The 138,783-nt window shown below is 31.5% G+C and overlaps 18 protein-coding genes, 1 long non-coding RNA gene and 1 other non-coding gene across 32 annotated transcripts in view; 7 read left to right on the top strand and 13 right to left on the bottom strand.

Annotated features, from left to right (window-relative positions):
- LOC114177096 (calcineurin B-like protein 8) overlaps window positions 1–160 on the bottom strand; it is a 3,234-nt gene extending 3,074 nt beyond the window's left edge. For 2 of the 3 annotated variants that reach the window (XM_028062332.1, XM_028062333.1), the window contains exon 1: window positions 1–31. This exon is cut by the window's left edge and continues 94 nt beyond it. In XM_028062332.1, the coding sequence (XP_027918133.1) occupies window positions 1–20 (20 nt within the window). In that variant the 5' untranslated portion in view covers window positions 21–31. The other variant, XM_028062334.1, reaches the window with a different exon arrangement.
- A 3,619-nt stretch (window positions 161–3,779) lies between these two features.
- LOC114176821 (uncharacterized protein At4g10930) lies at window positions 3,780–20,368 on the top strand. Of its 8 annotated transcripts, XR_003603052.1 has the most exons (18): window positions 3,780–4,187; window positions 4,445–4,530; window positions 6,454–6,544; window positions 6,771–6,820; window positions 7,088–7,160; window positions 8,752–8,861; window positions 9,797–9,862; window positions 10,240–10,751; window positions 10,847–10,927; window positions 11,064–11,139; window positions 12,630–13,887; window positions 13,992–14,066; window positions 14,625–15,686; window positions 15,835–16,058; window positions 17,141–17,290; window positions 18,780–18,872; window positions 18,980–19,049; window positions 20,350–20,368. XR_003603052.1 is itself a non-coding variant. In XM_028061997.1 (15 exons), exons 1-14 carry the CDS (start codon window positions 4,119–4,121, stop codon window positions 16,048–16,050), a joined length of 3,813 nt encoding a protein of 1,270 aa, XP_027917798.1. In that variant the 5' UTR covers window positions 3,780–4,118; the 3' UTR covers window positions 16,051–16,058; window positions 17,141–17,680. The 8 variants fall into 8 exon arrangements, 4 of the variants coding, with proteins under 4 accessions (XP_027917798.1, XP_027917797.1, XP_027917799.1 ...); XR_003603053.1 differs by lacking the exons at window positions 18,780–18,872; window positions 18,980–19,049; window positions 20,350–20,368 and adding an exon at window positions 17,934–18,168; XR_003603051.1 differs by lacking the exons at window positions 18,780–18,872; window positions 18,980–19,049; window positions 20,350–20,368 and adding an exon at window positions 17,968–18,011.
- Window positions 20,369–27,575: 7,207 nt separating this feature from the next.
- LOC114178166 (probable inactive ATP-dependent zinc metalloprotease FTSHI 1, chloroplastic) lies at window positions 27,576–35,357 on the top strand. Its single transcript, XM_028063915.1, has 15 exons — window positions 27,576–28,406; window positions 28,502–28,589; window positions 29,127–29,561; window positions 29,668–29,721; window positions 29,853–29,918; window positions 30,671–30,766; window positions 30,850–30,978; window positions 31,612–31,664; window positions 32,530–32,725; window positions 33,274–33,388; window positions 33,455–33,729; window positions 34,168–34,251; window positions 34,337–34,449; window positions 34,531–34,780; window positions 34,847–35,357. Exons 1-15 carry the CDS (start codon window positions 27,775–27,777, stop codon window positions 35,027–35,029), a joined length of 2,769 nt encoding a protein of 922 aa, XP_027919716.1. The 5' UTR covers window positions 27,576–27,774; the 3' UTR covers window positions 35,030–35,357.
- A 4,918-nt stretch (window positions 35,358–40,275) lies between these two features.
- Window positions 40,276–44,509, top strand: LOC114178607 (F-box protein SKIP8). The gene is made up of 3 exons (XM_028064614.1): window positions 40,276–40,695; window positions 42,955–43,151; window positions 43,795–44,509. The coding sequence occupies exons 1-3, from the start codon at window positions 40,276–40,278 to the stop codon at window positions 44,045–44,047; spliced, it is 870 nt and encodes a 289-aa protein (XP_027920415.1). The 3' UTR covers window positions 44,048–44,509.
- A 366-nt stretch (window positions 44,510–44,875) lies between these two features.
- On the top strand, window positions 44,876–47,741 carry LOC114178609. 2 transcript variants are annotated; one of them, XM_028064615.1, is made up of 3 exons: window positions 44,876–45,244; window positions 45,335–45,604; window positions 47,494–47,741. In XM_028064615.1, the coding sequence occupies exons 1-3, from the start codon at window positions 45,036–45,038 to the stop codon at window positions 47,528–47,530; spliced, it is 516 nt and encodes a 171-aa protein (XP_027920416.1). In that variant the 5' UTR covers window positions 44,876–45,035; the 3' UTR covers window positions 47,531–47,741. The 2 variants fall into 2 exon arrangements, with proteins under 2 accessions (XP_027920416.1, XP_027920417.1); XM_028064616.1 differs by having other exon boundaries at window positions 44,899–45,244; window positions 45,365–45,604.
- Window positions 47,742–49,273: 1,532 nt separating this feature from the next.
- LOC114176471 (RNA polymerase II transcriptional coactivator KELP) lies at window positions 49,274–51,672 on the top strand. The gene is made up of 3 exons (XM_028061519.1): window positions 49,274–49,741; window positions 49,838–49,943; window positions 51,335–51,672. The coding sequence occupies exons 1-3, from the start codon at window positions 49,442–49,444 to the stop codon at window positions 51,421–51,423; spliced, it is 495 nt and encodes a 164-aa protein (XP_027917320.1). The 5' UTR covers window positions 49,274–49,441; the 3' UTR covers window positions 51,424–51,672.
- An 898-nt stretch (window positions 51,673–52,570) lies between these two features.
- Window positions 52,571–53,516, bottom strand: LOC114179206. Its single transcript, XM_028065456.1, has one exon. It carries the CDS (start codon window positions 53,408–53,410, stop codon window positions 52,796–52,798), a length of 615 nt encoding a protein of 204 aa, XP_027921257.1. The 5' UTR covers window positions 53,411–53,516; the 3' UTR covers window positions 52,571–52,795.
- Window positions 53,517–56,035: 2,519 nt separating this feature from the next.
- LOC114176431 (uncharacterized protein At5g39865) lies at window positions 56,036–57,510 on the top strand. The gene has a single exon (XM_028061474.1). The coding sequence runs from the start codon at window positions 56,160–56,162 to the stop codon at window positions 57,195–57,197; it is 1,038 nt and encodes a 345-aa protein (XP_027917275.1). The 5' UTR covers window positions 56,036–56,159; the 3' UTR covers window positions 57,198–57,510.
- A 199-nt stretch (window positions 57,511–57,709) lies between these two features.
- Window positions 57,710–57,781, bottom strand: TRNAC-GCA. The gene has a single exon. It is a non-coding gene; the product is annotated as a tRNA-Cys (tRNA).
- A 3,611-nt stretch (window positions 57,782–61,392) lies between these two features.
- On the bottom strand, window positions 61,393–64,101 carry LOC114177799 (B2 protein). The gene is made up of 5 exons (XM_028063337.1): window positions 63,275–64,101; window positions 62,843–62,943; window positions 62,590–62,673; window positions 61,968–62,078; window positions 61,393–61,876 (listed from the first exon to the last, which is right to left on the bottom strand). The coding sequence occupies exons 1-5, from the start codon at window positions 63,912–63,914 to the stop codon at window positions 61,805–61,807; spliced, it is 1,008 nt and encodes a 335-aa protein (XP_027919138.1). The 5' UTR covers window positions 63,915–64,101; the 3' UTR covers window positions 61,393–61,804.
- Window positions 64,102–69,053: 4,952 nt separating this feature from the next.
- Window positions 69,054–72,678, top strand: LOC114176177 (3-oxoacyl-[acyl-carrier-protein] synthase I, chloroplastic-like). The gene is made up of 8 exons (XM_028061125.1): window positions 69,054–69,662; window positions 70,459–70,817; window positions 71,015–71,446; window positions 71,544–71,717; window positions 71,841–71,954; window positions 72,071–72,172; window positions 72,283–72,349; window positions 72,432–72,678. Exons 1-8 carry the CDS (start codon window positions 69,491–69,493, stop codon window positions 72,497–72,499), a joined length of 1,488 nt encoding a protein of 495 aa, XP_027916926.1. The 5' UTR covers window positions 69,054–69,490; the 3' UTR covers window positions 72,500–72,678.
- Window positions 72,679–77,809: 5,131 nt separating this feature from the next.
- On the bottom strand, window positions 77,810–80,150 carry LOC114177442 (probable E3 ubiquitin-protein ligase RHA4A). The gene is made up of 3 exons (XM_028062780.1): window positions 79,600–80,150; window positions 79,225–79,310; window positions 77,810–78,239 (listed from the first exon to the last, which is right to left on the bottom strand). The coding sequence occupies exons 1-3, from the start codon at window positions 79,828–79,830 to the stop codon at window positions 77,921–77,923; spliced, it is 636 nt and encodes a 211-aa protein (XP_027918581.1). The 5' UTR covers window positions 79,831–80,150; the 3' UTR covers window positions 77,810–77,920.
- A 1,740-nt stretch (window positions 80,151–81,890) lies between these two features.
- On the bottom strand, window positions 81,891–83,696 carry LOC114176088 (30S ribosomal protein S6 alpha, chloroplastic). Its single transcript, XM_028061001.1, has 2 exons — window positions 83,185–83,696; window positions 81,891–82,373 (listed from the first exon to the last, which is right to left on the bottom strand). Exons 1-2 carry the CDS (start codon window positions 83,587–83,589, stop codon window positions 82,134–82,136), a joined length of 645 nt encoding a protein of 214 aa, XP_027916802.1. The 5' UTR covers window positions 83,590–83,696; the 3' UTR covers window positions 81,891–82,133.
- Window positions 83,697–84,582: 886 nt separating this feature from the next.
- LOC114177400 lies at window positions 84,583–91,186 on the bottom strand. Of its 3 annotated transcripts, none has more exons than XM_028062726.1 (13): window positions 90,971–91,186; window positions 90,643–90,838; window positions 90,470–90,556; window positions 90,062–90,136; window positions 89,746–89,843; window positions 89,012–89,255; window positions 88,223–88,320; window positions 87,658–87,892; window positions 86,922–87,038; window positions 86,479–86,541; window positions 86,235–86,408; window positions 86,030–86,082; window positions 84,583–85,109 (listed from the first exon to the last, which is right to left on the bottom strand). In XM_028062726.1, the coding sequence occupies exons 1-13, from the start codon at window positions 91,073–91,075 to the stop codon at window positions 84,969–84,971; spliced, it is 1,686 nt and encodes a 561-aa protein (XP_027918527.1). In that variant the 5' UTR covers window positions 91,076–91,186; the 3' UTR covers window positions 84,583–84,968. The 3 variants fall into 3 exon arrangements, with proteins under 3 accessions (XP_027918527.1, XP_027918526.1, XP_027918528.1); XM_028062725.1 differs by having other exon boundaries at window positions 84,736–85,109; window positions 86,030–86,085; XM_028062727.1 differs by lacking the exon at window positions 86,922–87,038 and having other exon boundaries at window positions 84,736–85,109; window positions 86,030–86,085.
- Window positions 91,187–92,911: 1,725 nt separating this feature from the next.
- On the bottom strand, window positions 92,912–95,335 carry LOC114175686 (proline dehydrogenase 2, mitochondrial-like). Its single transcript, XM_028060468.1, has 4 exons — window positions 94,798–95,335; window positions 94,070–94,715; window positions 93,736–93,976; window positions 92,912–92,951 (listed from the first exon to the last, which is right to left on the bottom strand). The coding sequence occupies exons 1-4, from the start codon at window positions 95,305–95,307 to the stop codon at window positions 92,912–92,914; spliced, it is 1,437 nt and encodes a 478-aa protein (XP_027916269.1). The 5' UTR covers window positions 95,308–95,335.
- Window positions 95,336–96,349: 1,014 nt separating this feature from the next.
- LOC114175982 lies at window positions 96,350–98,223 on the bottom strand. Its single transcript, XR_003602950.1, has 3 exons — window positions 98,049–98,223; window positions 97,857–97,928; window positions 96,350–96,596 (listed from the first exon to the last, which is right to left on the bottom strand). It is a non-coding gene; the product is annotated as an uncharacterized LOC114175982 (long non-coding RNA).
- Window positions 98,224–99,376: 1,153 nt separating this feature from the next.
- LOC114177265 (bidirectional sugar transporter SWEET4) lies at window positions 99,377–101,989 on the bottom strand. Its single transcript, XM_028062538.1, has 5 exons — window positions 101,715–101,989; window positions 101,576–101,612; window positions 100,143–100,521; window positions 99,755–99,874; window positions 99,377–99,675 (listed from the first exon to the last, which is right to left on the bottom strand). The coding sequence occupies exons 1-5, from the start codon at window positions 101,755–101,757 to the stop codon at window positions 99,520–99,522; spliced, it is 735 nt and encodes a 244-aa protein (XP_027918339.1). The 5' UTR covers window positions 101,758–101,989; the 3' UTR covers window positions 99,377–99,519.
- An 8,941-nt stretch (window positions 101,990–110,930) lies between these two features.
- Window positions 110,931–114,358, bottom strand: LOC114177589 (protein KINESIN LIGHT CHAIN-RELATED 1). The gene is made up of 3 exons (XM_028062994.1): window positions 113,485–114,358; window positions 112,156–113,064; window positions 110,931–111,420 (listed from the first exon to the last, which is right to left on the bottom strand). The coding sequence occupies exons 1-3, from the start codon at window positions 114,117–114,119 to the stop codon at window positions 111,186–111,188; spliced, it is 1,779 nt and encodes a 592-aa protein (XP_027918795.1). The 5' UTR covers window positions 114,120–114,358; the 3' UTR covers window positions 110,931–111,185.
- A 10,039-nt stretch (window positions 114,359–124,397) lies between these two features.
- On the bottom strand, window positions 124,398–127,300 carry LOC114179228 (beta-amylase 3, chloroplastic-like). Its single transcript, XM_028065491.1, has 4 exons — window positions 126,642–127,300; window positions 125,828–126,038; window positions 125,596–125,709; window positions 124,398–125,470 (listed from the first exon to the last, which is right to left on the bottom strand). Exons 1-4 carry the CDS (start codon window positions 127,160–127,162, stop codon window positions 124,667–124,669), a joined length of 1,650 nt encoding a protein of 549 aa, XP_027921292.1. The 5' UTR covers window positions 127,163–127,300; the 3' UTR covers window positions 124,398–124,666.
- A 3,205-nt stretch (window positions 127,301–130,505) lies between these two features.
- Window positions 130,506–134,952, bottom strand: LOC114175170 (importin subunit beta-1-like). The gene is made up of 3 exons (XM_028059939.1): window positions 134,760–134,952; window positions 131,342–133,755; window positions 130,506–131,232 (listed from the first exon to the last, which is right to left on the bottom strand). Exons 2-3 carry the CDS (start codon window positions 133,753–133,755, stop codon window positions 131,034–131,036), a joined length of 2,613 nt encoding a protein of 870 aa, XP_027915740.1. The 5' UTR covers window positions 134,760–134,952; the 3' UTR covers window positions 130,506–131,033.
- Between the last annotated feature and the right edge of the window lie 3,831 nt (window positions 134,953–138,783).

Raw genomic sequence — 138,783 nt, 5'->3', positions numbered from 1 at the left:
GAATAAAAAACATGGAACATTACATGGCATAAAAACCACTTACAGAAACCAGAAGAAGATGGTTAACCCTTCAAAGGTACAGAGATATTCACAGGTGTGTCTTTAGTTTGTCTTTATTTATTTATGACTATGAATGTATTATCATATTTATAAGTCAATCACTTACACAAAGTCATATATACTCTATAAACTACACTATGAAATATATTAATTCATTTAATATATTTTACTATATCTTCCAACCACTCCTATCTGAAAGTGTCATGTCCATATATAAATATTAATAAACAAGACTAAAACAATGCTTATGTAGTTGAAACAAGACTTATGAAAAAGTATCATTTTTATTTTAAATGTTTTGCTTAAGCATGAGCTTCATCTTAATATTCATCTGCCTAAAAACTACATTCCTCAACATCTTTATGGTGTAAAAGTCAAAGTAGCTACTAAAAAATACTTGAAAATGTTGATTAGAGAAACAAATAAAAAATAATATTAAAGTGTTTGGCCACTGGTGGTGTTAAAGAATGCTTCTTGGTGGCAATAATCCTTACAGTTTAAAATGTCATCAGAAAGAAAAAATATTCTAGAAAATACAAATCAACCCCTTTGTGGTTTGTTATTCTAATAATTGGCATCTGAATGACAAAATAAATAGATGTGTATGTAAAATTCTCACATTATGATATGTGATAAATATCTACTTGTAATAATACTCTGCAGAACTAAGCCAAAATAAAAAATACACTAAAAAATAATATAACATTTTTCAACAAAATGTTAAAGTAAGAAATATCATTAATTATGCTTTAACTAAATCAGAATACTACAGTGCGAGTACAATTTGCCAACAAAAATCATGCAAGGTTATTATCATTAACTAGAGAGGAACAAATTAGTACGCTAAACATTCATTTAAGTTTACATTTTGATCTTGAGCGTTTAATTAAATTTAATTGGGATGCAGACTTATAAAAGATTGATAGTCATATTACAATATGAAATATTATAAATATAATAAATTATATAATTACATTATAAAATAGTATGAGTGTTGAAAATTTGTAAAAAATTGTGAAGAGATGAGAAATATAAAATATATGATAAATACAAGAAATATGTTATAAGAGAAACTTTTTATTTTATTTTATTCATACATATAATAAAATATAAAGTCAAATTACTTTTACAAGATATATTTTTTAAAATAAATCATCAAATTATTGATTTGAGAATTTTTCCTTTTCACATGCGAATTTAGACGACATAGGAACTTCAATAAGTGCATACTTAAGCGAATATTTATTGTACTATGTACTATAAGGTAAGAATGCAACTCTCCTAAAACCATATGAAATGTTCCAAAATGAGGGAAATCCTCCTATAATCATACAAAAATTTTCCAAACAAAAGAAACATGATTATTGGTAATGTGGCTGTTACTGATAGGGATGGCAATGGGGCGGGGCGGGGACGGGTTTCACTATCTCATACCCATTCCCGTAAAAAAAATCATCCCCATCCCCATACCCAAACCCAACGGGTATCAAACTTTTATCTCATCCCCATCCCCACCGGGTAACGGGTATAATCTCGTATCCATACCCGTACCCATTTACTTACTACTTTAATATTAATTTTAACTAATTTTTATAAAATAATAAAAATTACTGTAAAAGAAAACATAATATTATCAAATATTCAATATTAGGAGTATGGTTGTTTCTTTGATATCAAATACTTTGAAATAAATTATAATTGTTTACATTTTAGATTAGAATACCAAATAAAATTTAATGAGAACCAAAACATTTATTAAATTTGCAAACATTAATGAAACCTAGTTGATAAACTTTAAAAATATTTTTTTTTAAAACTATAAAAGGAAAAAATATTTTTAAAAAATAATAAAAGGAAAAAAATATTTAAATTAAAATATATTTTAAATGTTTGTTTACTTCAATTTTTTAAATTATAATGAATCTATAGTTTATACACTAATAAAAGTTATAATACATCACTTGATCAAAATGATGTAAAGAACAAATAATAAACATAATAATAAAATTTTAACATATATCTTGTATCTTTTGAACCACAATATATGTTGGATGGTGGTAAAAAAATATTCATGGCAATTACATAAAATTTTTATATTATAGTAAATAAAAATTATTTATACAATTATATTGAAAAAATTAAAGTATGATTGTAATGAGTTAAAAAATAAAAAATAATTAGATAAAATTTATCAAAATAGTATTCTACATGATGAAAATAAACAAAAAATAAAAATATTAAGAAATTATCAAATGTGTGTCTTATAAACAATTTGGAGACTATTGGAAGGAATCACACAAAAGAAAACAAATATATAATTATGGGTATGATAAGATGAAAAATATCTTAAAGATCTAAGAAAAATTTTCAAATATCAACATATATACTCAATGGTTGATAAAAAAAATGACGCAAAGAACAAATAATAAACATAATAGAATTTTATCATAGATATTGTATCTTTTAAACTCCAATATATGTTGGATAGTGATAAAAAAATATTCATGACAATTACATTAAAATTTTATATTGTAGTAAATAAAAATTATTTATACAATTATAGTGAAAAAATTAAAGTATGATTGTAATGAGTTAGAAAATAAAAAATAATTAGATAAAAATTATCGAAATAGTATTCTACATGATGAAAATAAACAAAAATAAAAATATTGAAAAATTAACAAATGTGTGTCTTATAAACAATCTGGAGACTATTGGAAAAAATTGCACAAAAAAAAACAAATGTATAATTAAGGGTATGATAAGACAAAAAATATCTTAGAGATCTAAGAAGACTTTTCAAATATCAACATATATACTCAATGGTTGAGAAATAACAAAAATTATTTTAACGAAATAAAAGAGTTCTTGAAATGAAATAAAAATTAATAATAATAAGTAAAGATTTTTTTTATATTACCAAGTAAATGAAATGTTTATGCTATTAAACACTTAAATTAAGAGTATTAAACATTCTCATGTGAAAGGAAAATATACAATAAATAAAAATATTAAAAAATAATAGAAATATTCAAATGTTAGACATAATTTTTTTTAATTGACATACATCATTTTAACATAATTACATAAAGATTATGATAAGATGAAAAATATATTGGAGATGCGAATGAGTTTCATGACAAACCAAATATTTAGAAAAAATAAAAAATAAAAAGAATATATATGGTTACTTAATTAATTATAAATATTTTAATAATTTAAACGATAATGGAAATATGGTGGGGACGAGTATTATGGCGGGGATATATTCATTCCCATACCCATACCCAGTCAATGCGGGAATTCTCCGTCAAAACGGGAACGGGTTCGAGTAATACCCACGGAGACGGGTTCGAGTAATACCTACAGAGACGAGTTTATTTGCCATCTCTAGTTACTAAGGACTTTGCTTCTTTACAACCATGACTACATTTTGTATTTAATCATATATCTCTTCACTATAACTTTAAGACGTATTTGATATTTTTGCTTTTGATTTTTATATGATACTTTTATATTAATCTTGAATTAAAGTAATTTATGAGTGTAAACATTAGATTACACGGTCAAACTATTTTATGCAGTTAGTAATGATTGGGGTGCAGGAAGCAAAAGCCTAATCAAAATTATTAATGGCCCATGAGTGAAAAAAAATCCGCTAGGCTGAGAGCGCTAATTGCTCGCTCACGTTGCACACGTGATGTCAAAGACGTCGTCCACAACGTATCGAAAAGTTTTTAATTTTCAACGCGAAACGTTTCGAGCCAGATCGGATGAATTGAACCCGGACTGAGTTACATACCGCGGTTTCTCTTCGCCCGATTCCATTAGTCGATAATTTCACGAGCAATTGATTAATTCATTGATGCTTTAGCACTCTACCATGTTATCGTGTGATTGTTTGTTCTCATCGCATTATTTTTCCTCATACGCTTTCAATTTCCGTGTCTCTATCCTATTGGCGCTTCTTCAAGGTTCTGCAACTTTCACAAATTGAATAGTGCCGAGGTTTGGTTCTAAAGTCTTGTGGCCGTTTCTGTCTTCGAGTTAGCTTATCAATGGAGGCGGATTTTGTGACGAATGATATGCTCGCACTCACACACGATGCTTTTGATGCCAACGATAATGTAAGCTTGTCGATTTTCGCCTTCACTTGTAGTTACTGTATTGTTGGAGGTTTTCGCTTTTTATATGAAGTGTTGCTTAAACCCTCGCTTACGCTTATTTTTGTGGTTTTGATAATTTCAAGTTATCTTACAATTTAATTTCATTTATGTTGTTTGGATGATTCTCATGTTTGCCTAAGATAGAGTCGTGTATAGCAACTGGTTGGTTTCTTATGGTATTTCTTTCACCGGAACACTCGGTATTTCTTAATTAACAGGATGATGTAGCTATTGAAGGGGAAAGATGTGGAATATGTATGGATATGGTTATTGACAGGGGAGTTCTGGATTGCTGTCAGCACTGGTATGTATTTTCTTTACGTACTTCTTAAATGCTTAAATTATATGTTTTCTCTCTTTTAAAAATTGTCGTATCGTAATCTCGTTGGTTTGATAGTGTCAATTTGTTTTATGGATTGTGCCTTGCGCCTTATCTGCAGAGTTTACAGAAGTAGGTTTCACTATTCATTGTGCATGGTGAAGAAATAAGAGTATGACTTATATGGAAAAAATAGTGATTGATGATATGTACTGGTAAAAGTCTAATAGTACATCGCTGTTTGATTCAACTTATTGAGAGCTTTAAACAAAATATTCCTCTGAAATTATCCAAAATATTCATGCTAATGGGTGCAAGTCTTTGTTGGACTGGGTTTTGATTGAATTGTGAAGCTGAATCTAATATTATTCATAATAACATCAAAAGCTTTTTACCGCTTGGTAAACTTTTATGTTAAAGAATGATAAAAGGATAGCTTACAATCTTCTCCTCTAAGAGATGCTCACTCTGCCTTCCTCTTTGATTTTAAGAATTACACTTCCTGCTCTTGGGAGATGAATGTACCACGCTTTGTTTCAATGTAAATGAACTCTTTCGTGGTGGTCACTGCTACACCTGCAACTACGGGGTTGTGCAATTATGTAAAGGCCCAAAGAGGGTTAATAAGGACAGAGTCTTTGAATGGAACCAAGTAGGCTTTTGGAAAAAGGTAGTTCATGAAGTGAAGTCGGCAAAGTAACTTCATTGTTATGCCTAATCATTCTAATGTTTCTTTCTTGGTGTTGTTCCATTGTGTTATGCAACAGAATATCCACATTTCTCTCTATGATTGTGTGGTTCCTTTTTGAGACCTGCGCCTCTTTATATACAACAACAATGCCTTATCCCTTTAGGTGAGATTAGCTATATGGATCATATGGCGTCATTCTAATCACTTAAAGACCACCTTGAGCAATTCCTCAGGTGTCCTTCTTAGCCCCCCTCTCCTCTTCACCGGGTTAAAAGCCACGCAGTCTACTCTTCTCATCAATGCCTCCCTTGGCATTCTTAATACATGGGCAAATCACCTTAATCTACTCTATCAGTCCTACCCAATCACTTGATGAGATCTACCCTAGGACTTAGAGGATCTATCAATTTATAACCAATAACTTACCCAAAAACACACTTGGAGCTCTTGGCCATGGCTTGGAAAAACAAGAAACAAAGAGTAAAGTAAAAGTCAAATAGATAAGGTGAGAAGATGTAAAGAACATGTCACCTTTGGTGACTAAAGGATAAGTCATTGTTGGTTTAATTCTCACGATTCATGAAACCTAACTAATTTGGTTCTGTTCAATAGAATTATGGAATTATATGTCCAGTTCAATTTGATTCAGGCCTAGTTGGGTAAACTGTGTTAAATTGTTAATACTCACTCACCAGAATTGTTTTTGTTTTGCTATGCTTGCTTTTTGCTTTGGTGGAAAGTTATGAATGTGGTACTGTAATATGAGGATTATCATGGGCAACAGTTCCCTCATGAAAGGGATTTCTTAGATCCCCATACCTTCTTTCTGTACTATCTTATAGAATGTATTGTTTTTCTACCTTATCATCTTACTCTTTTTGTGATAATTTTTCTTTAGTGTAAACTTCAGCTTCTTTTCTTCATGTATTATGTATTTGTAATGGTATACTATCTTAGTAAAGACAAAGGCTACTGGTGTATCTTTATCCCCTCCAATTTACTCAGTACAATTTTTCCTTATATTGAAATGTATCATATGACCTTGGGGAAGAAAAATCTTCTGGATGGATGCGCAAGGTTAAAAGGATTGTTTTCATGCCTTTAGGGGAGCATCTATTAGTTTTCACAATAATTTTGTCATGTTGAATTTTTATTCTTTACCTCCACTTACTCCCATTAAATGTCTGAAGTTTTAGCTTGGTTTATTTGATTCACAGGTTCTGCTTTGTATGCATTGACAACTGGGCTACCATCACTAATCTTTGCCCACTTTGCCAGAATGAATTTCAGTTAATCACTTGTGTTCCAGTGAGTGATATAAAATTGCGGAATGCTGCTTTTTCTTCATTGCTTTAGTATAACTCTTCAGGTTACAATTGAATTTGCCCACCTTATTAATTCTCTTCTAGACCGTGTACTTTGTTGCTTTGAGTAATATTATTACGAAAATCTATGTTTTTAATGCATATAATACCTTAAAAATACAATTAAAATTTGGTGTGTGGCTAAACATGCGAAACTCATGATTGTGAAGGTATATGATACCATTGGAAACAACAAAGTTGAAGATGATTCACTCCTCAGGTAAGTTTCCATCCATATGTATCTGATTGACAGCCTTATTTTCATTGTTTGTTTATATCTAGATACATCAAGCCTAGGGTTTTCTGAATTGGATTTCGAGCTGAAAGTCATGAATTTTGCATAATTCTAGCCATGCATCATTATCACTGAATTTTAAGGAAACTCTTAACAGTTCAGCACTAAATTTTGACTAAATAACATGTTTATCATGTTTCTGCTTTAAAAAAAATTATATAATGTTTTCACTGTTTTTCTTCATGATTACAGAGATGATGATGACTGGTCCATCGAAGGGAAGAATAACACACTGCAATTTCCCTCATACTACATTGATGAAAATGTAATTGTTTTCCATATAATATAATTTTAGAATTACGTGCTAGAAATCTTGTCGTCTGGTTAGTTAATATTAATGGCAACCTTGGTTCTAGTTTTTCTTATATAAATGTCACTACTTTATCTAGAGTCATATGTACATATAAATTGTGGCATTTATATTCTTAGCGGTCACTGTGTTTACCTGTGGTTTATTTCAGTATATACATTGGCCTTATAGCTAACTTTAACTACAACAAAAGCCTTTTTCCTACTAGGTTAGATAAGCTACATGTATTACATGACACTGTTCAATGATAAATACACAACAAACACTTGGAGAACTCACCCTCAAAAGCTAGTTATTAAGGGAGGAGAACCAAACGCTTAAATACTCCATCTAGCATTCCATACTACTCACTGTGGGATTTAAGCACCACATAATACCCAAGTTCCTATCACAGCACCACCCCTAAGAGCTGACATTTCAGCAGCTTTCACTCCATCACACTTCACTGAACTTCTTATTGGTTAGAACCGTCCACTGGTAGCAGTGTTTTTCAATATTGGAAGTCAAAACAGGTGATGGCAGAAGCATTGCATACCAAAAAGTAAAACCTCTAGATAAATAAAAAAAACACAGAAATGTAATTCTAATGCAAAAGTAATGGAAGACAATCACGTAATTAATAATAATAAGTCTAGAAATTCAAATAATATTATGAAAGCAACAAAACACTACCAAGTTCAAGACTTTAAAATAACAACAAAATAAGAAAAGTGTCCTAAATTTTAAATTATTTATTTTCTGGTTCTTTCTCAATTCCAACATCAATGTTATCATATCCCTCCTCTTACCCTCCTTTGGAAATAAACTTGTCAAACTTAAGTAATTTTTCAGTTTCTTCATACTCATACTTGGAACTATCAAATTCCAGTTCATCATCTATCCCAAATTGAAAATTCTCTTTGCACCTTCCTCCTGTTGAGGCTGAAGTTGCACCTAGACCTTTCTTGGAAGCATGGGAAGATCAAGTAACAACCACCACTTGATGATTGCCTTTTTTAATGTTTTCTTTTTCTCCTTGTGTAAATTCTTGGCTCCCCAACGCTTATAGGTGCCCAATTAAGAGTGGGATCATCATAAAAACCAAATCATTTCCCTCACTTCATTATCATTATCATTATCATCCACTTGTCCCTCTAATTGCTCGGTGCACTCATCAATAGGATCAATTTCATCTCTAATCTTGCATCTTGGAGCAAGTTGTTGGTTATACATTATGTAATCCGAATCATGCATTTTTTTTTATGGTGAAGCCTATTTCTCTTTTTTGAATGAATCTACATTATGAATAAGTAAAATGCTAATTAGATTCTTCCTACTTTCTACAAAAAAAAAAAAATTAAAATAATAATAATAATGAAATTAGCCATGGACAATAATTATTACCCACTCAAATATGTGCCATTTGCATTCACATCCTGATGAGATACATGTCAAGTTTAAAATACAAGATTTTGCAAGTCTGGCGTTCCATAATTTTCAACAGAACTTGTCCTTTTAAAAAAATTAATGCACAACACTAATCCTCATGTATTTTATCATTTTGTAGGCAGTTATTTGCTTGGATGGCGATGACTGCAAGGTTCGTAATGGGTTGGCTACTGTTGAAGGAGATTCTGATCTTGATACATCAATAGCATGTGATTCTTGTGACATATGGTAACTTCAAATCAACACATTAGGTTAATAAGTTTAAGATATACTGTTTGAAATGAGTTTTTGTTGTTTAAGATGTCATTGAGTAAAATTTTATCAGGTTATTGTCTTATGGAACTATGAAGTTGGGGTTGGATTGGTCAGCTCTGTAATAGCATGTTTGCCTTGGGTTTAAACTTCACCTTTTAAGGTGTTTTGGCAGAAAAAAAGTGTTTCTCTTAGAAAGTGGATTTAGGGCTAACTCAATCCAATAAAATTGGATTATAAGGTGAGGTTTCCGGTCACTTACATACTATAATTTAACTATATCTATAATTGATATGAGATTTCCAGCATATCCTCATGTCCAACACTATTGGGCTTGGTACATGAATAACACGGGCGAGTGACATATTAATGAATCTAGGATAGACTCTAATATCATCTTACAAAATAATTTAAGTTTAACTCAATTTTACAAAATTGACTTTTAAGGTGCAGATTGGTCCCATTTATATACTTGACGTTATCTTTAATCGATGTGACACATGGGTTTTTCTTATAATTTTACTACATATATAGTCTCGGTCTGAAAATTTGAGCAGTTTCTTAGTTTGTCATAATATTTATGGATATGTTCATAATAAACAGTAATAGAAGCTTAGTTAAGCCTAATAGATGAATTAGAAATTTGAGGAAATCAAGGGTGTAGTCAGGCCTGAACTTACATGGTTTATATGTCTGCCTTATCGAAGCATGATCATCAATGATGTACAAGCTAGATAATGATTATAATTATAACTTTTAAAGAGGCGATGAAAATAATTTAGAGAAGAGCTTGTGTAAGTGTTTTTGTCACTCTCTTTAATGGGTAGCTAATGAAATCCATTCATGAATATATTATTACTGAATTTTACAAACTGTACCACATTATTTTTTCTTCAATTGCATTGTGACAGGTATCATGCATTCTGTGTGGGATTTGATACCGAAAGTACATCAGACAGTACATGGTTATGCCCCAGGTAAATTGACTTTACTGGTTATTCTGTTTTATATTTTCGTTCTTCTAATTACTTTTTCTCTTACTTTAATCTCAAAGCTCGATCTGGTTTGTATTTGTTAAGATGCATGTACATGTTGGCTACTAGCTTATAAATAATAATATAGAATTTGATATAATCTAGCTATCATAAATCAGATCGATAGAAAACATAGGTAGATAATTAATAATATAAACAAAAATTAGAAGTTATTTATGATGTGATTAACTATGAAAATAATGTATTTATCCGTTGACAAAATTGAACTATCAAAGAATATCTTTAACAAAACCCCTTGCTGACAGTATTTGATATCTTCTTTCCATCCTTTAGTATTCTAATTCAGGGTTTTGTTTTAGATGTGTAGCAGATTATGTTTCTAAGGGAGCATCTAATTCAATGGAGAGGACAACCGTGGAATGTAATGCAGACAATAGTAACAGTGAATGTCATGCTAAGGATTCCTTTTCAGGAAAAGTGTCTGTCTCTGTTGCTGATACAGGAGAAACAGCTGTTGTTGTCTCGATGGTTGACAGAACAAAATGGGTTCCAGCAACAAGTGAGAAAAGCCTATTGCCTTTAGAAGTTGATGCGGATCCAATGAGTGAATCATGTATTTTAATGTCTGACATAAATGATCAGCAAAGTGGCGAAATGAAGACAATTTCATTACCGATCATGGAAGAAGAACTGGAACTGTCTTTATCAAACAATAGTGATTTAAAGAAAATTGCCAGTGGAACAATGAATGAACCCGGTGGCTTGGATGGAACCAAGTTATTTGATGAGTCCCATACCAAAACTAGTCCATCCAGAATTGAATCTGATATGGGTCTTGATCTTGGTTTGTCAGTGGGCACTTTTTTACCTGGTAAACCATATTATTATATATCAATAGCTTTATTTTGAGCTTGAAAAGTATCTATTGTAATCAGACTGATCGTCATCATCTTAATGTGCTTATAGTTGATAATGCAGAAAAGAGTGAACCAAAAGATCAAGAACCTGGTGTCCCAGGCTTGACTTCTGAAGAATGTTTTTCGAGAGGTACTCAACCATTCTTAGAAATGTGATTTCTTTGTTTCAGTCCAAACTTGGACTGTGGGAAACCATTTATGGATGGTATTTGTGGCATTTAAACCAGTTCTTAAACCATATAATGTTGATAATAAAATATTCTCAGGAGATGAAATTGAAGTCAATGCTTGTAAGGACAATGCCAGAGTGGTTGGTGGAAAGAGAAAGCATGCTGATTACAGGTAATCATTCATTTAAACTTGTATCATATGAAATGAGTTGTGTTCCTTGGTCATTGTACTGGAGAGAGGCAGAGACAGGATGTAAAAATGCTGTAGGAGAAAGCACACTTTGCCATAGTCCTCCTGTGTGTAGTGTTGCTGTATTACTCCAACATGGACAGTGAACCAAACACTGACACAGACATTTCATATCACATACACGAGCAACATAAGAGATCTAAAATAAATAAAAAAATGTCTGTATATTCTTGTATATGCAGCTTTCTATGAGAGTAAGTCACAAAAGCATACTAAGAGACATTATTTTTTAATACTTAATATTACATTTTGAAGTAACATTTTCGGAATGTTAAAGAAATATATTTTTTTATATACTAGTTTCCTTAAAATGCCCATCCATAAAGGTGTCAGATTAAGTGCGGGTCAATAAAATCTTTGGCAAACATTGAATGAGTAGCATCTGACATGTGGCATATTGTAGTTGGTATGGGAAATGTGTTTTGCACTCTTATAACGCCTCAAGAAAGGTGTCCCTATTTTGATAGGTTATTCTAGAAGGATGTGTTAAGGATATAACTCTGTTTAGTTGTCAGTCTATCATCTTGTAATCAACTCCTAATTAATGGAATCAGTCACCCAGAATCAAGCTTCCGGTTAAGCACCATTGATTTAGGAATTGATGCTTCCTTTTAGCCATTAAGATTTTCGTTAATGCTCACTTATTTTCTAAACAGATACCAATATTAACTACTTCCAGTTTCTCACTACTCCTTGCTTTTGGGGGTGAGTGAATGGTTACAAATGGCCTGGTTGTTTGGTTACACATCTTCTGGTGTCTGGATAATATGATTCCACTAAAGCAGCTATGCTATGTGGTTGTAAGGCCATTTAGAGCCCCCCTCCTCTCCCCCATCTTGTGAAGGAACACTTTAGATCTTTGATGGTATTTGGGGGACCTAATGGGGTAACAGATTGTCATGGTAACAGACATCATGCCATAAATATTAGAAAGGACTGATCCTAAGCTGTAAAAGCTAGCTTTGGAGTGGAGGATTGCTCAAATCTTACAAGGACTATTTTCTTTATATTCGGAGCTAATGTGGGACTTATTAACAATATAGATAGAAAGTTGTATATTATTCTAAAACCTGTGTTAGGGGCTGCTAATGATGCTCACTTCACCTTTGGAAGTATGTAGTCGATGAAAAAAATGTCATCATAAAAGTGGTGCTGCTGGTTGCAAACCCATTAATGAACCAGAACACTTTGAATCTTGATGAATTCTTATATTCACAAACCAGAAGAAACAGGAGCAGTTGCCTAGATAATTTTCATACTCATGTAGTATTAAAACTGCCTTAGTTGTCTATGATCTTTAAATGCATATTCTGTTGAAATAAAGGTTTTAATTGTTTTATGCTCACCACATGAGTAGTTCAAACCTTGACCCTTTTTCTCTTTTTCCCTTGATTTTGCCCTTGATGTGACAGTAATGGGCAAGTTCATATAAAGGCTGAGGATGGAGATGCCAAGCCTGAACTTCCTGAGGAAGTTGTGCCAAAGAAAAGTAAAGCTACTGACAGCCAAATGAGTAACACTGATGACACAGCCAATGATCATCTTTCAGAAAACGGTCCGAAGCACCCTGCTTTAAACGATTCTCCGACAAAGGCAACTGTTACACCAGATATAATGAATATAGTTAAAGGGACAGTCCGAAGGCTTTCCAAGGGACATACTAGTACTAATGCTTGTGACCAGTCATCTGAAAACAAAGGAAATATGGCTGGGTTGAGGGTTAAAAAGATCATGAAGAGAAATTCTGAGGATAGAGAATCATCCTTGTTAGTTCAAAATCTAAGGAAGGAAATTAGAGAAGCTGTCCGTAACAAATCCTCTATAAACTTCGAGGATAACCATTTTGATCCCAAGCTTCTTGAAGCATTTAGGACTGCTATAACAGGGCCTAAAACTGAACTTGTAAACAAGTTATCCCCTGCAGCTATAAAGGCAAAGAAGTCAATGTTGCAGAAAGGCAAAGTGCGTGAAAATTTAACAAAGAAAATTTTTGGGAATTCCAATGGAAGAAGAAAGCGTGCATGGGATAGGGACTGTGAAATTGAGTTCTGGAAATATCGTTGCATGAGAGCTACGAAGCCTGAAAAGATTGAAACATTAAAATCAGTTCTTGATTTACTAAGAAAAGGTTCGGATGGTACAGAATCAAAGCAAGCTTCTGAATGTCAAACCAAGGATCCTATACTTTCTAGGTTGTATTTAGCGGATACATCTGTTTTCCCCCGCAAAGAGGATGTAAAACCTCTCTCTGTCCTTAAAACTGTGGCTAACTCTGAGCAAACCAAACAAAACAATCCATCAGAGAAAGTACCAAATCCATCCGGTAACAATACTATTAAAGCAACAGATGTAAACAATCTCTTATCAAAGATGAGTTTTGTGTCATCTGAAAAAAACGTAGACAAGAAGATTGTACATGGCCCAGTTGGCGATAATTCAACTTCTGGTAAAATACGTTTAAACAATTACTCAGAAAGGACGCCAGTCTCGTCAGTTGGTTCGAAAACTGGCACCAAGGAGTTAGGCCAAAAATCTGGTTGCATGAAGAATGATAAAAAGAAATGGGCCTTGGAGGTCCTTGCGAGGAAAACAGCTACAACCAGCGGGGGAAACACAGCAAATGGAAATCAGGAAGACAATGCAGTTTTTAAAGGAAATTATCCTTTACTTGTATGTAAATGATCTTATCTGACTAGTTTTTATCTGCAATTGCTTTATTTACCTTTGATATTTTATGGCTGTTAACTGTTACTTCTTTCTGTTATTGTGAGTAGGCCCAACTGCCAAGTGATATGAGACCGGTATTGGCACCTTCTCGACATAATAAAATTCCTATATCAGTTAGGCAGGTATGCAGTACCTTGCGTTTCCACCATTTGAAGTTACACACGTTAGATTGATACATTTTTAATGAAGGAACAGATTACTAATGACATTGGGATCAGAAAATATGTTCCAATTCTTTAGGAGGGTCATTCTTGTTTCCTCACTGTAGAACTACAATTTATTATTTGGTTTATCTTGTGTTTTCAAATGTTAAACAAAACATCTGATTGCCAGTGGTTTTCCCATATATCCCATCCTTCTTTCTTTTTATCCCTGTTCCTTTGCTTAACATCACGTTATGAGCCATATAATATAACCCGAAGTTTCCCACCCGAGAAAGTGATAGAATCTTAAACTTTTTTAGTTGCTAGATTTTAGTGTTGGAATTAAAACTGGTGCATACCAATACAAATTTGGAATAATTTATTCTTGTTCCCCTTTTGGCATGTTAATGGAGTTGAATCTTATTTAAGTAATGGCGCAGGACTATTTCCAAATGATCAATTCAAGCTGCTTTATTTGTGTATTATACAACTCTGATAGTTAGATTTCTTCTCTCTTAAACTTCGTTCTTTGTGCAGACGCAGCTTTACCGCCTAACCGAGCGCTTATTGAGGAACACAAATCTGTCCGTGATCCGCAGGACTGGCATTACAGAATTAGCTGTTGCAGATGCAATTAATATTGAAAAAGAGGTTGCTGACAGATCAAATAGCAAGCTTGTGTATTTGAACCTTTGTTCACAGGAGCTCTTGCATCGCACAAATAACACAAAATCTGATGTAGCCACAGATACAACTCCAACAGCCTCATCAGCAATGCTTACTGATCAACAATCGGAAATAAATACGGAAGATCTTTCAACTGACCCTGCAGTTGAAACGGCCTTGAAAAATGCTGGTCTGCTGTCTGACTCCCCACCTAGCAGTCCACATGAGAACATAGAAACATGTAATGGTGACATGTCGGGGCCCGATAATATACTTGAACTGGATTCGAATCCTGATCTGGATATTTATGGTGATTTTGAGTATGATTTAGGAGACGAAGATTATATTGGTGCTAGTGTTACACAGGTTTCAAAACCAAAACAAGAGCAAAATGAGTCAAAAGTGAAACTTGTTTTCTCCACCACGAACTTGAAAAAGTCAGATATCGCTTTGGATTGTGCTGACTGTGAGGGACCTGAAAGAAATGAAGTGCCAGGAGAGGCCTCCTGCTCGCCGAATTGTCACAATGATGCAGATCATAGGGATAGGGCTTCTGTTTCTTCAGAGCTCCTACCCTCTGAGAGTGCTATTGAGCCACTTGACAAAGAATTTGAAGAATTATTATACGGCCCAGACAAAGAACCCCTCATAAAAAAATTTCCAGCTGGTGAATCAATATCATTACATGGAGATGGCAAGACAGAAACTCTAAGCGTGGCCAATGACTACCATATTGATAAACAGCATGCTTTGGATAATAAAGTAAAAGCTTCAGAACAGGGGAATGAGAATCTCACAGAAAAAGTTTATGATACTACCATCACCGACCAGTCTTCCAATATATCTGAAGCCGGTGAAAGTTTCCAACGGAAGGAAGAGAAATCTGATGTCACTGCTAAGCAGATTGACTCTGTAAATCATATAACTAAAAAGGTATTGTAAAATTAATTTTTTAATATAACTTATTTCTCTAGTTTTTCTTAAAAAGTAATGCAATGTGCCTATCATTTATGTTTTCTTCCATTTTTATATTTACCTTCATGATTTTCATATTTCTGTAATAATGCTGGAATTTGTACAGGTAGAAGCTTACATCAAGGAGCACATCAGACCACTGTGCAAGAGTGGAGTAATCACGGCTGACCAATACAGGTGGGCTGTTGCAAAAACAACTGAGAAGGTAATGAAGTATCATTGCAAAGCAAAGAATGCGAATTTTCTCATAAAGGAAGGTGAGAAAGTAAAGAAACTTGCAGAGCAGTATGCCGAAGCAGCCCAACAGAACAAAAAAAATTGATTCATACGGTATCATTTCATCCTCAACTAGTTTTTTCTTTAGTTTTTGCCCGTTATCAGCCTTTGTTTTATTATGGTGCTATACTTGCTTATTATGAAACTTGCTTTATGGAGCAGCAGCAATTATACGTCAGATTTAGTCTTCACCTTGTCAAATATGTGAATTGAGCACACGGATGAAATTGATTTTAAAAACATAATTTTGTTAAAATTGATTTTGACATAAAGTGATATATGATGATTTTTTTTAATCTAAATTTACAATATTTTGTTTAACACACTTATTTAAAATTACTTTAATTCAAAGTTTAATTTGAATTAAAATCAATTCTTCAACGTGGGATTGAAAATACTAATAATTTCATAAAATTGTATGAATTGGTATTTTAACCTAATTTAGAATATTATAACATGAATCTTAACACATTTTTAGTTGGATATTCTGAACTAAGAATCTGAGTTACAGAGTACATTTTCAAATATTAACGTTTGATTTGATTACTAATTGGGAATTCGGTTCCACTCCATTGTATTATATCTGCTTCTGCACCATTTTCGTATAACAGTGACTACCCACTCCATCGAGTTTCCATACCTAAGAATTTCACATTTGCTCTTTTCTTACGTAAAGTCAATTATTAGAATGTAATTATTTTTTTAAAATTTTATCTTTAAGTAATTTAAATATGACGCAGTACGTAAAATTGGTAGATACAACATAGCTATAATATAGTTATAAAAATTTAAATGTAATATATCTTGAATTAGTTTAAAACTTGACATAATATAAAAAAATTCATAAATTAATTATAACTAATAATAATAATCAGTTACTGAAATATAGTTGATTATTGCTATATTTTTTCAAATATGATGTAACTATGTACTACGTTTATTTTAGTGCACAGGAGTGAGTTTCTTCATTTGGAACTCTTAAAATTATCGTATAGTTGTGTGGGTCTTACGCAGACATGACATTAATCTTCTGTAATTATTTACTCTATGCTCAAAAGCTATTAGAATGTGGCTAATGTTTCGGGCATGAAAAGATAGATAACATTCATCTTTTTCAATTATTTTAATATATACAGGTCAAAGCTTACAAATGATCAAAACATAGAGTACATTCGCCAATCCAGGGAGTACATTCGTCGATAAGATGAACCCATAGGCGCAAAGATGTAGATCTGAACGGAAAGTTATAAAGGTTGCAATACAATTGAAACGGAGGAAGAACAAAGGTACGACATAAATCCAAAGAATATGAGAACGGTTTGCCTTTAAATCATAATGAGAGGTTTCTTATTGTCATATAACAGCAATACAGTATGTCTGGATTGTCGTACTTGTTTATGGACGTTAAAAGAGATGTGGGTCAACGTGTAATCAGTGAGTTGGATTTTGATTCTCACCGCCATGGATTCTCAGAGAAGTCAAAACACACCTCCATTGGGTTTCGTTTGAGAAATTCCATGTTGAGTACTTGATTAAGTTTTCGAATTATTCGATCTGTAAATCCTAAACCCTAGATACATTACGACTAATTAGAACTCAAAAATAGGTCTCATGTTCCAACTAGAGTAATCCAGAGTTTTTATGGATTATATTATCTAAAAAGTGTTCTGAGTAAACAATTCGTATTTAGAATGGAATAGATTCTGAATTGCTAATACAAAATAATACATTAGAAAAATTTTAGATTTAGTAATCTTGAATAATATTTTTTACGTTTTAAATTGGAAAATTTGTAAGTCATGTTTTGGACACATAATGCCCAATTGTAATTACGAATTTTTAGATTCTGCAATTTGAATGCTTTTTTTATTCACTTTTGGATTGATTAATTTAACAGTTTTTTTTTTTCTCTATATGCATATTTGGAAGTATGTTAAATCCCCACAATGTGGTATTCTTGCAGCTGCATGACCTCGTCAGAAGTAGCTGTGGATTGTCATTCGAAAGTGAAAATATATATCCAGGATTGTCATATCTGAAATTTGTAATTCCATTTCTAAAATGGATTTTCCGGAAATGACTTATGTATTTTTCCAATTTCAAATTTTAAAAAACAACTCTAAGTTGTTAAAATTATTCTTATGAAATGTTTTTCTATCTTGTGCAAATTCAAATTTATAAGTTGAAATATCTATAGATTTTATTTGAATCATATATTTCTATAATTTCAAGAAGTTATTAATTTGTATTAGATTTGAAATTTTCGTAATTGAATTGTTTTTGTTTCACAAATATTTGTTTAGATAAAGTAGTTAAAACATTATATATTTTCCTAGTGAAAAGACACATGTGTATTATTTTTTTCATCATAACAAAATGTGGTAAATTTATTATAATTATTTATCTTAAAATAACTTTAATTGTAATTTTATAATTTCTTAATTTTACATAATATTAGAATTAACATGTCATGTTAGAGAATCAGTTTGTCTCAATTTACTTTTTACAACGTGAATTTACGTTACATTCACATTCATACAAATAATGCAACCATTAACCAATGTGGTAAAACTAACCCTTTCACTCCAATTTTTATATATTTTTTTAAATCAAATTGACAAATTGTGTATTTATAGTTTGTAAGGTCCCTTTAAAAATCTTTTAATTCTTTTTTGCTCTAAAAATAGTGGGCTGCCCTTGTAAGTGGGTCTAAGGCCGGTCTAACAGATAAGGTCCCCAAGTCTGCCTTAAATCTAACATTTTTCTCATTCTCAGAAACTGTCCCTAATCCTAAAGAGTTGCAGCCGCACTTCTGCTAGGGTTTACGTCTTCATCGTTCCAAGTTCGATCAAGTTGTTCTCACTCCACGTAAGTTATCTTTCAGCTCACACTTCTTCTCCATGAGTGCCTATTCGTTTTACAGTAGGGTTTCACCGTGAGCTTAGTTCCTAACTCTGTTCCATTGTCTTGTTCAGCTCGCAAGTCCCCTCCTTGAGCTGTCGTGCTCCGTTGGTCAGAGTCGAGGCACCTTCTAGCTACTTCCAGGTAAGGGAAGCTAGACCCTCTTCGTTTGGTGTATTTTGTCTTGTATCGTTGTGGTTTGTGGATTCCTTGAGATTGTGTATTGCTATGGGTGGTTGAACTGGCTGGAAATCTTTGTTGGGTGTGTGTATGCGTTGTGCAGGTGCGAACAGTGGCGGACACTGATAGTCTCGCTCAGGCGAGATGTGCAGGGGCTCGCCCAGGGTTTCTTGCGCGAGTGGTTGCCCAGGCGACCAGAGTGTGATTTTGAGCGAGCAGACAACTCGCCCAGGCGAGAGGGGTCTCGCCTAAGCGAGATCCCATGTTGTTCCTGTTCCTGTTTTGTGCCCTCGCCTAGGCAGAGGGGAAACTCGCCTGAGCGAGGTGCTGGGCGAGACAGTGTTGTGTTTGGACGATTGCTTATTTCTGAATGATCTATTTTTGGTTGGGCATTAATGTTATGATGAGGGACATGTATATAATGGAGTGTGATGCATACATATCATGATTCATGAATTATAAATGATGGGTTTGGTATATGAGTATTGGCATGTGAACTAAATGAGTTTGGTGTTGTTAAAGTGACATGATAATGAGATGAGTTGGATTCTATGTACGTGGATGGATTTTGATGAGTTGGAATGGGTTGGATCTGGAAATGTGAAAGGTAACGGCTTTAAAGGTTGATATAATGAGGGTATCTTTGCATGGTGAATATTGTTTGATTGTATGATCGTATCTGGCCTGTGTCAATGCATAAATCCTTGGGGTCTCTAGGTGAGACTTTCAGGTTCACGCTTCAGTGGTCGAGACGTAATTCCATGGTCCCTGTTAGTGGGTGTTCATGGTGGTGCCCCATCTGTATAGTTAGGTAAGGATTCAATGTGAGGTTGCATCCTGACACTCTGAGGAGTCAGTTAGTCTCACCTAGAGCGGACTGACTCCTGTGGTAAGAGTAGCAAGAGGTCCGAAATTCATTAAGGGCTAACATTGTGGTGAGGGAAATTTGATTCATTGTAACACTTGTAACACATAGCTCGGGGCTGAGCAGCTCGGGGGTGAGCAGAGGTATCCACCACAAGTGCAAGCATCCGCTGAATTCGACCAGGCTATACGTATCCGGATGAGTCGAGTCGAGTCGTAGTGTATTGAATGAAGAGTCATAACATGCTTGGTTGCTGTATGGATATGGGATTGTGGAAATATAATTGACTGTATGATGAACATGTTATTGGCTCTAGCTTACCCTTTCTGTTATTTGTTGTATGTTCTGTGGTGTGGCTTTTTCTTTTGCGATGATCATCAATTTGATTGATGGGAGCAGATGGGCAAGGTTCTCGTGGCCAACAAGGGAATGGTGATTTCGCTGCTTAGCCATCTGAGCTGAAGTTATTTTCTTCATGTTTTCTTTAGGGCTATGGCCCATGTATTGCTTTATGCATTTCTATTCTACACTCTTTGTTAGACTTGTATCTGGTTTCCGTTGGCATCATGGTGTGCCCAGGTTGTAGGGGTTGGGTTAAGGATCCCAAGACTACGCTACTGTACTATCGTTTGTGTGACGTTTCCTTTAATTTCGTTTAATAATTAAATGGGACGTTACATAGTTTACCTGAGCTATTTCTAAAATTATTTAGTTTAAAATCGAATAAATTAATTTAAAATGAAATTACTTCTAATAAAATTTAACAAATTTAGTATAATCCGTACTGATAAATTTAAAAACGTCATACTTAATTTATAAAAAAAAAATTGTTATATGTCTTTTTTATATTCGTTACAGTCTTCACTTGTATGTTTTTACTCTTTTCTTTATTCTTTTAGTTAATTTTTTTTAATCTCGATATTTTAATTGGTTTTAATTTTTTCTTTTACATGTTTTTAAATTGTCATTATTTATAAGCACGCATAAAAGTATATAAAAGTTTGCAACACAAAGGAATTATAATTTTGTATTTAAATTTAGTGACTACAAAAGTATTTAAGTTTTTTTTTTCTATTACAACACTTATCGGTCTTTTTCTTGTTTTTTTAGTTGTTTTTCTTTTTTTTGGCCCTGACCTATTATTATTTTTCTTTACACTGTGTTCGTTTTATGGAGAGAAAATTTGCGAGGAAAGAAATTAGAATGACTAGACTGTTCGTTTTAAGGGTATGTGTGCAGAAGGGAGAGCGAGCATATGAAGGATCCATTAGATTTGTAATCGCGGGTTATATGTGAAGATATGGGGGATTGGGTTGGGGTATTACATATTTACCCTTGGCATCTCTCTCACATGCCATGCATTGTGGGATAGTACGTAAGTCATTCACCGTTCAACAGCCATGCACTATGTAATATTCCCGAAAAAAGCACATTAGATCGCTTATGACCATACATACAAAGCGTTTGAATCTGTTTGACTGGAAAAAAAAGCCATTAAATACGTATTGAATAAGTTAGACAGGTTGGTAGCTGATATTGGTGGAGTGTCATAATTATAAGAGGGGAGAAGGCAACTTGGGTTTTTAGTTTTGATGGACATCTCCGTTTCGCTGTGCTGCCATTTCAGGTGAGTGTGGTGTTTTTTTTAAATGTGTGTGTGTAAGTTGGGGTTTTTACTGGTGTGTGTTATTGTTTGATGTGAGTTGTGAAATGGTGAGGAACCCATCCATCCAAGCTATGCCCCCATTTACCACCTCTCCACCTCTCCGCTACAATGCAAACACACTGCTGCAACCAAAACTCTTTGCAAGAAGTTGTAACCATGGCACGGAAAACCAGATCCTGTGTGAAGGATTCAATCTTGTGCTGTTGGATCGGATACGGTGGGTAGCTGGATCGGATATGCTCTAAAGTGGATCGAATCCGTGCTCACATGGAACGGATACGTGATCATGGGATCGAATACGCAACTGGATCGGATACGGGCTTAAGGGATCGAATACGCATGGAGGTGGATCGAATACACTGGTTGGACGTTGGCGGGATTGAATCCGGTTTGGTAGATGGGATACGAGTGTGTGGATCGGATATAGCTATGGTGGATCGGATACACGTGTTTTAAGCGTTTTAGATCTGATCTTCTTCCTTCCGCAATGGCTGCCATGGGTGCTTGGTTTCGTAATGTTTGATTTTTGTTTTTATGCAAGAGGTGGTCGAATACGGAAGTGCAGGGGATTCAGCAGTGTAGGGAATTCTTTGCACGTCTTGTAACTGTGGTGGCTGACCTATTGTTAATATTTACTTGCAGGTGGTGAATAATTATGGATTGTGCTTAAGGCGGGTTTGCGTCTCCTTCTAAGTGGTGGAGGTTAGTTGTTTCATGGTCCGGGGTTTATTTTGAGTTACAAGTTTCCATAATATGTTTGTTGGTGTAGGTTTGTTGTGGTGTGGTGTGTTCGTGGTTTTGTGTTGTGGTGGTATGCGTACTTGGTGGATCTGAGTTGTGCTCTGTGTGTTCGTGGAAGTGGTCAAGTTGTGAGTGTGACGAACCTTGAGATATGTTTGTAGTTATGAGAAGAACTTATTCTGTGTGATTTGAAGATTCTAATATGATTCGGTTGGTGTAGGTTTTTGACATTTGTGGAAATTTGTTTGAAGTCTTGAAAAGCTAAAATAGAGGTATATAACATGTTCAAGTGTGTTATTTGTGTTACTTATGAAATGTGTTATGGTATGAAATGTGTTATTTGTATTTTTTTTTTTGGATATATTGTATGTTTAATTTATGGATACATAATGGATTGATTGCATGGTTAATTGTAAGTGTTATTATTGAAGGAAATACTTGTATTTTGTTAATGGGAATTTATTGTTGGGGTTTTTTAAAGTAGGATGTTTATAATAGTTCATTATTATGTGTATTATGTGGAGGCCATAGTTTTTACATTTGTTAAAGGTGACATACATGGAAGAAGAATTAGAACTTTCTTATTTGGATGGTGATGATGTAGTTGATGATGTTGTGGGTGTGGACTTCAATATAGTCACACTTTTACACCAAAAGGACATACGTCGGAGATGTTTTAGATCAACGACGTTTCTTTAGCGACATCCGTCAGATGGAACACTATGCACATGAATTTTATATCAGAAAAATTGTGGAGCCAAAAGTTATGAATTATGATTCATTCACTACATTTGGGCTTTATTTCCATCATCATCTTATCTATCAAGGGCTCATCGACTTTGTGTCTCTGGATCGTCCTTTCTATCCGGGTTTGATCAAAGTTTTCTATTCAAACCTAAGGATCTCCGGCAATGGATACCTATTAAGTGAGGTAAACAGAAGAAAAATTAAACTAAAACATGATGACTTGTTTAATATTTGTCATTTAAAGTATGAAGGTCGAACTGTGAGCTTTACGGATATACCAGAGGACCTCCCTTTAGATCGTGATATGGCATTATCTTCTATGTTGACTCCAAAGATGCAGGGTCAACGTGTGAGATCAATCGGCTCTATGAACGTTAATGACAGACTACTACACTATGTCCTTGTGCATATTTTGACACCACGCTTAACTAATTTTGCAAAGTTGTTGCACGAAGACATTTTCATGTTGTGGTTGCTTAAAAATAACATATCAATTAATTGGTCATATCATATAATTAGAGATGGCAAATAAACCCGTCCCCGTGGGTATTGCCCGAATCCGTCCCCGTTTTGACGGGGAATCCCCGCATTGACTGGGTATGGGTATGGGTATGGGGAATCCCCGACTTTTTCAGTTGGGTATGGGGATGGGTATGGGGATGTACATATACCCGCCATAATACCCGTCCCCGCCATATCTCCATTCTCGTTTAAATTATTAAAATATTCACAATTAATCAAGTAACCCCTATATATATATATTTTTTTTCTATTTTTTATTTCTTTTAATTATTTCATTTGTCATGAAACTCATTCTCATCTCCAATATATTTTTTATCTTATCATAACCTTTATGTAATTATGTTAAAATGATGTATGTTAATTAAAAAAAATTATGCCTCTCACATTTGAATATTTATATTATTTTTTAATATTTTTATTTATTATAAATTTTTCTTTCACATGAGAATGTTTATACTCTCAATTTAAGATAATATAAAAAAAAAATCTTTACTTATTATTATTATTAATTTTTGTTTAATTTGAAGAACTCTTTTGTTTCATTAAAATAATTTTCGTTATTTTTCAACCATTAATTATATGTTAATATTTGAAAAGTTTTCTTAATTCTCTAAGATATTTTTCGTCTTATCATACCTTAGTTATATATTTGATTTCCTTTGTGTGATTTTTTTCGATAGTCTCTCAAATTATTTCTAAAACACACATTTGTTAGTTTTTTAATATTTTTATTTATTTTTTTTATTTTCATCATGTAGAATAATATTTCGATATATTCTATCTAATTATTTTTTATTTTATAACTCATTATTAATCATAATGTAATTTTTTCACTTTAAATTCTGTTTGAAGTGGTTAAAATTTTATATATATATATATATATATATATATATATATATATATATATATATATATATATATATATATAATGATATTTAGGAATAGTATATGATAATTCACTACAAGAAAAACATGAAATGGTGACTGATTTAGTCAGTAACCCATATCAGTCACTATTTTTCGTCATTGGTGGTAGTAGTTGATTTATTGTCTGAATCAATGACTAAATTAGTGACCGATTCAATGATCGAATCTGTACTTGATTTAGTGACCAATTTAATTACTAATTTATATGTAATTTAATGACAAATTTTTTGGTCACTAATGATATTTCTATTTAATTTTAACCACTTCAAACATAATTTAATAATTAGTTCTGTAAGGTATTTTTCATTTTATCATACCTTAATTATACATTTGATTTCCTTTGTGCGATTTCTTTCGATAGTCTCTCAAATTATTTCTAAAACACACATTTGTTAGTCTTTTAATATTTTTATTTATTGTTTATTTTCATCATGTAGAATAATATTTCGATATATTCTATCTAATTATTTGTTATTTTATAACTCACTATTAATCATACTGTAATTTTTTCCACTTTATTTGTATAAATAACTTTTATTTACTACAATATAAAAATTTAATGTAATTGCTATGAATATTTTTTTGTCACTATCCAACATATATTGAAGTTCAAAAGATACAAAATCTATTTCAAAATTTTATTATTATGTTTATTATTTGTTCTTTGTGTCATTTTGATCAAGTGATGTATTATAACTTTTATTAGTGTATAAAAAAGAGATTCATTATAATTTAAAAAATTGAAGTAAACAAACATTTAAAATATATTTTAATTTGAATATTTGTTTTCCTTTTATTATTATGTTTATTATTTATTCTTTGTGTCATTTTGATCAAGTGATATATTATAACTTTTATTAGTGTATAAAAAAGATATTCATTAGAATTTAAAAAATTGAAGTAAACAAACATTTAAAATATATTTTAATTTAAATATTTGTTTTCCTTTTATATTTTTTTGAAATATTTTTTAATTTTATCAACTAAGTTCATCAATGTTGTAGTTTGCAAATTTAACAAATGTTTTGGTTCACATGAAATTTTATTTGGTATTCTAATATAAAATGTAAACAATTATAATTTATTTTAAGGTATTTGGCATCGAAGAAAATCCTCCTAATATTGAATATTTCATAATATTATGTTTTCTTTACCGTAATTTTTTTTCTTTTATAAAAATTAATATTGAAGTAGTTAGAACACGGGTACGGGTATGGGTACGAGATTATACCCGTTACCCGGTGGGGATGGGGATGGGAAAAAAGTGTGATACCCGTTGGGTTTGGGTATGGGGATGGGGATGAATTTTTTATGCGGGGATGGGTATGGGATAGCGAAACCCGTCCCCGCCCCGCCCCGTTGCCATCCCTACATATAATGCAACACATGCTTAAGTGCAAGGCCAGTGACACTCCTCTTCCATATGGTATATTGATAACCCAGATTATGCAATATTGTGGAATGGATGTTTCTGCAGATGCAAGAACAACTATTGGGAAGAGACATCATTTTTCCACGAGTTCTTTGAAAAGGTTGAATATCATTAATGTCGACGGTGTATGGCAGCATGATCGTGCCGTCAATGATGATGAAGTGCAAGGTCAACCACAAAATCCGTTGCATGGCGAGGACGGTATGCAGCCTGACCATTCTATTGGTAATCATGAAGAACCTCCCTTCCAGTTACAGTCTCATATGCTTAATCGAGTGTGGGATGGTGTGCAAGACTTGTAAAATAGAATGCAAGGAATAGAAGATTTGCAAGGACGCGTTCACCGAATAGAAGAAAATTTATCCAGTTTGACTCTTGATGTCAACAGACAGATGGCAAAAGTTAATTTCAATGTGAACTTAATTCTCCATAAATTAAAGGATTAAGAATGTTCTACTCCATTACATGTATGGGAACACTCTTTGGTTGTATTTATTTTAAGAACTTTATTTATATTTCATGACGTCAAACTTTTTAGTTCCATTTAATTGGATTTATAACATTATTGCAACTAAAACAAAATCAATTCTACAATATTGTTTGATGTTTTTGGAAATTATAAATGAAAAAAAAATGCATTTGAAGATCAATAAGCAGTTCATTACACATTAGTATTGAAAAAAGAAAAAAATAATATATATATATATATTTATTTATTTATTTATTTTCCTTTTATTAGTTTTTTTTAGTTTCATTTGTTGTGTTTAAAAAAATTAAGAAATTCATTTACAACACTGATTTAATTAAGAGCTAAATGGTAATTTGATTATTATTTTTACTAAAACATATTTTTTAATCTATCACATTAATCAAATCTTTCCCAAACTTTTACAAAAATTACTTCTAAATTTACTCACCATAACTTCTAAATCCCTTAAAAAATACAACACAAATTTCACTCTTAAATCAACTCAAACCCTTCTATTCACTTTAAGAGCTAAATGGTAATTTGATTATTATTTTTACTAAAACATATTTTTTAATCTATCACATCAATCAAATCTTTCCCAAACTTTTACAAAAATTACTTCTAAATTTACTCACCATAACTTCTAAATTCCTTAAAAAATACAACACAAATTTCACTTTTAAATCAACTCAAACCCTTCTATTCACTCTCTCTATCACTCTTCTTCAAGTGAACAGAAGATTGGTGAAACATGTCAACATTTTATAAGCAAAAGAAGGTTGAGAAATGATGAAAGTGTTGGTGCCTGGAAGGAAAAGAGATGTATGTATCTACCTTTCTCAACAAAAAGAAACAATAAATACATGTATTTACATTCATTCCATTACATTGCTAAGATGAAAAGAAAAAACCTCCCGTAATTAATTATGAAATATCATAATCAATTACGAGTATTTTTTTTTCTATTATAATAATAAATAATTAGTTAGATAAAATTTTTAATACCAAGTGAAATATATTTTTTCACTCATTTACTTTTAACTAGATTATCTCTCTCTCTCTCTCTTTCTTTTTTTTTTTTTTTTGTATCTTACCTTTTAGCTTAAGCTTCTCTTCCTCTTCTATCTGAATACAAGAGTAGAGTGATTAAAAGCTTTATCCGATTGGGTGAAAAATTCAAAACAAAACAGAACGAGTTGTAGATTCCACTCTCGTTTCAAGCTCATCTCCTTTCACTTGCAGTTCTCAAGTTGCACCAAACCCTAATTCAATAAACCATTTTCATGCATTCCTCTGTCCATTTATGAATTCATCTTAACGATGAACATTCTCTCCTCGCCCCACTTTCACATAACCAAGTCCCACTACCACCACCGCAATGGGCCACCGAAGCAAACTCCGAGGCGCCTTCCGACCCACCTTCTTCTACGTAGGTCACCTACAGTGCTCTGCAATTCCTCCTCCGCGAGTGGCGAACCCGGTTCAGATGATTTCGTGAGCCGGGTTCTGAAGGAAAACCCGAGCCAAGTGCAACCCAAGTACCTGATTGGCGACAAGTTATATACTTTGAAAGAAAAGGAGAGTTTGGGGAAAGTATCCATTTTTGGTATTCTCGATGTGCTGAAGAGGTTGAACCCGACAAAGCCTCAGAGCAAGAGTGAGAGTGAGGTTTCGGGAGAGAGAAACTCTGTATATTTGAAAGACTTACTGAAGGAGTATAGAGGGAAACTTTATGTTCCCGAGCAAATTTTTGGGTCGGAGTTATCAGAGGAAGAAGAGTTTAACAGGAATGTAAACGAGTTGCCCGGAATGAGCATTGAGGAATTCAGGAAGGCTTGGAGTAACGACAAAGTCAGGCTAATAACTTCAAAAGGAGGAAGAGGAGGTAATAGGGATTTTGTGGTGGATTTGAAGGAAATTCCTGGTGATAAAAGCTTGCACACAACCAAATGGTAGAAAATAATGGAATTATATTGTTAGTTATGCAGCTTGTTTAAACTGAGCACTGCAGTGTTGTGCCAGAATTTGATTAAGTGTGGTTTTGCAGGGTTCTTAGGCTGGATAAAGGAGAAGCTCGAGCGGTTTTGGCTGACTACAATGGACCGCGATACGAAATAGAGAGAAGGCATGCTATGGTTGTTAATCCTTTTCTTGTTCACATATGAATGATTCTCTTGAGATTAAACTATTCATAGAGCCCTAGTCTCTATTGTAAGTTTTACTGCTGATAAGAGAAAACTATTTAAGTTTTAGTTCCTTCACTTGCATAAAAGTTATTTTTTGACCCATGTTAACATTGAAGAAGACTTTCTGGCGATAAACTGCTACAAAAGAATTTGTGGTCATATACCACTACAGAAAAAGCTGTGTAGGAACTAATGCTTATAATTTTCTCATATAGAGACTAGAACATGAAATAAGAACAACTACAGGGCGCTGATGTATAGTTTAACCTTTTGCTTATATTATTAGTGTTAGTGTTAGTGCTAAGAGAGGATGGCCAATTACCTCAGTTTGTTTTACATTTCGTTGTCTTTTTTCTTAGTTATGTATGCTTTCTTATCTAGTTTGTAGTCAGACTCAGATTTGGCAAGTTGCATGAATGGGATAGATACTTTTTATGGTGATCATAGTGTCATTGTTCTTTTAACTCTTAATTTATTTTGCCGCAGTCTTGGGTGGGTAAAACGCCAGAGTACCCTCATCCAGTTGCATCCTCCATATCTAGCAGAGTGATGGTTGAGCTTGCGGTGGTGTCAATCTTCATGGCTTTAGCAGCTACTCTAGTTGGAGGCTTCCTTGCAGCAGCATTGTTTGCTGCCACAAGTTTTGTATTTGTGGTGGCTGTCTATGTTGTGTGGCCTATAGCCAAACCGTTCCTCAAGCTCTTTCTTGGTCTTGCACTAGCAATTTTGGAGAAGATTTGGGATAATTTTGTTGATTTTTTCAGTGATGGTGGAATTTTCTCTAAGATATTTGAGTTTTACACTTTTGGTGGAATATCTGCCAGCCTTGAGGCATTGAAACCAATTATGATTGTAGTTTTGACTATGGTCCTTCTTGTTCGTTTCACTCTTTCAAGAAGGCCTAAAAACTTCAGAAAGTGGGTAGGTGACTGAGTGATCCACTAATTATGCATGAATCATTGAACCAATCTTGTTCTGTGGATTAATTTCATTAGTATGGTCTAATGGATGTTTCTTTGATAAACAGGATCTTTGGCAGGGAATAGACTTCTCACGATCTAAAGCTGAAGCCCGTGTTGATGTGTGTTAAAACCTACATTTATTTTAGTTTCTATTCTTAAGAAAATTGATGTTATTTTAAGTTTTTTAGTCCTAATTTTCTTTATGGATTCTCTTATTCATATTTCTGGCTTTGGAAAACCGTTGCTTCAGGGTTCAACGGGAGTCATGTTTGGTGATGTGGCAGGAATTGATGAGGCAGTTGAGGAACTTCAAGAGGTTATCTTTTTTTTCACATGTTTGATTGTATTTATGGGAGTGAAAATAAGTTTATTGTTTTCTGGTTCACAAACTGAAGCCATTTGCTGTGAGACAACAATAAAGGAAGAGTTAAAAACAAAAATAAGTATATGAATTAAATTTTTGTGGAAAATTTGATACATTTTTCTCCATGGTCTTTTTCATAGACATCTTTTGTCACTTCTACAAATATTAGTAGTTTAAGTATTTTTCCTTGAGCATGAAGTAAAACTTTTTTCACCCCTTAAACTTTTTTGCTTGCAATTTGCTGCATGTTTTTGTTAAACTTTTTAAAACATAATTCAATTTAGACTAACATATTCCAAAATTTTCCCTTTAGCTCATTTAACTCTTCTAGACGAATAAAATTTATCACTTTAACATTCTGGATGGCTCCACAAATATTAAGAGTTTCAACTAGTTTATGCTGCTGTGCCCAACTGCAAAACAGCCCATAATGCATTAATGCATACGCAACTGCATTAAGAAGACGAGAGAGAAATTATGCCTGTCATTCACATTAATTATTAGACAATTTTTCCTTTAACTATTTTGAATAATATAACTTTATCCTTCTCAATAGTTATTTGCTTAACTATTACTATGCATGTCTCTTCTAATTTATTTTTATTTTTATTTTCTGCATTATATTCTTATGTCTTATTTTAATTGTCTTTGTAGTCTATTATATTGAATGAAAACTTATGAAAGTTATTTATGATTTTGTTTAGTTGGTGAGATACCTAAAGAACCCTGAGTTGTTTGATAAAATGGGGATCAAACCTCCTCATGGTGTTCTTCTTGAGGGTCCTCCTGGATGTGGAAAGGTCAGATTCTTGTTCTCCAGTAATGTTTGATGTAAGATTCTGTCTCGTCTGGCAGATGCTTAAGTTTTGTCATGCTTTTGCAGACCTTGGTAGCCAAGGCTATAGCTGGTGAAGCTGGTGTTCCATTTTACCAAATGGCTGGATCAGAATTTGTGGAAGTTTTAGTTGGTGTTGGTTCTGCACGTGTTAGGGATTTATTTAAAAGAGCCAAGGTAATCCTACTTCTTTTATTCCTGATATTTCATTTTAAAATCACGTATTTGCTGCTAATTTACTCAGGTTCTTGAGTCCTTCTTTCATGTTCCTCCTCATGATTTAATGTGAACTTAATGTACATGTCAATCATGAGGTGACTGGTTAAGGGTATTGATCATTTGATGAAACAGTATATCTTCATGTGTTTTGCTTTGTTCAATCAATTCTGTTGAAGTTTTCAAGGACTACGGATTCTTATGACAATTTTCAATTATTATCTCCTTTATAATTTGTTCATTTGTTCACTAAAAGTTCGTAAACTTTCATGTGTTTCAGTTCCTTGCTCTCTAAAGTAGAAATAATGTTAAGAAGAATATCCATTAAGTATACTTCTTATGTTTTATTTGGTAAATTCATTATTTCTGCTTTGCTTGTTGCAAACAATGTGTGGATGCCTTGTGTCATGAAGAACCAATATATCGCTCAATATGAGATATGATTGAGTATAGAGCTGTTTCTCAGTTAATTTTTTAAAATACAGATATAGATTGTAGAAATATCTAAAATACAGATATAGATTGTAGAAATATCATGTTTCTATTGGAGAGCTAGTGATTGGTGGATGCTTAAATGTTTGTTTCTCTTTTCAGGTGAACAAACCGTCAGTTGTATTCATAGATGAAATTGATGCATTGGCAACCAAGTAAGGCTATGTGCATTTATGTTGAGTTTATAACTTGACAAATTGTATGAAGTTGTGGATTGTTTGTATGTCCATGGTATGTTCACTTATTTGTTAGAGAGAATGGATTTACGTTGTCCATTTATACAACTTAAGCCAAAGGAAAATGTTGATTTAGTAATTTAGCTGGCCTAGAATCGTATTGGAATGTATTATATATTGAATTCACAGTCAATTGTGACTAATGAGCTTCCTGATAAGTCTGTACAAGTGCATATTAAGTAGTTATTATTAGTGGTACCATATTGTGTGCATTGTTGATCCATTGGTTGGTCTAATCTAGGTATTGATTTTCACATACGCTATTCTTACAAATGAGAATGCATAGGGGAAAGCAGCATTCGGTTTCTTCTGTTGTAATATTTTTAAGTCCATACTGCCAGGCATTACCATAATATTTTTGGCACATACCATAATTATTGATGGGAACTTCTTGGAAGTTCTATTTAGTTCATGAATGGTGATTGGTTCTTGAATAATGACATTTCTTTATGTGGTCTTAATTTTAGCTTTTTTAAGTGTTAAATAAGCACATTCTAATTGAAAAAAGACGTTTAAAAAAATTATGATGATTATTTACGTTTTTTGAGAAAAAAATATAAATACTTCAAAAATTCCTTTTCAGTGGTTCTCTTAGAAACTAAGGATTATATATTTAAAAAAAAAAAAATCAGTTTTTTTCTTTTTTAATATTTACACAAATAGATCTTACTATAGAAACAATTGAGATGCTGGCGATGTTGCTTGGTTCCATCTGTCAGCTGACATCTGGAGTCCCCTAAGCATGCACCCTACCTGATTGTGAAATCCCTGCTTGATTGATTAGGCGACAAGGTATCTTCAAGGAGTCCACAGATCACCTGTATAATGCAGCCACGCAGGAAAGGGAAACTACATTGAACCAATTGTTGATAGAGCTTGATGGTTTTGATACTGGAAAGGGTGTCATATTTCTAGCTGCCACAAATCGCAAGGATTTGTTAGATCCAGCACTTCTTCGTCCAGGTCGCTTTGATCGCAAGGTTCCTTCTTAACCTGAGTTAGTAAATTTTTTTCTAACTTTTGTTTGGGTTCAGTGTAAAGTATTTTGTTTTTGTGATGGGCAAATTAAGAAAGAATAAGTATAAAGGTTTGCTTATTTCCTGATTTCAAACTGTTTGGTGTTTTTAGAAGTTAAAAAACAAGAAACTTGTATAACAAGGGCAGTTTTTTAAAGATTGTTTAAATAAAAGTCTGTTTTTCAATCTTTAAATTAAAAAATAGAACATTCGAGTTATTTTGATATTTTACTGTCATTTCCATTGCTCATATTCTTCCTTGGAACTTATATCTTTCACCACTTAAACTGTGTAATAGCTAGTTTTTGAAAATTGTTTTAAGACAATTTTTAAAATGTAGAATAAAAAACAAAATTAAGCACACCCTAAACTCTTTTGGTTTTGCTATTAAATGCTTTGATTAAAACACAATCTTCTGTTGCAAACAATGGCTTTCCTGTCCACCACATTTATTAGTAGTTCTTTCTAGTTTCAATGGTATGCTGTTAATGTTTTTAATTTTTCTTCTGTAGATCAGGATTCGCCCTCCTGGTGCGAAAGGAAGGCATGATATCTTGAAAATCCATGCTAGCAAAGTAAAAATGTCAGAGTCTGTTGATTTATCGAGCTATGCTCAGAACCTGCCTGGTATGAACTCCTGTCTTACTGAATGAATTTTGCACTCTGATATCCGAACACACGTCTTAATTTCAGGATGGTCTGGAGCAAGATTGGCTCAATTGGTCCAAGAGGCCGCCCTTGTGGCTGTGAGGAAACGGCACAACTCAATTCTTCAGTCAGATCTGGATGATGCAGTTGACAGACTTACAGTAGGACCTAAACGTGTTGGAATAGACTTAGGTTATCAGGGACAGTGTCGTAGAGCTACTACTGAAGTGGGAGTTGCATTAACTTCTCATCTGCTCCGTCGATATGAGCATGCAATAGTTGAATGCTGTGATCGCATCTCAATAGTACCTCGTGGTCAGGTCCTTGTTCAGCTTCCTTCACTATATTATCCTCTACTATCTTCTACAAGTATTCTCTCAATCTTTTCCCGTTCTCTAGTTTGAGGTATTACCAGTACCATATCTGATACAATCTGCAACACGGGTAACCTGGTAAAAAAGTATTAAAACTCAAGCATGTGAAGTTTAAAGAACAAATAACTGTATAGAGTTAATTTGTGTTTAAAAGATGTGAGATCAAGGTGTTGGTAGAAAATGTAGCTCTAGATAGAAATAAAAGTAGAAGAAATATCTGTATGGAGCCTATCTGATGTACGTGCTACTTTATTTTCATTTGTATAAGGCTATGCCATACTCTATATACAATTCCTGTTTGATTGGTAGGTTTACTTAAAAGGTTGCTATATTTAAAGGGTGTTTCTATAATTTTATCTTACAAAGACCACTTTCTTCTGACAGACATTATCTCAATTGGTATTTCATCGACTTGATGATGAATCATATATGTTCGAACGTCGTCCTCAATTGCTTCATCGCCTTCAGGCATGTAAATGTACTCTTGAGTATATTAGTTTCCTTTTTCTTGTTCAAATTATTTGTTTGAGTTTGAGCCCTTGTTGACGAACAGATTCTGCTTGGAGGTAGAGCTGCTGAGGAGGTCATCTATGGCCGTGACACGTCAAAAGCCTCAGTTGATTACCTTGCTGATGCATCGTGGCTTGCACGCAAAATATTGACAATGTTAGCATGATTACTATTTTTTTATACATTCGACTTTCTGCTTATTTTCTTGTTCTACATAAGCTCCTTTTCTACTTGCAGATGGAATTTGGAGAATCCAATGGTGATACATGGAGAACCACCACCTTGGAAGAAGTCGGTTAAATTTGTGGGACCAAGGCTGGATTTTGAAGGGTCTCTTTATGATGACTACAACTTGATTGAACCACCTCTGAACTTTAAGATGGATGATCAAGTTGCACAAAGGACTGAAGAGTTAATAGGTGACATGTACCGAAAGACTGTGTCTCTCCTTAAGAGGCACCATGCAGCTTTGCTTAAAACCATTAAGGTAACTTCGAGTAACACCACTGCAATGATTTAGTATTCTGTGCCTTACTTTTGTGTGCCACTGCAGGTACTTCTTGATCAGGAGGAGATCAGTGGTGAAGAAATAGAGTTCATTTTAAACAAATACCCTCCACAAACCCCTTTATATCTTTTGGAGGAGGAATATGCTGCCAACCTTCCATTCAACAAAGAACAAGTTCAAGATTTGGAGTATGCCTTAAAACCTCAGTCAAACGAAGAAACCCTGTGACTTCTTCCTCGTCCAAGACCAAGAATTTGTTCCTGGATTCCTGGCCAGTCACTGTTTCAGCAACATTCATTCCTGGAAAAGGCTACTTCAAAGCTTACATTTTTTCACTGAGAATGAACAACGGTATATGTGTTTTGTTGAGCCATAAATTTTGATCATGCAGTTTGTATGAAACTCGATTCATTATAACTTGTTTTAGAGGCCTTTTCTTCCATCTTCACAACGAAAATCTGAATGCTTTGTCTTGAAATTTGACATAACTTACCATGTGCTGCTTATGCTTCGGTATGTTTTCGGGGAAGAATATGATAAGTTATAGAAGAATCAATCAGTAGTACATATTTGTCAACCCAAAATTTTTATTAGCATTATTTAATAAAAGTATATAAATAGTAGAAATAATATTTTAAGATATAATTATTTATAATTAGTCTAAATAATTTATTTATAAAATATGATTCATTTAAAGTTATAGAAGCCAACGGGTATAGTTCAATTCCTGTTCCTGATTCTTATACATGAGTTGTTAGTAAATTCAGATGTCTGTTTTCCATTTATTGAATCAAAATTAATTGTAGGAAGACTTAAATTACATAATTAATATAAAACTCAAGGATATAGTATTTGATTGTTTAAAGTTTTTTATATTCATTTTTAAAATTAAGGATATATATTAAGCTTGTATCGCTACAATATTAAAAATAAGATTATTACTCTTGTGGTACTACAGATTCTTTGCTTTGAAATATATAATTCACTGTAAAATAAATGTTGTTGTCATAACTTTCAATTTAATTATAATTATTATTATATTAATGTATAATGTTTTTTATGTAACACCTATATGTATGTAATGAGTTATTATATTAATCTATATGTATAATGTTGTCGTAGTATGATTTGAAGGTTTTGACACGTATTTTATATAAGTTTCTCATCAGTTCTAAAATATAAATGAGTATTAATCATAATAACTAAAAAATAAAACAACCATAATGGGTTTGCATCAAGTTTGACATTGTATAAAGTTTAGAAATACTACGACAACTTTAAAATGTTACTTTTGATATATCTAAAAATATTTTAGCTAATATTCAGTATCAACTAAAATAATTTTAATTTTTTTATTTAAAAATTAAAGAGATGCAAGAAAAACTATGGTTGAAGAATTTGAAAAATATGAATGTTTGGTTGAATTTATTTTCTGTTTTGTACGAGAACAAGTGAAAGAAGTAGAAGTAGATTTCTCAACAACAACAAAATCTCAAATTTATTTCTTTTAATTTTGGTTTCCAATCCAAATTTTGATTTTTTTTTTCTGCTTCTCTTTCACTGTTCGGGGTGCATATCGGATAAATATAGATAAACTTTTTACAAGTATACTATTTGTGTTCTTCTTTAATACAATTGAACTTTCATGTTAACAGTCTGTATATAATTTTTTTATTCCAAATGTTTACTATTTGAATTATTAGAATAAAAATTTAAATTTCTTAAGTTTAGAATGGAATAAGATTTGAATTATTATTTTCTTGGTGACTCCTCCTATTAATTAGAATGGAATTTTGGTATAACCCAACAGAACATAAGATTTCAATGAAAAGCATATGATGCGATCAAAATTAGAATAACGTCTAAATTTAGTGTTATTGATAATCAATAATGATTGATGTTCCACTGTCTCATTTCTTATATTCAAAACAAAAACTGTATAATATCTATTTAAAATTAATTCATTTCTATTGTTTTCATATTATTTGCATTGGCATGAGTGGAGTTAAGTTCTTTCTTACAACAAAAGTCAAATTCTATGCAAAAATGATTATACCAATCTTGATATAATAGGATTATGTGGTAATGCTTAATTCTACCTACAAATTTTCTATATTGTATTTAATGTTACATTAATAGTGATGTCTCCATTAACATTTTTGCAAGAAATTGTATTACTAACTTCTTTAGGTTTTGATTTTCTCATATTGTATTAATGTTACATTAATAGTATCTTCTCAATTAGTAGTCTTACAAAGTCTATGATTGTGGTCCACTAATAACATCTTTAGCTCTGTGTTTTCAAGTATAATTTATAATTAAGTATTTATATAAACCAAACTTCATTAACTCATACTATAAGATATTTTACTGGTTTTGTTAGTGTTGTTTTCTGCTGAATATTAAAAATACATTATATTTTAATATATTTTAAAACGTCAAAGTTAGTGATAATCAATATATTATGGAAATACAATAAAAAACAAAACAAAATATCCAAATTCATACCAAAACCATAGTATATAATTTGATAATAATAATAAAATTATACTTTTTCGACACAAATTGATTAAGAACATTTTTTTTATGCTTGTACACATGAACAATCATACTGAAATTTTAAAAAAAATAATAATAATTTAATGTTGTTGATATTCAATTATTTTATTCATGTTTTACTTGCTCATTTCATGTTTAAAATGGATTATCCATTCTTCTTGCTAAGGTGCATTTTTTTTTTCTCTTCACAAAAAAAGTCAACCTCCATATAATTATTATTTCACTAATTTTTGGCTTAATATGATGCAAGGTTAACGTTGGATTCTTTCCCTAGTTTTAATGATGTTTATCTTAATGTTGCATTAATGTTAGTAATCCTCCATTAATTTGACCATTCAATGTTTGTGGTCCAACATTAACCTCTTTTGGTTTAGATTTTGTAGAACAATTAATGGTCAAATGTCCATAGTAACCACAATTAACACAAATGAAAAACAAACTTTTATCTTAATAAATCAAAGGCTTAATATATTTCCTTAATACAGTTGTAGTAATTGTGTAATATTTTTTTCTCAATTTTTTTTAATCAATGTAATTTCAATATTTATTAGAAAGAGTAGATGTGATATTAATACTAGCGTTGTTAGAGAATAATCACTTAACATAATGATACAATTGTATTTTTGTAAGAGGAAAAATCTCCATATTATCATTCTCTAACTAATCTAATAGAAGAGACATCCATTTAATAAAAAATTAGGACCACATTGACTAAAAACAAATTGAGAAAAAAATATTAAATTATTATTACAAATAATGGAACCATAGTATGTATTAAGTTTATATTAAATTTAATGTTATATAGAATAGATAAATTATATATAGTAAGAAATAAATTTACTTTCGCCTTTGTTTCTTTATATTATTTGCATAGTTTGGTTTATATTTTTCCTCCTAATTTAATAACATCCATGTGAAATTTATTCCACCACTCTTTTTTTTTTTGATAGGATGAAAGTGCCTTTAATTCTTTTTATTAAATTTGTTGTTATTGAATTTAATATTGTATTAATGGTGGACGTGTTATTGGCTAGAAAATAGGTTACCTTATGTTTGCGGTTCATCGTCAATATATGTGAAGATATATTTTTTTAATTAGGGTTTCTCTGGTAAAAGGAGTGTAAAACTTTTCACTTTTTAACTTACTGAAAACTATTAATTTAAATACAATACAAAATTGTTTGATAAAATTAGGTGATAAATATTAAGTAATGAAACAATATATTATTATATAAATGTTATTATACAAATAATTTGTTTTTTATTTTTTTTTTCAAACAAAAAGTGTATTGTATAAATATTTTTTATAGAAAAGTATTATTACATAAGTATAATCTTATAATTTTTTAAAAATAATTATTTTTTATTAAAAGATTGGATTTTTCCATTTCTTTTAATTTGTATATTTTTTTATTTGAATAAATCATTTATCTAAAATAGTTTATCTAATGAGAGTATTAATTAAATTTATTTATTTATTCATTCTATTTATCAAATTAAAATATTTTCATGTTAAGTTTTTTTACCATAATTTGGATATAACATCATATAATAAAGCATAAATTACGTTGATATGTAATGTTAACTTTGTTCATTTAAACTACATAAAAAATAAAAAATAAAATAACTCAACAAATATTTAAAATAGTGTACTAGTTAATTATTTTATCAAAATTAAAAGTATAGAATAAAAGATAAAAAAAATGAAGAATGATAAGAAAAATTATTTAAATATAAAAAGAACAAATAAGTTATTATATAAACTAAGAAAAATATAGTGTAATGTAACTTATCTAACATTAAGTTACTTTGAATTACTTACAAACAAACAGGTAGAATAAGTTAAAAAATAACTTAATTAATCTTATATACTGGTTTAGGGTGCAGGTAAACCAAAATTGCAAACTAAATATTTCAGTATATATTAAATAAAATTTAAATCAGTCAACCAGATATAAATTGCGACTTCCCCCATTCTTCAAAAATATTCTTTATTATACAAACATTTTTTTTTTTCTGATAATACCTAAGAATCATAATTTCTGGATAAAAATTTATCTTATGCCCAACGGTTTCTGATTGTCTTTGTACGGTGGTCGTGGAATTTTCCTTCATTGTTCTCAAAGATTTTGAAATTCGCACTTCCATTTTTTTGAAGGCAATGAAATGACAAACAAATTTTATTGGCATATTTAATGACTATACAAATTTTATTTAATAAAAATAAATATTTTCAAAAAGAGCATATATATATATATATAATTTCATAAACCAATTCCTAAGTATTATACGTATTTCAAAGAACTGAGATGAATGAAGAAATGTTGGCACAAACATTTAATTTTGTTGACAGGTCTCTCTAAAAGCTATAGAAAGAGAATTCAGAGCAATAACATGCATCAATAAAAGCTCACACATGCATGAAAAAGAAAACACAAAAAAATATGCAGAATTGAATTGAATTTGATCCCAGGAACCCAAGTCAAATAACCTATAAAAACATGCGTATATTATTAACAAAAAAAAAAAAAGAGTGATGTTATTGGTAATAAATGAAAAAGAAAATATAATTGAAATTAATTTGAAACGAAACAGTTAATTGATGAGCAATGAGGAGAGCACAGCAGAAGAGAGGTTGGGTGGTTCTGTTTGGAACGAAGGAGTGAGTGAGTCTGAGTCTGAGTCTGAGACCGAGTCAGGTTAACAGCGGCAGTAACCTCTTTAACGTTCACGGGTTTGGCTCTTTCTTCCAACACACCAAACCTTATTCCTTCTCTCTTCAAATCCTCCAAACTTAACTAGGGTTTGGGAATCAAGGTCACTCGCCACTCTCTACAACCAAAACGGACTATATATATAAACACTTCAATTAGGGTTTTGATGTTCTTCAAATGCCGAGTTTTGATGACTTATGAATGGAGATTTTCTCTGTTTTGTCCGAGCCCTCCTACGTCGCCGTTGCAGTGACCGCTCTCTGTTTTCTTCTCGCGCTCTACTCTCTCCTCCGATCCTTTTCCCTTCCTCGGAGATTCACTCCGCCGAGGAAGCACCACTGCGATTGCGCCTCCGATTCACCGTCCGTCGCCGCCGCTGCAGGCGCCGTGCCCTACCTCAACGGCGCCGCCGAAATGCTTGAGCCCAGTCCCGTCCCGGCGCCTGTCGTCTTGGGGGAGCGGTTGACGGGGTCGTCCATGATGGAGGAACTGGTGCCGGAGATTACGACGCACGCGCTCAGTTACTTGGATTATCCCAGTCTCTGTCGTCTCTCCATGACCAATTCTTTGATGCGAAAGGCCGCCAACGATGATAACGCTTGGAAGGCCTTGTATCACAAGGTGAATTACTGAATTCTAATTCTTGTGCTGCTTTTTTTGTTCGATTGTTATCTCATGCTGAGAAGTAAATGATGTTAGGACTTTATAGTTCTTTTAGGCTTTGAATTGGTTTTTGAGAGTAGTTATGAATGATGTTCAAGAATTTCTACTGGTTTATTTAAAATGCTTTCCGGCATTTTCTTGGTGTTTCTTGGGACATTTTCTTGCCTTTTTGGCCTTAGTTTTATGTTTTTGTGGTTATTGGAGGAAGAGATTGAGTTGAATCATGTTAGGAGTGCTCTTTCAGAGGTTTGTATTCCAAACAAGGTTATCAATGGTGGATGGCAGAATATGGCGATATGCCAAAATTCCACTATACAAACATTCCACTGTGGCCTTATGTGCCACCATAGTTGCCGTCACTTCACAAATCTTAGAGGAGGGTTTTGAGAAAACGTCACTCGTTTTAGACTATAACAGCGGCACTATAACTGTTATTTACAACATGGATGCAAAACTTTAAGCCCTAGAAGATTTGCATATAAAACTATAACAGCAGCCCTGTGTTGGTTATTTAACATGGATGAAGGGTTCCTAGAAGACACAAGGTGGCAGCAATATAACCGTTTTAACAACATGCATGTAAAGCTTTAAGGTGGTGACACTATAACGTTTATTTAACAACATGGATGCAAAGCTTCAGGGCTTTGTAGAAAACTAGAAGGCAGCGACAGTATAATGGTTATTTAATAACGTTTATGCGAAGCTTTAAGGCCTAGAAAACAAGTAGGTGGTGGCACTACAATAGCTATCTAAAATCTTCGTTGCAAAATTGTAAGGCTTCCTAGAAATCAAGACAGTGACACTCAACAGTTATCTAACAACATAGATGAAAAACTTTAAGGCCTCCTAGAAAACAAGAAGGAGGCAGCACTATAACGGCTTTAACAACATACATGCCAAAGCTTTAAGGTTTTCCTAGAAAACAAGAAGGTGATGGCATTATGACGATTATATAACAACACGGATGCAAAGCTTTAAGGCTTCCTAGAAAACAAGAAGGCAAGCACAGTAATGGTTATTTAGCAACATTGAAGCAAAGCTTTAATGCCTACAAGAAAACAAGTTGGTGACGGCTACAACAGTTATCTAACAACAGCACATGGATGCAAAATTTTAAGGCTTCCAAGAAATCAAGAAGGCAGAGACACTAAAACTGTTATTTAACGCATCAATGCAAAACATTTAGGCTTCCTAGAAAACAAGAAGGTGCGTTAAGGTTCGTCCAGTCATACATCTGTTTGGAACAATTGCTGATGGAAGAAATAATTGTTATGTAATTAAAGATGCTATTAATGATGTTCGGTTGGACATGCAAAGAAACTGTCCTTGAATTTTTCTAGGGTAATATACGGGATAGATTTAACTTAATGAAACATGCTTGTCGCTGTTTTGGCACTGACACCATTATTAGGATTTTCTAGGGTGAGCCTGTTACCTAGATAAGTAATTAGCTCTGACACTATTATTAGGATTTTTCTAGGGAGAATACACTAAGGAGATTTAACACCATATAAAAGATTATGACATTACTTCTAACCCAAAACCTTAAGACATTATGTTTGTGGATTTTTTCCTTATATGTTGTTTGACTTTTTCATTTTTATTGTGAGAATTTCGATTCATATTTGGATTTAGATTCCTAACAAATTGAACTTTTGGGTTAATATTATGACAATTTGGTGCATTTTAATTTTGTCTGCGTACAACTTAATTTTCTATAACTAGATAATTTTGTGTGTGTGTCACAATTTTCTGTCCGTTAAATGACATAGCAGTTTATTGGCTTTCTATATTTTCTACTATCCGCAGTTGTTAACAACAATGGTATTGGGATTTCATCCCGCCAATATCTCCTTCGTATATCCAAATCATTCTCCCTTTAAATTTTGGGGTTTACCTGGAGAGAGAAATGGAATTGTCTGTAATTTTTTGTGTTACTTCTTTGTGTAAGTAGACTGCTAGGAACAACCATCCAAATAAGTTCTGTTTCTTCTCTTCGTATGCCCAGTTTTGAAATGTCAGATTAAAGATGAGATAATGTAGGGGGAAATGATTATGTTGTAGGATAAACCATAAAGGTGTAAATTAAATTGGTAGGAACAATAACTATGCTTTAATTTGTCCTATCTGAGAATGTATGCGATTACTTTCATTGGATTCTTTAGTGAGTTCCATCATTCTGATTTTGTTATAACCTTTCTAAATTTGTGGTTTTAGGACTTCACATTGGAACAAGATAGTATCACACCCACTAATGGGTGGAAGGCGTACTATGCTGCAACAAGAGCAATTGTGAATATTAATACAGAATTCTTCAATATTGTAAGAGATAAGTCTCTTCCAGCAATGAGTCGTTTTTGGCTGAATGCAGATTATGTGAAGTGCATTCATGCCTCAGGAGAACTCTTTTCCGGGTATGAGTTTTGCTTCTATCCATTTAAAGAGTATTTTCGTTTTGGACTAGCTGTTCATATTGATTTCATATTGATTTCTTATATAGGTTGTTGTGATAATTTTAAAGATTGTTTATATGATACGAATGGTATATATATCAAACTGCCAAAACTTCATGGATGCCTATATTTGTCATAGGTCGTTGAATTTCATTTTTAATGATAATAATTTAAATCTTGACCAGTGATATCGTATTTCGATCAGAAAATTAGAGGATGTATTATGTTATACCTTTGCAAAATTTTACTCCTTACCACTCGTTTATGGGATAAGTACCGGAGAGATCTAGTGTAGAATGTGGCAATATTGTAGTGGGAATTTCTGTTACTGTTCATTTATCTTGGATACTTTAACTGAATTCTCGAGGAATAGTAGTTTCAAGAATACAGGTTATCATATTACTGTAGAGCTTGATAATCCAGATATACATGCATTTTGAACAAAATTAGAATATTTAGTCCTTATGTAAAAGTCCTGTTCATTCCGTATATAATTCTTTCTGAAGTTCTTGCAAGCCTGTAAAATTATGTATCCAATTTTTATTTTTTTTGACATAATCAATTTTCTGCACTGCATTCAGTAACACAATTGTCCATGCTACAGGTTTAATGCAGTAATGCAGAGTTGGCAACTAGTATTCAACTGGGAGCAAGGATTGAATTTTCAGGTTCGAGATGTGCGCGCTCGCGTCTTGGCAGACATGGCTTGGGTTACCATGAGAACATATGTTGACATGGATACAGGGCCATTCAATGTGACCAATGTTTTTGAGTTCCATAATGGACGATGGTATATGGTTCATCATCACAGTTCTATGATGAATGGGGATGTGGACCATCAGATAGTGCATGGATAATAGTGAGAGATGATACATTTTATGTCTGATACTGGTTACAAAAGGTGGTTTTATTTGCAGAAGCAAGATGCTTGAAATTTTCGTGATTTCTTTGGAAGATCCTTTTGTAGTTTCCAATTTTAGTTTCATTTTTATACTGTATATAAGACAGGAAGTGGCAATGGCGCCAGAAAAGAGTTATAAGTACAGTAAATGGATTAAAGTAAACGCAAAAAAGATGGGCAGAAAGTGGTTACTGTGAATGATACGTTGGATCAGGACGACGTTCATACTTTGCAGGCATCCAATCTACTTGTGAAAAGCAAGGCTCAGCAGTCGTCGGGGGGAAGAAAAATGCACAAGCATTCTCTATTTTTGTCGTGCATCCTAGTCTTATTGTGCATCTTTTTCCTGTGAGTTGATTTTTGAATCCTATGCTAACAAAATCATGATTTTATTGTAAAGCATGATTACGAGAGATTCAGAATTGGTAGTTCCAGAAGTTCTCTTTTTTCTTAAACCCCGACGATAGATTCAGAATTGGCGTTGAAAGCATATAACCCAATTCGGATGTCAAAGAGTATAATTTGCGAACGTACTAAAAATTTTCCCAAGTAATCTTATCAGAATATAACAATCGTAAGATCACGGGCTAAAATGTACCTATGAATTTTAATTTGCTAATATGTTAAGGATTCTATTGTTTGTAAATTGCTAATAATTAATTCGAACACTAAATGATTAAGTATAGAAAAATATTGAGTACGATCTATGAGTCTGTTTCGGAAACACTTTGATATATAAATTTTGCAGCCAAACTTGAATATTACTTGTCAGAGCCTGCCCACGTCACTTTATTAATGGTGAGAGAAGTGAGTAGTAAAGCAGTTACATCGTTGCGTTAGCGCTTAGCAGCCTCACATTTGACAGAGGGGTGGCTTTGGAGAGGTTAGTCAAATAAAAGGAGTGGTGCACGTTATCCACCCCCGAGAGTGCGAGAGGAGAGAGAATGACAATCTCTGTTTTCTCAGTTCCGACGCCTCAGTTGTGCGGCTACAAAAACTCGTGGCCAACTCCAACCTACCCTTCTCTTTCTTTTTCTTCTTCGAAGTTAACTGTTACACTGTGCTCTCCTTCGCCTCCAACTTCTGTTATCGATGAGGGTACTTCTCCTGCTCCAGACGATATTCCCCTTGTTGATCGCTCAGAATTCGTGAGGTATAATGGTTTCGCATTATACGTAATTCCCGTGCCATATTGTCTTCTCTCTTGCATGGAAAATAGTGTGTAGATCTTTTTTCTTGACAGAGAGCAACTAATTCGAGGTGTTTTTCACAGCGGTTGTAAGGCATGTGGAAGAGAAGAAATAGAGCAAGGATGCAATGGTGAAGGAAGGATTCAGGGTGGAATTGCAACAGTACCAGGGTTTGGGTGGTGGCCTATAAAGGCTTACAGGCCATGCCCTGCATTTGTGGCATCGGGTGGTAGGTATAGGCGGCAAGGACAAAGCATGGACGAGGTTGTCTCTGGAAGTGGTAAAACATCCACAATAGGAACTGCCAGCGACTCCAAGAAAAGGTACGTGTAATTTTTCTTTTCATGAGCTTCTTATTCTCTAATATCTGGCTGCGTGTAATGTGTGTGCTCTACAGATCATAAATGGACTACTAATCTCCTATCTTAGATGCTTTAGTCTTTCGTACCTCTTCTGATTCATGAAACTTTCAACAAGACTATAATACGTGCTTTAAATAAATTTTCAGCATTCATCTCTAAAGTTAGGAACTCACTCTGTTTTACGCTTCCCGGGATTCTGATATCACTTTTTGATGGCTCTTTCATGAGTACCCCTTTGGTTTTGTAAGGATCTCATAGGTCCCCATTACTCTCCTTTCATCCTAATATGAAGTGAAAATGTTTTCATGGATTTAAGGTACTTGTTGAGGAAAAGATGACTCCATCAACTAAGGTGGTTTGAACACACATAAGATCGATATAAGCCCCCATAAGAAGAGTAGATCTTATCGTTTGCATCCTTCTGAAAAAGGGATCTCGTGGTGAATATTATTGTTAAAGATTTCGTTTTTGAACAAATCCAATGATATTGTGTGCTCATCTAGTGCGATAAAATATTGTTTATGAGAAGTGTATTAGCCACTAGGAAGGACAAAAAGTCTTCTCCCACAAGGTAAATACTACTGTGTTTTATCCGAAACTGATTCATCAGAGATGCCCATTTGATTATAAATTCTTTTTCAGTCTCACTTTGAATCTCTCATGGTCTACCTCTTACTCTAACCAGCTTCCCTACACCTGATCAGTTCTCTAATTGGGACTTCTATTGAACTTGTTAAAAGAGATACAATTATATTCATTTTCTGTTATCTTTCCCGTCTGCATGCTTGTACATGCATGGCCTCTTCTCTCCTATATATTGATTCTCTCTCTCTCTCTCTCTCTCTCTCTCTCTTGTATTATATACACTTATTCAATATAATAACCATTACTCTTTTCCTTTCTCTGTTTTCGTTCCCTGACATGGTATCAAGAGCTTAATCTCTTTTGTCCACCCTCTCCTCATGATCAAACCTCTTTTGTCCCCCACACTTTCTCCGCCCCCATCAACCTTGTTTTCGTTCTCTAACAGGACTTTCTCTCGTTTCTCCATAGTCCAAACCAACAGCGGTGTGATTTTATTTAGTTTGAGTCCAAGAATCCTAACTATATGGTTTAATTTCCTATTTTCACCGTCAAGACTGTGCTAGCCCACTTCTTACTTAACTTTCCTTCCTTCTTGTACTCCATTTTATGCCTAACTAAACACAAACCATGTGATTTGAAAGCTTCTTCACATAGCTCCAGTTTACATTTTATTTCTTCTTCGGACCTTCCTAATAGAACTGTACCACTGTACTGTTTGCAAAACATTCATTGAAGTACTGGCTCCTAGGTATGCCGAATACGAAAGTCCAAAACCTAAGGTAAAAGAATCAGGGCCTGAGGTTCACCCTTTTGAGAAGAGTATCACTTCAACAAGCACAAACATGTTTTGATGCAGGTTTGATTATCGAATGCCTCAAGTATTGATTTGGCATGTCTGGTTGGAACTGGGTCGCGGGTGCTTGGCTGAGTTGAGTGGAAGTATTTTCCACTTTTATTCTGGTTGATTGTGCACACTTTGAAGTTCATGCAGATAATTGAAAAGCTTGGGAACAACTATTTGTTTCCAAGTGCCTTCTTTTGCTTTGTTTCCAGAAAATTAGTATTCCAGAAGAGAAATTAGAGTATCTGAATTAGCTAACCTAAATTACCGTTCAAACTTGTGTATTAATCATGTAGAGAAAGGTGAAGTGAGGTGGCGCATTCAGTTTGAAAATCTGAGTTCCATAGTTTACCATGATTTTCTGATCTTTCACTTGCCTCTGTATCTTCTAACTGGTGCTGTAAAATGATGTTAAATTTTACAGTAACAAAAAGGAAAGTGCGAAGAAATCTAATAGGTAAAGTGGTTGGGAGGACTATTCAACTTTGAGGTGACAAAAGCAAAAGCTACAAAGAAGAAGGTATAAAGAAAATGTTGATGTTCTGGTCTGCTACAAATGGTAAATTCAATATTGTGTAAGGATTGTGGAAATCTGTGTACGTCTTATAAATGCATTGGTAAATATGGTGATGTCATGAAATCATGCATGCATTGGTAAATAATTTCTCTGAATCTCGTTAGCTTTTTCCATTCATCTCCGGCATTCTGCCATTAGAATTACCTTAGGCTTGAATAGGTCAAAGAGGATTTAACACAGGAGAAAGGAATATAAGAAGTTAACAATATCATATTTCTGAAATTGCAACATTAAGGTGAGAAATAATAAAATTAATCTTATAATGTTGTTTGTCTTTATTTTTCTTTTCCTCCAAAAGAAACGAGAATTTTGTTTTATTTAGCTTAATACTAGTTAAATAACTCGTCTGGCCTGGTTAATAAACTTATTATTGTTTAGTTCTATATATGTCCACGTATAAATAGTCATAGTAAGGGTATTAATATTAATTAATATTAATATTAATATACATATGCAAATATCATTAAAAAAAACCAGTTCGTAAACATCTTTGCACTTGCATGAAAATTAAATATATACACAACTTTGTAAGAAATGCTAATACAACATGTTTTAAATTAAAACATATATATAAATAGGATTTTGATAAAATAAAAAATAAACAAAATATTGAGTTAAAGTATGGTTGAGAAAAAGTTTTGTCTTTTGATTTGTTGCTTTTAAACACTTTTATTTAACATGTTTCAAAAGTGCTTTTAGGTGTTGTTTCCGTCATCTTTATTACATTTATTACTGGAAGAATAAATTTACTTTTAATGAAAAAAAAATAAAAACGGAGATGAGATGTGGGATGTGGGATTGAAATAAGGGAAGATGAAAATCAAATTATAATATTGACTTATTTATGGGCTAACTCGTATTTTTCTTTATTTTATTTATATGTTTCAATTTTAACTTTTTTTAAAATTATTTTAGGCATTTACTTTTAAAATTTGATCAATATTATTCTTTTGAAATAGTTATCGTTTTCTATTTTAGAAAAAATAAAATAAAATCAGTTTTTAACTTATTCAAAAGGTGAAATGGTTTTATTAGATTCGTTTACATGAAACCGGATAATCCAACTTATTCTATTTGATCAACTTATAGAAGATCTTTTAATAATAAATTAAATTTTGGAGACAACCATTAAAAATTATTAAAATATTTTTTACTTTTAATTTTTTCCATTTCCGAAAGTCAATTAAGTAAAATAAAAAAGCTTACTTTAAAATAACGCAAACAACATAAATTATCCTAAGTTTTATTTACTAAACGTAATAAAACAGGGTTAAAAAAGTAATAAACTACAGAACTTTCTTTAGGTAATAAACAAAGACAATAATTAAGTGAATATGATTAATTATTTTCTTTTATTCTCTTGCTAAATAATTTATAATTAATTATTAAAAATGTTTCTTATTTACGACTTTTGAACAGAGGTGCTTTGGTTGTTATTTTTTGTTTCTGGATAGAATTAAAATGTTTTCGACAGGAAAAATTGGTTTAATCTATGTTAAAGCGGATTGGATTAGGTCAATTTTTTTACCTTATTTCCTCTTCAAATGTATTATATTAAATATCTGGATTGATTTAAACAATTTTACAAGTATTCTAGCAGTTCAATTATGATATTTTAACCTAGTTTTTCGATTCACAGTAATTTGGATCGATTTCAACGTGTGAATAAACACCCTAATTTGCACGCTTTACTACACTCACACCTACTCAACACAACCGAACCCGTTTCAATTTCTCTCCGAAATCAATCTCTATAAGATTGCTTCTGTGTCTGAGAAATCAGCGAGACTTCAAAATGGACGATACTGAAACAAAACAGCGAATCGAGGAAACAGTTCGCCGGATTTTGCAAGAGTCGAACATGGACGAGGTTACGGAGTCTAAGATTCGAAAGCAGGCCTCCGAGGAACTCGGTCTCAACCTGTCTCAGCCCCATTTCAAAGCCTTCGTGAAACAGGTCGTGGGGGCTTTTCTGCAAGAAATAGAAGAACAGCAGCAACAACAAGAAGAAAATGATGAGGAAGAAGGTGAAGAAGAACAAGGAGTTTCCCAGGGCAAGGAGTACGATGATGAAGGCAATCTCATCATCTGCAAGGTTTGTTTGGTCTTTCTTTCCTCTGAACCACTTTTTGCATTTTACAGGTGGCAATGGGAAAAGGGTTCCTCGGTTAATTTTGTTTTTGGATTTCAGCTTTCAGATAAGAGAAGGGTGACCGTTCAGGATTTCAGAGGGAAAACATTGGTCTCCATTCGCGAGTACTATAAAAAAGATGGCAAGGAACTTCCTTCCTCCAAAGGTAGCTTGTGTTATTTATGTTGTTTAAGCCTTTTTTCGATTCTCCTGCTTCCTTTGGTAAAGGAATTTTGGTTTTGGATTGTGGGGACCCCGAAAGTTTTGATTTTTCTTTTGTGTGTGGAATGGAGAATGATACACGCCTCACATTTTGTAAACACTTGTTAAACAATTTTGTATACACCTGTTAAAGACTTCATTTTTCTTTCTATTTCTCTTTTTGTGAAATCATATATTCTATAAACCTGTGACTTTTATTCTCTCTACTTGAATATCAAGTGTTAATCAATATCTTGGGTGGACATGAATCATTTTACCTTTAGAAATGGGGGAGGTTGGCGGTTTTGTTTTAACTTCTTTAATCACGATCAAGTCCTTGTCCTTAACATTAAGCTAATTACCAGAGAAGGGGACCGGAAAAAACGTTCCTTTCTGATATTCAGTGGTTTCTTAACACATCTTTGCAGACATCATATGATATTTGAGGCCATTTATTTGGGATTGTTTGTGGTGTGTGTTGACTTTGTGTGTAATGTTCCATGCACTACTTCCGTATACATCGCATTGAAAATCAAATGCATTAGCCATGTCTTTAGAATATTATATATGGCTGCCATTCTGTTTCACATAAACATCAAGTTGAGCTCATAAAAAAAGGTTGGGGACTTGGTTATGGAATTAGATTAGTCTTGAAATAGTAACAGTGTAGGATCGAAATGCGTTATATTTAAGAAATAGTTGAACCGAAAGGGGTTTTGGCTTCCTCTCTCATTGGACTGGTGTATCTATATTCCTTGCGCAGATCATGAAAGTGTCTTGATTTGAAACTACGTGTCTTCAGTATCATATTTTGTTGGGCTACACATATCAACTCCATGTTGCTAATTTGCCTAGATAGAAGCCTCAGTGTTTCAGCTGGCATGCCAAAATTCTTCTAGTCAAGAGATCCCTGTACAATAGCACGAAAGTGCCTATGCATATTTGAGCCTCACTAGTCTTGCATTATGTGATGTGAAACCAATTGTGTGTTGAGATCAGTACTATTCTGCATTTGGTTTTGTCAACTTGATACTTGCTAGTTGCTATGCCGATGTGTGGATTGATAAATAGGACCTTTTACTAAGAAACATGGCAGCTTTTATTAAAAAGGAAAATTCTGTATCTGCATTGATGATATGTTCATAGTTCTTCATTAAGTTTATCTTTTCTTATCTAATCCAGAACTAGAACTAAGAAAATAAAATAAGATTTGTGGTTACTGTTTCGGACAAGTGGTGCTGAGTGTATCAATTTGGCCCTTATTTTATAATCTTTGTTTTCTTGTATAACACATGATGCTGATCATGATCCATAACTGAAGGTTGTTTCCTAATTCTGACTTCCTTTGTCTTTCAGGAATAAGTTTGAGTGAGGAGCAGTGGTTTGCCTTTAAAAAAAATCTTCCTGCCATAGAAAAAGCTATTAAGAAAATGGAATCTCGTTGATACAAGGGTGTGAGGATTTACATACATACCTCACTCATCAAGGACATACTAGTAGCTTTGCTTCTTTCTTTTTGGTGAATATCGTGCACCATGGTGCCCTTTTGATGCTATGGACCATTGACTTGGAGCCACTGTGAATCATGTACTATTTAATTGTTTTGCAACCTGAATTGGTAGAGCCATTTCAGGAAGGACTCTGGAGCAAAGTTATCATGAAAGTCACTTTAAACTGAACACATTTTTCTGTTATTCCCTTCATTATCGTTTTTACTCTGTTCTTTTACTTCCAAAATTACTCCCAACCCAAAAGTAACAAAAAACGTTTTTTTCCTAACGTAACTTTAAACCAAAAGGTATGAAAAAACACGTTCCACCTTATGCACTTCCAATATACGTTAAACACCTTCAAATTCTAATCTTAAATATAGACGAACTCGTCTCAGCATTTTCTAGACACGGACATGTTTCCTGTTGGTAATTATATTTTTGCGATGGATTTGGGTTTAGTTTGACAAGATGCAGAAGAAAGTTGGATAATGATAAAAACTGCGGATTGTCATGGATACTGATATCTTATTGTATCCCCCAGGAAAAAAACATTGTAATTTAGGTAGTAGTAGGTGGATTCTTAGCTTTTAGATCGAGAGAGTTTAAAACTTTGTTTTAGTTTTTCAAACTTCACAAGGTTAAGGGAATTTTACATACGAAATTAAAATTGAGCGGTGGGATTATGATAAAGCAAGGTTGCTTGTAGGAAGTTGAATCAGAGAATTGAGATTCCTACATCGTATTGTTGATGGACCATGTCGTCTACACTGCATTCAAACATATATGACCCAACTGGTCTTGTCAACCAGCACGTGGACCCGAAACACCTCAAATATGTATTCAAACCAGATTATTATAAAAATATAAAAATAAATACTTCTTGTTCTGGGTGGGGAGATGGGAAAAATGGTTCTGCAGAAAAGTTTTTTTATGGAAAATTGAACTTATTCTCGTGAAACAATAAATGTACAGCTGCTTTTAGGATAAAACTTAACCACTTTTCAGGCCATGCTCAGAAAAACATGGATACGTATCCATCTGATTCCTTAAAAAACATTAAAACATTAGTGATTTAGTTTCTGGTGTTTTAGTCCTGACCATGATTGATCAGTGTCTTGTGACCCATTCCTGCGATAAATAAACATGATGCAGAAACAGAAATCTGGAAATACTATCAAACTGGAAAATGTTTTAACAATCCTTACATCGATATCATTCATTAAAATTGGACAGGTTGTCCAAATATGCAGTTGATGGACCTATTTGTCATGGAAAACCTAACACACTTCCTAAGTGCTTATACTTGTATCTAGAAACCCTTTCCCTAACAAGACCCCAGATACAAATTAGACCCTGCAGTAGTAGCAGTGGCAGTGTCTTTGGCAATTTTGCCACTAAAAAGTGTTGTCTTCCACCCCACTTTCCAAGTGTTCATAGATGGAGTCCTTGAAGGACTTGTGGTAGAGCATCCATTTGCAGCCATTCTCATCTTCTCAATCAGAGCTTCAGTATTCACCTGCTCTGACAAAATCTCCTCCAGTTGCCTCTGCTCAATCACCAACTTCACTCTCCACACGCCGTTCTTAGCCGCCGGCAACACTTCAAGCGCCGACCCATTTGACAAATTCTCAACATAATCACACGCTGCAGACTTAAACACTTCCTCTGATCTCCGAACACCTCCAACTTTTTCACTGCAACTTTTCTGCCCCTCCTTCAACGGAAGAAGATAATAGAAAAGACCATAGCTTAACCTCTCTTGCTCTGGCAAAGGTTCCGAAGCATGACCCTGGCGGAAAATGCCATAACCAGGGTAATGTCGAAGCACTTGAGCCACAGTCTTGGGAGCTCTGAACTGCAAAATGGCACCACTGTCACACATAACCCGAATGGTGTGGTGACACTCTCCGGTGGTACCCTTCATGGAACAATTCCCCATTTTGGTTGATTTCAGTGTTGTGTGGTTCAGATTCAATGTTCAATGTTTCTACATTCCAAGCTTATATATTTATGTTTGAAAATTGGTGTGTGGAAACTTGTCCTCACAGTGTCACCCCCACGTTACTGTCTTATTTGGACTTTGTTTATTTTGATTGGTGAAGTTATCTCAGCGGCGCGCATGTGAATTTGGACCGTTGGGAACTGTTATGACCCATCCAAACGGAAAACAACAGAATGAGAGGAGATTCTCAATTTTAATACTATTCACAATCAAACACTTCACAAACACATTTATTTCAAATATCCGCTCCAGAGGCTCTGCATGTGTTGCTCCTTCTACACATTCATTTTATCAGTTATATTCTTTTTTCTATCATTAAGTTTAACTCAATTTCATTTTTTTAACTAAAATCCAAACAGTTATTACATTACTTTGTAATATCGTTTTTAACCCCATGAAAAAAAGAAGTAAAACATAACTGCCTTAAGTGATCACGTTTTTTTTACATTACTTTTTAATATCGTTTTTTTACTATTTAAATAAAAATATAGAAAAAATCTAAAGATTAATTTTTTTTATTAAATAGCTATTTCTTACTTATCATATATAATAAAGAAGTAAATATTTAATATAAGTGACAACAAAGTATAATTTTTCAATAATCAGATTAAACTTTGCATAACATATTACATAAATTATTATTAAAATTTGTGATTATTGACTATCTTTCACACAAAATATAAGTATCAGTTTTTCTTCATTTCTCTATACACTCATTTTTTATTTTCTTCATTCCAACTACAATATTCTTTAAGTTATAAGTAGCTCTGAATTTTGTAAATCTTTTAAATATACAAACAATTCAATCTTATTTTATATTATTTAAAAAAAACAAACAACTACTTTATAATTTCATAAAAAGAGTGTACTTTGGATAACTTTTTAAGAGTTGTTTGAAAAAAAATATCAGAAATTTAAAAACAGAAAATTTAGGCTAAATATATGGAAAAACTTAAAAAACCTTTTTTTTTTTAAATTGCTATAGTAATCCAAATTGTCTTTGGTTTGTGAGAAGAGAGAAGAAATGATGTTAATTTGGTGCAAAGGGACAAAAGTTGTCTGTTAAAAAAATATTGAATTATTTACATCAGGTTCGGATCTTAAGGGATGATTAGTTGAATTTTTAGTTGGAACTGAAGAAAATTCCTACACAATATTGTCTCCACTTGAAGCACTTTTTTTCTTAAATCATCATAATTTTACTAAGAAATCAAATATTAGAAGATGCCTTCACTTCACGGGACCATACTTTTTTTGTCTACTTGGTCCGTGACATTGCTCCAGTTTGCCAGTTTTTTCAGCCATGTCAAACCCATTGGGATCATAACTTCTTTTTTTATGTTCAAAATATTATCTTTCAATATCTTTTCTAATTGTTTCCTAAAAAAAAAATATTCCCACAAACATTCTATGGAACTGGTGCAGGAGTGCATGAACCTTCATCAACTACTGGCTAACAAGGTTCGGATTTATTAATGCAAGAATATACTTTGTCTTAATAAAACACTGTGTCACTGTTTTCCATAAAGCTTACTTACACAAGTTAATAAGTGTAACACAATAATAGTAAGTTATTAATGATCGATCTTGTTATCACTACAGCTCTATGGGAAAGAGTAAATTGAACAGAGAAAGAAAAACAGTGACTACGTTTTATGCAGAAACCAAATTTAGCATCGTCATATGAAAACATAAATTTTAATTTAGAGTAAGCGATCAAATAGGAGCAATTATTGTCGCAGAATCCTTTAACAACGTAAAGTTACAAAACATGAAATTAAATTAAAAACGAGCAAGATTCAGAAAAATGGAGAGTTCAATTTCAATTATGAGAACGAACATGGTGCCAAAAGTAAAACAACAATGGTTAGCTTGTAGCTAAGTCGAAATACGTCATTGATGGTGTGTATGGGCTTTGGGCTGGGCTTTAACAATCATTAAAAAAAGGCATTTCTTCGTGCACCTCCCTTTGTTCTTCATGTATCCCATAAAATTGAAAAACCTCACTTTAACCTTGCATGGTGTATGAGGATACTTTGGGACTTACAGGTTTTATGGGGGCATGAAGGAAAAAAGGGAGGTCCATTAAGAAAGCCAAAAAAAAAAAGTTTGAATGGGGAAGGAAAATATCGTAAAAGCTTAGCATGATGCGGGGTATGAAGTTATATAGAAGTTGTGGTGGAAATGAGAAGCATGGAATGCATGGTGGAGAGGCAGAGAGAAGAAGAAAGGGACCAAACTAAAATTGATTGTTTGTGGTGGCGATTTCTCGCAGCTCCACGTAAAATCACACACACTCACACATTTCTCTTATCTCTCGCTTTCCATAATTTTGTCCATTATAATCTTAACCACACGGATAATCCCTCCACAAAAGCCACATAAATATTATGCCACACTCCAACCACGCCTCTATCAACCTAAACATTATCATTATCTCTATTTCCTCTTTCTTTTTCATATTTTAACCATTTTTTCCATGCTGCTATTCGTATATACAAAATACATCGAATGAATAATTAATTTGAAAATACGGGAAAAAAAGAAGGTAAAAAAAGTGGTGAAAAAGATTTACATGTAGTAGTTGGTGTTATATATGTGTGTATATAAGTTATTTGTATATGTAGCTTAGCGTATCGAGACACAAAGTGAGTGAGTGAGTAAAAAAGAAAGAAAAGGAAGGGAAATGGGGTGTGCTTCCTCTAAGGGTGTGGATGTGGCGGCGGTCCCTTACCGGCCGGCGCCGACGAGCTTCGCGGTGTTCGACATAAACGCGATCGAGGAGCCATGGCTGAAGCACCTGAACGAGAGCACCACCCAAGTCCACCAAGACAAAACCCCTCTCCCGGCCCCTATCCTCCACAAACTCAACATGCTCGACGCCACCGACGCTCCTCAATCATGGGACGAGGTCAGCAAAACACTCCAAGACCTCAAACCCGTCATCACCAAACCACCACAAACCTCACCACCCCAACCACCCCCACAACAACCTCAACCTCAACCTCCGCAAAAAACTAACTCCTTCCACACACTCGAAGAGTTAGACGCCAAGACAAAGCCCAAGCCCGAACCAACAAAGCCCGACTCAGTAAAGCCCGAAGCAGTAAAGCCCGCTGTGGCTGTCGTGAACGTGGCGCGAGGGAGCAAGTTGAAGGACAACGTGTTCATAATGCGGGACAGGATGGAGAGAGAGAAGGAGGAGAAGGAGTCGGCGTTCGAGCGGCTGCGGCGGGATCCGCTGAGCGCGTTTCCGGAGAAGTGTCCGCCGGGGGGGAGCGAGACGGTGGTGGTGTACACGACGTCGTTGCGGGGCGTGAGGAAGACGTTCGAGGACTGCAACAGGGTGCGCGACGTGCTGGAGACGCACCGCGTGGTGTTCGACGAGCGCGACGTGTCGTTGCACGGGGAGTTTCTCCGGGAGGTGAAGGAGCTGGTGGGCGAGGCGGTGGCCCTGCCGCGGGTGTTCGTGAAGGGGAGGTACGTCGGGGGTTTGGAGGAGTTGGTGGAGCTGAACGAGACGGGTCGACTCGGGAGGATACTGAGAGCCACACGTGTGGAGAGGGGGATTGGGAGGCAAACGTGTGGAGGATGTGGTGGGGCCCGCTTTGTGCCTTGTTTGGATTGTGGTGGGAGTTGCAAGATTGTTGTGGATGGAGTTGAGAAACAGAGGTGTCCCAAGTGTAATGAGAATGGCTTGGTTCATTGCCCTTCTTGCATTTGATTTTACTCTAATTCTGCTCTTTTATATATTTTCTTCAACCAATTCCTACCTTTCTACACTTCTTGCAACTTCGAACCAATGCTTCTTTTCCATTCCGACAAAGATTACAAACGCTGGGTGACGGAACATGACAAAAACGGTTGTGTCTGTTGATGTCACAGGGAATGGATACGGTTAGTTTAAGTTTTTATGTTACTGTTAGATTTGATGATGTGAACATGTTGTTTATAATTTTTTTTTTCTTTGTAAAAAACAGACATATGTGGTTGTGATTTAGGCACTATTAATGCCAGACTTTCGTAGAAATTTCTGACACTGTGAGTCACTGGTGATGAAAGAAAACTTAAACCGTAGTTTTATCTTGTAGTATTAATAAGGTTTATGTGCTGCACCTACGATGTATCATTATAAAACAAAAGATTATAGATTTTACGAATTACATTAACGTTTTACGTGCTCCTTCAAGAAGAAAGATTATAAGAAGAAAAAAAATCAAAAACTTGAAAGAGGGAAGGGCCCAACCGGGTTCGAACCGGTGACCTCTTGATCTGCAGTCAAATGGTCTACCACTGAGCTATGGACCCGCTTCGAGAAATGTCTGCCAAACTTTTATTATAATTATTTTTATCACTGCTATACGTTAAACTTTTTTATGCGTCCATCCAACGATATTTATTTATGCACTCATAAACTATTTTCTTCTACGTAGACAACTATGAAAGACTATGTCCATTTATGCATTATGAATTTCAATATCCATTGATCAATTAAAATTTAATAATACACTCTGTGTGTATATTAAAAAAATACAGGTCACATTTTTATCGTTGATTGCCCCTAATTAAAATATATTTTTCAGTAAATTTTATCATACATTTTAGGATATTTTTTAATTTTTATTGGAAACTAAAATTAGTTTGTATTTGAAATTTTGATCCAATTAAATCGTTCAATTTTAGAAATATTTGGATTTAATTTTTTAACTAAATTTTGTTAAATTTATTTTATATTTTAAATGTGTTTAATGATACTATTTAAATTATTTACACTGTTTGACACGTCTCACCTTTAATGTTAATTGAAACATTATTATGAAACGTATTTGAAATATAAAATAAACTTAAAATAATTTAGTTAAAAGAACTAAATAAATACCTTCTAAAATTTGGAGACTAAATTAGATTAAAATTTTGAAGTAATACTAACTTCGATTTTACTAAATAAACATGCTTGTTTGTATCTTCTTATTCATCGTCCTCTTTTCCAAGGTCACATAAAATCAATTAATATTTTTATAATTTAATATATAGAGAGTTATTTTTATTATGTTCATATGAATAGTAAAATTATAATACTGTTATTGTTGACGCACTTTTAATTTATCTATACAATTAAATTATAATTTTATTCTAATAAAAAATTAAATAATTTTACATTATAAATTGAAGTTAATTTATATATACAAGAAGTAATAATTAAGTGTGAGTTGTATTAAAAAATAAATATTTTAAAACTATATAAACTTAGAATAATAGATAAATATAATAGTTTGAAATGTTGCTACCAGGCCCAATTCGAGTGAAGGGTCAGCATGCACATATTATTATATAAAGCCTCTTTTACTTCCTTCACTTCATCAATTTCTTCGCAGACCCTCTCCAATTATTTAATTGACCATTTTATCAAGTGACTTCACGACTACATATTTTGGAATTTTTTTGAAACTTTCAGAATAATAGTTCCAAAATAAAATTTTGAGAACAAAATTTTCAAAATGTAGTTTCCAGAATAAAATTTCTAAAACACATGATATAAACGAGTTTTCTCTCTTTTTCCTCCTCTATAGTGTTTTCTCTCTCTTTCTCTCTGCAGTAGCGGTGAAGCGGTGACAATAGTAGTGTAGTGTGGTGCACATAGTAGTGTACTGTGAGGTAAAGTTAGTAATCGTAGGGGTGTTGGAAACGATTGCCTTATATTAAAGGTGTAATCCACATATTATTATAGGCTATTCAAGTTAAACAAGGCTTTATCCAAGTGAACATGTTTAATACTTGAAGGATTTGTTACAAAAATTATTATCGTCTCTACAGATTTTAAATATTAATATAATAATTTATTTTAGTATGAAATAGATCTAATTAAAATGTCATAACCTAAGACAAATAATCGGTAAATATTATTAATATTATATGTAAAAACTTAGAAAATTAACTCAATTAATTTAATATTAAAAGGTTCAGTATAAATAAAATTGATATAAACCAATTTGATTATTTTAAAACATAATCTTTTTTTTATAAACTATTTTTATAACTTTTCTAGAGTTCTCTAGACTTGTTTTCAAGAATTCTTCTTCTTTGTTTGTCTGATTGAAAAATTTAGATTGTAGGATTGATTTTTTGATATTTCTGATTTGGAGACAGAAAATATAATGTAATTAGCAATAAAGACACAAGCAAACATTTCAATAAATTTTTTGATAAGTGTAACTTTTTTAATAAATTATATTTTATTAAGACAATATTTAATTGAAATAAATTAAAGAAAAGAAGAATGACAAAAATAACGGAATTAAAAAAATTTGAAGCAAAACTTAATATATGATCTTGTTATTTATTTCAAGTTAATTAATATTAATATAAGTATAATATCTTGTTATAAGTTAAAACAATCTTTGTGGTGGCATAAATGTCAGAATAACTCATACTTAAGAAGAAAAAAAAATAGAACAATAAGTGATATAGAAGAAGTCAACAAACTCAAAACATATCATATATTAATCTTCAAAATATAATGAATCTAATTTTTGAAATACACTAAATGATACTTAATGTAGGACCAACTTAGTACAGCATACAAATAGGTTATGTATGAGCACCATTCAATGTTATTTAGACATTCTAAATTATTTTAACTTAATAACATAGTTGAATTAGAAAAATTAATTGGATTAAAACTAAACCTGAATAAATTGTATAGACTAGTTTAATCCAAATGCAAATTGTGTCTTGATAAATATTTAATATCGTACAAATCCTTAAAAAATTAGACCATATTGATCTAAAATAAAAAGTAATTATATGCGTACATATATATATATATATATATATATATATATATATTTATTTATTTATTTATTTTCCACCTATTATTGTTTTTAGAAAAAGTAAAAAGAATTATATATTTATATTATCTTTATCACGCTCTTTACAAGATATTCTTAAAGTTCTTGTTCCCTCATGTTGACATAATTTATTTATCTTCTTCCTTTTTAGAGACAGTTAAAAAAATAAAAAATTGAATTTATTAAGAATAGTCGCGAGAAAAAGGTGAAGGGATAGGTGACACGGCACCGCCATTGGCGTCGGCGTAAGAATCCAAAGTAACAGTTGTGGCCAGCTACAAATCACACATAAATTAAATAATATATTATCAAAATAACTTTTATTTATAGTTGACTACACCATTTTCAATTAAGAAAGAAGAAGTTTCGACTTAGTCCAACACTTTGTTTTTCTTTTAATTCAAAATTTCTGGACATGGCACAGTATATGTGGTATCAGATAAATCTTTTATCAGTTTCTATTTACGAACATATGATAAATATATTTTTGTAATAAAAATAAATATTGTTGTATAAAATTAATAAATAAATTTTCATTCTTTTATTCTATAAAAGCAATAGCTTCTTCTTCTTTTTTTCTCGCGAGATCACTGATTGATTGAATAAAAAATATCTTGACACGTAACTCTCTTACTTATTCTTTTCATACATAAATAAAACACAAGATATTTCGCACCTTCAAAGTTTATCTATTACTTTATACACAGTTGGCCTTTCGTTTGAACCATGATGCCCGTGAGTTTCTCACTTACTGACATGTGTTAGGAAACGAAGCATATTCATATTCTATACACACAATAGAGGTGTCATGCCATTTTATCTCCCAAAAAACATTACCTACAATATTTTGTAAAATCGAGATTCCAAAGACAATTTCTAATCCCGAAATACACGGCACAAAATCTTGAAGATATTACTAGTTCAATTCTATGGTCAATGTCAAAGCTCGACCAAGCCTCGGGTATTAAGCAATCGTTGATTAGAAGACAAAGAAGACAAATTGAATATCTCATTTTTAACAGTTAAGATTTGAGTTGAGATTTATGAATGTTGAAAGAACGTTAACGTTAAAAGCACACACCACACATGTTTGATGTATAAATAATAATAGATAACAGTGATGAAGCAGCATGGCCTCACACACTTTTCCACTGTTATGTTCCTTCTCAACTCAACAACACAACACAAGCTACAACATATAGGCTTCCATTTGTCGCCAATTTGTAGTTCTGTACAACACCCTAATGCAAAAATACTTCATTCTTATTCTATTCTCTTAATATGTATGTATGATCATGAACCATCCTCTCTTTACAAAAAGAGGAGTAGTAATACACAATTACATATATATATAATTGTTTTATCTTTGGAACTTTTTTCTTAAGTCCATTACACTTAATAACTTCCAAACCAACCCAAATCTATAATATTATCTATTGTCTCTGTGAGTGATGTTCTTGTATTCTTTGCTATTTTTGTCCTTTTATGCATCCAAAGCCTTGAAAGTTTCGTTGAAAGTGTCTTGTTCAGCAAAAATATCGAGCAGAGACAAGGCCTATAAACAAAAAATGAGTGACTGTGTTATCTTCTTCTTCCAAAGGGTACCAATATGAAGTAAGATAAAGATAAAGATAAAAAGAAAATACCTCAGGCACGTTCAGCTCAAGACGAAACTTGGGACCATCATAGTGGTGAAGGATTGGTCTGAAGGAGTCCTCCTCCAGTGGTTCACATGTTTTCCTTGTAATCACTCTCACCTGTAATCATCATTTATCAAGAGTATTAAGCATTAAGCCTCCAAACATTATTGAATCATAGATATGTAAGAACACTAAGCTATAATCATTGGTATCACTAATTATAACTTTTGTGTTAATACTCAATAAACTTAACATTTTAAGCAGAGTTAAGTAATTAGCATTCTTTATTTGAAGTAGAGTTAAGTAATTAATATATCTTAATAAACTTTAAACCTAATTCAACAGCACAAAACCTAATTCAACCTTCAAAAACCAAAACCCTTCCAAAACCAAAACCTAGTTCAACCTCACAAACCTAACCAAAACCCTTCCAAAACCAAAACCTAGTTCAACCTCACAAACCTAACCAAAACCCTTCCAAAACCAAAACCTAGTTTAACCTCACAAAACCTAGTTCAACCTCACAAAACCACCGAGGTATATCTCTGAAAACTGACTTATATCGTATGTTTTATCTCCGATGTGGGACTTCCAACCGTGTTATACATAGTTGGATTAGAGATGTTACCTGAGCAGGGAAACGAGATTCACCGGGGCATTTCTTATCCTCCCAAGCCGTTGGATCAATGTTTGTTCCTCCAAAACCTGCAGCCTGAACAAATCCCACCACATGTTATGATTCTTAAACTCAAAATTCCTCAAAATATGAAGCTATTAAATGTTAATCCAATGCTCAGATTCTTAATTTAATGCAAATTGGGCTCCAGAACAAGGTGTCTCATTAGATTAAAAAGAATGTGAATTGATAACAGTTAACACACCTCAAAGATTCCATGGAGTTGGTGAGTGGAATAGTTGTAAAGGAAAAGGGGCAACCCTGGAGTAATGGCCCGAACAGAATCTCTGTATCGTGGTGGCAGACCTAAAAGCACAAAAAAATTTCAGATAAAACGAATTTAATCAGCATCAATCATGTGTCAAAGAATAATACACGGTCCTCACTTTAACAGCTACCGGCACAAACTTTATTTTTCACAAAAATGATTCATCGACAACATTTATTTACTAAGGTGTTAAAAAGAGAAAAAAGGGACGGGATCAAATTCTCGGCATAATGATAATTTATCAGTTCAATGATTCAATTCCAGTGCACGACCATGTCAATAGAAAAAAAAATGTGAAGTATGTAACATCACACACAGCATAAAATCTGCATAATCGAGAAACAAGAGAAAAAAAAAAACAGAACATACCGAAGAGTTGCCGCTTGAGATTTTCAGCCATGGTGTCATTGTTGCAAACGAAGATGTAGCCTCCAATGGTTTCATTCCTGGGAAGAGACTCCGACGGTGGCAGTGTTTTGAATCTCTTGTCGGCAGCAGCCTTGGAATCCTTGCCGTTATCATTGTTGTTGGTGCCGCTGTTGTTACTGTCGTGTTTCTTGTTAGGGTTGTTGTTTTTCTTGGAAGATTTGGGGAGGTGAAGAAGGTCATCTTCAAGCTTGCCCTTGTGCCCCTTGGGATTGATATTGAGGTTAATGTTGGTGTTAAGATTGGCAAAGGAAGGTTTGGAGTAAATCCCCTTGTTGAAGCCTCCATTGAGACCCACCCCAGAATCCAAACCAACACCCAGAATGTTGTTGTTGTTGTTGTTGTTGTAAGTCATGGCAAGAAAAGATCCATTGAGGTTATCGTTGTAATCAGAAGCATGTTCCTTTGACTTGAACGAGTTGATCTCACCACCCACTTTGATGTCAAAATTAATCCGTTCATCACGCCTCTTGGACACGTAACTGTTGCTCCAAATCGAATCATTCAGAGAGAGGTTCGCCAAATTGGATGTCTGCAAACGCAGTTGGTCACTGAATTGCCAAAAAGATTGATTATTTTCCATGATTTGCAGCAGAAAAAGAAAAAACGAGTTGAAAGCTAGCTACTTTGTGGAACAAAAATGTGGTACTAATTCCCTAATCGGAAACAGGAAGTGGAAGAAGCGGTGGTTGAGGTTGGAATGAGAAAATTTTTTGCAGGGGTGAGTAGTGTTGGCATAAATAAGATGGGAGAGGAGGGTGGAGATTGGAAAATGAAAAAGGTTAATGGGATGAAATGAAACTTCGTGGAAAGTTACGGGGTTGCGTGTGTAATTGTCAAATGTGAAAGGAAAATTGTTTTCGGTGTTTTATTTATTTATTTATTTAATTTAAATTAGGTGGGGGTGGTATTTGTGAGTGATGAATGATGATGATGCCAAAACGCGTACACGTGACAAGAGAGAGTGTGGAAGGTGGCAGTTGGGTTTGATTTTCTAGAAGGTTGTGTTAGAGTCGTGTTTACTTTAGTTTGAGTTCACACCAAGAAATTGTTTTTTTTTTACTAGGAAAATGATTTTAGGTAAAATTGTTATGAAAAATGAGAAAACTTAAACTACGTTATCTGATTGGTAGAAAAGTTGAAGAGTTAATGGTGGGAGAAGAATAAGAATTAGTTATAGTTTTGATTTAATAAAGTGGAGGAAGTTCCTTATGAGCTAAGAGTGTGGGAGTGAGAGAAGAAGAGTGTGTCCGTTTATGGCACGTTCAATGGATCTTTATGGGACACCTGTGTTTTGTTTTGCTGCCTCTTTCCATTTATCACATTTTTTTTCTTTTTTCTTTTTTTTCATCACACTTGCAATTACCATTTCAGCCCTTCAACTCATACTAACTTCATTATTGTATTTTAAGGAAGGAATAATAATAATAATAATAATAATTCATTTTTAGTAAATCCAAAATCATATTCTTATCTTAGATATAATTAAAACATGTTTAGTTCATCATAAATATTTATTTAATTGATAAGATCAAGTACTTTCATGTTTCATGTTGACTTTTAATGTAACGTTTTTTCACACATTTTTAGGAGGCAGATTAATTGTTTTTTTTTTGTTTCCTTAAGTGTTCAACTTCTAGTTAAAAAAATTGTAATGTTATTCTCAACGTTTTTCTTTCTTTTTTTTTCTTTCAAAAAGTTGTAATGGAAAAACTTATAATATTTATTATCAGTTTCCTGTAGACAACTTTGGGAAACAAAGACTAAATTAATTAATGTCAGTATTGTAATTGAATATGAAAAAAAAAAAAGCTCATCTCAATTATTTATATTTACAGTAAAGCTTTACTTTTTCAAACTTAAAAAAAAAAAAAACAGATTTTCACTTTTTGCTAAAAAAAAAACTTTTATGGAAAACATAGCTAATAATACTTTTGGTATTTCTTAAAATTTTGTGGGGTGTGAACTTAACATTGGAGAGATGAGAACAAACTCTCATGAAAATTTGAAATTTTACTAAATTTATGGGCCTGGATGAATAAGAAAGAAAAAAAAAACCCAACAAAACAATTGAACTTCGTTATTTCATATGAACACCTTATTAATGTGATTAGTTCATAGTGCACCTGGAGCAAAGATTAGGACAAGACTCATTGTTAATGTAAAAAGTAAATTTGCATTAAATTAAACCAATGAAATTATACAACTAATCCTTAGAATATTAAAAAATAACATATTACATTGCATGGTTTCTTGAGTTTTGAAAAATTATTCAAATTAGTCTCTTAATGTTAAAAATATATATGAAGTTATGAATTAAATTGATCGATGTTCAATGCTTTAAGAACTAATTACATAATTTCACTTTTGTTTATTCATACAACAATGCACGTATTCTTCAATTAGTTTAGTTAGATTTTCTGATATATAATTTTATAAATTTAATAACCATTTAGAAAGATTACATACTTTATAAACTATACTATTAGTTCATTTGCTATATTGATGTTTATCCTGAATCTAAATTTAGCCTTAAGTTCATTTACCATTTTGTAAATGTACAATTTTAGTCTCAATAAAATTTTAATACAAATTTAGCTTCCGATTTTTAAAAAGTACACAATTTTAATACAGTGTTAATGTATCACCTAAATGTTAAAAACATGTAATATATTTACTATAGCAACATGCATTAAAATGCATTGTTAAACTCTGCAAATAAATAATTGTCACAATTATCACTTATAGCTGTATAATTTTTCTAATTAGTAATGAAATGACATATTAACATACACTAAAAATTACTTAATTTTACAGTTTTAAATGATAAAAACTATAATTAAATATGCATTGAAACTAAAGGAGGATTTAAGTTCAAATTTAATACGCATTATTTCCAAAATCTATACAGAAAATATATTTTAAATGTAATACGACAGCCACATTTGTTTTATAGTGCATTGAGGTGAAAATTTCTATTCTATGCTTCATATATACACACTTACTTTATAAAGTTTTACTTGTAATATTGATATATCTTGTTTTGGAGTAAGGACACGTTTTAAATTGAAATTAGCAGTGTTTTAGACGCTTGGCTCATCAAACTCTTCCTTAATTAACAATATATTCAAGTTCTATTTTACGTTTTTTTTTTAGTTTATTAGTTTTACTATTTGAAAGTTTATTTTAATATTATTTTTTCAGCTGAGAATGTAAGGTCATAACACATGTTTGAATCTTATAACGGAATATTGATGATCTTAATGTTGCTTTTTCATCAGGTCAATAGAAGTTGCATCTCATTAAACTTCAATTTTCCTTTTCCTATTTGTTTTCTTCTTTTTTAACTCATTTAAGCTATTAATGGTGGGATATATATAAAGAGGGAGAGATATCAAGTTATTTCAGTATAACTTCATGTGTTAAATACTTAAATATAAATTACTTCAATGGCACTAGAATAAAATATTATTTTTTCATTACGTATACATTCATTCCTTATCTGTTTATTTGGTCCAAACGGTGAATTAATAACTGAGTTATGATAAATTATCCATCACATTATTATTTGAATTTAAAATTTGAAAAATGTATAAATCGGGATAAGACGGGACTAGGGATAACAATCAAATAGTACACCGATGAATTTCATTATTATATATTAATTTTTAAAGAAATAATTCATCTCGTACTCACACTTCAATTTAAAAAATATAAAATTTTTATTTCTTTGTTGACCGGTAAGGATAGCAAAACATGTTCATTTTGACTTCCTCGTCTTTGGTTTACAAAAAAAAAAATGGTCACATCCGACCAACCCATTATACTATTTGATCGGTCATTCACTTTTTTTTTCAAATGTTTATTTATAAAATTTGTTTATATATATATATATATATATATATATAAAATTAAATATTTATAATATATTTAATTATGTAAATATCTTTTAAATTTTTAATTCATCAATTAATATTTTTAATTGAATAAATTAAAATAATTATTATATTTAAATGTTAAATTATTATATTATAACTACAAATTAAAATGTAATTTTTAAATGTTAATGGTTTAAATTATAATAATATTTTTATATTTATTTCTTTAAGAAAATATAATACAGAAAAAATATTCATTTTAATAATTATTAATTTAAAAAAAAAAATTAGTAAATTAGGAGTGGGTTGACCTACCAGTTTAATGAGCTAGATGGGCGGACCAAATAGAATTAGAATTGACAGGTTAAAAATTTCAACTCGGCACACATCCTGTTTTAGTAGGCTAGTGGACTGGTCAATCGGGTTCAAGATACTTTATCATTCATATTTATAAAAAATCAATATATTGTACCCGTATTTTTATCTATTTTTAGTAATATTTTAATATTAATTAATTATCTTTTATATAATAAATTAACAGTAATAAAAACATTTAACATTTTTTAATATCAAATATTTATGAATAAACTATAATTTTATATGTTTCAGAATTAGAATAGCAAATTAGATATCAACCCAAACATTTATTAACCTAAAAAAATTCATAAAATCAAAACAAAAGAAATATTAAGAATTATAAAAAAAAATCAAATACTCAAGTTTAAAAACATTTGAAATGTAACCTTTAGTTATTCTTTATAAATTGTAACTAAATTTTTTTACATACTAATAAAAATTATAATATAACTCATCAAATAAAATGAAATAAATAACAACAAATATTAAATTAATAATATTTTAGTTATAATATATATATATATATATATATATATATATATATATATATATTATCTTTTCAAATTCGATAAATGTGGAATGATACTAAACAACAATAATATTAAATTATCATATTATAATAAATAAAATACTTTTATATTTTTGTGATGATAAAATTAAACTTATAATAATGAATTATAAAATAAAAATAATTATATAAAAATCATAAAAAATATTATACACAATTAAAATTAAAACAAATAAAAATATTAGAAAAATCAAATGTTTATTTCATAAATAATTTGATAAATTATTAAACGAAATTGAATATATATATATATATATATAATTAATTCAATAATAAAATGAAAAATACTTTGAATATCTAAAAAAATTCATATTAAATTAGCCAAATTATTTAGAGATAATAAAAGTTGTTTTAAAAAAATAAAAATATTCAATTAAAAAAGATCAAAGATCATAAAAAGACAATTTTTATATTACCTGCTAAAAAAAGTATATACGCAATTGAACAATTGAAATTGAGACACGATCATTTTTATGTGAAAAAAAAATAAAAATATTCAAATAAATAATCAAATATAAAAACATAAAATATAATTAATAACACATTTAACATTTATTTACTTTCACGATATGGACTTTCTTTCTTATTTACAAAATCCAAATTAAAAGTTAAAAATGACATTTATTTACTGTTTATTAGATTTAATCTATAGTGCTTTTGTGATAATTATTTTTAACTAAAGAGAGAAAAATTATACTAGCAAACAATTAAAAATAAATAAGAATTAAACGTAAGAATAATATAAAAACATACAAACATAAACATATTTACGGCTGCCAATCGAGTAAATCAATTATTTTTCTTAATTTAATGAGTTAAATAACAGAGTATTATAAGTAGCGACTAACACTATTATAACAGAGTATCAAATTACATGTGTTGAGGAGTTATTATATGTAGTAAGTATTGAAGTTACATTGACACCAAAATAAAAAAAGAGAGAAGAAAGAAAGTATTGAAGTTTGATTCCAGAAAGGTCTGAATTCTGAGGGTTCACCTAAACCGAAGCCGCATGAGTAGTTAGGACAATAAAGATCCACCAACAAAAGTGCCATGGACGACCATTTTTCTTTATTGAAGGTCCAATGGGGTTGTTTAGGTAGTTAAGCGATTAAAAGAGAGTGCAAGAGAACACAACATTTCGGAAACTTTCACTGTTTTTTTCGCCAAACCCATTGGTTACATACACACACACACAACAATGGCGGACTTACCAAACCAAACGTTGGACAATGCTTCTTTTGTTTTACTTTAATTTTTTTTTCTTCCCCATTTGCTCTTTCTCCCCCTGACAATCCAAAGTTCCTTCCTTTACTTTAAAACTCAACACACACAGAGAAACAGAGAGAGAAAGAGATGGCGACCATTGCTGGAACATGTCCTTTAGGAACATTGCTCAGAAACAGTGTCTCAGAAAACAATAGGAAGAACTCTGTGGTTCATTATGAGGGGCTTAGGTTGCCACAGAGAACGCAAATTCCTTCTTCACTTACAACTAGTCCAAGCCACTACATTTCAGCTTCTTCATGTAAGATCCTTGAACTTTTACTACCAACTACTTGCACTGATCCTGTACTTGTTTCTTGGGTTTCAGTTACTGTTTGTTTAAATCGTTTTCACTTTCACTTCATGTGATGTTCTTGCAGAGGTGTGTGTTGTAAAGGGCTCTGCATAAAAATTAGAATCTCAAATGCAGATAATTTATCATCAGAGTTTTTCTGTGTTCTCTTTTTGTTGTATTGATAATCGGAGAATTTAAAGCATACTGATTCTAATTGTTGGATCAAGATCGGATGTATCATAGGAAATCAGACTTAAAATATGCATTCCAAATTTGAACTGTCAAATCTTCATCTAACACAGAGATTGCATGGATGTGTACATGCACCAAACCCGATTCCCTGTTTAAATGGTTTTGCACTTTCTTTACTTTCACTTTATCACCAATAGAATTTGGATTATGGAATTTCTTAAATATGCAAATCAACTATAATAATGTTCACTTAGGTGTGTCTAGCAACTTGTTTTTGTTCTGTATGAAGCAGTACTTCAACTGGTTGTCATACCAATATTCACTATTTGATGTCGTTAATGTCACTATGGTTATACCTTATATCAAGTAATCATAATTTATTAGGAAAGCACCCAAGAATAAAGGTGGACTCTTTCATCAAATCACTTACTTTATTCTTCTAAAAACTGAATTACCCACTTCAGAATACCTAGATATGTGATTGGTAACGTATTAGATATTAGGATGTAACCTAGAATGTGTTTTATCTTATCCTTAATTGTTAATTTAAGCTTCACAATTGCACTTGCAGCTCCAAGATGCAGGACAATCAAGGCCATGGCTTCCTCAAGCGTTGCAGCACCAAAGAGAGAAAAGGATCCAAAAAAGAGGGTAGTTATAACAGGAATGGGTCTTGTGTCAGTCTTTGGCAGTGACATTGAGACCTTTTACAACAAACTTCTTGAGGGAGAAAGTGGGATAAGCCTAATAGATAGGTTTGATGCCTCAAGTTTCTCTGTCCGATTTGGAGGTCAGATACGTGATTTCTCTTCAGAAGGTTACATTGATGGCAAGAATGATCGGCGCCTTGATGATTGCTGGAGGTATTGCATTGTAGCAGGCAAAAGGGCACTCGATGATGCCAACCTTGGACAACAAGTCCTTGACACTGTAAGTCATAATGTCTGATCAGAATTAGAGTTTCTTCTTGTTAACATGCACATTACATGTTTGCATTAAAGGTCATGCAGATTATCAAGATGAAATCTAACTCTAATCGAAGAACAAGAGTGTCCTTGTTGTAATCATTACTTTTCACTAGGAGGTTACATTGATAACAAGTTACAGATTCATTTTCTTTCTATCAGATGGACAAAACAAGAATAGGAGTTCTGGTGGGAACAGGAATGGGAGGTTTAACGGCTTTCTCTTCTGGTGTGGAATCTCTTATCCAGAAGGGATATAAGAAAATTACACCATTTTTCATTCCCTACTCCATCACCAACATGGGTTCTGCTTTGTTGGCTATAGACACAGGCCTAATGGGTCCAAATTATTCCATTTCCACTGCTTGTGCAACAGCAAATTACTGCTTTTATGCGGCTGCTAATCACATCAGAAGAGGTGAAGCAGATATCATGGTGGTTGGTGGGACTGAGGCTGCAATCATGCCTACTGGTGTTGGGGGTTTCATTGCTTGCAGGGCTTTGTCTCAGAGGAATGAACACCCCAAGAAGGCTTCACGACCATGGGACAAAGATCGTGATGGCTTTGTAATGGGTGAAGGATCTGGTGTGCTGGTACAACCTTAAACCCAACATATGGCTTAACAAGTTTTTGTTTTAACTGACTTTTGTTCGCCTAATGAAAACTTGATTCTTTATCACTGGAAAAAAGATAATGGAGAGCTTGGAGAGTGCAACGAAGAGGGGAGCCACGATAATAGCAGAATATTTGGGAGGTGCCATAACATGTGATGCTCATCACATGACTGATCCAAGATCTGATGGACTAGGAGTTTCATCTTGCATAACCAAGAGTTTAGAAGATGCTGGAGTTTCTCCCGAAGAGGTAAGGAATAGAAAAATCAGTACCAAAGCTGAACTCAAACATGTAACACTGAATGTTCCTTTTGACAACATTTCAGAGTTCAGACTCTCATGTTCAACTGTTTGTGTAAACTAAAATGTGTAGGTGAACTATGTGAATGCTCATGCCACATCAACATTGGCTGGTGATCTGGCTGAAGTTAATGCAATCAAAAAGGTTTTTAAGGATACATCAGAGTTAAAAATGAATGCAACTAAGGTAAGAAACTTCTCTTTTCTTTTGTTTTTTTTCTAAACTTCAAAACATTTTCAGAATCCTAACTGTATACTACTGTTAACCTTGAAGCTTATGGTTATATTTTGTAATAATTTCAGTCAATGATTGGACATGGTCTTGGGGCTGCTGGTGGTTTGGAAGCCATAGCAACTATCAAAGCCATAACAACTGGTTGGGTGCATCCAACCATTAACCAAGATGTAACGTTCTGAACCACAAATTCGTCCTATTAATCAAACCAAACATGTTACATTTGTAACTTTTTGTTGATTCTCAGTGTTTTAATTACAATTGTCTAACTTTTCCGCAGAACTTGGAGCCTAGTGTTACAATTGACACAGTCCCTAACGTTAAGAAGCAGCATGAAGTTAATGTTGGTATGTATGATCTCTTGGATCGAATAGAGTAATAATGTAAAATTCGATGTTTCTGATGTTTAAGTGTACTCACTTCCTGCAGGTATATCCAACTCTTTTGGTTTCGGTGGACACAATTCAGTAGTTGTCTTTGCCCCATTCAGGCCATAAAGTAGAATTGAAACTTTCTTTTTCTTTTCACATTTTGAAAACCAATGATTTTTGGACAGAGCATAGTTGTTTTATATGTACTGAAATCATAGCAGGGGGTATGAGAGTGACTAGTCATTATGACAATGTGTGGTTAAGTGTGATGAGCAATGAAGACAATAAAATGTTATTTTCAGCAATTATACTGTTTTTTTTTTTTTTTAATTTATATTAAAATGAAAATTCAGCTTGGTTAGTGTGCTTATGAGGTGTTTACATTTTTCCCCTTATTTGATCTTCTCATGTTTCATACTGTGTTGGTTGCATTAAACTTTTAGAAGAAGAAGATAAAACAAAATAAGTATCTCTAAATCTTTTTCTTATTCTCTTTTTGAAATACATTTTTATACAAAAAGTACTCTTTGAGATTAAAGAGAATGAAAAATAATCTCAATTTAAATATAAAAAAAAAGTGATATCAAGACTTAAATATATACCAAAACACAATTAAGATAAATTAAAAATTTTACTAATGAATAAAATGTTGAAAGATCTTAAATGTAGTTTTGATATTGACTAAAATTAAAATTTTGGTCGTCCTTTAATTTTATAAAATTAAGAAATTATAGTTATCATTAAATAGCCTACCCCATATCTGCAATAGGAAGCTACTTACTAATTTTTTGACCGAGACAAAATACATGGGCCATAATTTATAAATAAATGTAAACCCAAACCTACTTTTGTTATCTCATTACTATTATCATGATGCGGACCATACTGTTTGTCCACTTTCAAAGACTAATATCATCTTACGGCTCGTGATATTTTGAGAAGTAATTAATAAATTAATGATAGTTAATTGGTTGTATTATTAATATTGATGAGGAATATATTAGGATTATAATTTTAAAACAATTATTATAAAAATAAAAAAAGTAATATGTATGATGATTTATTGTTTGATTACAGTATATTTGTCAGTAAGTAATCTTTATTCACCTTGATTTATCATATGTGAGAATCTATTTCAGATTAATCCTTGTCCTGATAATAATAGGCTTGAAAGCCCAAAATTGTAAAAGGGATATAGGGCTCATGATGTCATCGACAAGGTCAATTCTTCCTGCACCCTCGTAATTTCATTCTGCACCTTCATGTATTTAAAAATTCTAATTTTATCTTTTATTTTAAAAAATTTTATTTTGAGTTTTGGAATGTATAATTCGGTGATGCTCTTAAATAAATAATTGAAAATAAAAAATTTATATTTCAAAATAAATAATTTGAAGGAGATGCATGCATGTACGTGTGTGTCTGTTGTTCGGAATCGTTGACTTTTATGGCATCTGGAAAGCCACAACCTCGACCACAGAAGCTTCATCTGAGATTGAATTGAATTGAAGTAACAACTCTCGCTTTATTCCAATGCCTTTTATAGCTTTTGCAGGGAAACTTTCATTTTCTCACATCAAATGTTTCTCAGTTATCTTCTACTGTTTGTTACTTGGTCTTACGTTTATGGTGGGTTCGTGTGTGTGGATGAGTTATTTTAGAGCGTTTATAGTAAATAATAGTGATTTAAAATAAAAATCTTAACAATATAATAAAAAAATAAATCATATTAACAGCAATAATAATAATAAAAAAAAGCTTGATCAACATGACTGAAAAATAGTGTTTTTAATATGACTAAGAAATTCTAACTAGTGTTAATTGAGAAATAACGTTGAATCAGTTATGTTATCTAGAAAAAAAAAATCTGTAATTGATATTGTTTGAAAAAATACATCCACTCAAAATAATCTAGCATAAAACTTGCCCAACAATTATAAAAAAGAGTATTAGTAAGGTTATGATACTCAAACGTTTTTTAATCCCACATTATTTCATGCCTTCGCTGATATATACATAGATTTAAGATGAAAGTTTTTCAAATTTAAAGTTTCTAAATTATTTTATTTTAAATAATCTAATTATTATTTATTCGTGAAAACACATGTGTTGTGATGTATGTGAATTACATCTTTCTAATTTTCATAAAAATTCAGGATGAATAATATCTATTTTTGAAATACATAATTAATTTTTAAAATAATTATTAAATAAAATAACTGTTAAAAATAAGAAAGATTTTTATAATAATGGTTAAAGATAAATTATTTATAAAATAATTAATTTTTAAAATAATAAATAAAATTGAAAAAATAATATATGTACACAAAAGAAATTTTTAAAATAATAATTAAAGACAAAAAAGTTTTTAAAATTACGGTTAAAGATAAATTATTTATAAAATAATTAATTTTTAAAATTAGAATTAAGGATAAAATTGAAAAAACAAAATTTGGATAAAAAAATTTCTCTTTATATATTGTTATAAATAAAAGCTTATAAAATGATAATTTTATATTTTTTTTATTTGTATATATATTTTAGATAATATTATGGTGTAAATACTAAACACAAAATTGAAATATTACATAATCTTTAGAAAAGTGACCTCTTGATCTAAGATTTGACCCAATTTTATTTCTTTACTTTGTGTAGATGAAAATTTTCAACAATTTTAACAAATTAAAATATATAATTGAAATATTTTAAATTTAATTTTTTTTTGAGAAAATAATTTATTTTTATTTTAAGACAAACTCAACATTATCTTTAATTCAAAGTTGAGTTAACTTGATATTTGATATGAATGACTCATTTCAATTTTCGGTGTAGACCGATCACAAAAAATTTGAACAAGACCAATCAAACTTGACCATTTCCCCAATTAAAATTCTTCTACTTTATTTATTTAAAATACCTTCCAAATTTATTTAAATTTAAATTTTTTTATAATTACTTTATCCAAATAAATTATTTTAAAATAAAATTTTAATTTTTTCAAATAAATGAATTAGTCTTGTTCAAACCCATGGAACTTTTCATCGAATGGATTGACGGTTGATGTTTCGACATTATCAAATTTATGTTGCTTTGATCAATTAAAGCCTTTTAAGAGGATCAAATCCTTTATAATCATCTCTAGTAGGAACAATTTTTAGTCATTAGACCGAATCAAAAACTTCAAATTATTGAGGAAAAGATAACATCTATTACTTTACAAAAATATGAAGAATATTCTTAAACCAACTATTTTTTTCAAATACGTAGATAATATTTTATATTTTAATTGTTACATATAGAAAATCATCCTTTTTAACACAACTAAAGTTTGGGTATGATTAGAAAAAAAAAATATTTGTTTTTCAAGTTAACTTTTATTTTCCTAATTTATCTACACTAAATAATTTTTCAAATAAAGAACGGTTATAGCAAATTATTCCATAACTTTTTAATTTTAATATACAAATAGTTCTAAACAATTTAAATTAAATAAATTAGTTTAAAATAATCTTTTACTTAAAATATCCAACAAATATATATTAAATTATTTAACCAGACTACGTTTTCAGTTGTATAAAAGTTTATTTTCATCAGAAAAAACTTATTAGTTTACTAACTTGACTGATAATTATTTTTAAAATTATATATTAAAACAGTTTCTGACTAATTATCAACATAACAGTCTTCTTAGTGCATAACAAATTCACAGTTAATTACAGTAATACTAATGATAAAAACTATAAACACAATCATTAAACTAATCTCTTTTTAATCAGTCATTTGATTATTTTCTTTGGTGCACAAAACTATTACTTATTATTCTACTCTCCTAACTTCTACATCTACTCCAACCAAACTCACTCGTATACTTTCACCACTTTCTTCCTAATAATGCACATTACCATGATTGCCCAATGTACCATCATTCAGACTCCATCCAATGATATGGTACTAAATTTTTTTTCCAAATACAAATCATAGTTGTGCTTTGGAAAATGAAAATCGATGTTCTTGAGGAATCAAACATTGGTGTGTTACGTGGGAGACACTAACACAAAAAAGACATATTACGTCTGCGATTTTACGTCTGACCCACTAGAATCAGACATAAGAAATGACCGATAGCAAACTTGTAAATAAATTATCAATTGTTTAGTTTGATGCTCTAAGATCAGACGTAAATCTGGTTTTTTATGTCTAATTTCATAGGCCGCACGTAAATTTACGTTTGACGCTCTATAGGTATTGATTGGAAACTTGTTTTAGTACACTAATAGTCTCACATCATCTAGAAATTGAGGTCAATAACAATTTAAATACATTTTATTCTTTCAATTTCCTTATATTAATAAAAGGTATAAATACACATTTGGTACCCAAACTTTTTCGGAAAGTTCAATGTGGTACCCGAACTTTAGGAATGTTCAATTTGGTACCCCAATTTTCTAAAGAGGTTCAATTTGGTCATCTTCGTTAAGTTGGAGTTAACACCGTGTCCGTACAGGACACGTGTCAAGCCATGAAATTTTTATTTTTTTTTAATTTTTTTTCAAAAAATTAATTTTTTTTTCAAAAAATTTAAAAAACTGCCACGTGTCAGTTTATCATCGTGCCACGTGGCAGCTTACAAGCATGACACGTGGCAGTGTAATAGTTATTTTCAATTTAGTACCCCAATTTAAATTTTTGGTTCAATTTAGTACCCAAATTTTTTAAAATGATCCAATTTCGTCCTTTCCTAATTGAGACCAAATTAGTAAATAAGCTTAATTATAATTTATATAAACATGTTAAAATAATTGTTTTGAATTTATACATCAAATCACTACACCTAAATATTCAAATTATTTTATTTTTTACAAGTGTAAAAAATTTCATGTATAAAAAATTACAAAGGTTAAAATGAAAAAAATAAAATAATTTAAGTATTTAGGTGAAATGATTTGATGTATATATATTATAAAAAATTATTGTAACATGTATATATAGGTTGTAATTAAGCTTATTTACTAATTTGGTCTCAAATGGAAGATGACGAAATTGAATGATTTTAAAAAATTGGGGTACTAAATTGAACCAAAAATTTAAATTAGGGTACTAAATTGAAAACAACTATTACACTACCACGTGTCATGCTTGTAAGCTGCCACGTGGCACGATGATAAACTGACACGTGGCAGTTTTTTAAATTTTTTGAAAAAAAAAAATTTGAAAAAAAAATTAATTTTTTGAAAAAATTAAAAAAAATAAAAATTTCATGGCTTGACACGTGTCCTGTACGGACACAGTGTTAACTCCAACTTAACGAAGAGGACCAAATTGAAACTCTTTAGAAAATGATTGGGGTACCAAATGTATATTTATACCTTAATAAAACTATGACATGAGTTCCTGACTTCAAAACAGGCGCCACTTTAAGAATGTTATATCAATACCTTAAAAAGAAGCTGCTAGAGTTTATTTCATAAATTATTGATTTTGAATTTACAGAACTCTTAACTCATCATGAGGGCAAGTTGAATCTCTTCTTTGAATTCAAAAATATGATCATCTAAGTAATACACCATTATTTCCTTGGGAAATGGTAGTGTTTGTGGAATTACCAACTTCATCTTCTTGTTGCTGAGGCATTGATATGATGTGTGATGAAGAGCCTGAAATTGCACCCTGCTGTGGTGAGTCTGATACAATAGGTGAGGGTGTATTAAGGAACTTAGTGGAGGGTGTGATGCAGCATCTACAAAGTGGACACGTGGAGTTTGATTGCAACCAGTTGCATATGCAGCTTATGTGAAACACATGCTTGCAATAAGGAATTTGTAGCAGCTCTTCCTTCACCTCAAATTCTCCAAGGCAAACACAACATCTGGTTTTTACAGAAAAAAATAAAAATAAAAAATCAACAACCTTTTACCCTTAATTTCATGAATTTATAGTTATTAGAATGTTAGTACAATCATATATCCTGTTGGGTTATATTTTCTTTGATATGAGTTATGATTATAGTCATTTGAGAGATTGTGATTTCATATGATTATATGACATTAGTCTTACATATATAAGACATTTGACATCATTTTTACAACAAAACCTTAAGGCAATGGTCTTATGATTCTTTATTCTTATATAGTGTTTAACTCTGTCTATTTTATCCAATGTGAGACTTTGACTCACACTTGGACTATTTTAAACAGAGGTTTGGAGTATTGATGTTCAACACTGCTAAATCAAATCAAAAAAGGAGAAGAATTCTGATGCATTGGAACAATAAAAGAATACAAAGGATCAGCATAAGAAACCAAGACTTTCTAAAGTGCAATCCACCACTTGCCCAGTAGAAATTCTCAAGCAGACATAACCAATATCTATCTATCTTTGAAATTTGTCTTTTTACTATCCATTTGAGTTACACGTGTAGGAAGAATTAGATATCTTTTTCTTTTTTTTTTCTCATTATTTCTGGTGAGTCACCTCACATTCAAATGTGCAAGTTATGCATAAAAGGGGACCATTCTTCATATATATTTCACATCTTTTGCCTCCTTTTTTTCCGAATAACTTTTTTATGAAAATAATGGATGTCATGAAAGGTTCTAAGAACTCTGGAAACCGAATATTCTGCTAAAAAAGACTTTAGCTTTTGAAGAACAACAATCATTTGAGTATAGTAAACTAACAATTTAGCTCTAAAGATAGAGATTAAAACACATCAAGCAAAGTTCAAAAAATGATCAAAAAGAAACCAATAAATAACTTACACAGCTACCATTCAAAGATAATGCAAACAAAAGGGTAAGTTAATCTCAGGCATAAGAAAGACGCAAGGAGAATATAGACAAGAAAAAGCTTACACAGAATCTCTTGTTCCAAAATCCTCATCAAATAAAACTCTTGGAAGTTTGTCAAGAAATTGCACAGTCAGATCTAATCGGCAAGGCTGTAATATTAGCAGTACAGAGGCTATTATTAGTTTTTCAATTCAATTACTGATAACAGATGCATGATGGTTCAGTGCAGATAAGTTTAGCTCTTAAAATTTGAGTTTTACCTTAGTCAATTCCAATCCAAAAAACTAGTTCTTGAAGTAAGAAGAACACATCATTTATATATTCCATTGCTCATATGCTAATGATGCATGAATTTTAACACTAACCATAGCATCTAAATCTCACTAGTGTGTTATGCAGTAATGACTTCAAATTACAGAAAAAGTAAATTATACTTACTTGTGAAGGGTAAGGATATGTTGTTTGAGGATTGGAACTGTTGGTAAGTATGTGAAGGGGTGGTGATGAGAGAGAGGAAGCTCTCCTTTTGAGGTAGAACAAGTAAAACAAGAGAACAAGAATGATGGAAAAGAGTATGGGAATGGAGAAGATGAAGGCTTGGTAAAGTTTAAGTTGAAGTTCTTGTGGATACAAATGTGGAGAGGGGGTTGGAGTTTGTGGCACATCCATCACCAATTTGTAAAAACTGACGAAATCACAAAAAAAAGTGTAGATTCACTATTCTTAAGGACTTATCCGTGATGAGGCGTGTAGATTCAACATTCATCACACACTCTCTTCTTCCCTAACACTCAAACCTTCTGCCACTGTCACATATTCAACACAGATACAAAAGTGTGGAACATATTAATAGAAAGTTTGTTGAATAAGAGTAGACTGAGAGGGTTGAAAATGTTGAGCATGCACTGGTTGTGATATGTTGATGGAAAAAATAAATGTGTATTGGAATTGGTGAATAGGGTAAGGAAGATATATACCAAAATGTTTAAAATTGTTCTTTTATAGTCATTGATAAAGTTGAGATGTTGCATTAGCAAGTTTGAGATATATAATTATTATCTGTGATGCGTGTGAAAATGATAATGGCATTAGTACATATTCTGTGTTTTGCAGAGGTGGAACAAGCCCATATGATCCTCCACTACTTCTCAGATATGGACCCCAATGCAATGTATACTTGTAAGGGTGTGTTTGGTTCACCATTTTAGACCTTCAAAATGTCGTTTTACAGATTTTGAAGAGACTTGATTTTGTAAACAATGGTTATGTATTTGATAAGGAAGAAAAAGAAAATCTTTTTATAAGGACAAAAATTCAAACTCACTATTTTAAAGTCTCAAACTGTTTAGAATTTTATTGTGTTTTCTAAAATTAATATATCTAATATCTGGGGTAGATTTTTTTTTTTTTCATGAATTTCTACAAAGTTCATCTGTTCTGAAATAGAAACCTATCTCATCCTATGAACGAGCATAATGCATTTTGACTATGACTATGACACAATATCTGCACTCTTCGTGGAACGTGATAAATTGAAGAAATTAAGCTATTTTGTATGAGTGGGTTTAGAATCAGATCTGAATGTGAAAATCATAGCAGATTCTCTGTTTCAGTGGATACAAAGAACAGATGTCGCTGCTTTATCATTTTAGTCATTTGCTTTAATTATCAAAACAAAGTGCAACCACTTATGTTGCTGATTATGCAATAACCGGAAGTAGAATCTTAGAGATATATATAAATCCTTTAGTATAGATTCAACATCATTAGATTAAAAGAAAAATAAATGTCTGGTTGGCTGGTGATTGAGTTCAAGTGAAAAGAAAAACGTGCAAAAACATGATTATGACCCACTTGAAACAAATTAACTTTAACATGACATGACATTTATTTTCCTAGTTAACATAACATCACTACTTCATACGATAAACGTTTGGTCGCATGTAATTCAACAACGTAATCACGAGATCTAAAACCAAAAAACATGAAATATTGGAAAGTAATAAAGATTCTACAATGCGAATATCACGATTAGGTAATAATCAAATAGAAAGGAGACTAAACAAACCAGATCCGATAACTATGATATTATTGACTTTCTATCTACAATCTGATACATTACAACACCACATTCGCGTCGTAAAACAATGGTAAGTAACTCGAGAAAAAGGTGTTTTGAATTAAATGAGTCCTTCTGTAAATGAACTTATACAGAAATTAATAACGTTTGAAGAAGTTTATTTAATTCTTTTCTGCTTATTTGTCACTGTAAACACCAACACTGCTACAGTAGAGGCTGGAGTGAAAGACTTGGCGTCTGGGGTGATAACGATGAATACAAATGGTTTCATAGAGGTTGCACATGGAAGGGAGTTTCATCACATTTTGGGAAGAAAAGTTGGTTCGGGAGGAAAGTTTATTATATAAGTATCTTAAAATGTACAATGATTCAGAACAAAAGTGTAGGGAGTTTTATATTAGGTAGCAACATACAAAGAAAAAAACTACAAAAAAAATACTGTTTGGAATGAAGGTAACGTGGAAGATTCTTAGTTGTGTTTTTCATTACTTGTATGTTTCAGTAAACTTAAATATTGAAATTTAGTTTAGATATTACATATTTCTTATATGTTTCAGTAACACTTAGGCCTGTTTTTTTTTTTAAGAAATTCAAGTAAATGAACTGTATGTCTAAACAGGTAATGTTAAATTTATTAGTTGCATATAAATTTGTAGACTAGTTGGCATAAGAATTTACAACTTAAATGTCAACATATAGCAAACTGCATTGGGCATGGTAATTCTGCAGAACGCAAGTGATAGATAGCACCTACATCTCTCTTTAAATCATGTTACAAAAATACTTGAATCGAAATGACACTGAAAAAGGAAAAACAATAATAAATGGTAAATACAACATTACTTTTTATGGACCATCTCTTTGAAGGAGGTACCTGAGACCTGAAAAGAAACTAATATTTCCTCTTCCTAACTTTGAAACTCATTGATCGAATAACATTATCATCCGCCAACACTGTCTCCTCGAGAGGCTTTACGGATTCAGGCTTGGTGAAGTAGGTGAAGAGCAGGTAGATGCCATCCAAATAAGTGTTGGTCTCCCCAGCTTTGTTTTTCTTCTTGATGCCATATGCTAGGGGAATAACTCCTCTGTTAAAAACCTCTACATACATGCCACCTCCAGCAACAAGAATCTGCAAGGAAAATCATTGGAGTAAAAAATCCAGTTCACACACACTTCAATAACACCACTGCAAATTTATCAGCACTTCAGATCAGCAAACATTGCCGTTTGAGTCCACAATTAATTGCTATTATTACTACATAAATTTGCCAGGGGACTGTCAACTCCAATAAAGCATAAACACAACAACACACTTATCAAACTTCAACTTAATCAAACCACGGTTATCAAATTGAGATTCAAATAATGAATCATGATTTGTATCAAACCAAAGGAGTCAGTGGAAAAATATAGTTTTCAAACATATTTTATATGTAGACGATATAAAGTGCGCAGTACGATAATTTCAAACTAAATATATAAAACCATTTAACCACAAGGCTCGTGAACAAAATTATTACTCATATCTGAGTTTGTAAAACCTCTATTTAAGAAATCTGGGAATTGAAACAATAAAATAGCTGAAGAGTGCATGCAATAAGTAGTGAGAAATGTTCCTTCAGTTCCTTTTCATTAAGCTTATATGCCTTTTCAAATTCTTTCTCAAGAATCGGTGAAAGAAAACTAAAACAAAATGTAAAGTTGAATCGTGTGATTTGTATCGACCATACGAAATTGTCCATGGTCATTTGAAATACTAATTGAAGAAAAATCATGAACTTAAGATATAAATTGTCACTGCAGCAGAAACAGAGTCGCGGCACACGAAACTAAAAACAAATTGTAGACCTAACTATTGCATATATAATAAAGTTCAATTTGATTATCTTAATGCATCTTATCTTAAGTATGAAAACCAAGTAAAAGTCACAGAATTTGACCTCCTCGTACTTCTGGGTGAGTGCAAGTCGCTCATCCTCGGTCATGTCGGGCCTCAAAACCATCATTGTCTCGTACTGTCGAAGGCCGGGTGGGCAAGGGGGCTCCTCCTTTTCCTCGACGGCCGTGAACCCGGTTCCGCCTGGTGAATTGGGGTCGTCTTCGGAGCCAAAACCCCCTTCGAAGAACGAATCGGAGAAGTCTAGGGTTTGCGCAGCGATGGAAAATTTAGAACCGTTTCCCTTTGGGTGAAAATGGTATCTTGGTTCTGCAAAGAGAAATGTGGGACCACGAGAGAATGCGCCAATGGGAGAAGATAGAAAATTGGAAGGGAGTTTGGAAGGAGAATGAGGAACATTGAGAGAAGAAGAAGAGAGAGGAACCGAAGTGAGTGCAGACGAAGCCATTGCTTTGCCCTGCTAAGATTAGAGGGCTTTGCAGATGAAGCTGTTCTATCCTATGCGGATAAGGCGAACTCAGCGCACACAAGCGCAGGTTAGAAGTTCTGTTTATAAAACTTTTTCTTTTCTGTTCTTTCATTCTCTACTAGAATTCTTTATCAAAAAAAGTTATCTTTTTTTAAACAATTAAATATGTTTTTCGTATTTAAATTATTTCTAAAAATTATGCTTTATCATAAAAAAATTATATATTTATTTTAATTCTTTTTCTTTTTGCAAATGATATATGAAATTTGAAAACATAATCGAAAAATAAAAACATTTAATTCTTTTTAGTTACTTAAGTTATATAAAAATTATGAGTATGAAAATGTTGGTGTCATATTTTTTTTTCAATTTAATTCTTTTTCTAACATTAAGAGGAAAGAAAAACCTTCTTCTATATAGACTCATTCATGATTTATGAATATTTCCACATTTTATCAATATTATTTAGATAAATCATAGATAAATCAGAGTTAATAGCTTTAATTTATCTAATTTGTTTTCATAATATTAAAAAAAATATTCTTTACATTTTCAAATTCTATATTCTTATAAAATTAAAAAAATTTGATTCTAAAATCAAACAGAAAAGAAAACAAGTTTTTTTTAGTTATTTTAAACAATGAATCGAAAAACTTTAAAAAGTTTATTCAAATAAAATAAAAAGAAGTGTATACGTAAGCTCGACCAAATTAATATAAAAAATTTATACTTACATATATAATACTGACTTGAAATATGTACATTTATTTTTTATATTAAAAAAATATATATAAAAATTATAAGAAATGATATGTAACAACTCTTATCCATCATTCATTAATTATTTAAATGATATTAATAAAAATGACTAAAATAAACAAAATTATCAAATATTAAAATTAAATTTAAAAAATATTATTACTAAATTGATAAAATTGATCGAACATTAATATCAAATCCATATTTAAATCTTAATAATATAAGTGTTGTTGGAATTTTTACTTTAACTTTAACCTTTAAAATAATTTTGTTGTATATTTAAAAAGAAAAAACTCATTTAAACTCGGTTTCATTCAACACAAATTCGTCAGATTGAACATTGGCAATGAATATACTACATAGATATAAAAAAAACTAATATGTTCCGGATAAAAAAAACATGAGATATATAACAAGGCATGTGCAAATAACAATAATGCATGCAATAGACCCACCATGACATACCCATTACGTTCCTTAAAAATAGACATACCCAGCTACCCAAGGGTTGCAGCAAGAATATACATGTCTACGATCGCGACTTACCAGAAGTAATATGAGGAAATTAAGCATAGCATGCCTTTAAGATGCATTACCGGTTAAAATCCAAGCTCAAAGCTCGGGATTGTTTCCCTTTCACACGAAAACTCCTCATCACTCTTTTCTTCATTGGTAATGGTGCAGGATTGATAACCAGAATCTTTCTCATTCGTATTTGTCTGAGCATCCTTCTGAGAGGACTACAAATTGAAAAGACAAAATTTAAGGCAGATGAGGATTTCTCTAACATGAAATATGACCCACCGTGTTATATTTCAGGAAATTTCGAGTAATGTTTTAGTTAGCACAGTTTTGACTGATTATGGAAATACCATGAATTAAGGAATTATAGTCTCTAAAGTAGAATGGAGATATATTCTATGTTCTAAAATCGATGTACCTTGCACAATTATTCCGTCTTAATGCAATGAAATCAAATTCATTTAATCATAATTTTGCAAATATATAGTACAAAAAAATACCAACCTAGCAAAAAAAGGAGGACAAAGAATAGTTCATGAAAATACAAACATAACACATCATACAAAATAATATAATATAATGAACTTATAGAACCAACCCCCAAATAGTGTATTATTTTAACATCTTACAAACCCCTATACGATATATTCGTTATAACACCGAAGAATTATTAGAAATGATAAATATTCACTTCAGAAGAGAGACGCCTACTCAAATTATCACTCACTTGTGGATATTTATCTCTTTGATGATAGGACGGTCCACGTGTATCAACGATATTCATTGATTGGTTCAAGTTCTAAGAATGTAGTGAAGATATATTTTCAATGCAAACAATTTTATCTACCCGAAATGACATAGAAATACATGTTCTTCATTCGTTCTCTTTTCTTTCATTTTACGATTGAAGTTCGCAACAACACCAATGTATACAAATACAATCAAAATTCTTCGAATAATGACCTTTTTATCCGGGTGCCAAACAACGGGTGAGAAAAGTTCGTAATTGTATCAACACTAATACTTCAAACATAACAAGAATCATCCGCAAGTAATCTCTAAATGATATCTAATCATCAAAAGACTCACTTACGAAATATAAGTCACTTTTAGCAAATGCAAACAAAGAGGGAGATACCTGGTGGGTCAAGTTGACATTCTCGGTAGATTGGAAACTGTCACCGCTACAAGCTGCTGCAAAACCCATATCAAGTAGAGTCAACCAAAAATTACAAATATCTCAATCTCAACCAGCAAAACAAGGAACAGCTACTGAGAAATATCTCCGAAAATCACAATTTATTGTAATAGAAATCCAGTAAGTCCACCAATTCTAGAATTACCTCCAGACAATGTAATATCAAGGAATTTCGTCGCAGCTGATTCCTTATCCCCAATATTTTGACAGGATTTCGCAGCCGCAGCTGATTCCTTAGCCCCAAAATTTTGAGAGGATTTCGCAGCAGTAGCTGATACGTTGTCCCCAATATTTTGACCCCCATTGGGCGATTGGCCTCCTATGGAAATCCCATATAATCACGTCATCAGACCATAAACCTCTGTACCTAGTTAGGTTACATGGCTAACCTGTTATATAACTCTCCCGAGGCTTCAGGTTAGGATTCTGTAAAATGGACAGGATTTGATCGACTGCAAAGTAGCAGGAATCAGTTGCAAAGTAGAAATGGTGAAGCAATATATTGAAATCAGCAATCAAACGTCGCATCCTAGGTTATGTCATGACGGGGTTTCTAGTGGCCATTCAGTTTTACAGATATCAATAGGACCTCTTGACTATTTTACAAAGTCCACACGATAATTTTAACTACTTATCTGTTCCCATAATTCAAAGTCAGGGATGCCAATTCTAGTATACAATGATGGAAAAATTATCAATCAAGTACATTGGATGATTTGAAAGTCGTTCAGTGAACCAGCTTCCGATTGAAGACGGGAGGCAAAAGTGATGCAGATGAAACATGAAGCTGGGTGTTAAGACTAAAGACTGCAGGAAATTAATAAGTACTAACCATCACGTATAGGCTTGATTGGTGGCGTTATCCTGTTTGGTTTTATATCTTCTAGTTCCGTAACCAGACAATCCAATCCAGATCCTAACACCGGACAAAGTTCACTCGGAGGTTTTCCTGCATGGCATGGCATAACCATAAACTTTTGAGAATGAGAAAACGACAGCTCATTCCAGACATACTTTCAGCTTACTTTCTACGAGTCTGTTTATGGACTTTTTTCGTCATTCATTCTCAATTATCTCCCCATTCCTAGCTTTTCTTTTGTCTTACAATTTTACTTATTTTAAGGTTTGCATTTACGCTTTTCCCTTTATAAAGGCCTTTGGAAGAACTTATGTCGAGTTTATCAGAGCTTTCTGAAAATAGCTTACCACTCCCGTAAATTCCTTCAACTCTTATTTCAATAAGCTTCTTGACATTGAAATAAGATCTTGTTGCAGTAAGTTGTATAGTCGAATGAGCACTAAAAGTTATTCATCCAAACAATCATATAAGCAAAAGAATATCTTCTCTGCTCCTAAATCATTCTTATTCTACATTTAAATTTTGAAATAAACTTCTGATATAAATGGAAGTCGTAAATTCATAAAAATTAAGACCAGATATAAGCTTAAAAGTCAAACTAAATGTGCAAGGATAATAATATCTTTAGATTCAAATGGCATGCACAGAACTAAATAGCATACAACTACATGGATTAAAAAATATACATTTTAATTAGTCAAGGAATAACCTTTAGCAAAAGATGGATTGACCTTGCAGCAGCCATTTTGTCCATTTCCTCTCCTCTCAACATTATTACCATTCCCTCTTTCATTTAACTTCGCCGGAGAGTGATGACTTCCTTCAGGTTCTCCTACATCAACAAAATGTCCATCAAAATATACCGATTCACCTGTCGTTATAATTTCATCTTTCTTTAGAAACCTCCGTTCTAAAGGTCTTTTGCTCAAATCATACAGAACAACCTGAAAAGAGAACATTAAAGTGAACAAAGCATAATTAATCATGTAACTCTGTCACACTCACACACATATATAAAGTAAGGGTGTATTTAAGTGAACAGCTTAGTTAAGCGCTTAATTTTAAGCTTTTACTACATCAACATGAAAACTAATATTAGAATCTTGGCGATTAAACTCATTGAAATAAAAAGAGCTCATAGGAATAAAAAAAAACAAATAAACTCTACAGAAGATCATCCAAGGATTCAGTTTCGAAGTAAAAGAGATGTACAAAGGAAAGATTGAAAAGGTAAAAAATAAAATTATAGCATGCGTGAAAAGCCAAAAATTAACCTGCTTCCCAAAGGATCCATAAAGTTCAATGTGTAAAAAGCCATCGTGGTACTTCTTGGCCTTTTTAGTTAAGTCGGTAGTGTAAAGGACCTGCCATGCTAAATTGAAAGGAAAGATATCTACAAGTGAAAACTAAATGAAGGTGAAAACAATGACGATGATCAAAACAGAAAACAAATGCAACCTCTGACACAATGGACTATGGATGAAATTGATCATATTATTCAAGAAAGGATGAGCTCACGATTCTCTAATTGTTTTCAGTGAATTGATAGCAAATTATATAAGTAATAGTTGCCAGGCAGGCATGTATACATGTGAATGACGTGCCTCACATCAGAGCTCATGAATTCTTACAATATATTAAATTTAGATTTGCTTTTCTTACAATTTCCTGTTCTGTTAATCGAAAGCATAAATTATGTACTCTATATTCAGTTATCCACTATATTAGATTAACATGGTCGACTAAATAGAATAGTTGTATTCATCACTGTGATTTGATTTGAGAATAATTATCAGTTCATTAGAGCAAATCATGTGACGCATTGGCATGTACAGACTGCAGATTCTACATCTCCCTCTTTCTCTTTTACCCTCTCTTTCTTCAATTTAAAACAGATATAATAAGAACATTTAACTATAAGCATTGGTTGAGGATATAAAAGGCAAACGATAAATAAGCATCCAATATTAAAAAATAAATTAATCAACAGGAAAAGTAACCAAAGTGCCAAAAAACAACAGGCCGTATGTAACCTTTTCATATCACAATAATTGTGTGCTTACCCCTTTTTCCAACAGTTACATGGGTATCGGTTTGGAAATAAGTTTTCTGTATGTCCGTCTGCGTTCCCTCAACATTAGTAAATTTGTCTCCAGGAACTTTGGAATCTGGTGAGCAACCACCTTGATGCTCACCAATGTCAATCAAATATGAATCAAATGCAATTGATTCACCGGGTTTTATTACATCATCTTTCTTAAGGAATCTGCTATCTAAGACTTTCTTACTTGTGTCAAACAGCGTAATCTGTAATATATTCACAGAAAGAGGTAATAAGAATTCATTAAAACAATTCTTACATGAGCAGAAGGTTTAGGGACAACAACTCAGAAGGTTAAGATATATTAAAATAATAATAAAGCCGGTTGTGCACTTGTGTTAAAGATATTTTCGTATCATCTGAGTTTTTATTTAGCTGTGCCTTTTGCCTGTAGAAACCATGTTCATTTAATAATTGCTCCATTCGCTGTGTCCTTCATTGAATCTTGACAATAACTAATACGAGACTACTCATAGGAATATTTGCTGATTACTTTGATTAGATTATTTTTGTTCAAAACAACTTGCAATCAAAATCTTATGGAATGCAGGGGGGAATTAATTGCTAAAAATCATATTATCAGAACGAAAACGAATGACGGGTTAGAAAACGTGTCTATTAAAATGGCTTTACCAATCATACGCTCAGAAGAACATAAGTTGAGTTTTTGATAAATGAAATATGTCTAAAGCTCACCTGTGCCCCACAGGATCCACGAAGAACTAATCGTAAAAAACCATCATGGTACTTCTTTGCCTTTTGAGTCACTTGTGTGGTGTATACAACATGCCACTCTAATTGGAAATTGAAAATTATAACATATTTAGAAGATTAAAAAAATGGAAATTGCTTAACAAAATTATAATGTCCTGCCATTAGTTGTCAGATTGACTATGTATCACAGCTTTGAAAAAGCTGCATTATCATGTTCTACACAAGGACGATAAATCGAAAGAAGCAACGCAGAATGAGCCCAGCATTTTCAATTAAAATTTTACTAAATGACACTAACCTTCAATACTAGGATTTTGTGCCTGCTGACTGATCTTTGGTGATTCATACTTAATCAGTTCTCTCCTCTTAAATTCTGCAATTTTTACGACTACAATACATAACCAACTACACCGTAGTGCAAAACATACAAACAACTACAGCTAATAAACCGTCAACATTACTTGTAGGTTGTAGCGCTCTAGATCAATGGCACGACATTGAATAAGTAAAAGCACACAAAATGAGACTTGATAATTATAGGTATGATGAATAAATGCCTCCACTAGTCCTTTACAATATAGAAGCCAAATTGTGACAATTTGAACTTTCAGATAGTTTAAGTTTAAATTTAAAAGGATACTCTGAAGGCATAAACATACACTCACAAAGTCTTAGATGCCAAAACCTGTAAAATTAAGTCACTCACCTCTGATAACTTTTTGTGACGGACTGAGAGGACTCCTCACACGTCCGACGTTTTCCTTCTCACTCATTCTTGTATGTTTTGCACAATCTTGTAAACAAACACATAAGCAGCAAATAAGATTGAGGACATGAAATGAATCACAAGAAAAATAATGTATATCAGAGAGTTCAAACCAGGAGTCCTGAATCTTGAAAAACTCCTGCTTCTCCTGTCAACATTCAAATCACATTCAGATTTTTTGTCTCCCTCCAGATCGCCTATGTCCACAAGGTAACCGTTGAAAACTAACGATTCACCAGAAATTACAGTTTCATCGTTTTTCAAGAGTCGACACTCCAACAATTTTTCGCACTCATCGTACAGACAAACCTGCGCAGCGATTGAGCGAAGAGATTATATATCCCGTCCAAAATTGATTTCCATGTCCGCACTTAGCGATAATTTCGAACTTCTGATTTCGAAAACCTTCGATAATTTGCGGAGAAAGAGTTGATACAATACCTTGCTGGTGGAAGTGTGGTGCTCCAGGAATCCATCTTGATACACCTTCCGTTTCTGCTTTATGTGTTTTGTGTAGGTCACCGTCCAACGTTTCGAGTCCCCCATTGACGCCGATGGAGCTGAGTTTAGATGCAAAGCAAGTAGAAAAAAATGACGGTGTTCTTCATTCTTTGCTCTCTAAAGACCCTAACCCCTTCAATAGTTCATCGCAGGAATTCGCGGGGTGGGAGCGCGGGAAAAAGAAGATTGAACATCTATCTTTACTTTTCAAAAATGTATTAATACTAAATTGTTTAATAATTAAAATTAAAAGTAGTAGTTTATTATTCATCTGTCAGTTCTGTAAATTTATTCAATACGACAATATTTTTTTATTCAAAAATTAATTATATTTAGTATAAATATATCAACAGTCATAATTTCCAAAACTATCATAATAATCAAAGTGAAGTGTTAATAATAATAATAATTTTATTATTATTATACTTTTAAGTGGCATGATTTTTTAAGATTATTAAAATTTTGCCTAATTTCACATGTTTATAAAATCGTACTTTTTGGTCATCATATAAACTAGTTTAATTTTAACAAAAAAAATGAGGAACCATATTGAATTTTGGTATTGGATAAATTTTAATGTTTATTCTTAAGTTCATCTCCCTCTTCATCACAATTTTTATTATAATGTTGTCATTTGAATAATTATAATAGATAATGAAAAAAAATTATATCTTAATTGATTTTTTTTTAAATTAAGTGACATGACTTGTTTTATTTCGTAGATTTTTGTTTTCATGTATTAAGAAATGTAAAATTTGGTGGTTAATAAAAAAATATTACAATTAATGTATAATAATACATTTAGTCATCACTTTTTCAATGACATCCATATTTGTTATCACCATTGATAAAAATAAATAAACTGCAAAAACTTAATGAAAAATATACAATCTTTACGTCTTCAGCGGAACAAAATTTAATGAACACGCTGTTAAAAACATTTAAATCTAAAATAAAAAATAAAAACAAGTTATACCTTCAATCAAAGGTCTTTTTTACTAAAATTAAGGGTTCAATATCTTTTTATCCCTTAACTTTTAATTTTTAACGAATTTTAGAATTAGTTTATTTTAAAATTTTTGACCAATTTAGTCTTTCATCTTTCGAAATACGTATATTTAGTCATTTTAATCAAATTTTGTTAGGTTTATTTAATGTATTATACGTATTTCAGAATTGTATTTGAATTGTTTATACAATTTGACATATTTTCACTCTAATGTTAAATTAAATACTATTATGAAACGCGTTTGAATTGTTAAACAAATTTAATAAAATCTTATTAAAATGATTAAATTTACAGATTTTAAAAGATAAAGAACTAAATTGATCCAAAATTTTAAAATAAACTAATTCTAAAATTTACTGAAAGTTAAGGGACCAAAATGATATTTAAAATTAAATTAATAGTCCAAGATTTAAAACTATATTGAGAAATTTTTCTTATATATAATATTTTATCTCGTATTCTACGTGAAATTTAATGCTAAACTAACCCTGCACTTCATCACTATTAGTCACTTATTGTAAATTTTAATTAAAATATTAATCATCGAACAGTGTTATTCAATACGAATTGAGTAGGGCATTGTATCCCTTCCAAAGAAGGTTTTTTAAAACGTACAAGTATCCATTCAAATATATTTTAATCATTATAATTAACAAATTAAATTTATTTATTTGACATAACCAAATAACAATTTTATTTCCTTACACATTTGAAAAATAGTTATTTGGTTATGTAAAAACGATTAGTTACATTTCCAACAAAAATATCAATACAATGCATATATTTCATATCATTGAATGCACAATTCAATCAAATTACAAAACTTTATAATTCGTACAAAGTCAATGAATCTTGCAACATGGCTTCATGCATTAGAACACTAAAGCTTTGAGTCTCCTTGCCAACTCCTTTCTGTTCACGAAGAAATTATCATTATTGTCCGTGTAACATCAAACAAAATATTTCCCATCATTTTAGGAGATAAGAAATTTGAATTTTTTCCAAATGTTTTTTTTTGTCCTTTCAAAATATGTTGATGATATTTTTTTAATATTATAAATATATTAAAAAATATTTTAAAATACTAATATCAGACCATTTAAATGTTCAATGAAAAACATAAAAAAAAATTGGACTCCCAAGAAAAGATAAAAAGTTATATTTTAACAAAATTTTATCAACCAATTTTGAACCATGCACATATAATAATATCTTCATGGTGAAAGAAAGTTTTGGTGTGATTTAAAAAAATATATTTGATGTGTGTTAAAAAGTAAATTTTGTAAAAAAAAATAATAATATTATAACTCTTATCTTTTATTACATGATGTAGTTTAGTGTAATTTATTGATTAACATATGAAAAATGATTTTTTGATTACTAAATTTTGACAATTTTCTCTTACAACTTTAGGTGTCATCTTTTAAATGGTTTATTAATTTTCTATTTTTTCATTCTTAATATTTCAAAATCATTTAGAAGATGACACCTCATCATATTATAAGAGAAAATTGTTAAAATTTAGTACTTAAAATATCATTGTTCGTAATGTACCATTATATTTTATTTTGAAAGTGTCAATGAATCACACCAAACGACGTCAAAAAAGAAGGAAGAGATCCGAAAAATAGAATCATATTATAATTTTTCAAAAAGAAATTTGAAAGTATAATCGTCCATACACGATTCAGCTTACCTAGTCAATTGCCTATCAAAACCTGAAGCAGTGAAGACCCCTCTGTTTTCTTCAGCTCTTCTAATGAGGTAAGGCATAGTCATTTCTACTGCCCCAAATGGCATATACTTGCTAACCCGAAACCCTGCATTGCTCAACCCGTAGGAAAGTGCCTCTGACATTCCATATAACTGTGCAAATTCTACCTTCTCATTCACCTTTTCAACTCCCAATTCATGCGCTTTTGCCACAGCCAATTTACCTGCAAACCATTGTCACATACTCTCTCTCAAACGCTTCAATCAGGATACTAAGATTTTCTTATAGCTAAAACAAACAGTTCAAGGAGTAATACCAGATTCAATATTGTGGGTTGCAAGAACAACCGAACCATGTCTATTGGCAACCTTCTCAAGCATAAACGACGAGCAATGATTGAAGCAATGGTGTGTGTCTTGAATGGTACTGTGAATCGGGGATGCAAATCCAAGAGACTCGGCAAGTTTACTCTCTCTGGACATGTAAGCACCCCTCACCAATTTCACCCCCATTGGAACTCCCATTTTTTGTGCTGCCTCTGTTGTCAGCAACAACCTCTCCTTGGCATCTTTAAGGTATGTTTGAACGGTTCCAAACACAATGGGGTTGTTATCCTTGTTGTGCATGATCGCAGAAGAGTATGTGAAGTAATCAATGGCTGGCTGAACATTGGTGTCTTCAGCATCGACCAACAAACGCACATTTGCTTCCTCACATTTTTCGCAAAGTTTAAGGAGTCTTAGGTTGGCAAGTTGAAGATCACTCTCTTCTTCTGGGGTTAGAGGCTCCGGTCTTTTCTGTGTGTGGTACAAAGGGCTAGATTCTGCAAAAATTGTGAAGCAATCTTGCTTCCATGGCAAAACGAATGAAGGGTCCTTCTCTTGCCATCGTAGAAGGTCACTGAGTCTTTCTAGCAACGCCATGGGGCATATTGCAGTGATTTTCACAACAACAAAGCTCACCTTTTTGAAAATATTGAGTTGTAAAATTGGCTAAAAATTATAATTATTTAGTAGTGCAATGCAGAATAAAGGCACTACTTACAGAGGATGGTGGAAGGGATTTGGTAACCTCAACACTGTGAAGGAACCCTTGAAGGTTTTCATCACACCCTTCATTGTCGAGTGCATCTTCCGCCCCATAAGCCAGCATGCTACGCAGCCCGGTGTCGTTCAGCGCCAGTATACTCCTCCCGGCGGCGGCGGCATCCTCGCCGGCGCAGTAATTGGCGTATAACGTGTGGCGCATGGTGTTCATCACGAGATCTCTCAGCATTCCACTCTCAAACACCTTCAACTTCGTCACCCATATTCCCAAGTCCACCACGGACTCCACCGCCATTGCATGTTGTATGGCAGAGGATCGGAGCAACTGTTTCGTCGACACCGACCCAAAGAGCTGCTCTACGTCCTCTAAGTCTAGAGTCGTGGCCGCCGCATGCGGCGATGACACGGCGGCGGTGGAGAGGGAGGAACGGCAAGTATTCCGGGGCTTCATTGCGGTGCTGCAGTGAATGTTGTTGATGATTCTTCGAGAGAGCACCCGGAATGCCATTTTTGATGAAGGTGTTATAAATTTGTTGCTGCTGAAGAGATTAACGTGTGTGTTTTGTTTGTTGGGTCGTGTCTCTCTTCTTCTCAGGTGTGGAAATGATGGAACAAACGGTGTGGTGTTTTATGAGTGCGATTAAAGGAAACTACAACGCTGAAACGATAAGTTGGGTAAGTTGCATGTGTGCACGCGATAAGATTAGGGTAGTCAACTTGGTTTATGTCTTCATTATTAGTAAACTAATAATTTCTTCTTTCCAAACCTTTAATAGGTAATGCCAACAAAATTCGATGTCGTCACTTCTTAAAATGTATGGAGTACTATAAATAAATGTATTTATTAACACATTTTTTCACATTTTCAATACAGAATAGAGAGAGTGTGAATTAAAAAACAGTTTTAAAAATATATAAAAAAAATAGAAGAAGATTCGAACAGAGAAATAAATAAATAAAGAGAAATATGAAAAATCGAAAGTTGAAATTAAGAGGATTTTTTTTATAATCTTTTATCTGTTAATTGTTTGATAGTGGAAGATTCAACTCATAACTTCTCTTCCATTTTTTTTTTCTAAATCTTAGCGAATTAATTTTGTTTCTCCAAATTGTTAACAGGAGAGATCTCAAGATATTTTTTTATATAAATTATTTTTATATATTCATCGACGAATTCATATTTTAAGTTTGACTACTGGGATAAAAATATGAGTGTTGTAAACTCTTATACTAAATGCACAATTTCAAACTGATATAAGGAACCTATATGTTTATTCTTGCGTAATTAAAATTTTGTACTCGTTATGTCTCATCTTATCATTTATGAAGTTAAATTGCAAATTATTAGCCTTTGGTATTTACTATATGAATCCAATTCATTTGGTAGTAAAAAGTTAAAAATTTATTACTGAACTTTAGTATTTACTGTTATATATATATATATATATATATATATATATATATATATATATATATAGACATCCCATTTAAATAGATTAATCTACTAAACAAAACATCGCATAGTTATAATATTAAGGAACAAAGCTGACAAAAGAAATTAGAGTTAAGGAATGTACTTTAACAGTCATCCATAGGAGTACTTAGAGAGAAACCTGGGCATACAACCATGCCATAATCAAAACCAAATCTAAAGTTTAACAGTTGTGCAAAAGAAATGTTCTAAGAGCATGGAATTACAAGGCACTAGGGTCATAGAACTTCTTCGAAGGCCATATCCACGGGCTCACTAGGCTGCACTGCTACCACCATCAGGCCTACCTCCAAAAGTATTCCCATCTGCTCCCACCAATGGTGATCATCGCAAAAGAGAAAACACAACATAAACATACACAAAATGCAAGGGTAAGCTAGTGTAATTTGAAACTTATCATAGTGTAAAAGAACAAGTACATAAACATTCTCAGGCATACAACACAGAGACACATAAGTCATGTTATGGCAAACAAGCAAGACACTATGACTCAATTATCCGGATACATATACTAAGATCGGATTCACTAGACGCTTGCACTTGTAGTGGCCTCTACTGCTTTGCATAGCCATTGCCAATGGGTTTCACCCTACCATGCACAAGGTTAGCCTTTAAGCGTCTAAGGCCATTATCCTGCCAAAGACTAGGGTCTCCCGCTACTCTCACCACTTGGGTCAGTTTGCTCTACTTGATACTCACTAACCCTTTAGAGCTTCGGGATGCAATCCTTACTTGAATCCATATCTTAATATATACACTACACACCACCATGAGATCTCCCCACGAGACTCATGGAATTACGCCTATCACATGCAAATTTCATGTTTATCATATCCCAACCACCCCTTTCATATCATACATTCAATTCTCATTTCACCTAACCATAACGTAAGAATTCCATGTCATTACTCATACCAAACATACCAATCTCAGTGCATATAACTCATACAGTTACACCATAATCGTACATGTTCGAGATAAATAGCCACACACAATGTAAATGGAGATGTAACACATAAATCTGCACGATTCTCGCCCAGGCTAGAAGTCCTCGCCTAAGCTACAACAACTGTCTCGCTTAGGCTAGGCCTTCTCGCCTAGGCAGGGCCTGGAACATTGGCACTCTGCGAGCATCTCGCTTAGGCGAGACCAGCTCGCCTGGGCGAGATCACCCTTCGCCCAACAATGAAACACCTCGCCTGGACGAGGTTGTGAGCAGAGCAAACCAGATTTTTCTCAAGAATTCGCTTGGGCGAGTCACTCTCGCCTGAGCGAGATAACGCGTCGCTCAAGACCAGAGCCCTCCGCCTGGGCGAGTTGCTCTAGCAAAACCTGGGCGAGTTTTTGAGACTCTCGCCTAGGCGAGACAAGCTCGCTTGGGCGAGAATGACAGTTCTCGCCACTGTTCGCGTACATGCAACAGAGCTACAGTTCAAACCAACATCCAAACACGCATGCAACTCAGTTTCATTCGATTAAACATATTTCTCAAGCTCATAAACATGGAACAAACCAACAAGACACCCAATCAACAAAAATGAATGGTTAAATCTAGCTTCCCTTACCTCTGTTTGAGCACCAAAAGCAACCAGACCCTAACTATATAGTACCACAGCTCCAGGAACTCTGACAGTGAGCTGAAACGTGGAAAAAAAGGACAAAACGAAGTTAAGAGACTTAACCCCAACTTGACCCACGTGTTTTAAACAGTGTGAAGAGGAGAAGGAACGGACCAGGAGTTCTAAAGCTCAGCTTACCTGGAAAAAAAGGGAGTTTTGCTAGCTCGGAGACGTGAGAATGGAGAGCCCTGGCAGAGAACCTTGCTGAAGAACAAAGTGTTTAAGGGAGGGGAACCTGCCTCTGTAAAGGAGACAAGCCACAGAATGAGCTGAAAAGGGGTATAGGGGTCCTACTGTAGGGTTGGTCTTGGGCCTTCGAAAAGGCCAGACCCAAAACTTTATAACACTGAAAAAGGGGCTTACATATATATATATATATATATATATATATATATATGATTGATTGATGGTAAAAGTTATTAAACTATTCAAATATTAAAATGAAAACGAGGTTCAAAGCTCCAGCAAAATAAATACCCTAATCTCTTTAGTCCATTATGCAGGGGAATGAGAAAACGATTTTAAAGATGAGACTCCGTTTTTTCTTAGATATTGACCGAATAACTGGTTTAAACATGTTTAATACTGTTATATTATTTAGATGTTAAAGTCAAATAATTTAAATATATTTTGCTCTTTCAATTTTTAAGATTTTAAAAATTAAATTGTGACGAAGTTTTAAATTCTTGGAATAATAACTAAGATGTATTAATTGACTCAAAAGATATTAGCTCAGTGAACTTCAATTCAAAAAACTTACCATGTCATATTATATGACACTATAATAATAAATATATTTACATCAATTATAAAAAGGAGTTAAAATAGTTAAAATAATTGAAATAAAAGATTATGTTACTAGTAAAATCATAACTCTTTAAATTTATAATTAGACAAATAATCTCTGCTCTTATCAAACTTATTTGAGTAAAATGTAAAATCAATTCCTCCGATTGATAAAAAAAATAAAAGTTTCATAAATTTATTAACTTAAAAGATTTGAGTTAGAAATAAGATTAATTTTTTATATAATTTTTCTTGTCTTCTATAATTGATAATTTAGCTCACTTTTATTGACATTATATCTATACAGTTCCAAATTGAAAGACCCATAACAAAGTGTTCATATTATTCTCGTTTCCCAAGCGTTTAAATATTGGAATATGATAAATTAACAAAGTTTTCTTTTACACACTTTAATAAATTATCTATTTAGGCAAAAAAAATACTATTTTATTATTTCATTTTGGTTAAAAAATAAAAATTAATTTTATTTTAATTATATTTACAGAAAATTTATCAAATTTATTAAAAATAAAATTTGTCAAAAACATAATTTCCTTAAATATTTCATGAGGATGAAAAAATAACTTTAATACTGTATCGACACCTGGGCTCGTGGGTGGTGGATTAAAATTTTCATAGTTGCTACTAATTAATACTAAGAAATAAATTAAGAAGACATATTTAGAATTTAAAATCTTCTGAATTATAGGAAGTCCAATCCACTACAAGAAATGTTGAACCAACTTGCATCAGATGAAACCTCTTATTGGGAGAGAACAGAGTGTACAAAAGAGATCTTAATAATGATAAGAATGAACGATGATCAGTGATTTGGCTTGCTATTAGCCACCATAACATGTGACAAATTCACCTCTTTTGTGGCATTTCTTGCTGCTATCTGCCTCTGAGTCGACTTGTAATAGGTGGCATACAGAACCAGCTGAGCCACCGCAAGCAATGTTCCAAACCCATTTGGTATCTGAAAATCAACAATTTATTATTCATTGCATTTTAAATTAAAACGATAATGTAAATAATTAAAATTAATTTATATGTACGGTCATGAATGGGTCGAAACGGATGAGAGAATAAGTGGTCCAAGCCACGCCATTCCCAAAAGATGCCAGTGAGATGAAAAAGGGCATGTACTCCACACTCTTCGTCTTGATCACCAGTTTCTGCATCAATAATGAACACGATCAACCATCTAATCTTTTAATCCAGTGAAAATCATGTCAAAATCACGTGAAAGACAAAAAAGAAAATAATTTTCAAACTGAACATTAAGTGACACTTTTGTCGTACAAATACGTAGACATGTCGGTATCCGATATTTTTCAGACATCGTACACACGCCATTTCCAGCTTCATAGCATGTAATATATTACTTCATAGCATGAAATATATTAATGCGTGAAAAAAAAAAGGAGATAGAAAGAAAATTACCATGACAGATAAGGGTGAAGCATACATCATGATATTGAAGAGAATGCAAACTGAACCCACAATTTCAGAGCGTTTCTTGAAGGTGTGGACTTGAGTTAATGTGAAAAAGGTGAGAGCGGCAATAAGAAGAAGTTCCAACGAAAGGCAGAGGAAAACCTTGAGCCTCTTTTTTCCATCGGAATAGATCAAAAAGAGTGTGACGAATATGAGTGCAAGAACAGAACCAGATCCATTAATGGTTACGACCAGAATGCTGTGAGGGTGCACCATGGGTAGACCGTAGAGGGTCCAAAACATGCAGTTCACCACCATAGCTAGGTATGGGATCGGTGAGAACTGTTCCACTGATCGCTTCTTCCATATCTCGATAAAAGTTGGCCTGAGTCAATTTGTAGAAGATATTCATCAATAAAATTGCGCTATTTCGTGTTCATAATGATCATTATAAGTAACTTTTGATGCTTTTCATCTGTACTATAATACCTACTTTTGTTCCTATGTAATATAATTAATCAAAATTTTCTTTTCTTTAAATTAAGATATTTTATTTTTCTTTTTATATAATTTTGAATAAATACTTATTAAATATCTTTTAGTTTTCTCTCTCTGCAAATAATTTTCAATGTATAATAGAAATGGAAATGAAAACGTTATCAAAAAATATATTATCTAAAAGGAACAGATTTTCCTTGAAAGGAAATACGTGGAATCTTTGTAAAGTATAGACTATGGTCTTACTTTCTGGTATGCAATTTTCATGTTACATACTCAATCATGTGATGCGAGTATGGTCAGCCTTGGGATTGCGATTCTCGTCGGTGTAATTGGACTACCTTAATTATAAAACATTAATATAAGAAACGGTGAATTATATAGAAAAAAAAATTGTGTATATCATTTTTAATACATTAAGGGTAGTATTTTTCATTAAAAAAAAAGTTACGCAATTAAATAGCACTATAACTATTTTTAGAATTTGACAATTTGGCATAAATATTATACCATGAGAGGGAATAAAAAAAACATAAATACTTTTTTTTTTCAGATCAAAATAAAAATTAATTAACGTGAAATGATCTCTTCTTTCCTTTATGAGATTACTAAAGATCAAAGAATTGTTTTCTTCCCAGGAGAAGCAACACTATATAAAAAGAACCCGTGGGCCACAAAGGTTCTTCAATATGGAAAAAGGACATATTATGTATTAAAAAAAAAACAAAACTCCATAATTATATTTCACAGGCAGCTACTGCATGTTTTGGAAAGACTAATAAAATACTGTTTTGTTTTTTTTTATTTATCAGCATTAAAAAATCATCAAATTATGTGCTGTAAATGACTCTTCGTTGAACGAGAGGGGAGTAATTTGCATGAGTTCATTTCTTGTATATAAAAAGGTAAAGAAAAAGGTAAGACAGAAAAATGAAGCTTACACTGGGGAGAGAAACAGGGCACCAGAAATGATGTTTCCTGAAGTTAAGAAAAAAGATTAATTCATTAGAGAAATGAAAAAAAAAAAAAAAAAAAAAACATGTAAAAGGAAGTTAAAGTAGTTAAAGTTGAAGCAGACACCTATGATGCCAACCACTGTTCGAGCAATATCTGCTGTTGTCATGGTTCCAGTAATTAGCTGAAGAGAATTGCAGGAGAAAACAAAGTACAAGTGGTGTTTGGTTACTGAAACATGTTCCGAGGAATAAATTGCAAGAAATGAGTGAAGAGGAATCGGTGAAAGACGATGAATACGATAACAGTGAAATTAGGGTATGTGGATGAAGAAGTGCATGACATGTTGCAACACCTGTGAGTTTTCTGCTCCTTAAATAGAGCCAGGAATGAGAGACAAGTATGTGTGATTTGCTTAAAATCATAATACAAAACACCAACGTAACTGTTTTGCCTTTTTACTTTAAATGAATCCTGTAACATGGTTTTTGTTTCCAAATATTATATAATGAAAATACACAAATATTAGTGCACATGTAATGAATAAAAATTATAAATGGAGAATTTTAAACAATTAATGAGACAAAAAAGCATCTATATATATTAGCATGGCAAATATCTAACCATTCTTTAAAATGCGTAAGCATCTAGCGTGCATCTACATGGCTACGGGTATTGTAAAAGTATAAATGAAAAAAAAAATGTTTGTATAAGTTCACAAAAATTTCAAAATATTAATGTAATTTACTAATCTAAATAATATAAATAATATATATATATATATATATATATATAAATTAATATTAAAATGTCATTAAATAAAAAACAAAGTAACTGAAGTACCTATTAAATTCATTAGTCTTCTGATGAAATACGATCGTTTGGAAGTATTTAATACTTTTTAGATTTTTTTATTCAATGAAATGTAGACTTGACTTTATTAGATATAAATAGGAGTACGTTTTTAATTAATATTTTCACAAGTAATTTTATATAATAGCAATACGCTAAAAGTCATAAATAGTAAAATGTTAATATTTGTTCTCATAAAAATTTTCCGCCCACGTATTTGCATCTATGATTTATTGACAAATACTTCAGATTTGAATATAAGACAAAACTTTTTAATATGTAATACGTTAGAAATTTCGTAGTGTTTAAATATATTAAAATCATCTCAAAATAATCTTTGAAAAAAATATCCTTTTTAAGAACAGGAAATATGACTAAAAGATAATTATTACAAATAATTATTACATTATGTTAAACTTCTAAATGGATAAGTAAAAACAAATATTCCTTTTAAACGTGGTACGGATAAGAAAAAAGCAAGAGTATTTACTATGATATAGGACGATTTAGGACCCGTTGAAAATAGAGTAAGATGATATATGATCATGTAGAAAAAAGACCCCTTTTTTTAACACTATGTATTCCCACTAATTATATTTAATAAAAATTGTCTCTTTCTGTATCTCTATTGATTGTATTCATATCAATTAATAATAAACCACTATATATTGGTAATTTCACAACCTTGAAGACTCATTTGGTAAATATATTGTTAGACAATGAAATTTGCCAACTATTTGAACTTAATTGCAATCTTTAAACAGGCAAAAGTATGAATAATTTTGAAGATTGGTTAAGAAGACGATCGGAAATAGAAAGATACCTAATATAAAGTCTTCTTTCTGAAACCGAGAGACCCATCTGAAATAATTTGGAAAGGACCTGTTTCTTTTTGCAATTTTTCACACCTCCGTCATTAATTTTCAAACCTCATAATTTTGTAACTAAGAGTGGCAATTAAGCAACGTTCTTAAACAGATTTTAAACATAATTATTTCTTCCTTTATAATCAATCAACGATAGTTATTGCGTAGCTGAAACTGAAAGTAACACTATAGAGTGTGAACAGAAAGTGAATTTTTCGTCTAACTCAACCTCACAAAAACAGTTTGTAAGGTGTGATTTATATATTATGAAATTGTTTTATCTCTAATCGATGTTAGACTTCCAACACACATCTCTTACGCCGAGATATATACATGTCGTAAGTTAGATTAGACATTAATGAGTGGTTAACCATGACATTCTATACACACCCATTCTATAACGACCCAATAACGGATGAAACTATATGTCCAACAAACACAAATCTCGTTAAGATAAGTTTTAACCATAACATAATGTACAAAACAAAGAAATATAGGAAGAAAGGGATCGTATATTATAAAGTATATATAAATTGTTACAAGATGTATGATATATATACACACAAAGCTAATCTTAAGAGTAAAAAATAAATGAACCTATGCTAACACAGTGAAGTTATAGATGTTGATGAATTTGATAGGTTCCAGTAGGTAAATGCATTGATAGAGATATCGATGTGTTTTTGCCTATAAAATAAAAGGGGGGTGTGTGCAGCATGTTGTTGATGCATGATATTGTGTTTGTGTTGATTTAGTATGAGACACTGACGTCTAATTCCACCTCTGCAAGTAGAAAATTCCTTTGCAACAATTCCACCTGCAAACAGAAATTCCTTAGGCTCCACTAACCAAAGTATCGATGCTTCGCTCCATCTTGTCTTCGACCCTAAAATTTACTCCATTAATTCTTTCATATATAAAAAATTAAAATGGAAGAGGACAAAACAGAATCACATCTATTCATCTTACTCTATTATCCATTCATATTGATTCCTTTTTTTCTTTCTTTTTTTTTTCTCAAAATTGTGTGAATTTTTTAACTTGGTTCATATCCGTAAATTTAACGTACGAAGTTTTGGACCTTGGTTATTGTCCACCAATTTGTCTTGTAGTGGTGTTCTTGGAGAGTGTTGTTTTACCATTATTCCCTTTAGATCATGTACATATCATAGTCATTTAATGCGTTCTCAATATTATGAGAAATATAAGGGAATCATTCTCACATTAGTTTGAAAAAAATATTAACATTGGGAAAGAGAGGAGAATGTAAATATTAAGTTATGGAATTAATCATACAAACTATAATTATTCTTAAAAGATTAAATTTAGGTTCTTATATGTCGTAATTCCAAAGGTTTTCTAAAATACAATTTTCTATTGAATTTATACTTATCTCTATATATTACAAGGGGGCTTGATATAAGGATTTCGTAATTTCACAACAATCTCAATAAATAATTTTTAATATCCACTAATATTGTCTTTCATTTTTATTATATGAATTGTTATTTTTTATATTTAATTAAAAAAAATTACCATCTAAAATTATATATATATTACAAGATTATAGACCTAGTATGAGATCTTCGAGTATTAGTGTATATTAACCTAATCCATAGTTTTCTAAATTCTTTGAATAGATATAGATCACAATATTCCAAAGGTTGATCTTCTTAAGTATATAAGATTTGAGTCATATCTTTCTTTTAGTTGACTTAGTGTTCAAAAGAGCCATAATCAATCGGATAAAAATACTTTTATGAATTACACGACTAAATGGATTCAAAGTGTTGGAAATTTAGGTGAAAAATTGAATAATATATGAGAGAATTGTTTATGAATTTATTATTTTAAAATTTTAGATAATAGGTTCTTTTTATAATAAACAATATAACAGATGACGTCATAATTTCTAACATAAGTTATTTATTGATATTGAATCTTCTGTAATTTTCTTAAGAAGATCCAACAAATAGTAATTATTATTTTGAAATAAAATTTCTCAAAAATAAAATCTTTTTTATTTTATTAACAGGACATCAAAAACCTATAGAAAAATTAAGTATATTTTATTATTACTAATTAATCTAAGTTATTAATTTAAAAGTAAATAAAAAATAGATTTTGAAATAAAAAGATTTCATATTATATATAACTATATATATATATATATATATATATATATATATATATATATATATATATATATATACATGACAACAAATATTAACAAGAATCTAAAACAGTATTTTCATTTGAAAAATCAAAAGAACTATATAAATCAAATCGATCTGTCAAAAAATGTATAAATTAAATAAAAATTGAAATCTCTCCTAGCTATAAGGAATGCACTTGAAAAGCTGAATGCTACAAACAAAAGTGATGAATGTCTTAAAAATATTTTATTAATAATATTGATAGGGATGTGTATTTTTATTTTTATTTTTTTAAAGAAGAAAATAAGAGGATGATTACATAGGTTAGTGGAAAAGATGTGAAATTGCAGAAGCTATGTATTAGGCACATTCGGTGTCCCATCTCATTTATTTGTTAATCCAAACAAATAAAACCTAACTCTACTATTTAGTGCATGCATTAACTTTTATTCTCGTATATAGACACTTTCACTGTGATGCCCAAAATCAAAAAGAGATTCGTTAATTGTTTCTATAAAATCTAAAAAATGCGTTAATAGTATATTCGTAAATAAATTAATTAGTGTTTTAGTTGGAATTTATCTAACGCATTTTCAGATTAAATTCCATACTTTAATAACTTACAAAAATATCAGTTTAAGTATTGTTTAAATAAATATTATAAGTCATTAGGCATCTGCGGTGAAAAAAAAAACGTTTTGTAAGAACAAAGTGCTCATTAATGTCCGAAATTAAAAACAGGGTTAAACTATTTTTTATTTTAAAAATGTGTTTCACAAGTTACTTTTGCAATTTATTGAATCAGCAAAAAATAATTAATACTTCAAACTCCACACAAACCAAAATTCTCAGGTAACTCTAACCATACAAGAAAAAATCAAATTAATAATTTGAATTATAATTACAAACGAGTACAAAATCAATTACAACCATCTAAAGCCACGTGCAAACCTCTTAAAAGATCATACAACAGAATCAATAATTGACTTAAGAAAAAAGAAAAAGAGAACTTACTTTAATGACACACCTAAACAGATAAATTTGTTTTCTTTAACACTAAAAGTACTGAATAGCATTGGATCTTCAAAAAGATGAAAAAGAGGTTAAAACTTAAATGAAATGTAAAGAAGATTAGACAAAAAATAAAAATAAAAGAGATGAATTTTTTATAAAATAAAACTCCTTTTAGTTAAATTTTATTTATATTTTTTTAATAATAAAATATTGTAGTATCGTTTCTTAACCATTTTTTCAAGTATTCACACATTTTATTTAAATAAATTGATACAATAAATATTGTTTAACTAAATTTTTATTTTGTTTTTCTATTTCTGAATTTAAACTACTGTGGTATTCAGTGTATTTTTTTTAATTCTCATTCTGTGAAATTTTTACATTCCATTGTAATGAAATGTTAGTTAAGTAAATTTATATTGTTAAATTATTTTAATTTAATTTTTAATTGAAAAATATAAATAACCTAACAAATACCAATAGTCGTGTAGTAATTAAGCATCTTTAAGAAATTGAAATAAATTATAATAAGTAAAAGAATAATGATAGTATAAAAATAATTAAATAAGTTATAATAAGATAGGTTTTATAAGTTAACTGAAGTAGTTTGTAGAAACTATCTTAATAATAAGTTGCTATGATATTCTTATGAAACAAATTCTTAAGTTTGTTAAATAAGTTAGTAGCCTTACTAAATATATTATTAGTTTTAACTTTGATTCCATAATTTCCATCATTTAAAATCTGAGATCATGCTTCTTCTTTTTATAAAATATATAAATTTTGATTTTAGTCCAATTATGTTTTTTTTTATCGTCTCCATTCTAAATTTTTCGGTATTTTCAGTTTTTATTATTCATTTCAAGACAAATGAATAACACTTAAAAATGTGTGACCCATATCGATATTATACTAAATTAGCACACATAGAGGTAATATTGTACTTATGTTTACGTATTTTTGAAATATGTATAATATTATATTAATAGATGATGATATTGTAATGTTTTTAAATTAATATATAAAATAAAATTATATTTATTAAAAATAAAATGAAATATATAAGAAAAGATGAGAAAATAATGATTGATAAATAGATAAACAAAGAAAAAATAAAGATAGTCGATTTTTTAAAAAAAATTATAAAAATATAATAAATAATTATATTTTCAAAAATATAATAAATAATTATATTTTAAAAAATAAAATTGATATTTTAAAATATAGATACATAAATAATTATATTCACGACTTTAAATAATAATGTATATAACAATACAAATAAATAAATAGCAATTCTTTGTTTTATACGAATAAAATATAAAATGAACGATAGAAAACAAGTTATAATTCATTCATCTTATAGAGACTAAAAAATATAGTTAAATACGTACACACACACACACATATATATATATATATATATATATTAAGAAATAAAAAATAAAAAAATATTATTCTTAAGATTATATGCTTTAATTTAATGTAGAGACAAGTAATTTGTCTCTAGAATACTGGTGCAAGAATATATTGACTTTTACTTTAATTTAGAGATAAAAATAAGTTACAAAATATTATATTAACCCAATAACGATTTGGTGGCACAAATCAAAGAGGAGATAACGTTAGGTGAAATTGTCGAAGAAAAATATAATTAAGAAAAAAGTGGTGATTGCGATTTTCCATGGTCGTGAAATAGTAAGAGGATAACTTTTCTAATTATTGATAATAATATTTAAAAAAGGAACATCTTATGTGCTTAATGCATGCACATGACAAATTAAGAGAAAAATTACTTTTGTAACTATTGATTAAAAAAAAAAAAAGTAGACAAAATCAAAATGACTTTTCATTGAAGCATCTATTATTTTAATTTTGAAGCTTCCGTTATCCTTTAGAAGTTAACGAAGTGGTAACACAACAACAGCATATAAGAATATAAGAATAAAATCTAACCGTTTATTTTGTAGCAGAAAATCGAAAATTACAGGCACTACCAAGATTAATTATAATTTCATTACTTAAATAATTATGGCAGATTTTATTCCATTCTATTTCATTCTTTTACGTATTTTATTATCCTTTTTTGTGTACAGCGACTTCCTCTTCGAATATTCTTCAATGAATTTTACTTTTTTTTTTTTTGACTTTGCACTGAGTAAATAATTAGCATGGCCCCATAAGTATTCAATTCGAGTAAACGATAATCATAGTCAAAATAAAGGCATGAGCATAGATTTTAGGATGAGATGAAATGTGATTTAGATACGTGGCATGATTATACCAATATTCAAATGAGAAAATAAGAAAAAAAACTATTTAAAAATATTTATAGCATCACGTATGTAAAAATACTTATTTTCTTTCTTTTTATTGAAGGTTTTAGATTTTGTTAAGATTAGGATTTAAGGTTGGTATTAACAAAAAATATTTCTCTTATAATCTATTCACATAAATTAACCTATCAGAAATATGGAGTTTTATTTATGACTGTCATATCATTAAAATTGTCACAAAATACGTCGCCACAGTTTAATTTGACGGCCTAAAAAACATTATAAGATCATAATATTATTTTTCCTTAAAAAATATTTAACTTTAATTCACACTTTAATCCAAAAAAAAAAAGATCATAATTTTTTTTTCCTGAAAAACTCTTTAAATTTAATTGACGTTTTAATCCTACCTTTGTTGTATTTGTAAAATGAAAAACATAGCCGTTGTACATACCTAGCCCAAAATTTAGGAGTCCAAAACCCAATTATATAGAGTACTCAACTCCAATAAATATGGGCTCGAGATATATGGACAAAAACCCAAATTTTGTATATATCATTATTTTGTCATTGTTTCTTCTCTATATCTCTTGTATCCCCATAAAATCCATAAACTCTAAATTGTCTTTACTAAAATTGTAATAAAGCAAATAAAATTTATCAACATAAATGTAAGTAAATTGTGTAGATTACTCAAATGATATCATTAAAAATGTTTTAAACGTCAAATCAACTTAACAAAATTTGGTTTAAATGACTAAATTTATGCATTTATAAAATTGAATGACTAAATTGGGTCAAAATGTCAAAAATTACAATTTTCATTTAAAGTTAAGAAATCAAAAACATATTTACATCTCAACAAAATAGGAACTCAATTAAATATAAAAAAAACATATAGAAAGCAAAACGAATCATAAATCTAAATATATGAATTAAATTAACAATTAAACCTTAATTAATTAGTAATATTCTCACTACAATAAGTGTCTCCATTAATTGATTTTTTAATTAATCAATGTCATGGTGGTCGAACATGTTCACCACTCCTTGGTTCAATAATCTATCCCGAAGCATTTTGAGGTGTCCAAATACAAAAGTATAAGCACTTCAATAGGGTGAGGAGGCCCAATAAAATGTTAGTTACATATTGAATGCCGTTGATAGAGCAATGTAGCCAGAAAAGAAATATGAAAAAAATGGACAAGTTAAGGTGGTGGAAACCACTTATCTCAATAATGATGCCAACCCTTTTCAGGCAAAAATCTAGTGTTGTGAAAATTGCTTCACATCTCACCTCACTTGTCTCCCTGCTCTTCTTAAGATCACTTAATAAATTCTTTTAGTCACAAGACCTTTTCTATCTTACATTTAAGATATTATTTCCTTAAAAAAAATTACTCTATCAACCTACAAAATATAGTCCAAATGTGTATATTAAATTATCTTTAGAAAAATCAATGAATTTCATCTTATAGCAATTTAGGATTTTTGGGAAATTTTATAGTATCTGGATATTTTATTTGAAATTGACTTTCTTTTAATCTTGTTATTCGTATGCATTATTCATCATCAAATACAAAGGTTTTGAACTTTTTATCTCGAATTATTTTGGTGCTTCAACGTTATAAGAAACTGTGTTTGAAAAGCTTGTATTATGATTAGACTAAATTATCCATGACTAAAATTCATTTTTATTTTCCTTCCCCACATGTGTGAACTGCATGGAGTCTTTTTTCGTTACTATGAGAGGAGAAAATGAGGAAAAAAAAATGTTTGATGCATGCTAGATAAAGTAGTAACAAATTAAAAATAAAATAAATATAAACAGATAAAGGAGGTTGATTTAAAAAAAAAAACGAAAAACAGATTGCTCTATCCGTCGATCACTTTATTGAAATCTGACTTTTCTTAGCAAACTGATACCGTTGGACACATGCAATCTGAGGCAAAAGAAAAAAGTGTATGGGCGCAACAAGAATCTAAAGAAACTATATCAGAATCACGGTTCGTTTAAGCGGTCTTTCACATGTTGAAGTAGTTCATAATCACCAGAAAGAAATCACGAGAATTTCGCACGCCTCTGACTCTTAGATCAGGCACCGACATTGACGTAATTCGGGAAACAAAAAAGGTAAAATTTTGTTAGCTCGGACTGAAAGATAAATAAAACACAACTGCATCAAAATTTATTCACTCGAATAAAAATTTGCTTTCAACATTTTCCGGAAACGGATGGAATTTGGTGGTACAACTAAAAATATCACAACACAATTGATAAAGCAATTAACCAAAAGAAACAAATGCATAAACAAATATGAAGAAACAGGGAAGCTCCCTCCCAAATTACAAATTCAACCCTATACAAGATATCCTATGTTACAGAATGTGCATGTGCATTCAATATATATTTATATTTGAGTAAAAATATGGTTAAATTCTAAACCCCAAACCAGGCCACCTCTTTGTTCCCTCCTTCTTTGTCCTCTTTGAACCAGGATCAATCAGGTTTTCCAGAGATTTTGCTTTTCTGTCCCGTGTCTTGCCTGCTTCTTTCAGAAGCTCAGCCAGACGACGCTTCTCATCTTCAAAATCAGGATTTGCTATTCCAAGCTTCTCCTCCCTCAACTTAAGCACATATTCTAAGATCTCAATCGCATCTCCCACTCTGAAGCATGCAATGAAAATACAATCTTACTTCAAACATACACAAGTGCTACGGCTATGTACAACATAAATACGCATTTGATTATTTTATAACATTACATCCGAACAAGAAATAGCAGACTCTCAGACCTATATACAACTAGGAATCATACAAAAGAATTTTCAGACCAATGGGCAACTCATGCTGGGCTGAAGCCAGAAATACATATTCGGTAGCCAAGTTATATGGTCAATGGATGTCCAAAAGAATGAAGAAATAACAATGCTAATGTTCTGGTGTAGCCAAACATATTTCTCCTTGCTTTTCAAAAAATTTTAAAAAGCGTTTAGATCCATCCCCGAAGCAAAGGTTAGGGAGTGGCGAAGCTTGATTGAAAATTAGCCAAAATATAGTGTAATGTATATATATATTTAGTTCAAAATTTAGAGAAAAAATTTTTGGGGAGCCATGTTGCCCCCTTTGGCCCCTTAAATGATCCGTGGGTGGAGGATTTATAGTAAAGTTGAATTAAACACAGCTTAGCCAAAACAGCTTCAATCAAGCAGCCCAACATATAACCACTGTGATAACTATACTAAGGTTCCAGTTGGTCACAGTTAATCTTTAAGTAGCATCTTTGATTTTATAGCTGCTTCATAAGGGAACAAATACGATGAATGGACTCAGGGTACAAAGCAAAATATCTACTAAATGAGTCATAATAAGTAATCAAGGGTGATGAGAAAAGAATTTTACCTTCCCATAGCATCATATGTAGCTGCAAGATTGCTGTACACTCCAAGAGTATCTTGATGACACGGACCACACTCCTGTTCAAGAATTCCCCTAGCTTCTTCAAACAATTCAGCAGCCTCATCTATCTTGAAAAGTTGAACACACGCCAACCCCATCTGGTTCAGAACAACTCCAAAGAAGGCACTCTTCCGCTCCCCACTGGCCCTGAGTTTAGCAACAGCACTCTCAAATGAGTTCCTTGAGTCTTCATACCTACCAATCATGTAATACATCACTCCCATCCGTGCCTCAATCCCTGCAATAGTGCTCTGCTGCCCTGGCTTATCCTCCAACAACTTCATGGCCCGGGTTAACAGCTTCAGCGCCTCCTCTGGCTCATCCACAGATTCAAAAACCGCTGAAACCTCTGTCAAGCCACCTGCAATCTCCTCTGCAGTGGTACCCGGCACCGGCTTTGAGTAAATCCTGAGTGCATTCTCACAGTACGATTTCGACTCACGAAGCTTCCCAGTCCGGTGGTACAAATCAGCCAGCCGTACAAAAACAGAAGCAACGGAAGGGTGGTTCTCACCCTTGGCAGATTTAAACACAGTAAGCGCCTTCTGATACGAGAAAATCGCCTCATCAAAACGACAAAGTGACATGTAAATGTTCCCAATGCTAACATCAATCGACGCCACCTCATTATCCTGACCATTTGCAATCATAGCCATGCTAGCAAGCACAAGATGCTCCAATGCCGCTTCATAGTCTCCCTTCGCCTCGCAAATCAGTGCCATAAGCCTCCTATCAGCAGCTTCCTCGAGTGAAGCCGGTTCACTATGCACGCGATGAATCTCCAGAGTCTTCTTACACAGCTCCTCCGCCTTGTCGAACTGCATCGCTTGCACATTCGCCTCCGCCAAGTATCTACCACGCACAACACCAACTCAAAAAAGAGTGGTTCTATTCATTCAACAATTTAAGCACACCACATTTTTTCTCTCTACCTTCCTACGTAACTTCATTAATTACACACATACTTTTCTCTCTTTGTTCTTCAAAAACACAAATAAAACTCCTCGTTAAAAAACACAATCATCCAACTACAGTTAAGAAAAAACCTAGACGTATTTTATAGATGCTCCTATTTTTATCCTCAATTAGAATTATAATTTGGCCAATTTTCCATATATTTCCCTATTTCGATTAGAGTTTCTCCTCATTAATTCGTACAGACAGTTAACGAAATATTTTATTATTAAGAAAAAAAAAACGAAGCGAAACTCCAATAATTCTGATTGCCTGCATCTAGTTTTTGCATCAAACAACGATAGATCGATACCGTACCGGCAAGTTTCACCGACGCGAGGATCCGTTTCGCCCAGGGCTTGGATCTGGATCTGGAGGCCCTGGTCGTAGCAGGAGATGGATCGGTCGACCTGGCCGAGCATGGAGAAGGTGTCGCCGAGCTGCATATAGCCGGAGAAAGCGGCGAGGGCGTGATCAGCTCCACGCGCAACGTCGGGGACCTGTATGGCGCGTTCGAGGACGGGGACGGCTTCCTCGAAGCGGGCGAGGCTGCAGTAGATAGCAGCAAGCACGTGGAGGCTCATGGCGAGGTCGAGGCTGGGCTCGCCCTCGACGGCGCAACGCTCGAAGGACTTGGAGGCCCGCACGGCGAAGTCAAGGGCCTTGGCGGGCCCATCGCCGGAGGCGATGGTATCGCGCGCCAGTTTAAGTAGAAACGGGCCGAGATCGGGGTTGTCGAGAGAGGCATCGGAGAGAACCGGGTTGGGAGGGGTTTCGGGAGTTTTCTTCTTGGAGGAGCGAGAAGGTGACGGCGAGGGTGGTTTTTTGGGAAGTGGAGAAGGCGTTTTGCTGTTGACGTTGTTCGTTTCGGATCTCTGCGTGGGTGTGTTTGGTACGGATATTCGGAGCGGTTGAGCTTCGGGTGGGGTTTTTACCGAAACAAGACCCGGCATGGTGGTGGAATCAGGATTCAGCGAGAAAAAGAGAGAGAGAAAATTATTGAGTGATTCGGTGTTGCGAAGAGAAATTTGTATTGATTGAGAGAAGGATAAGAACTGGGCACCACTCTCAACTAGAATTGGGAGAAGAAGGTTTGTTTTTAGGGTGTGCAGATCAAATGTCTCTTCTATCTTCTGTTTTTTTCAAAGTGTGTGTGTGTGTATGAGCTGTGATAGAGGTTTCATTCTTTTCACTTTCATTACTTTCTTTCTTCTTCTTCTTCTCCATCTTTCTCTCGGGGTCATTATTGTAATTCAACAACTCACCTCCGTTAGATTCACCCAACGCCCGTCATCTCTGATTATTAATTATTAGTCATTAATATTTATTAACCACAGTAATCAATTTCTCGCCACCTCACCACGTTTTAAATTATATTTTCTCTAATTATATATGCATCCAAAACAAATCACGCAATTAAACTAATCTTCTTTTATAATATAAGACAAATTATGAAATTAAGCTTATGTTTTGTTTTACATTTTTAAATTAGGTTTGGTTCTATAATTACTTTTTAATGAAAAAGTAGAAAATTTTAAATTAGAATCTACTCTGAAGATTGTTTTAATATTTGGTCCCACGTAAACTTTATTATTCTGCATTCATTTATTAGTCAAACGGAAAATTTTCATTTGTTTTTTTCCTTTTTTTTTTTGTTTTTCCTATTATTTTTCTCATTTTCTAAATATGGTCTGATAAATATTATTCGAGGAAGTGCAATGACTGTACACATTCCAATTGTCGAAACTTGATTGTTTATTTGGTAATAAAAGACAACCGCGAGGAATTAAAAAACAGGCAAAATAAATAAAAGTGGGAATATACACCATAAAATTGGACATGAATTTTTTAATTGTTTATCTATTTTAAGTATTAAATAATTTGATATACTAAAATATTAAAAAGAAAAATTAAATTAAAAAAACTGTAATGAATGTTTGGTTTTGTTTTTGTTGAATTAGTTATTGAAGTCTTACGAAATAAATATAGCTCATTTATTTCTCTTTATATATTTTTTTTCTTTTTTTCTTTGCTAAGTTTTCTTTGTCTTTTTATCAATTATGAAGGAAAGTTATGGCATTTGGAGGGGGTATATAGAGTAATATAATTTACAAAAAACTTGATTACTAAGTATGTAATTTATCAAATTTTCGATCTCAGGTTTGTATAGATGAAAAAGAGCTTCTTCTTTTTTGAATAAAAATAATAATACAGATATTACGATATATTTTTTATGTAACTATTATTTATGTATATAACTAATAGATATGTATCCATAAAACTTGTTAAAATTATTCTACATCTATTTTTGTCTATTTAAATTAGAAATGATGAAATAATTCATTTCATTTAGTTAATCTAAGCTAAACTCATTTATGAAGAAAATATATAAGGAACGAATTAAATTCACCAATTTAATTTTATAAACATTTAGGTTTTATTCTACTAATACTTAAATATTGAAATTAACGCAACTAATTTTTATAATTAAATCTCTTAAATTTAGTTTTTCATAAAGTTTTAAGAATATATTTTAAATTTTCTTACAATTATTTTTGAAATATAATTTAACTTTTAAAAAATATATTATTTTATGGATGAAATAAATATTCAATCGTGAAAAAAATGGTTAATGGGTGGATTCAATGAAACTTTTATTAAAATAATTCGGGAAAAAAATTAATGAATCCAAATTTATTGATAACTATTTTTATTTAATTGCTTATAATTTAAAATAAAAATTACCTTATTTATTTGGTTCGTCTCCCGTAATTTATTAATTATATATGTTTCATGAGGGAATAGTAAAATTGCTGTTTTCACTAATTTTTAGTATTCATAAAGTAAAAACCAACCATACTGCAATAATAGAATTTGCAGTGTGCCTTATATGTTCTGACAATTTACATGATGAAGTAGGTGAAACTATTATTTCACCTATTTATTTCTGCCTCTACCTTCTGATGAAGAAATGAAGGATAAGTCATAATTTGATTGAGGATATATGAAGAAAACAAAAAGAAACAAAAAAAAAATGAGATAATAACAAAGATTTATATGGCATTCATAGTTAATTATAGATACGATAATTAAAAGAAAGATGATGAACTCTTTTATTAAAATATTCAATTGTGTTATTTCTTTATTATTAGTTTTGTTTATAATGGAATATTCTTTTAAATTTATAACTTTTATTAAAATATAGGTTTGCATAATTTATTTTCTGTATCAAATATTATCATTTACTTTTTTATTCATAATTATTTTGTCTTATTTACTTTTTTAGTCTTATTTATTTACCCAGCAGCAAATTTGTTTTAGATAGGATATTTATTCTAACATGATTCTAATAATATTTTCTAAGGTTTAAATATATATATATATATATATATATATATATTAATTTATTAATATTTGTATCATGATATTTAATTCGATTTTCGTTAACAAGACTATATATATAGGTTAGTATTATATATTATGTTAATTATATTTTTAGTTCTTACATTTTGATTTTAAATTAGAGTTTGTTTATGTTTTAAACGATAAAAAAAATTGATCTTCAAACTTTTGAAGTAAATAAATACATTTATTTTAATTAAATGATGTTTAAATTTTGTTTTTCATGTGTCCAATAATCTTTTAGTAGCGTTTGAATTGTTTATGTTTAAATGTAATTTGAAATATTTTTTAATACATGAAAACTTAAAATGAATTTTAATTTTACATATAAATTTAAAAACTATAAACATATTTAATTGATATATTTATTACTTCACAATTTTTAGATTTTTAAAGATAAAATCCTCTATTGGATAAGCTGGATGTTACTATATATCACGGATTAAATATATTTTTTCTCTTAACATTCATTGAAAACATTCATTGAAATTAGTCATTTGTTGTAAACTTTGGCTCACTTCTTTAAACATATTTAACTCATTTAATACTTCACGATCTTTAAATTTTTAAATACATAAGAATTACTTCACTATCTTTAGATTTTTAAATACATAAGAGTCTATTAAATAAGTTGTGATTAATTAAATATGTTTTTGATTTTTTAATTTTCAGTAAAAATTAGATATTATCTAAAGTCAACTGAGCTAAAGTAATGATAAGTTATTAGCTTGATTTTAGTTTCTATCATGGATGCTGTCACAGGTGAATCTACCTCTACCTGCTAAATAAAGGTAAAGTATAGGGTCGTTAATTTTGTGCACATTATTTGTGGTTGTTAGAGATTGGATTTTGTGTACCATCTCAAATATTAAGAGTTTATAATTTTTCAATTAAAAAATGTGGCATCTACCCTTGACTTTATTTATGGTTACCACCATTTGTTAGTTAGTGAGTTTGATCCCTGCACACAGTAATCAACAGTAGATTAAAAGCCAAAAAAAACATCAATAATTATCGCTCAACTAATAATATCTTGCAGATGAACTCTATAGGTTGAACTGTCAAATGTCAATTAATTAATTAATTATTATATCATACTGTAAGTATACAAGTAGGTGTGTTGTTATTGCAAAACATTTAATTAGTAAAACTAAATCTCAATTAATTAGTGTCAGACCTGGAAAATCACACACTAATCAAATTAACAAGTATTTACAATAACTCTACGCAAAAGTCAAACATTCTTATTTCAATGATTTAATTTTTATGTTTGAATTTTTACACCAAATTCCGGATATATACTTCATTTTTATGAAATCAAATTATGTTTAATTTAGCTTTTCAATAACTTGTTTATCCTTTTTTTTCTTTGTTTAATAACATCTGAGCTTTTTCTAAGAAAAATACCAAAACATACCCATGAATCAGAATCGAATTTATATAAAATAGCAGAACATTATTTTAAATATAAAATCTCAAGTTAATAAATTTATAATCTTCTTATTTATATATCATGAAGTATATTAATTAATAATGAAAACATAAAATTTGAGATGTAGAGAACTTTGAGGGTCACATCATTGAAACCACTGCACTAGCTATGAAGTTGACTTCCTATCTTTGCTCCAATTCTATACTCATCATCATTGCATTTTTCAAGTACAAGATAAATTACTACTTAAATCTATTCGATACTATATAAATTTTTTAATACACTTAACCTAAGCTAAATTAATCTTATAAACATATAAAATTATCATTTGCATATAATTTTTTATATATTTTGTTTCTCTTTTATCTCTCTTTCACTATATGTTAAACAACATTTGTTGAATTTTCAATTCAATGTTATATTTCTATTGTCTTTAGAATTAGCTATTAGTTTCTCATTCATTCTACGTACTTCAGTATCTCTTATATATCATGTTATTGGATCTAAAAGAGGAGACAAAAATTATAATATTAATTTTAAATTTAATTATATTTTTAATCTTTGAATTATGGAATCTCTCAAATTAAAAAAAAAACTAGTTCCGAAATATTTAATCAATTTGAAGAACAGAAATGAGTTTTAAAGGAATTATATATTTCAAGATTTAGGGTTTATAAAGTATACGTTGTGGAGTTTAAAACTTTGTTTTGTTCCTCAAATATATTGTTCGAGATTAAAATCATAACTTTTTTCCAATTTCGAGAGAATAATTTCTTTTTAAATTTTTGGAATATGAACATAAATAATTATTCTAAATTTTATAGATTAAAAACCTAATTAAATCTTAATGGTATCCGTCCTGTAATATTTAATATAAGAGTTAATTTATAAATGAGTGTATCCAAAGTAGTATTAAGTAAATAATATATTTAACCAATTTTAACACACGTCATTACCACTTACCAGTTAGAATCTCACCACAAAAACACAGATTATGTCTGCTAATAGTAATGTATATGAAGCTGTGAAACCAAACAAGCCATTCATCAACAATCATCAAAGATCAATTAAACAAGAAATGAAGAAAAAGCATAAATTTTCTCGATACAAATTTTAACAGTTTCTGGTATTTAAATATATTTCAGCATTTCCTTTTAACATTACAGAAACATAAAACTCTTATAGAAGAAGGAAATCTTCTGCTGTCAACTTTTATAAATACCTATATATATATATATATTGTATGTATTGCTACATATATATTTTCTTGTGCTTTTCAGAAACCAGAAATGTGAACTGGCTTGAATTATTCATTCCATGCAAATATATATAATATGGTATTAAAAATGCAGCATAAGAGGTTAACTTCAAGCGTGAGGCTTGGTTTTTCCTTGATCATTCCGTGGATTAGCACCATATTCTTTGTAGTCATCAGTGTCAAGCTTCAAAACCCTTCTTCCCTTCATCTCAAAAGAAACCTTCAACAATAAAAAGGTATTTAATTAATAATTTGAGTAATGTTAATTAGGCTCACATATTTCCAAATACAATGATTTCATTTTAGTTTAACTTAATTCTACAAAATCAACTTATAAAACGATATTTACACCTATTTATATACGGTAAATCTGTCTTATTTTCGGTATTAGTCTTTTTTTTTATCTCTCTAATCGGTGTTCATTGTATATGCACTGATTAAAAGATGGTTAAACTTGTGATTATTGATTGATTAAGCAATAGTAAAGCACAATTACGTACTTTGTAAGGAATAAATGAATTGTTAATCTGATATTTAAAAATTTGTTTGCATGTGATGAATACTTTACCTTGTTGGTTGGTGATTTTACCACATCCACTCTCATCCTCAAGCTGTTTACTCTAGCTGCAAGAAATTCACAGAAAATGAATACTTGGTTGAATAATTAATTAGTTGTGATTTATTCTGACAGCATATATAATATAATATATGTTTGTGCAGAAGATGCTTACCTGGAGACAGTTCAACAAAGAGCAAAAGGAAGATGACAACAGAGAATCTGAGCTTAGGATCCATAAAGTTGTAGGAAGAGTTTGAACTTTGAAGATGACAGAAAATGAGAGAATACGGATCTTTTTTTATATGAGAAAGTGAATGAGAATTGATGAATGAACCCTTTTTTCTTTTGAAGGGAGAGAGAGGGAGGTTAGAATGGGAAAATTGGCCTTGTAAGTTGAAACTAAAGTAAAAAAAAAAAAAGTAATCTCAGGATACATGTGGATTGTGGACTTTCATGTGGGTAAAGTCAACTTTATTCACTGTCTCTTAACTTTATAGTTTTATGGAACTTAATTAACTTGTTTTCATCAAATTGGTTTTAAACAATTACTATGTGTATTTAATTTCATTTTAACTATTTTTTGAGATCATGTAAAGTGAACCTAAAGGAAGTAAAAATATCTCTATACATGTCTTTTGATGATTTTCTGCATCAATGATGAGGTTACTATCAGGTAGTTTTAGAAGGGGTTTCACTATGAAGATACAACACATCTGAGTTCATTTATACAAGAAATTGATATTACTCTCAACTTAAAATATTAAGACGATGATGGGCTTTCATCTTTATATAGTATTCAACTTTCTTATTTTTACTCAATGAAAGACTTTGACTTACACTTAGATTTTTAACCGCTACTATGTGAAACTTTCGCACATTTTCCAATTTGATATAAAAATAACGATATACATAAATTGTAAATGCAAGTCCAAACATTAGTTAGAAATTCAACATTACTTTTTATATACATGCATGTTGGTTATTGATTTTTTTTAGGATAATAATATTTTGACTCACTCTTTTTTATTGATTCTTAACCCACCATTCCAATCATCCTCAAATTATCACATCACACTACTAAAAAAAATAAAAAAAAATAATTAAAAGATAATTGAAATGGTAAGTTAAAAATGGACCAAAAATATTTTTTTTAATAGGAAAAATATTCATTCTACATGCCAAAAGTAACTCACAAATTAGCACTTTACATGTGTGTTGCACTGGCTACCTCTGCTTGGCTTTTCTCGGCTCATATTGACCCTTCTATTGTGTACTCAATCAGTATAGATTAATAAACAATCTTGTCCAATCTAAATCTTTGTTATTGATAAGAAGTAATCTCATTCAACATTGTCAACCTTTTGCTTATACATTATCATGATGTGTAATTTTCATGCTGGTTTTTCTTTTCCAGCTGTGTCATTGTAAGAATATTATTTACTTTAATTTTTTAAGATTAAATAGAAAAAAACAGAGAATAGGTACAACATATTGTTTCTGGGCAACAAAAGAATATTTCATCAGAACAGAAAATTGTAGTTCAATCTCAGCCTATATTGTTCGAATATGGATACGGATACAGACACGGATATAGAGATACGGCTAAATTGAAAAAACATAAGACACAGAACACGATATGTATATACATGTTAAGTTTGAAACTGTCAATTAACACAAAAATGAATTCAATCTATCTATCTAATATCTAATATGCAAAAAGTAGTGATAGAATCAGATTTATTCCTTATTTTAATAATAAAAATCATGCCAAAAATAAAAAATATCTTTCAAATTGAACATATTGTATCCTACAAATATCGTATAAGTATCGGGTGTCCGATACATATGAAACACGTCATTTATGAGGCATGTCGGAGCATCATCTCGGCATGTACAAACAATGGAAACCATCAATTTTACAAACTAATCATGCTACATGAGAAAAATAAAACGAATGATAAATTTTAACATGCTTATTAATTTGTAGAGAATATTTCTGCTAAAGTCAATATGACGAATGATTTGAAGGTCGAAATGAGGTGGCACGCACTAAATAGTACCCACAGACACTATACCACAACGGCTAATATTGGAATTGGAGATATCAATATATCTAAATAGACACGTCCCAGAAAAAAAAAAAAAAAAGTTGACTAAGTGTGTGACAATTCCCTCTGTGGCTGAAACCTATCAGAAATAATATAGTGTTTTTTTTTTTCTTTCATGCAGAGGTATGCAATGTCATAAGAAGATGAGGGTGTTTTGGTTTCAAAGGGAACATGATTACCGAGTTGAACTAGGGTTGCTGAAAATCCAAATCAATATTGATGGATCAACAATATCCATGGGATTTTCAGAATACATGCAACAACCACTGTGTTACGGATCGTTGAAATTTTCTTTTCTTTTATATTTGTGGTTTTCCTGTTGACTAAGATTCTTTTTCAAGAATCATTACTTTATAAAAAAAAAATATCTAATTACTCATGTCATCTCAATTTTGATTAAAAACTTGGTAATAAGTTTTTATTTTTGTTTTAATTAATTCTTAACTTTTGAGATATTGATTTAATTAGATTCTTTTCATCAGTATATAAAAAATGTTAAAAACATGTTATATCTCGGTTTGTGTTGTTTTTATTTATATTATATATATATATATATATATATATATATATATATATATATAATTAAGTCCACAATCTTTTTAAAACTCAAGAATGTTGTCGTTATTCTTATCAAATTTATTATTTATGTAAAAGTTGGATTCTATTCAAATACCTATTTTTTTTATTAGAACTTATTTCAATCTTTTAGCGTAAGGAATAAGTGCTTAGAGAAGCAACCTATGGTGAAAAAAAGAAAAAAACTTATTTTGCAACAGCTGTTTGAGTAGGCAGTACTCTACTCATGCTCAAAGGCACACAATGACAGTCATTCAGCCATAATAACTTCACAGTCATAGAGACATGACCTAAAATAATAAAAACTTAATCTCATATGTTAAATGTTTTACAATGATTATTTTATTGCAATCATTTTAAAAAATAAGTATTATTTATTAATGTTTTGTCAACTGAACAAGCTTATAAGTATACGAAATTAACAAATTAAATTTGTAAATACACCAATAAACATTATTTCGCAATATTGTTATGTGTACACCCGGTTTAGGGAATTTGAACTTTCTCTGTACACTGGTTCAAATGTGGGATCCCTGGGTGCATTTGGTATTTATCCTTCTTATCATTGATTATGATGTAACATAAATGCTGACTTAAAAACCAATATATAAATTAATATATAGAAAAAATAATTATACAGATACCACCACTTGAGAAAATGTTGACAACAAATAATTAATATAATTGAGACTCATATAACACCGCAAAATACAAACGAATAAACTCTACGGATTTAGTTCACAAATGAGAGACTAAAAATATTGTCAAAGAGAATCTCATAATTAGCTTCGTGAATATAAAATTTTTATTCTATAATTATTTGATGTTATAAAATTTAAAATTTGCAGATGATCTTTAATTTTCCAAAATAAAGTAATTTTGATACTTTATTAGTATATTATTTAATTGTTAATAAAAACATTTATATATTTATTAAAATAATACTTAATAAAAATTATTGTTAACTTTCATTATTAAATATCTTGCGCCGTTGAGTACTCATCATTATAATCACTTCAAATACATTTAACATCTATTAACATTTAGATTACATACTAACCATGGACTAAATTGAAGTAAAAAATCAAGTGAAAGAATAATATAGCTTGATCTTATAAAAAAATATTTTTATGCTGTGATAATTTGATCGAATGCATATAATATGATAGCATATACTAATATAAGACATGACTACAAAATTCAGCACTGATAAGATCCTGTTATTTAACAATTTCATGATCTGGGTTAGTTAATGTTACAGTAGCTCCAAGCCTGGTGGGAGTGTAGTTTTAGTTTACATAATTTATTCTAAACTAACTACCCATACTCCACGTAGTTCAAAACTTTTTGACAAATTTGTCACACTATGCAATTTATTTTCTTGAAAATTAAAAAACAATGGATGATACATAATACTTGCCTCACAGTATGATTTTAAACGTATATAAAAAGTACAAAAATATAAGCCGGAAATTGGACAAGTTGTTAACTTAACACCTAAAAGTGAAAGGTATTCATGGAAATGGACAAACCCTTAATTCATGACAAGGGAAACCCCAAGAAGTGTCATTGGTCCTCAAGGTCAACCCCCCAGCACCAAATCCAAAATTGCCTATGTTGTGCATCTAAACACTAAACATCAACAAAAAATGTTACATTATGTTTTTGTACATATTTTGCCACCCATCGTGCACGCACTGACATTTTCCATAGAAAATAAGTTCCAGAGATCAATGACTATTTACCATCACCATTGTAACAAGAGTGGTGGTCAATGTGCACAAGTTAGAGAAAGGAGATCAGCAGTCAATTGATATTAAGATGCATATCACAGCTATATAAAACCAGCATACCAGGAGTTCATGTCAACAGAACATTAGAAAGAAGGGCTCAAAATTTCAGCAGTAACTAGTTTTAAATTATATCTCTGTCCACTCCAAATACAGTTAAGTATATAACATGCCACCCATCTAAAAAAACTGGAAGGCAAATATAATGTGTTTACCTTAGGGGAAGTAACTTCTTGCCGGAAAGCAATAAAAGAATCATTTGAAGAATCAGCAGTTACTACACATTTCACAACATTAGACCAGAGGTCATCAGATTTTCTTGCAACGAATGCAGTGATATTAAATAGGCCTAAAGAACAAAGGTCAAGACTGGTTTCAAGAGTACTGATATAGGTGGTACAACAATCTCGCCTCTGGCATCACTGGTGCGGTCTTAAACCGTGTGTCACCAACAGAATATAATCTGGCTCGAAAAATATTTCCATTAGACATTTGTCTTACAAAACGAGTAAACCGATCCCAATTTCGGGATTCAAACAATCTTTTATCCATTCTTACAAAGTTGAACGAGAAAGGCCGCTTCTCTATCCCATTCGAGTAAAATTTTGACATCTTCAGCACCTGGGTAAATGCACCATCATCCAAATTAGTTGAAAAATTTTGACCTTCAAGTGCTAGGTCACAGAGTCTAGCAGCCAACAAAAGCTGTCTAAGAAAACCTTCAGGGCTACCATCTGGATTGATCTTCTGCATTACTGCATCTTGCATTTCAAAACAGGAGCAGCACATTGAGAATCCATACTTACTAAACATGCGAGCAATGGATAAGTATCCATCCCGGTTAAAAGTATTATAATAGCCAGCAGTTAACTCTGATGGATGGGATTGTGTGACATAGTGCCAGTGAATGACAGCCAATTTTGCTGATATATGGACCTCTGTACCCCTAAATATAGTTTCAGCTTCCCTACAAATCCTTTCCCCATGCAGCAGCAACATACCTGAGTACCATTCAAGGAAAAATTTACCATATGGTGTGTCCCAAGAACCACCATCATTTTTGAAAAAATCAGTATGCTCAAGATTTTGCATCAAACTTCCAGCACCAAATGGGCCACCATTTCCCCATTCACGCATTCCAATATTTCTTGCAGAGGCATTCAGAGAAGCAAGCATATACTGGCAAGTGGCAAGCAAGACAGAAGGAAAGTCAAGCACAATACTAACCCCACTTAAGTTTCTCATAATACAGAGCAACAATAACACAACAAACACTAGTGCCTAAATCTGAATCTTCTACCTACCTTATCATAGCATTGAAATTCTCCAAGTTCTTGAGACCATGCCAAATTCGGCTCTTGTGGAGAGAAGGAAGGATATCTTAGTTCACCACCAGGACCCATGCCAATCTGTACACCCTGCAACACGAACAGAATGACATAAATAATTACAACAAATCTAACAATAATAATAATAATATCTGGAATTTGAACCCTTGTGGGATTGTAACAAACCAAATTCATCATAGAACCTTACTGTAATTATAACACCAAGCAAAGACCTGAAAGTGTCCCTAAAATTCCTCATAAAATCAGCATACACTTGAATAGGAGAACGCCCACACAGCACAGGAAGAATATCACATCCAAGGGAAATATATTCGATATTTCTTCTTCCAAACCGGTCACAATATGCTAACTCGACATCTTTCTTTATCTCATCAAGCACCCATAGAGGAAGCGGTATCCTACACAAGGGGGACAAACTTCCAGAGTATGAGGCTCATGACTAGGAAACAATTCCTACCTACAAAAATAGTAATAATAATTCAAAATAAACCAAATCAACTCTACTTCGATCAACACAAAACCCAGGACAAATGTCAATACAGTATTGAATAAAAAAATTACACAACCAGAATTATTATTTCCACATACTATTAAATCACATAATAAGAAAAAGAAGTTACTCCTACAATTTGTACTTGGACATTGACTCAACTCCAAAAGCTAAGGTAAGGGTTGTTTCCTGTTTATATACACTATTCTAGTCATATCACTAGTCAAAGATAAAGTTCCCACACTCCCTCACAGGACTAAACATAACAAAGGTTGTAGCACTAGATAACCATAGGTAGTCCTATATGTACAACAACAATATCAGGATAGGTCTTGACATCATCTAAGAATGTGTGAAAACAACAACATCCATATGTTCAGATATCATCTAAGTATTTGAGTGTAAAACTAGTTCGGTAACAAGAGCTAGCTTGTAAATTATAGATTATCCTCAGGTTTATACACTGTTTTGGTCATTTTATGGCTAACGTGGGGATCCAATTTCCACATACCAATTGGGATCATCAGGTCCCGCGCCATGCTGATGAAACGCGAGAACCGCTCGAACTTTGAGGCCGCACTTGCATGCCATCGCAACAAGTTCCTCGTACCCTCTCCAGTAGTAAACCCTAGGTTTGTTCTTCTCAACCAAGCCCCACCAAATCTCGACAACGACACCTTCGACGCCGGCCGAGGCGAGCGCCTTGAGCGAGAACATCATCGCCTTGGGCCTCAAGACTCGGCCGCCCTCCCGGCTGACGGAATTCACCGGCAGCGTAACGAACACCGGCGAGCCACTTCGGCGGCGTTGCGGCGAGAAGTCGTGGTGCAGCTCGTATGAGACTTCGCCGCCGTTGTCCGGCGAGAGGAACCCCCCGGCGCCAGGGGACTTGGAGGAGTTGAAGCAGGAGGAGACGGCGAGGCCGCGGCGGAAGGTGACGCGGCAGGGGAAGCGAGTGAGGCGAGTGAAATCGGAGCGAGTGGAGACGAAGGAAGGTGAAAAACTGGCAGTGGATTGAGAGAGGATGGCCATTGATTGGGAATCGAAGAGTTAGGGTTTGGGAGAGAGTGAGAATGTGTTGTTGTGAGTGCGAGTCACATAGAGAAGAGAGGGAACACAGTGATGAGGTGAGGAATGCATACTACACTCAACTCTTCAACAACCAGGATGTGGAGGAGAGATTATATGTCATTTTTCACTTTCTCATTTTCAAAATTCCCTTTTTCTTCCTTCTTCAACCTCTTCAAAAATAGTAATAATTTTATTAGATAAATAATAATATTTTGATAATTAAATTTTTACAATTTTTTTATTATTATAATTTGAGATAAGATCTTTTAAACAATTTTAAAATATAAAAAAATATAAAATGAAAAATCAATTAAAATATATCATCTGGAATGAAAAAGAAACTTGTCTAAATTTTACAGGTTAAAATATCATTTTTCTCTATTAAATAACTTAGGTTTTAATTTTTTTTACATAAATAAAAGCGCCTTTGACATCTTTTAATTTGTTAAATTTTTATTAATAAATTAGATTTATTACTGTGACATTTAGAACAGAGTGGATTTTTAATACATAATTTATTTAATTTTTCTCTTTTATTATTAAATATGGAGGTTAAATCTGGAGGGAATGTTAATGGGTTTTAATAGGATCATTTCCAACTTTTAAATGTGTGCATTAATTTATTAGAGTCCTATTCCATTATTTTAACTATACTAGAATTAAAAATAGTGTTTAGTATTCTATAAGAACAAATTTAAAATATTCTGTGTACTAATAGTTGAATAAGTAGTAGCCAACTTTCCTCACTTTCATTTTTTCTGTGTTCTGTCACCCAGTACACAACCAAACATCTTCAACATCTTCGAAACCGTTAATTAATCTACTGTTAAGAATCAAGTTCCACTTGTATAGAAACTTAACTATTACATATCATAATATCATTGAAGTTTTATTGTAGAAAATAAAAAGACCTTGGTGTATTAAACCAGATCGAAAAACAATATATTCATTCCTTTACCCTTACATATTTCTAAAATATCTGATGCACCACATAAAATCACTGAAATATACAACTAAAATGATAGAGACTAAAAGTATATTAAAAAATATTAGGGACAGTTAAGTTTTTAATTCAGATAAGTTTATAATTCTTATAATTACAGCTAATTTTTTATTTTATTTTACGCTATTTTAAATAAATTAGTCTTCAATTTTTTTAAATTATGTAACATAAAGTATTCTTCTAACTCAATGACAATTGTTTTGTCATCAGAAAGATTGAATTGTATTTTAAAGTTTGATTGTTAGTTTATTAATCTAGTATTGTAGTAATCAAAAGTAAGTTTATCTAATAATTATAAAATATAAAAACATGTCTTTTTTAAATTAATAAAGTGAAATTACATTATATAATATCAGTATTTTTTTTTTGCTCTATTAAACAGTACATTCCGTCTCGTAAAACCAATACAATAAAAGTATCCTTAAAATGATTAGGAAATTTTTTAGTATAATTCAGTTAGCACAAGTCATATCATATGCAAGTAATAAGTAGTAATTTTGAATCAAGACTCAATCATTAATTTTATTTTAGAAAACAGTGTAGTACAAAATAATACACCACTAATTTTCTTTCTTGAGATAAGGGTTTGCGTCAGCGAAAAGGACACCCTAAAGCTTAATCATAGCAAGCTACGTGTGCAGAGACACCTAAGTTTTTTTCTTTTTTCTTCGTATCGTTTCTTTACAAAATAATTAAATGTTTCAGTAACAACATGAATCGATTATTAAAAAATAAGTTGTGTACAGTTAATAAATATAAAATAATAGTTATATTCACAAATAAAAAAAATTGTTTATGAATATAACTATTACTTTATATTTATTAATTATACAAAATTTTGATTAAAAGAAATAATTAGATGTTTTAGTGACAACATGAATCGATTATTGAAAAATGAAATTGTGTATAGTTAATAAATATAAAATAACAGATATATTCACAACAGGAATTTTTTGTTTGAAAATATAACAACAAGAATTTTTGTTTGAAAATATAACTATTATTTTATATTTATTAATTACACAAAATTTTGGTTAAAAAAAATAATTAGGTATTTCAGTAACAACATGAATCAATTACTAAAAAATAAATTGTGTATGTTTAATAAATATAAAATAATATTATATTCACAAATAAAAGATTTTTTTGTTTGTGAATATAACTATTATTTTATATTTATTAACTGTACAAAATTTTGGTTAATGAAATAATTAGATGTTTCAGTAACAACATTAATTGATTACTAAAAAATGAAATTGTGTATAATTAATAAATATAAAATAATAATTATATTTTCAAACAAAAAATCTTCTTAACTGTACAAAATTTTGGTTAAGAGAAATAATTACGTGTTTTATGACAATGAAGTTGTGTACGGTTAATAAATATAAAGTAATAGTTATATTTACAAACAATTATTTGTAAATATAATTATTACTTTATATTTATTAACTATATACAACTTTATTCAAACAATTGTTTGTGAATATAACTATATATTTGTTAGTCGTAAAACAATTGTTTGTGAATATAACTATATATATTTGTTAGTCGTACACAACTTTATTTCTTAGTAATCGATTGATATCGTCACTGAAACACAATTATTTTTCTTAACCAAAACACAATAAAATTTTCATTTCCATAGAAAATTCAAACAATTATGACCAGTGATTAAAATGTCAATTAGATGTTGCATGTACAATAGTAAAATTGAGACAAAACTAAGCAACCACCAATAATTTATACTGTTAGAATTTAATGTCTTGCCAAACAATTGTTCCTATTTTTTACCAAATAAAACCATCACAAATCAGAGCTTAGATAAAATTTTAATTTCATTGCAATGAAAATACAAATTTGTTTGTACCGTCCGCTGAACAAATATCAGCTAAATACAATTAAAACAAGTATTATATGGACAATTAATTTATCATATTGAAAAACTATACACGCTCATTTCACAACATCCTAAGACACGAAAACATGACAGTTGTGTCTTGAGGGACTAAATTACAATACCAAATCAGAACTAACTTCAAATTGATCGATGGTGTTTGAACCATAGAACCACATTTTAATCATATAATGATCATTCAAACAACCACATCAAAGTGAATGTACGCCACTGACAACAAGGACATATGCTCCTACCCCGTAAAATTTGGAAATAACTCACTGACATAAAAAACCATGCATATATGTAGCAGTGAACCTATGACCACAACAGGCCCGTGTAGTAGATGCGATGCAGCGACATTAATCATATAAATGTAAAATACTCAAGAATCAAAACTTTGATGCGGGTGACAAAAAATTATTTGAATAATTTCAAGGAACCGCTAAGATATGTTGCATTATCTATCCCAAACACATGGACGGACTAAAATGATTGTTTCAACTCTACAGCCAATAAAAGTAAAAGGAAAAGATAAAAAAGTAAAGGACATAATATCTAAGCCACCATAGACTCCAAAACATTCAATAACTCATGCAACTCCAATATTGGTATTGGCAGACATCTATCTCTTTTCTTGCTCTCATTTCAACCTGTTTCTTCTCCTGTACGTAAAAACCACATCTTCTCTGCCAAGGTAGCAGAAAGATTGGTCATCACCCACCGACTTCCTCCATAGCAATGCAGAACAATAAATTTAAGAAAATAAAAATGAAAACGCAGACTCCATGTTGCTGACATGTAATGCAGACAGCCATAGGACCGAACACCTGTGCCCAAAAATGGTGATGACCCGACTCATGTATGCAGTTGAGACCCCACGCAACAAATGCAGATGTATGCAAGACGAACTAGAAGCCTTAGCAATATCCTCAAAATGAAATTGCTCGACTAATTGCCAACTTGGCCCATTCAGCAGATTCCTTAATCAAATGATCATCAGATGATAAACACTCTTTGAGGAAGTCTTTGCTAGACACAGACTGCTGAATCAAGTGGCCAGCATTACTACCCAAAGTATCAGCTAAATCTCCAAGCACACCAATTGCTGTCTTCGTCACAACATCATCCCTGAGAAGACAAGAAGCACCAATAAGTACATAAATTACAAACAATACATAAAATTGAAGAAGCAAAATTCACAATGGGACAGGAACAGAATATACAAAAATTTACTCACATGTCCTTCTCCATGTACAAACTATCCAAGAATTGCAGCACATGAGGAGCATAAGGCATCAAAAGCTGGGTTTTTGGTGAACCTTTAAACCCTTGGAAGATCCCTGAGTATGCTTCTAGGATTCCATTTCTCAAAGAATTTGTGTATTCTGTCATATCGTCATCAGCACCCGCTGTGTGAGCAGAGAGCTCAGCAGCACTTTGAAGCATAGGCATTGCATATAACAGGTACTTCTCAAAGTTTTCTCCAATTGCCAGGGCAATATCTCCAAAACATGAAAAGATAGGAGGCTTAACAGACCTATGCAACTGATTGCTGGACAAATCCTTAAGAAGTTGGGTCATTATCCCATCACAATAAGGCAGTATTTTCTCCTCCAAGGCTCTGCACACATCACCAACCACACCCACAGTGATAGCACAAACCTGGTAGTCTTCAAAATTTTGGAGACCCATCTCCAAATACTTGTAAAATTCTGTCATGTATTTTGCAAAATCAGCTCCAGTTGCATAGGCCAAAGCTCCAATGGCAAGCATGGCCTCCTCATGAGCTGTTGCACTTCGTGATGCAAAAACTCTCAAAAACAAACCCATTATTTGGTCAGCATACTGCATGAAATGATATTTCGTTGGTTCAGAAGATCCCAACTTCTGTATGATAACCTGCAAGCAACCACATAGAAGTCCTTGTAACTCATTCTGCCTCTCGTCGGATGACACCTTCTGATTCTCAAGAGTCTGATGGAGCTCCAACATGATGACAGGAACAAGCTGTACTACCATCGGAGCTGTTTCATCATTAGAACACCTCACCACTTCATTTAAGGCTTCATAGGCTGCTGTTCTAAGGCGAGATTCTCCAGCATCCTCTCTGTGAGTTACATTGAGGAGAGCTTGAACAATTTCTTGAAAGAAAGGGGTCAACGGAGAGGATGAAGATCCGGCATCCTCATAGCCTTGGGCAAGAAAGTAAAGAGCACCACAAGCCTTCTCAGCAACATTTGGAACATCTTTCATACTCTGAACCAGCACAGTAATGATCTGTTGGCAGTTAGCCGGAGTGATGATAGGAGTATCCAGTGCCGATCCATGCAAAAATTCAAACATCCGTCCAAGAGTCCATGCAGTTGTGTCTTTTACATGGTTATTTGGATCTTTCATCAATGCAGAGAGCATGAAATTCAAAGCCATATTCACCAGCGGCACAAGTTTATCAGGGGATGGACCTTCTAAAATAGAGCCAAAGGCATAAGTTGCAGCTTCCCTTTGCCTCCAATCTGGTTTGGTTATATTCTCTTCAATAAACGGCATGACCAAAGCTACTATATCATCGCCCACTGTCCGTGCAACCAATCCCAGACATGTACCTCCAGCCATAGCAATGTTCCATGCTCCCTCATCCTGATCTTGGTCTTCTTCTTGCTTCAAAAGTGTCTCAAGTAACATGGGGACCAAAAATGAAAGTGCCTGTTTAATAAAATAAAAGCAGGGAACATCTGAATCCCCACTAAAATCACCTCCATATTCTTCTAGTATGTCAATTTCTTCATCACATATTGAACTCCAGAACTCAATTGCCTGGAGTGCAACTGGCTCTTCATCTTCCTTCACAGCCTTGGCAGTGATATTGAAGATTTCTTGGATGTAATGAGCCAACTTCTCATAGTATGTTGAAGAAATGGCTACCAAGCACTCAAATGCTGCACGTCTAATCTTCAATTCAGGTGATTGGGTGGCCTCACAAACAATTCTCATGATGTAATCCCGCTCCATGTCATTAGAAAAATTTGCCTGTGCAAAACCCAAAGCATTATACAATGCTTTTATGGCAGCAAGCCTGACATCATTGTTTTCTTCGGTGGAATTCATTCCCTGAACAACTGCAGTGAGTATCTTATTTACATGTTCCTGGTCTACTACATCTGGGGAAACTTCTTCACAAATGTACCCAAGGGTCTCAAGAGTTGCCTGCCTTGTAGGTGCAGGAAGCTGGTGAACATTAGACAAAAGGGATCCTATCAATTCTGGCCACTGTTTATGAGGCAGCTCGATGCCAGCAACCTTAGCAATAACTTGTGAAGCAGTTGATCGTGCATCAAGAGAAGGAGAAGAAAGTGTCCTCAACAAGAATGCCTTAATCTGGGCTTTCAAAGTTGGGTCCAACGCCAACCATCTTTGCACAAATTCTATTTTCCGGTGTTGCTCTTTAGCGTCCAGAGCATTCTTGAGAATTAAACCTGCAAGCTTCCGACTCTCTGCAGGTTTCTCATCATTTGCCAATTCACCAGCAAGAGAAAACAAGAAACTTGGAAGGTTTTGTTCCTGAAACTGTTTCAAGTTTTCCTCTGCTTGTTTCCTTAATGCACCATCCACAGCTTGTGCATTTAAAAGGATCTGAGTAACCTCCATGGCCATCTAAAGATCAAACATGTAAAAAAGAATTAAATACATGAAAAGAATGCCCAACCAAACTCTCAGTAATAAAAAATATAACCTAACAAGGTAACAAAATACATAATGAATGAAGAAAAATAGCCAACTTATGTTTAGAATTCATTATTCATTGCAAAGGGTGTAGCACAAAGAAGAAATGGAAAAGAATAATAAAAAGGAATACAGTGTCAATACAAAAGATAAATCAACCATGTGAAAAAAAAAATATATATATATATATATATATATATATATGTATATATATTTAATGGTACAGTATTGTCATAAAAAAAAAGTAATACAAGGTGCAGCAACGTTCAAGGTTTGTTTCAGAGAGATAAATAAACATTAAAAAAATCACAACTATACAATGAATGGACTTAGTCTATAATCATGTGACCATAATGCAGACAAAATTTTACTCCTAAAATATAATCTTATAATTTCATAATCCCAGTCCAAAATTATAAAAGCATATCCTCTGCTGATAAGAAATTGACCTAACTTTCCCATAAACCCTATGTCACACCACATATAATGAAAGTAACAATAAGAAACAAGTGAAAGGCAACAAACCTAATCCTCACTACTTGAAAAAATGGAGAAAAAAACATTAGTAGTTCAGAAAACACACATTGACACATTAAAATAAGATTTGCAAAAATCCCAACAGATTGAAAATGCAAACAAAAAATAATAATCTCACATTCATTTTCCACATTTCCATAACAGTGAAACTAAACAGTGCATCAAGAATCCCGATTTAAATAAAAACCAGTTCAAATAAAACCCTGACAGAATACAATACTAACAAAGAAATCAAAGAACTGGTTCTGATAGAAACAAAACAAAGGAAAACCTAAATATGCCTAATAAAGTGAAAGCACAAATAAACTATTACACTGGATCAACACTGATGTAAAAAAAACAGAAAGTTTCAATTGGGAATAAGCAAGTAAGAGAAAATGGAGGAAGGGACAACTCACCGCAACGAGTTGGCGAGTTGAATCGGCGATGGAGAGTGAGATGAATGAGTTGGGGCAAGTTGAAAGGAGAGAGTGAGGGAAGGAGCGCGGCGACTCTGAAACCCTAGCAGAGTGTGGGAAAAAGCAGAGACGCCAATGTTTTAAGTTTTTTGGGTGTTCAATACTTGCTTTTTTATATTCGCTGTACGACACACTTTGAGAGATGTGAGACAATATCAGCCGCTGATTCAAACAGGGTTGATCTGGACTCTACGATCCCTTCATCAACGTCTCTATTTTGAACTGCCTCCATGATCTGGATTTTCATCTGGGTCACGCGACTCTTCCCGCGCGTGTTTAATGTCTCCAGGTTTGAATCAATGGCATGTGATGAAATGGGTCGATCCTCTATTACGCGCTTTGACATGGTGTCGGAATATGAGAATATAATAACATCTATCATGATATCTTATTTGATCAAATTAAATATACATTATTATAATTTTTATATTTAAATTATTTAATTTTATAATTTATATAAATTTAAGTAATTTTGTAAAAAGAAAATGGGTTGAATTTTATTAACAGACCACTATCTTATATAAATTTGAATACAAGTATGTAAGAAAAATAATATATATATATATATGATAATTTTTTATTATTTTTACACTAAATTTTATTTTTTAAATACATTTTTTTTGTTATATTCTTTATTTTTATTTGTTATTATTTTTTTATTAAACCTATTAATTTATAACATGTGATCTAACATAATTTATATATTGCAATGGAAAACAAACAATCATAAGTTAAAAACAAAATAATTGTACTTTCTTATATTTAAATTATTAAAGAAAGTTGTTTTAGTTTCAAAATATATATATATATATATATATATATATATATATTTAAATATATATATATATATATATATATATATTTAAATATATATATTGTTTAGGTGTTTGAATATAAGTATGTAAGAAATAAATTAAAAGATTATAATTAAATTTAATTTGTGTTAAATCTTTAATTTACTTAATCATTTATCTAAAGCTTAAGTTAGTTCTAGTTCCAAAGGTGATGTTTGTAACCTACACTTAGACTTTGTTTTTTATTTCTAAAAAATATATATATTTAAAAGGTGGTCAATTATTTCTCATATTTTCAAATTCAAAATCAAAGTTTTATTTATTTATTTTGGTGATTTGAAGTAATAAGCTAGTAAAGAAAAAAATTTGAAAATATTTAAAAAATAATAATTTTCTTTGTTTCAATTTATTCCACACCTTCCTCTATCAATATCATGCTATTCAAATATTATATATTTTTAATATACATGAAAGTTCATGGTAAAAAAACAAAAAACAAATAGTTATGTTCTAAAATTTGATTTAAATTTAAAATAATAGTTTGAGTTTCGATAATTTTTGTCATTAATTTGATGAGATATGACTTGATTTTTTCTGTTTTATAATATATTTTGAAATTTACTTGTCTTAATGGTTGAGAAGTTATGTGATGTAATGTGAATAAAGGTAGTTTGTTTGATGAATTGCAATGAAATACTCATTTAGAAACATAGGGTATCGAGTAATAACCATTTAGACCAGATTCTTAGTTAAACATGAATGACTTTTTTATAAATTCAATAGATGAATTAGAGGATGAATATTGAAAAATGATTTCTATGAAGATGTATCATGTTTTTTAAATTCACTTATTAAATTTGTATTACGATAACTACTTAAAAAATTTCCAAAATTTTTTTAGTTGATTATAACTTATAAACCAACTTATAGATGTAATAATAATAATAATAATAATAATAATATTATTATTATTATTATTATTATAAAATTGGTCATGAAAAACAAAACAGAACAAATTAAATTGTTTCAATTTATTTTCAATGAAAAAATAAAAATTTTCTGGCTGCTTTGTTTAAAAAATAAATTTAAAAATTTGTGAAACAAGTACGTTATAACGGAAAATAAGATCGAAATTAACATGTGAAACAAACAACTCATTTTAACATAGAAGATTAGAGTAAATTAATTTAAACAAAAAAATATTAGAGTATGAATATGATTCATATCAATTTATATAGTTTTAAAGCTTCGTTACTTGCGTTGGATATTTTTTATAAAGCATTATTGGATTTGAAAAAAAAAATTATAATTTTCTTTTTTCACCAAATTTGTTTTAAATCTAGAAGGAAAAAACAATTCCTATTTAACAAATAAAGTAATATTGATATAAAGAGTGCATGAACAATAAATGTTTTTATTAGTAAACAAATGAATTGTTTTTACATATTATAATTTATTATAGTTGTATTTTTTTTATTTGTAGTCTATATTGTTATTTTTAGGAATTAATTACTGTATTTTTTATGTACAAATAGTAATGTTTATAATGGGACTTAGTTAGACTTCTTTGAGTCTAAATATGTCTAGATGATAAGAAGAAAGATGTAAAAATAAAATTACTAAACAAATAAATGTATTATGTCTTCTTATCACGAGTGAACATAAGATAAAAAGAGAACAAAATAAGATTATTGTGAACCAAAGAAGTGATACAAGCATGAGAGTATAATATTGATCATTTATCTAAATTCATTGACTTTTGAAATTATATTTTGTCCTTTTTTTTTTCATCAAACACTCAAAAATACATATGTTTAGTGTTTATATGACTTCTTAGATACATTTAGGTGTTATCTTCTAATGATAAATTTCATGTGGTGTGAACTATAAATAATCATCACCTCTTTTACATGTAACTCTTTATATATATATATATATATATATATATATATATATATATATATATATATATATATATATATATATATATATAAGTCTCACATGCAAAGGGTATTTAGACCCAACATAACCCATCATCTCAATATCTTATTATCATTATCCACAATCCAATTTCAATTAAAACAAGTTCAAACTAACCAATAATTTAAATGACAGATATTTAAGTCAGTTGACAAATATATATATATATATATATATATATATATATATATATATTCCAATATTTAAATTCAAAAATATGACTTTAAAATCTATAAGGAATTTAGCTCCTTTCGCCTCATATAATATATTATATTACTTCTTTAAAATTTATAAGGAATTTAGCTCCTTTCACCTCATATAATATTATATTACTTTTTTTTATACACTGCTTCACCACTTAAGGCAAGATTTTAAAATCATATCGAAAACTGCTCCACCACGTAAGATTGCTATAGCTACACAGTAAAAAGCCTTATCAAGATTAGATTTTTGATTCACAAAGATGAAATTTCAGAAAACGGAAAAATTACATACAATACAAAAAACTGCATGTACTATAAAATATTCTACAAAAATGATGATATGACAAAAACTTGAACTTATTATGATGAAGTCGAATTATATAGTACTAATGGAGCATCTTCAAGAAACAAGGAGAGAGAATGGGAGAATTAGTTTTCTACTAAGTGAGAGAATAACAAGTTTTCAAAACGGTTTCTGAATTAACCTATTAAACCATCAACCTTTTAAAATAAAAATATATATAAAGTTTTTAATTTTAATTTTATCATTATTTTAACTTTTTTGTCGTGTTCTCACATTTCTTTTCCTTGATAAGTCTTTACAAATTTTGACAAACATATCTCTTTAAATATCGAAGGCAATGAGTGTATAAATGAAACAAAATTATCCGTAGATAAAATAAGTTAGTTGTATTTCTATAATAACATTTATTTATTTTTGTAATTTTTTATACTATTATATTTAAAATATCAAAATGAATAAAAAATAATTATTCAATCATCTTGCTGTTATTTTTCTCATAGATTTTTGTTAATTTTAAAATGTTTTAGTTGACTTTATATTTTATATTTGACTTTTTATTTAAAATAAAATTTCTAAGTGATAAATTACCATTACCTTAATTTTCAATTCTGGAAAAAGTGTCATGTTCTCTCTATATCATTTGTTTCATAACTTTCTCTTTTAACAGTGGTCTCATCTACTTC

Source organism: Vigna unguiculata, chromosome 3 (assembly GCF_004118075.2).
Source record: "Vigna unguiculata cultivar IT97K-499-35 chromosome 3, ASM411807v1, whole genome shotgun sequence".
Lineage (NCBI taxonomy): Eukaryota > Viridiplantae > Streptophyta > Magnoliopsida > Fabales > Fabaceae > Vigna > Vigna unguiculata.
This window is presented reverse-complemented; position numbering and strand designations above follow the sequence as displayed.

Coding starts and splice junctions, on each gene's coding strand:
- LOC114176821 (XM_028061996.1), top strand. CDS start 4,119: ATGGAGGCGGATTTTGTGACGAATGATATGCTCGCACTCACACACGAT. Junction 4,188..4,444: donor CTTTTGATGCCAACGATAAT/GTAAGCTTGTCG, acceptor CTTAATTAACAG/GATGATGTAGCTATTGAAGG. Junction 4,531..6,453: donor CTGGATTGCTGTCAGCACTG/GTATGTATTTTC, acceptor TTTGATTCACAG/GTTCTGCTTTGTATGCATTG.
- LOC114177442 (XM_028062780.1), bottom strand. CDS start 79,830: ATGGATGTGCCACAAACTCCAACCCCCTCTCCACATTTGTATCCACAA. Junction 79,311..79,599: donor CATATCCTTACCCTTCACAA/GTAAGTATAATT, acceptor CTAATATTACAG/CCTTGCCGATTAGATCTGAC. Junction 78,240..79,224: donor TTTGGAACAAGAGATTCTGT/GTAAGCTTTTTC, acceptor TGTAAAAACCAG/ATGTTGTGTTTGCCTTGGAG.
- LOC114178607 (XM_028064614.1), top strand. CDS start 40,276: ATGGAGATTTTCTCTGTTTTGTCCGAGCCCTCCTACGTCGCCGTTGCA. Junction 40,696..42,954: donor GGAAGGCCTTGTATCACAAG/GTGAATTACTGA, acceptor TTGTGGTTTTAG/GACTTCACATTGGAACAAGA. Junction 43,152..43,794: donor TCAGGAGAACTCTTTTCCGG/GTATGAGTTTTG, acceptor TCCATGCTACAG/GTTTAATGCAGTAATGCAGA.
- LOC114175170 (XM_028059939.1), bottom strand. CDS start 133,755: ATGGCCATGGAGGTTACTCAGATCCTTTTAAATGCACAAGCTGTGGAT. Junction 131,233..131,341: donor TTGTACATGGAGAAGGACAT/GTGAGTAAATTT, acceptor TTGTCTTCTCAG/GGATGATGTTGTGACGAAGA.
- LOC114177265 (XM_028062538.1), bottom strand. CDS start 101,757: ATGACAACAGCAGATATTGCTCGAACAGTGGTTGGCATCATAG. Junction 100,522..101,575: donor GCCCTGTTTCTCTCCCCAGT/GTAAGCTTCATT, acceptor AAATTGACTCAG/GCCAACTTTTATCGAGATAT. Junction 99,676..99,754: donor GTTTCGACCCATTCATGACC/GTACATATAAAT, acceptor GTTGATTTTCAG/ATACCAAATGGGTTTGGAAC.
- LOC114178609 (XM_028064615.1), top strand. CDS start 45,036: ATGACAATCTCTGTTTTCTCAGTTCCGACGCCTCAGTTGTGCGGCTAC. Junction 45,245..45,334: donor GATCGCTCAGAATTCGTGAG/GTATAATGGTTT, acceptor TTTTCTTGACAG/AGAGCAACTAATTCGAGGTG. Junction 45,605..47,493: donor GCCAGCGACTCCAAGAAAAG/GTACGTGTAATT, acceptor TAAATTTTACAG/TAACAAAAAGGAAAGTGCGA.
- LOC114176471 (XM_028061519.1), top strand. CDS start 49,442: ATGGACGATACTGAAACAAAACAGCGAATCGAGGAAACAGTTCGCCGG. Junction 49,742..49,837: donor GCAATCTCATCATCTGCAAG/GTTTGTTTGGTC, acceptor TTTGGATTTCAG/CTTTCAGATAAGAGAAGGGT. Junction 49,944..51,334: donor GGAACTTCCTTCCTCCAAAG/GTAGCTTGTGTT, acceptor TTTGTCTTTCAG/GAATAAGTTTGAGTGAGGAG.
- LOC114177400 (XM_028062725.1), bottom strand. CDS start 91,075: ATGGGGGACTCGAAACGTTGGACGGTGACCTACACAAAACACATAAAG. Junction 90,839..90,970: donor ACCACACTTCCACCAGCAAG/GTATTGTATCAA, acceptor ATCGCTGCGCAG/GTTTGTCTGTACGATGAGTG. Junction 86,086..86,234: donor TGATATTACATTGTCTGGAG/GTAATTCTAGAA, acceptor TGGGTTTTGCAG/CAGCTTGTAGCGGTGACAGT.
- LOC114176177 (XM_028061125.1), top strand. CDS start 69,491: ATGGCGACCATTGCTGGAACATGTCCTTTAGGAACATTGCTCAGAAAC. Junction 71,447..71,543: donor GTGAAGGATCTGGTGTGCTG/GTACAACCTTAA, acceptor ACTGGAAAAAAG/ATAATGGAGAGCTTGGAGAG. Junction 71,955..72,070: donor TAAAAATGAATGCAACTAAG/GTAAGAAACTTC, acceptor TAATAATTTCAG/TCAATGATTGGACATGGTCT.
- LOC114179228 (XM_028065491.1), bottom strand. CDS start 127,162: ATGGCCATCCTCTCTCAATCCACTGCCAGTTTTTCACCTTCCTTCGTC. Junction 125,710..125,827: donor TGCTTGGTGTTATAATTACA/GTAAGGTTCTAT, acceptor TTCGTGTTGCAG/GGTGTACAGATTGGCATGGG. Junction 125,471..125,595: donor AATTTCAATGCTATGATAAG/GTAGGTAGAAGA, acceptor GCCACTTGCCAG/TATATGCTTGCTTCTCTGAA.
- LOC114175686 (XM_028060468.1), bottom strand. CDS start 95,307: ATGGCATTCCGGGTGCTCTCTCGAAGAATCATCAACAACATTCACTGC. Junction 94,716..94,797: donor AATCCCTTCCACCATCCTCT/GTAAGTAGTGCC, acceptor ATTTTCAAAAAG/GTGAGCTTTGTTGTTGTGAA. Junction 93,977..94,069: donor AACCCACAATATTGAATCTG/GTATTACTCCTT, acceptor AATGGTTTGCAG/GTAAATTGGCTGTGGCAAAA.
- LOC114176088 (XM_028061001.1), bottom strand. CDS start 83,589: ATGGCTTCGTCTGCACTCACTTCGGTTCCTCTCTCTTCTTCTTCTCTC. Junction 82,374..83,184: donor TCACCCAGAAGTACGAGGAG/GTCAAATTCTGT, acceptor TTTTCCTTGCAG/ATTCTTGTTGCTGGAGGTGG.
- LOC114178166 (XM_028063915.1), top strand. CDS start 27,775: ATGAACATTCTCTCCTCGCCCCACTTTCACATAACCAAGTCCCACTAC. Junction 29,919..30,670: donor CAGTTGAGGAACTTCAAGAG/GTTATCTTTTTT, acceptor GATTTTGTTTAG/TTGGTGAGATACCTAAAGAA. Junction 34,450..34,530: donor GCACGCAAAATATTGACAAT/GTTAGCATGATT, acceptor TTCTACTTGCAG/ATGGAATTTGGAGAATCCAA.
- LOC114176431 (XM_028061474.1), top strand. CDS start 56,160: ATGGGGTGTGCTTCCTCTAAGGGTGTGGATGTGGCGGCGGTCCCTTAC.
- LOC114177799 (XM_028063337.1), bottom strand. CDS start 63,914: ATGGAAAATAATCAATCTTTTTGGCAATTCAGTGACCAACTGCGTTTG. Junction 62,079..62,589: donor AATCTCGTTTCCCTGCTCAG/GTAACATCTCTA, acceptor TGATGATTACAG/GTGAGAGTGATTACAAGGAA. Junction 61,877..61,967: donor TTGAGCTGAACGTGCCTGAG/GTATTTTCTTTT, acceptor TTTTGTTTATAG/GCCTTGTCTCTGCTCGATAT.
- LOC114177589 (XM_028062994.1), bottom strand. CDS start 114,119: ATGCCGGGTCTTGTTTCGGTAAAAACCCCACCCGAAGCTCAACCGCTC. Junction 113,065..113,484: donor CGCGTCGGTGAAACTTGCCG/GTACGGTATCGA, acceptor TGTGCGTGGTAG/ATACTTGGCGGAGGCGAATG. Junction 111,421..112,155: donor ACATATGATGCTATGGGAAG/GTAAAATTCTTT, acceptor TGCATGCTTCAG/AGTGGGAGATGCGATTGAGA.
- LOC114179206 (XM_028065456.1), bottom strand. CDS start 53,410: ATGGGGAATTGTTCCATGAAGGGTACCACCGGAGAGTGTCACCACACC.